This window comes from Salvelinus namaycush, chromosome 13 (genome assembly GCF_016432855.1).
Source record: "Salvelinus namaycush isolate Seneca chromosome 13, SaNama_1.0, whole genome shotgun sequence".
In the NCBI taxonomy this organism is placed as follows: domain Eukaryota; kingdom Metazoa; phylum Chordata; class Actinopteri; order Salmoniformes; family Salmonidae; genus Salvelinus; species Salvelinus namaycush.
Window position 1 is genome coordinate 24497489 of NC_052319.1, and position 144179 is coordinate 24641667.

General features: G+C 44.8%; 2 protein-coding genes across 2 annotated transcripts; one reads left to right on the top strand and one right to left on the bottom strand.

The window, feature by feature from the left end:
- The first annotated feature begins 22342 nt into the window (after window positions 1–22342).
- LOC120057929 (myosin light chain 1, skeletal muscle isoform-like) lies at window positions 22343–31890 on the top strand. The gene is made up of 6 exons (XM_039006406.1): window positions 22343–22552; window positions 24407–24434; window positions 27837–27980; window positions 29116–29289; window positions 29416–29493; window positions 31180–31890. The coding sequence occupies exons 1-6, from the start codon at window positions 22421–22423 to the stop codon at window positions 31206–31208; spliced, it is 585 nt and encodes a 194-aa protein (XP_038862334.1). The 5' UTR covers window positions 22343–22420; the 3' UTR covers window positions 31209–31890.
- Window positions 31891–39108: 7218 nt separating this feature from the next.
- Window positions 39109–73169, bottom strand: LOC120058045 (microtubule-associated protein 2-like). The gene is made up of 13 exons (XM_039006528.1): window positions 71139–73169; window positions 70511–71003; window positions 69971–70216; window positions 69287–69430; window positions 64454–64515; window positions 62080–62265; window positions 61742–61889; window positions 60796–60971; window positions 59057–59203; window positions 54261–54353; window positions 49880–49961; window positions 44513–44625; window positions 39109–39333 (listed from the first exon to the last, which is right to left on the bottom strand). The coding sequence occupies exons 1-13, from the start codon at window positions 73167–73169 to the stop codon at window positions 39109–39111; spliced, it is 4146 nt and encodes a 1381-aa protein (XP_038862456.1).
- Between the last annotated feature and the right edge of the window lie 71010 nt (window positions 73170–144179).

A 144179-nucleotide genomic window follows, 5' to 3' on the forward strand; every position in this document is an offset into this window, starting at 1 on the left:
CTCAGCCCCTGTAATAGGGTTAGAGGCAGAGAATCCCAGTGGAGAGAGGGGATCCCTTCTATCCCCGTCTTCCTCCCTCACTGACCATTTTGCTGCTGGGTTTGGCTTGAATTATACAAATTCAGAGACAGGACATTTCCCCAATATACATAACAGCAGGTATTCCAGTATAATACACCATAAGTTGAAGTTTCATAGAACATTTAGCCTACTTTTCAATAACTTTCCTAATTTCAGTATGGACATTCAGGTTGAACATGAATTCAAGTTAGATGAATAGTAGACAATTATTGAAGACAATACAGGAATGTTACGGCAGTGGGAAACTTGCACAATGATAATATCTGGTGGCCAGTTGGTTTCACTTAACCCTTCATGCTCGTGGGAATTGGCCTATATGGATCTTATCTTAAGCACGGTAGCAACTGACAGGGAATATTTTGGAGATTATGGGAAAAGTATTAGACCAAAATTGAGGACACAACAGTTCACCTGACACCAGACTGGCTCCAAAAATGACCTGTTGATTTGATGTGCAATTTACATTTACTGTACTTTTCGCCGTATTTGTTGATAACTAAATCTGAAAATACTCTGGATACATTCAGTAACACGATAAGAATATTCCTAGACAATGTGGGGTAAATGCAACGTAAGACAAAGAAATGACCAGGATGAGAGGACTAACTGGTGTCTTCAAGTAGCCACACACCTCTCCAAAGTGTGCACAGTTTCTCAGTAATTTTAATGCACTTTTATAACTCAAAGAAGAGTCTTTATCCATAAGGTTATTTTTTAAACTTGCCTAGCTGTGCCGTTGAGGAACTAGAACAAGCACACTTGTATTTGTTTTGTTTAGAACACAACCCTGCATCCCGCCATCACACAATTACTGTTGTTGTTTAGGCAATCCAAAAACAACCCATTTTAAATCGCAAACTGGGTCAGGGGGGAATCATTTGAAAGCTTGTTCTATTTCCAACATAGCTAGCTAAGTTATAAAACACGATCTTCCAGTTTTAGGCTTTAATTTACAGCATTTCCCTGCAAAAGTTGCCCAATTAGTGGGAGGGATGGTTGCAACTTCTTGTTGCGTGCGGTGCTCAAGTTCAGAACGGCTGTCAGTCAAAATCCCTACAGAGCTGTGACGTGCAGAGCCTGAGCTCTGATGTAATTTATCGTATGTTACCGTACAGCCACTGTGCTCCAATTTAGGTGCTTATCAGTGCCCACATCTGCCATTTTCAACCCATATACGGGTATGAGTATAACTTAAGTAGCTTTTACTTCTCTAAGTACTGAAACCATCTGATACAGGACTGATGTACAGCACTAGATGGCAGCACTTAGATTAGGCCTGTTGTCGGTTAGGGTTGGTTTGACTGCACCACAACGGGTGAGATCGGTGCAAAAGCAGGCAGCATCCTGTGAAGATCCAGTGTGACTTTCAACCTGGCGGAAATAAGGTACTCTTAACACTATGTCACACTGGTGGGCCTAGTTGCACTTACTTACTTGTTGCAATAGGTTTTCAGTACCTGCAGCAGCTGATACTATCAATAGCTGCAAACATGTGTCTCATGCTCCTCTTGTGTTTCATTGTTTGTTTTTCATGATCATTAGGGTTCTATAAAAAAAAACATCGAAGTGATTGAATGGAGAGCCTCTCTTATCTTCTAACTTGTGCACAAGTACCACTAAAGCCAACCTTGGATTTCTGTGAAAGTCTGAGTTGTACATGAGCCAACATCAAGTTAGGACCAAGCCCTGTGTGGTGACTGGAGGATAACATCAAGGGAAGCATCCAGAGGACATCATTTATACCCAAAGGACTTCAGTTAATTCTTGGAGTGAAAGATAAAAAAACTTGTGGTGGTGGATGTCCCTCCCTCCGACCATTCCTCAGTTTAGTGTTAGGTTACCACTGCCCCCCCCCCCCCCCCCCCCCCAATTCCTCAATTCAATTCAATTTCAATTTAAGGGCTTTATTTGCATAGGAAACATATGTTTACATTGCCAAAGCAAGTGAAATAGATAATAAACAATAAAAAAGTAACAGTAAACAAAAGAATAAAGACATTTCACATGTCATATTCTATCTATATACAGTGTTGTAATGATGTCCAAATAGTTAAAGTACAAAAGGGAAAAGAAATAAACAAATATAGGTTGTATTTACAATGGTTTTGTTCTTCCCTTTTCTTGTGGCAAAAGGTCACAAATCTTGCTGCTGTGATGGCACACTGTGGTATTTCAACCAATAGATATGGGAGTTTATCAAAATGTGATTTGATTTCGAATTCTTTGTGGGTCTGTGTAATCTGAGGGAAATATGTGTCTCTAATTATGGTCATACATTTGGCAGGAGGTTAGGAAGTGCAGCTCAGTTTCCACCTAATTTTGTGGGCAGTGCACATATCCTGTCTTCTCTTGTGAGCCATGCAGGTCTTTCTCAAAAGCAAGGCTATGCTCCCTGAGTTTGTACAGAGTCAAAGATTTCCTTAATTTTGGGTCAGTCACAGTGGTCAGGTATTCTGACACTGTGCACTCTCTGTTAAGGGTCAAATAGCATTCTAGCTTGCTCTGTTTTTTTGTAAATTCTTTCCAATGTGTCAAGTTATTATCTTTTAGTTTTCTCATGATTTGGTTGAGTTTAATTGTGTCTAATCTCTAATTGGCTTTAATCTCTCTCTCTCTTTCCCGCTCCCTCCTTCTCCTTCTCCCTCCCCACCCCTCTCTCTCTTCCCCCCTCCTCTCTCTTTTTCTCTCTGTCAGTCACAGGCAAAGGGCAGATTTGTGCTTTGTTTAGCCTGGCCCTGTCTAATCACTGTCTGGCCAGTTGAGGGGCTGTGAGTGTCACAGTGAGCCACCAGCCCACCAGCCCTACAGCAGGCCAGAGAGACTGCATCATTCAGCCCCCTTAAGGAGTCATGGCCCCTTTCTTAGAAATCCCAAGAAACTTCACACCTCTCCGCAGTGCCCTATAAATAGGTCCCATCTGTCCCCTAGACTCAGTTACAGCCTCATTCCTTTTGGAGCGCCTGAATGGCTTGGGGATGGGAGTTGGAGGTTGATGGGGGGCATGAAGGCAGGTGGTGGTGGGTGGTGGGAGGGGGGAGAACCGAACCACAGTCCAAAAGCAATACAGCAATACACCCACCACTCACCACCAACAACTCAACACAACAAAGATAGAGGGCTGGCTGCTGACTCGTCTAGTCCTTATCGTACTGTACACTCAAATCGAGTTTGGTGTTTTGCTTGCATGGTTGGTAACTTGGTATCTTGGTAAAACCTGAACCACTTTTTCATCTACCCTGATATTCACTAGCCCGGATGCCGGACTGTTTCTGCTCTCTTGTTCTCCTCCAAACATTGGTGTGACAATGAGTGACAAGGAGTTGGCAAGACAGCAGAAACAGATCTGGGACCAGGCTAGATGTTCACCATTGTGTCTTAACCCTAAAAGCGTCAATATATTGTTTGCTTAAATGTCAACTGCCCCTAAGAACCAACTTCTCGTGGCATCGATATGAGTCAAACACTTTCATTTGAGTGTCAAAATTGACCAAAGTGTAAATAGGATAATTTTGATCAGTCTCATCCAAAACTGAGTTTTGTAAATTAGTTTGTCACAACTTACTGGAGAGTTGGGTATGAATTACTTACACTGAGTATACAAAACATTAGGAACATCTTCTTAATATTGAGTTGCACACCGTTTGCCCTCAGAACAATTCATCAGGGCATGTACTCTACAAGGTGTGAAGGTTGCCAGATGGCCAACGTCGTTTTAGAGAATTTGGCAGTACGTACAACTGACCTCACAACTGCAGACCACTTGTAACAACGTCAGCCCAGGACCTCCACATCCGACTTCTTCACTTGCGGGATCATCTGAGACCAGCGACCCGGACAGCTGATAAAACTGTGGGTTTGCACAACCGAAGAATTTCTGCACCAACTGTCAGAAACCGTCTCAGGGAAGCTAATTTGCATTCTTGTTGTCCTCACCAGGGTCAAATCAAAATCAAATGTTATTTGTCACATGCGCTGAATACAAAAGGTGTAGTAGACCTTACAGTGAAATGCTTACTTACAAGTCCTTAACCAACAATGCAGTTTTAAGAAAAATAAGTGTTAAGTATGTACTAAAATAAACTGAAGTTAAAAAAGTTTAAAAAAGAAAATGGAAAAATAACAAATAATTCAAGAGCAACAATAAAATAACAGTAACGAGGCTATATACAGGGGGTACCGGTACAGAGTCAATGTGAGGGGCACAGGTTAGTCAAGGTTATTGAGGTAATATTTATATGTAGGTAGAGGTAAAGTGACTATGCATAGATAATACCAGAGAGTAGCGTGTGTGTGTGTGTGTGTGTGTGTGTGTGTGTGTGTGTGTGGGGTGGGGGAGGGGGGGTAGCCATTTGATTAGCTGTTCAGGAGTCTTATGGCTTGGGGGTAAAAGCTGTTGAGAAGCCTTTTGGACCTAGACTTGGCGCTCCGGTACCGCTTGCCGTGCGGTAGCAGAGAGAACAGTCTATGACTAGGGTGGCTGGAGTCGTTTGAATTTTTTTTGTCCTTTCTCTGACACAGCCTGGTATAGTCCTGGATGGCAGGAAACTTGGCCCCAGTGATGAACTGGGCCGTATGCACTACCCTCTGTAGTGCCTTGCAGTCGGAGGCCGAGCAGATGCCATGCCAGGCAGTGATGCAACCAGTCAGGATGCTCTTGATGGTGCAGCTGTAGAACTCTTTGAGGATCTGAGGACCCATGTCAAATCTTTTCCGTCTCCGAGGGGGAATAGGCGTGCCCTCTTCACGATTGTCTTGGTGGGCTTGGACCATGATAGTTTGTTGGTGATGTGGACACCAAGGAACTTGAAGCTCTCAACCTGCCCCACTACAGCCCTGTCGATGAGAATGGGGGCGTGCTCGGCCCTCCTTTTCCTGTAGTCCACAATCATCTCCTTTGTCTTATTCACATTGAGGGAGAGGTTGGTATCCTGGCACCACACTGCCTGGTCTCTGACCTCCTACCTATAGGCTGTCTCATCGTTGTCGGTGATCAGGCCTACCACTGTTGTGTCATCTGCGAACTTAATGATGGTGTTGGAGTCGTGCTTTGCCATGTAGTCATGGGTGAACAGGGAGTACAGGAGGGGACTGAGCTCGCACCCCTGTTGTTACCTACGGCCCGTCAGGAAGTCCAGGATCCAGTTTCAGAGGGAGGTGTTTAGTCCCAGGGTCTTTAGCTTAGTGATGAGCTTTTTTGCCTGTAATCCATAGCTTCTGGTTGGGGTATGTACGTATGGTCACTGTGGGGACAACGTCATCGATGCACTTATTCATGAAGCCTGTGACTGATGTGGTGTATTCCTCAATGCAATCGGAAGAATCCTGGAACATATTCCAGTCTGTGCTAGCTAAACAGTCCTGTAGCTTAGCATCTGCGTCATCTGAACACTTCCATATTGAGCGAGTCACTGGTACTTCCTGCTTTCGTTTTTGCTTGTAAGCAGGAATCAGGAGGATAGAGTTATGGTCAGATTTGAGAAATGGAGGGCGAGGTTAGAGCTTAGTACGCGTCTCTGTGTGTGGAGTAAAGGTTTTATTTTCTTCTGGTTGCACATGTAACATGCTGGTAGAAATGAGGTAAAACGGATTTTAGTTTCCCTGCATTAAAGTCCCCGGCCACTAGGAGCGCCACCTCTGGATGAGCATTTTCTTTCTTCTTATGGCCTTATACAGCTCGTTGAGTGCGGTCTTAGTGCCAGCATCGGTTTGTAGAGGTAAATAGACAGCTATGAAAATATAGATAAAAAGTATTTAGCTAAATAGTGTGGTCTACAGCTTATCATGTGATAGTCTACCTCTACTTCCTTAATATTAGATTTCATGCACCAGCTGTTATTGACAAATAGACACAGACCTCCACTTCTTGTCTTACCGGAAGCAGCTGTTCTATCTTGCTGATGCACGGAAACTCAGCTATATGTTATCCATGTCGTCGTTAAGCCACGACTCGGTGATATTACAGTTGTTAATGTCCCTTTGGTAGGATAGTCTTGATCGGAGCTCATCCAGTTTATTATCCAATGATTGCACGTTGGCTAATAGGAAGGATAGTGGAGGCGGGTTACCCACTCACCGTCTGATTCTTACAAGGCACCCCGACCTATGACCCCTATTTTGCCATCTCTTCTGTATGCAAATTATGGGAATTTGAGCCTTGTCCGGTGTCTGAAGTAAATTCTTTGTGTCTGCCTTGTTAAAGAAAAAATCTTCGTTCAGTATGAGGTAAGTAATCGCTATTCTGATATCCAGAAGCTCTTTTCGGTCATAAGAGACGGTACAAAATAAGTTACAAATAACACGAACAAACACACACAATAGCACAATCGGTTAGGAGCCCGTAAAATGGCAGCCATCTCCTCCGGCGCCATTATTACCTGACTGCAGTTGTAACTGACTTCAGTGGGCAAATGCTCACCATCGATGGCCACCGGCATGCTGGAGAAGTGTGCTCTTCACAGACAAATACCGATCCAACAGATACATATCTGTATTCCCAAGACATGCCACAAGAGGTCTCTTCACAGTCCCCAAGTCCAGAACAGTCTATGGGAGGCGCACAGTACTACATAGAGCCATGACTACATGGAACTCTATTCCACATCAAGTAACTGATGCAAGCAGTAAAATTAGATTTAAAAAGCACCTTATGGAACAGCGGGGACTGTGAAGCAACACAAACATTGGCACAGAAACATGCACACACACACACACACACACACACACACACACACACACACACACACACACACACACACACACACACACACACACACACACACACACACACACACACACACACACGGTAACATATGCACTATACATACACATGGATTTAGTACTGTAGATAAATCAAATCAAATCAAATTTGATTGGTTAGCAGATGTTAATGCGAGCGTAGCGAAATGCTTGTGCTTCTAGTTCCGAGCGTGCAGTAATATCTAACAAGTAATCTAACAATTCCTAACAATTTCAAAACAACTACCTTATACACACAAGTGTAAAGGAATGAACAAGAATATGTACATATAAATATATGGATGAGCAATGGCCGAACGGCATAGGCAAGATGCAGTAGATGGTATAAAGTACAGTATATACATATGAGATGAGTAATGTAGGGTATAAAGTGGTATTGTTTAAAGTGACTAGTGATACATTTATTACATCCAATTTTTTATTATTAAAGTGGCTAGAGATTTGAGTCAGTAAGTTTGCAGCAGCCACTCAATGTTAGTGATGGCTGTTTAACAGTTTTTCAGTCACTCGGTCCCAGCTGTGATGCACCTGTACTGACCTCGCCTTCTGGATGATAGCGGGGTGAACAGGCAGTGGCTCGGGTGGTTGTTGTCCTTGATGATCTTTTTGGCCTTCCTGTGACATCGGGTGGTGTAGGTGTCCTGGAGGGCAGGTAGTTTGGTCCCAGTGATGCGTTGTGCGGACCTCACTACCCTCTGGAGAGCCTTACGGTTGTGGGCGGAGCAGTTGCCGTACCAGGCGGTGATACAGCCCGACAGGATGCTCTCGATTGTGCATCTGTAAAAGTTGGTGAGTGTTTTTGGTGACAAGCCACATTTCTTCAGCCTCCTGAGGTTGAAGAGGCGCTGTTGCGCCTTCTTCACCACGCTGTCTGTATGGGTGGACCATTTCAGTTTGTCCGTGATGTGTACGCCGAGGAACTTAAAACTTTCCACCTTCTCCACTACAGTCCTGTCGATGTGGATAGGGGGCTGCTCCCTCTGCTGTTTCCTGAAGTCCACGATCATCTCCTTTGTTTTGTTGACGTTGAGTGTGAGGTTATTTTCCTGACACCACACTTCGAGGGCCCTCACCTCCTCCCTGTAGGCCGTCTCATCGTTGTTGGTAATCAAGCCTACCACTGTAGTGTCGTCTGCAAACTTGATGATTGAGTTGGAGGCGTGCATGGCCACGCAGTCATGGGTGAACAGGGAGTACAGGAGAGGGCTGAGAACGCACCCTTATGGGGCCCCAGTGTTGAGGATCAGCGGGGTGGAGATGTCGTGTCCTACCCTCACCACCTGGGGGCGGCCCGTCAGAAAGTCCAGGACCCAGTTGCACAGGGCGGGGTCGAGACCCAGGGTCTCGATCTTAATGACGAGTTTGGAGGGTACTATGGTGTTAAATGCTGAGCTGTAGTCGATGAACAGCATTCTTACATAGGTATTCCTCTTGTCCAGGTGGGTTAGGGCAGTGTGCATTGCGATTGCGATTGCGTCGTCTGTGGACCTATTTTGGCGGTAAGCAAATTGGAGTGGGTCTAGGGTGTCAGGTAGGGTGGAGGTGATATGATCCTTGATTAGTCTCTCAAAGCACTTCATGATGACGGAAGTGAGTAATATGGGCCGATAGTCGTTTAGCTCAGTTACCTTATCTTTCTTGAGAACAGGAACAACGGTGGCCCTCTTGAAGCATGTGGGAACAGCAGACTGGGATAGGGATTGATTGAATATGTCCGTAAACACACTAGCCAGCTGGTCTGCGCATGCTCTGAGGACGCGGCTAGGGATGCCGTCTGGTCCGGCAGCTTTGCGAGGGTTAACACGTTTAAATGTTTTTCTCACATTGGCTGCGCTGAAGGAGAGCCCGCAGGTTTTGGTGGCGGGCCGTGTCAGTGGCACTGTACTGTCCTCAAAGCGAGCAAATAAGTTGTTTAATTTGTCTGGGAGCAAGACATCGGTGTCCTCATGTCTGAGCCGTTCAATTGCGACTCTACCTTGTCTCTATACTGACGCTGAGCTTGTTTGATTGCCTTGCAGAGGCAATAGCTACACTGTTTGTATTCGGTCATGTTTCCGGTCGCCTTCCCTGATTAAAAGCAGTGGTTGCGCTTTCAATCCACAGTTTCTGGTTGGGGAAGGTTTTAGATATGTGGTAGTGGTGTGTGGCAGTGGTATGTGGTAGTGAAGGAGTACGTGCCTGAGGGCACACAGTGTGTTATGAAATCTGTGGATGTATTGTAATGCTTTAAAATTGTATAAACTGCCTTATTTTTGCTGGACCCCAGGAAGAATAGTTGCTGCTTTGGCAGCAGCTAATGGGGATCCATAATAAATACAAATACATACAAATCCATAGATTAGGGCCTAATGAATTTATTTCAATTGACTGATTTTCTTATAAGACCTGTAACTCAGTAAAATCTTTGAAATTGTTGCATGTTGCATTTATATTTTTGTTCATTGTACTGTATGTGTTTTTGAGCTTTGAAATGATTGATGTATGTCCATTTTAAAGTGGTTAAAATTCATACATATGTTGATGACGTTAGCCACAACAAATTGGAATTCATAACATAACATATGTTTTGCAAATTTGAAACATATTGTACAAATTGCAATTCCCAACATATTTTCCAAATTACAATTCGTAACATATCATACAAATTGTAATTCATAACATATTGTAATGACCTGACTAGATCATAAAGGAACAATTGTCCAGACAGAGGATTGAGTTTACGAATTGACGGTTTATTAACCCAACTTCACACAGGCTACTGTTTGGCCATAGCCCACGCCAAATAAATGAAAGATAACCACAAGCCAACCGTGACCTTCTCTTGTGAAGGTCAGACATAAGAGAGAGAACAAAGGCTAAACCTGGTCTTAACTTCCAATGCTCCATCCCCCTGCCCAACCCCCCTCCACGCCACTCCGCCAACCGCCAGGATGCCCGGCATCAGAACATTCCAGGCATTCCCGTGATTGGCAGATAGCAGGTTGATTGGCATGTCGGACCCCGCGAACACTGGGTACTGGTAAGTACAACACAACCACCTACTAGCCTAACACATAACACACAGCTGTCTGTGCGGGTCGCTACAATATCATTCAAAATGGATGATGGACATCCACAAATTAATACATACAATACGAAATGTAACATATAATTTTCAATTGAGTGTCTCGGGTGTACGTATAGAATAATACAAAATGATCTGAGACAACATTGCCCCCTCACATCCCCCCTCAAAAAAAATAACAGTCGCACTTGACATTACCCCGTACTTGCATTGACTTTGCTGACAGCTACTTTGAGGGAAAAATGTACTTACTATGAGTGAGATATGTGGTTGACCCACCTAGCTATCTTAATTTTAAGATGAATGCACTGAAAGTTGCTCTGGATAAGAGCATCTGCTAAATGACTAAAATGGAAATGTAAAATGTCTAGCTAATCATAGGATTTAGCCAGCTTGCTTTCAATAATGTTTCAACTCGAACTGGCAAGCTAACGTTAGCTAGCTAGCCAACTCCTTTCAACTCGGACAAAGATATAACTAATCCGGGTTTGCAAGTTAGGGAGCTCGCTAGCTAGCATTTGGGGGCTTCGTCTGCTAACCCAAAACAACATGCCTGTTCCCATTAAAGTTCATTGCATATTTTAAATGAAGGATGGTACTTGTCTACTACAATTATAGCTACTGCGCAGGCAGCAAATAGCAAAACGTATCAGCAAGCATTCAGCAATGTACACCGATGGTTGCATAGTAACAGCATCAGCGTTACCTGCCTGAATCTATTCTGTAGTTACACTCCCTCTATTAGCATATACATTACTTCTAAAATTGAGAAAGTTGTTTTCTCACTATATTGTGTTGATATTTTATTTAATTCCCAGGCTACGTACAAAACCTGGTGGATTTGTTGTTCCGCGGTGTCGTGGGAAGCCCCCACCAAATCGCGAGATGTTACAGAAGGCTGAGGCAGTGGCCAGACACCAGTCCTGCTTCAGAGTAATGGAGGACACTTGAATCAGGTTGGTCACATTTGATCTGGTGTTGATAATGAGATATTGGAGAAGAGAGAGTCGGTCAAGGATGGATTCGGACCAGGTGGTAGATTGTATGACAAGCGGCAGTTTATTCAGAGTAAAGATATCTGGTACAAGCGTGCACGGACTCGTTCATTCAGCTCGTAAGGAACCTGCAGACAGAGCCCCGAAACATAGTGCAAATGTATTTTATACAGGTAATAAAGTAGGTTGAGTCTAGTAGATCTGGTCTTCTGATTGGTCCAGCTGAGTTGGGCGAGGTCCCCTTCAGGCTAGTGTCACTGTCCCATTGGCTCTGAGTAGAGTTCTTTGTCTTCAGAAATGTTCAGCTAAAACAGGAGATTAGGTGTGTGCGTAGATGTTTTTGTCATATCTGTGTTTATGAAAGGTTTGTGCCAGCCCTCTGTCCTTGGGTGTGTGTGTGTCTCAGTATCTTGTGAAATGCAGACCCAAGCACCCTTTTGATCAAGGCCTTTCCTGTTTTAATCAGTGTTTGTGTGGGGTTTGTGTCAGCCATCTGTCTCTGGGTGTGTGTGGGTCTCAGTATCTGCTTATGAGTTTGTGAGAAACCCTGTTTTGAAAGAAGTTAGTTATAACAACGTAATAGCAATATGCTTGTGTTATTTTAAATGGTATTTATTACACTGGTCAATGGTCAAAATAATATTTATCCACAGTGCTGTGTGTATATGTGTGTCTTGTATGTTGTAAGGCGGTGCTACAATGTATATGCCGGGAGTCAGGAAGCAGGTGCAGAACGTGAGTTTAATAATGAAACAATGCAAATGAACAAACATAAGAAGCGTACTGAACTTTAAAAGAAACAATACAACCTAATGACTGATACTACTGAAGGGCCAAATAAAGAGAGAGTAATCAGGGTAATGATGAAGTCCAGGTGTGAGTAACGATGGGGAGCAAATATGGTTGCCAGATGTGCATAATGTGGGTTGCCAGGACTGGTGGTTAGTAGACCGGGCGGGAGGGAGGGAGCAGGAGTAGGTGTGACAGATCCCCCCCCCCCCCCCCCTTCCACTTGTGCCAATGAAGTGCTCTTGGAATTAGCTGGGAATCAGGATCTCTGATTGGCTATGTTCAACTGTGTATTTACTGTTGGCTTCCATGACTGTATGGTGACAGTCTTTCTCTCCCTCTCTCCCTATCCCTCTGTGATACAGGAGCTGGTCAGATATAGGGGCCAAGGTCGGGCTTATTATTACCAGTATCTGTGACGAGAAGGGACTGGAGCTGATCTATGCTGCCATGCCCGTCAGGCGTTGGCAAACACCACCGAAGGGACAAAAGGTGATTACTAATAAGACAGTACATCGCACGTGTTTAGTAATATCACCCTTTCAATAGGTGTCACTCATCAACTCCACCTCACTTTTCTACAGATGGGCAGAAGAGATAGTTTTGAAATGGAATCCACTGACTGAAAGAAAGGTTGATACTGATGTCTGAATTAGGAGAGACCTTGCTCTCAGTATTAAAATGATACAAGACACATCTATTACTTTTTATTGTCTTTTGTTATTATTGAATCGAATGGTACTATCTTCAACCATGTCAGGGAACACCTGTCTTATATGGGACACTATACAGAGAGGTATATTATTTGCACATTGTTATATTAGCAGACCACTGCTTCTACAGTATTATGTGAAGTGTGATTTATTCTACATGGAACTGTTACACGAGACAAATAGACATACTATAGGATATTGTTCAAGATGGTGCAGACAGACATGGCAGCTCTGCTTCTAGCTCCTAAGCAACTTTGCAGTATTTCGTTTTTTGTGTGGTATTTCTTACATTACTTGCCCAGAAAGTTTTTTCTGTCATTACATACAGCCGTAAGTAACTTTTGGATGTCAGAGCGGCGGTAATTACGACCAGGAATACGACTTTCCCGATTTGGATCCTTTGTTCCGACCCCCCAAGGTAATTGAACTTACCCCAGAGGCTGCTCCAAGACGCCGCTGTCGGAGAAGAGGTATTTGGAGTGGATTTCTAATCCGACTCAGGAGGTGTGCACACCATCCAGATCATGACTCCATTTTGCTCATCCCTTCCTATAGGCAGAAACTCAAACAGGAAGTACCCGTGTTAAGGTCTATTCAACGCTGGTCTGAACAATCGGAATCCATGTTTCAAGATTGCTTTGATCACGCGGACTGGGACATGTTCAGGGTAGCCTCTGAGAATAACATTTACGTATACACTGAAAACGGTGACTGAGTTAATCAGGAAGTGTATAGCGGATGTTGTTCCCACTGTGACTATTAAAACCTACCCAAATCAGAAACCGTGGATAGATGGCAGCATTCGTGCAAAACTGAAAACCGCAAAACACCGCATTTAACCATGGCTAGGTGACTGGGAATATGGTTGAATACAGAAAACAGAGTAGTTATTCCCTCCATAAGGCAATCAAACAGGCAAAACGTCAGTACAGAGACAAAGTGGAGTCGCAATTCAACGGCTCAGACACGAGACGTGCGTGGCAGGGTCTACAGACAATCACGGATTACAAAAGGAAAACCAGCCACGTCGCGGATACCGACGTCTTGCTTCCGGACAAGCTAAACACCTTCGCCTGCTTTGAGGATAACACAGTGCCACCGACGCGGCCCGCTCCCAAGGACTGTGTGCTCTCGTTCTCCGTGGCCGCCGTGAGTAAAACACTTAAATGCGTTAACCCTCGTAAGGCTGCCGGCCCAGACAGCATCCCTAGCCGCGTCCTCAGAGCATGCGCAGACCAGCTGGCTGGAGTGTTTAGGGACATATTCAATCTCTCCCTATCCCAGTGTGCTGTCCCCACTTGCTTCAAGATGTCCACCATTGTTCCTGTACCCAAGAAAGCAAAGGTAATTCAACTAAATTATTATCGCCCCATATTACTCACTTCTGTCATCATGAAGTGCTTTGAGATGCTAGTTAAGGATCAAATCACCTCTACCTTAACTGACACACTAGACCCACTTCAATTTGCATACCGCCCCAAAAGATCCACAGACGACGCAATCGCCATCGTACTGCACACTGCCTTATCCCATCTGAACAAGAGGAATACCTATGTAAGAATGCAGTTCATTGACTATAGCTCAGCCTTGAACACCATAGTACCCTCCAAGCTCATCATCAAGCTAGGGGGCCCTGGGTCTGAACCCTGCCCTGTGCAACTGGGTTCTTCCTGATGGGCCTGCCCAGGTGGTGAAGGTAGGAGACAAAACATATCATGTTCTTCGGCATACACATGAATTGCGATCTGATCCACTAAGACCTTCGCAAACTTTTACAGATGCACAATTGAGAGCATCCTGTCAGGCTGTATGTTTGTTCCTAGATAGGAGCTAGGAAAACAAGCATTTCGCTACTCCCGCAACAACATCTGCTAAATATGTGTATGTGACCAATAACATTTTATTTTGTAACGGGTTTCGTCCTCTTCGTCTGATGAGGAGAAGCAAGGATCGGACCAATACGCAGTGTGGTAAGTGTCCATAATGATATATTTAATAAATCAAACAGAACACTGAACGAAATAACAAAAGTACAAACAAATAACCCGAAACAGTCCCGTATGGTGAAAACACTAACACAGGATACAACCACCCACAAAACCCAAAGGAAAACAGGCCACCTAAATATGGCTCCCAATCAGAGACAACGACTGACACCTGCCTCTGATTGAGAACCATACTAGGCCAAACACATAGAAACAGACAACCTAGACATACAACATAGAATGCCCACCCACATCACACCCTGACCAAACAAAACATAGAAACATACAAAGAAATCTATGGTCAGGGCGTGACATATTTTATTTTAAAGTTAATGAAACACTTAGTTTAGAATATCTACATGAATTCAGCAACTGCTCTCTTCTCATAAAACTCTGTAGGACACTGTCCGATGCAAAGCTTCCTTTGAATTGGTCAGTAGCCCTTTATTTTAATTTGATTTATTTATTTCACCTTTATTTAACCAGATAGGCTAGTTGAGAACAAGCTCTCATTTGCAACTGCGACCTGGCCAAGATAAAGCAAAGCAGTTCGACACATACAACAACAACACAGAGTTACACATGGAATAAACAAACATACAATCAAAAATACAGTAGAAAAAGTATATATACGTACAGCATGTGCAAATGAGGTAGGATAAGGGAGGTAAGGCAATAAATAGGCCATGGTGGCGAAGTAATTACAATTTAGCAATCAAACACTGGAATGGTAGAATGTGCAGAAGATGAATGTAGAGAAGATGAAAGTAGAGATACTGGGGTGCAAAGGAGCAAGATAAATAAATACAGTATGGGAATGAGGTAGTTGGATGGGCTATTTACAGATGGGCTATGTACAGGTCCAGTGATATGTGAGCTGCTCTGACAGCTGGTGCTTAAAGCTTGTGAGGGAGATAAGAGTCTCTAACTTTAGTGATTTTTGCAGTTCGTTCCAGTCATTGGCAGCAGAGAACTGGAAGGAGAGGCGGCCAAAGGAGGAATTGGCTTTGGGGGTGACCAGTGAGATATACCTGCTGGAGCGCGTGCTACGTGTGGGTGCTGCTATGGTGACCAGTGAGCTGAGATAAGGCGGGGCTTTACCTAGCAGAGACTTGTAGATGACCTGGATCCAGTGGGTTTGGCGATGAGTATGAAGCGAGGGCCAGCCAACAAGAGCATACAGGTCGCAGTGGTGGGTAGTATATGGGGCTTTGGTGACAAAACGGAAGCCTACAGAGTGATATGAGAAGAGTGCCATCCTCCTGCATCTCACATGTGCCTTTAGTTATTGAACTCTACCTGGTGGAATCATGGGTTAAGGCAAACTCTGTCATATCGAGGATGGAGTGTCATGCACTCCACCCCTCCTGCCACCTGAAGGCACCTGTCCATAACTTGTAACACATTACACAGATGGAAGTGACTTCATCACCCACTGGAGACTTGAAGACAGAACCTCACCCTGAGAGCTGTACATGTCAGTGTGTGGCTAGACAAACAGACAAATAGAATGCCATTCTTGTTCTGGTTAGACTGAAGTTGAAGTTGTACTCTACACACAACTCAGTTTTTGTTGCTAGGTAAGTGTAGGCATACTGTCTTTATAAGCACATACTTTTCTAGCAAGGTGTTGTAGAACGAGTGTCTTTTGAAACACATTCCAGACACTGACTCTTGCTATCGAGCCATAACTGATTTGACAGAGAAATATCAGATAGATAGGATAGCCAGCTGCAGCTATCACCAATATATGCTAGCTAGCTGCTATCAGCTTGGCTAGCAACAAAAAATTTGTTGTGTGTAGAGTATAACTTCAGCTGCTATCAGCTTTTCTAAACACAAAGTCAGCGCATGCTTTAGGATGAATTAGCAGACCATCGTGAGATGGCGACTCAAGAGGGGAGATCCTCAACTTCAAAACTTTGTTCTCTCCATAGCAAAGCTAGTTTAGTTTACCTCACTGTACTCACTACTGCCCTTGTATGTTGTAATTGAATGGCAAAGACACACCCAATAAACGCCCACATCAAACCACACAGTCATGGCCACTAGCACTTCTTAATGAGCTTTGATAAAAAACAAGGCCAAATCAAGAAGTGCTGTAGCCCTTTAAAAGCACCAAATTAGTAATGATTGCAAAGAGACACTGTCTGTCAATCAGTAACACTTTTTATTTTATAAACCTTTTGTAACACAATAGAATAGTTTAAATTATCCAAAATAAGCATATACAGTACCAGTCAAAGGTTTGGACACAAGGTTTGGATTCAAGTTTTTTTTCCTTTGTTTTACTATTTTCTACATTGTAGAATAATAGTGAAGACATCAAAACTATGAAATAACACATATGGAATTATGTAGTAACCAAAAAAGTGTTAAACAAATCAAAATATATTTTATATTTGAGATTCTTCAAAGTAGCCACCCTTTGCCTTGATGACAGCGCTTGGCATTCTCTCAACCAGCTTCATAAAGTAGTCACCTGGAATGCATTTCAATTAACAGGTGGGCCATGTTAAACGTTAATTTGTGGAATTTCTTTCCTTCTTAATGCGTTTGAGCCAATTAGTTGTGTTGTGACAAGGTAGGGGTGGTATACAGAAAATAGCCCTATTTGGTAAAAGGCCAAGTCCATATTATGGCAAGAACAGCTCAAATAAGCAAAGAGAAACGACAGTCCATTATTACTTTAAGACATGAAGGTCAGTCAATCCGGAAGATTTCAAGAACTTTGAAAGTTTCTTCAAATGCAGTCGCAAAAACCATCAAGCGCTATGATGAAACTGGCTCTTATGAGGACCGCCACAGGAAAGGACAACCCAGAGTTACCTCTGATGCAGAGGATAAATTCATTAGAGTTACCAGCCTCAGAAATTGCAGCCCAAGTAAATGCTTCACAGAGTTCAAGTAACAGACACATCTCAACATCAACTGTTCAGAGGAGACTGCGTGAATCAGGCCTTTATGGTCGAATTGCTGCAAAGAAACCACTACTAAAGGATCCCAATAAGAACAAGAGACTTGCTTGTCCAAGAAACACGAGCAATGGACATTAGACCAGTGGAAATCTGTCCTTTGATCGGATGAGTCCAAATTTAAGATTTTTGGTTCCAACCGCTGTGTCTTTGTGAGACGCAGAGTAGGTGAACGGATTATCTCCGCATGTGTAGTTTCCACAGTGAAGCATGGAGGAGGAGGTGTGATGGTGTGGGGGTGCTTTGCTGGTGATACTGTCAGTGATTTATTTAGAATTCAAGGCACACTTACCCAGCATGGCTATCACAGCATTCTGCAACAATACGCCATCCCATCTGGTTTGCGTTTAGTGGGACTATCATTTGATTTTCAACAGGACAATGACCCAACACACCCACAGGCCATGTAAGGGCTATTTGATCAAGAAGGAGAGTGATGGAATGCTGCATCAGATGACCAGGCCCCACAATCACCCGACCTCAACCGAATTGAGATGGTTTGGGATGAGTTGGACTGCACAGTGAAGGAAAAGCAGCCAACAATCCTTCAAGACTGTTGGAAAAGCATTTGAGGTGAAGCTGGTTGAGAGAATGCCAAGAGTGTGCAAAGCTGTCATCAAGGCAAAGGATGGTTACTTTGAAGTTTCTAACATCTAAAATATATTTTGATTTGTTTAACACTTTTTTGGTTATTTTCATAATTTTGATGTCTCACTATTGTTCTACAATGTAGAAAATAGTAAAAATAAAGAAAAACCCTTGAATGAGTACTGAAGGAGGAGCAGTGTTGCTTATGAATATGTATCTTAAAGAATATACTATGTTTACTACTTATAAGATGTTTATTGATGGTTGACACTCTTGATTCTTCGAAGGTATTAAAAGAATCAAGTAACTACAAAGTAACAGTAAATAACTTCCTAACAGATGGTATGCAAATGCTGTATTATTTTCAGGGCTTTAAAAAAGTGTTAAAAAAAATATCAAGACAATTCTGGCTGAGCAACAATCATACAAAACCACCCTCAGTGCATTGAATAAAAGTAAAGACATTTTTAACATAACCCATTAATAGTCTGGGAGGATCTAGTTTACAAGCCCCCATTTTAGGAATGCGCTGATTTGTAATTTCTCCCCTGCCCATAATAACATAGCAGGTGTTCCTCACTACAGTTTGGTGACGGCTTGCGACTGTTTATTTTTAAACCCATTCCACTTTAGTGGACAATTCCGGTGGAATACCGGGCAGAAGCAATCTTGGGACACCAGGTGTTAGGTGCGCTACTCCCCCCCCCCCTTCCCCCCCAGGCTGGCAGGCTGGCAGGCTCTGCTTGCGTCCTTATTAAAGCTGCTAAAATCATTTTTAAATGAAGTGGGTTTGGGACCCTAGGGACAGGTGCAGGCCAGGGAGAGAGGAGGTAAGGTTTTGGGGAGTGGTGGAGGTGGGGATCCTGTTGGAGTAAGGTGCTGTAGGATGCCAGGGGAGATGACTGATGACAGCTGTAGGGAGGGAGCCTTTCTCTGGCTCTGCCTCCATGCAGCCATGGGGTCAGGGAAAGCGGGTGAGCAGGGGGCGGAGGGTGAAGGGTGGAGGTATTTCTTCGGTATCGTATTTACGAGGCCCTTGTAATGGGTGGGGGTGGGGTTAATGCCCCAGCCGGCCTCTTCGGACTGATATAGACAAGAGGAAGGAGCTAGAATTCGCTCCGTTGGTCCTGCCTAGTTACTGGCATCGGCAGCTGAGGCTCCTACCCCTAATACCTCGCACATCTCCCAGACATGGAGAACACCCAAAGTTCAGTGGTCATTCTGACCCCTACCCTTGCCTTGCGACCTCATATGGGGTCATTCAAAGGGAGCTGGCTAATCCTCCCCTGCCTCCCCTGGTCTAGTCATGGGTGACTATGGCCCTGGTCCAAAAGTAGTGCACTATAAAGGGGTGCCATTTGGATCATAGCCCTAGTCTTGGTTCTGGGTTCCAAGATTACTAGCTTACCCCTGTCCACCCTCTTAACTTTCATCCCCAGAAGACAGATCAGTGAGGTGGATCATTACCCCATTCACAGGCTATCAAAATGTACTGATGAAACTCTCTTCCATTGCAGCAAGAGAGTGTCTAAAACATGCATTACTCTATCTGGACACCATTACATGTATTTAAAAAAAAAAATCTACTATGTGTGTGTTTGTGTGTTTTTAATCTTCAAAGATAAACTAATAGTCTACAATAAAGATAAAGGACACATAAATACCATACAAATCTAGTTGAAATAGAAATTTGCACATACTGGTAGCCTAGACTTACTTGTGTGCCCCACTCCCCCATTTCCCCCATCATCCCCTCAGGTCAACTGCAGGAAGTGCCATGCCCCTGTCATTAGGTCAGCTACAAATAGAAACGGTTCCTTTTTTTAAACTGAGGTCTTCTGATTGATTTCTACCAAGTAGAGTGGTTGCCTTCACATAATCATTTTGACAACCCATGAAGCACGACTGAGTGAGGAGCTGATTTCACTGTCATTAATCATAGAGAGATATAAGATGTGTCACCGAATGTGGGATTGTATGTCTCTGACTGTGTTTGCGTGTTTGTGTGCGTGCGTGAGAGAGAGAGAGGGGGGGGGGGGGGAGTAGGCATTTACATTCCGGTTTTACATTTCGTCTCAAGACATGAAAATAGCCTAGGCTATACTAGAAGTGATAACATAACAGTGGCAGTGACATCAGATATAGACCACATTAGAAGTAGTCATATCCCTGATTTGTTATTCTCTACTTGGGCCTATTTGACTCTATTCTCTATCTTATGTAGTTTTAAAAATGAAGGTTTGGTGAAGCCCATGGCTGGTCAAAAAGTTATATTCAATTCCCACTTATTGTAATGCTTTCTATTCTATTCTATTTATATTCTGTTCATCAAGTAGCCTTGACTATAGGGAAAATACATGAATGAGAAAACGGTCAGAGATAAACAAATGTGCATCTCACTGCATGCATATAACCCACATCTGACTAGAAGAATAGAAAGCTACATTTTATTAACATTGAAAACTGAACCATCTTATTGTCACTGATAGCCCCATAGATACATTTCCTCATACCGAGAGACACGGGAAAGATAATGCGCGATGTTGTGTGTCATCACAACAAACAAGACTGATGCATTCCTTGGCTCAGCTGATATAAAACAGTGGCTGTAAAAATTAGGCTATCGTTACCGGGCGGCTGCCCTTTAGGCTACCGGGTAACCCAGGACAACCTCAATCACTGCTTCCCATGTTTTCCTTTTTTCCCACAGCTACAGTAGCATTGTTTTAAATAAACATCTTCCGACGCTCATCCTTGGCCGCGACTTACATGGGGTGTCCCTATTCCATGTATATGCTTTTTTATTAGCTATTATGGTTTTGACAATTCTGAATTTGTTTTTGACAATTGTCTTTAGAACTGAAATGTGAAAGGGTTCAACCAAGTTTATGGGTTCAACACTGAGTGCACAAATCAATGAGAGTGTAGCCACTCACTCAAACCACCACAGAGGGCTATTTGAGTAGCAGAGTATGACACCTGTGGCATAAGGAAAAAGACAGAGAGAGAGAGAGAGAGAGGTGAATACGAATGATGACATCTTAGCCATGCGACTACGACCTCCCGAAAGGCCTGCAGTCAGATGACCTCATGCACCGGGCTCAGAAGCAGGCGTTCTGATAGGCCCAGAGTAGGCAAAGGCGGACAGGGGCGTGACTCCGCAGCAGGCCAAATCGTAGCTTTACCTGGCTATTCTTGCAGTTCTCTTTAACCAGGAGGTTTCTAGGATCATCCAACACACTGCTGTACTTATCCTTGGTCTTCTCATAGGCTGCTCTATAGTGCCTCTGCTCAGAATGTCAAAAAGTTAAAAACAACTAACAAACAAACAGTGAGCTGCGACAGTCAGGAAATAAGAAGACTACCAGGAAAGAAAGGTTAATAGCATGTGATAAATAGAGGAATGAAGCGCAGACAAGGGAATTTGAGTGACAACGACACAGTATTGTGGCTAGGACCACCACAGGAAGAAGGATGGTCCATTCATCACCATTTACAGTACATCTACTAAATGTTATGAACTAATCATGATCATGTTACCCTCAAAGCTGAGAATCCAAATGAAATAGAAAGAGAACACGTTATACTCATAACTGTATCTGGTTTTCATAAGAAATAGACCACATTAGAAGTAGTCATATCCCTGATTTGTTATTCTCTACTTGGGCCTATTTACACTCTATTCTCTATCTTATGTAGTTTAAAAAAAATGAAGGTTTGGTGAAGCCCATGAAAGAAATCCACCCTTGGCTGGTCAAAAAGTTATATTCTATTCCCACTTATTGTAATGCTTTCTATTCTATTCTATTTATATTCTGTTCATCAAGTAGCCTTGACTATAGGGAAAATGCATGAATGAGAAAACGGTCAGAGATAAACAAACCTGCATCTCACTGCATGCATATAACCCACATCTGACTAGAAGAATAGAAAGCTACATTTTATTAACATTGAAAACTGAACCATCTTATTGTCACTGATAGCCCCATAGATACATTTCCTCATACCGAGAGACACTGGAAAGATAATGCGCGATGTTGTGTGTCATCACAACACACAATACTGATGCATTCCTTGGCTCAGCCGATATAAAACAGTGGCTGTAAAAGTTAGGCTATCGTTACCGTGCGGCTGCCCTTTAGACTACCGGGTAACCCCGGACGACCTCAATCACCGCTTCCCATGTTTTTCTTTTTTTCCACAGCTAGCATTGTTTTAAATAAACATCTTCTAACGCTCATCCTCGGCCGCGACTTACATGGGGTGTCCCTATTCCATGTATAGCACAGCCCCCCACGCCTCTCCTTGCGCTGTCCAATCCCGTCCCTTGGGCTGCTTTGACGAGGGTACTTTGTAAAATATACTCATATATATACGCCCAGATGCTCCCTTCATGCTCCGAGTCTTCTCCAAGCTTACGCGGGAACTGTCTGAATTATCGGTGAAGTAGCTAACTAACTTACTCTCTGCTAAAATGGCACCCAAGAAGGACGCTAAGGCGGCACCCGCCAAGAAAGCCGAGCCTGCAAAGGCAGCCGCACCTGCTCCCGCACCCGAGCCTGATGTGGTCGCTGCTCCCCCTCCACTTGACTTGTCCACAGTCAAGGTAACTATGTTCTTTCTGCTTTACCCTGCCTCCCCTAGCCTATGCCCTGCATCCTCCCGCTATCCTATTGGGCACTTTGTCTGTCTGCAAAATAAAAATGTTATTGTAATGTTAAATTATGCTATTCTTTCATGAGTCACAATATAATTTAAATATTTACATTTACTAGGCTTTATTTGTTACTATGCTTCTTTAGAGTCTCTCCGTTGCATATGTGAGATGTAGCCGGTGTTTGACCTGGTCGTTCGTTGGGAGTGTTTTTCTGAAGCTACAGTATGGTATGGTTGCCAGTGAAGGGCCATTATCACTACATGCTTGATGCTACAATCATATGGGCCTAGACTACATATTATATGGGAATGTAAATCCCTATTAAATTTAAATATACAAATTGATAACCAATCTATTTGTGTGCTGTTAGGATATTGTAGGCACATGTTACTTATTAGGCTACCTATTTCAACCTATGGAGTTACCACAGTTTTGAAATAGTTTAACAAAGTAGGCCTACTGTTGTATTTTGACAAATAATTATGTTGGGATTATTTTGTCATGTTTTCCATAATGTATTCTATGGCAAATGTTAAGAGTGCTCTCTGAGACGGACCTAATTCTGATGCAGGATTAAAAATGTTGAGACAGAACCTCGGTTAGCTCCGGAGAGGCGATGCTCGCGCTCATCTAAGCCACGCCCTATGCCCCTCGGCTCCCCTGATAGGCTGAACGAGTTTGTAACAAGGTGAAATGGCAATGGAACTTGTCACCAAATGTGGACATGTTCAAGTATCTAAAGATGGACCTCAAAGACCGAGTACCATCATAAGAGTATAGCTGTGGAGCTAATTTTGTCTCAAGGATTTGTAGGGGTAATATTTCTTAGCTGATGGGAGCATAACTCTTTATCATTTCTTTTACTTGCTTTCCACTGGGCCACGCTTGTTGAATGAACGTTGTTTCCACATAATTTCAACGAAATTACTTTGAACCGATGTGGAATCGATGTTGAATTTATGTCTTTGCAGAGTGGGATATGTGGTGTTTTTGTTGGATTAGTCCAATTTATAATCCAATTGACTGTGTTATTTTCAAGCAAAATCCAATTGTCAAAATAACCTACACACAGTAAAGCAGGCTACAATACAATCAGTATTGTTTATGCAGCAATACAAGATTAAGAGATGCATATTAAGCTATATATCCCTTTTGCAGTTAGTCATTTGCAAAATTATTGTAAAATGTTCTTCTACACTGTAAGGAGTCAAAGGAAAATCTACTGGTACATAATCACTTGAAAATGTTTTGTGTTTGATCTCAAGGTAGTGAGCCTGGTGTGTATAGCCTAGGCCTACTCCAACAGCCCAATAGCAGATGGCCTCACATTTGAGACAGTATGAGACCTAAAGTAAAACTGGGGGACTATTGCAGACGGGTACCCCAAAACCTCATCCCCTTCTTATGGCACTCAGTTTCATTGGTGTGTAAGATGGACTGTAAAATAGTAAGGAGATGACCCAAGCCCCCTGTAAGTCAATATCTGGACCTGGAAGTGGAGTTAAGTAAAGTGGAGTTAGCCTACTACACTGGTAGTCTTGCGATACCAAGACTCTCTTTCTAGAATCAGGTTTAGGAGAGAAACTATTCTGGGGAGATATAGAAAGGCTGTAGTTGAGGCTACTCAACAATTTCCCTAGACAGTATAATAGGAGGGTTTAAGTCCATAGAAAGTCTCAGATCTGATATAGCAGACAGTGGAATTGTGCCAGGATGGTATTACTACACTGGCTGTAAATGTTCCAAAGTGGGCCCCCACTTTCTTTCAATGTTCTGATTGCTTTTCTCTGCTTTCCTCTATAGGTGGAGTTCACTCCCGACCAGCATGAGGGTAAGTTCACTAAACCATATTACTAAGGGACAGTTTAAAAAGCATGTTAAATGATCTATTGAAAGTGTTTCTTAGGCCAATACTATAGGCTAAATATGTGTCTTGAAAACCGGCCATATTACTATTACTGTAAAAAAAAAAAAAATCTGATATCGCTGTCACTGCTGTAAAAAGTTACCACTATCACTGCTGTAAAACAGATCACTAACACTGCACCTTCGCAGACCTGGGTTAAAATACTATTTGAAATCATTTAAAATAATTTTTCTGAGCGTGCCTGGCTTAATGGACCAATAGAATAATCCCAGAACCGCAAACCGCAAACCGCAAACCTCGCTCACCTGGCACTCCAGGCAGGCTAGAGCAAAGATTTCAAATAGTATTTGAACCCAGGTCTGTACCTCTGACGCCTAATAAAACCCACTATAATAAATCCACTTTAGGTCTTTTTACATAGTATTTACCCAACATGGATTAGCTGCCACTGATTTCTATCTCAATGTTACTTTTCCTACACCTGGACTAAGTAGTGTTTAAAAATATAACAAATACCCCAAAAAATGCAATAGTAATATTTTGACTAGGCTTACTTTTGATCTGAATAACCCAAAGAACTTGTAACATTAAACAACCTCGGGAGGGTATTTACAACTTGATATTTCCTATAGAGGTGAACGTTGTCAAATGACATGCACCTGCAGCCAATCTCAATACATTTTCCAAAATTGCAATGGTCAAGCCTCTAAGGTTCTTAGGACACAGTTCACCCCTCTATATGAATGTAAACACATTATGGCTAAATTAACACTGGGCAAAAAAGCCTGATATATTATATAAACAAACAACAAAACTATTCAATTAAATTCATGGTATCTGATATCTGGTTGGACCACAGATTAGGGCACCACAGATTAGGGTACCACTTGACCCGTTATAAACTGTCACAATGAGTTATAACCTGTTATAACATAAAGGCTGGTTGCAGTCAACTGACCGAATTGCCCCCTAATGGCCTAATGGGTGGAATGTTATAAATATTTGTCATAATTTCATAATTAATTAACATTATTTTATTTTTTTAACTGGTGTTTCTATGTTAATTGGTTTTGTGATATTAAAGTATTCTGTGATGTACAGTACCAGTCAAAAGTTTGGACACACCTACTAATTCCAGAGTGTGCAAAGCTGGCATCATGGCAAAGGGTGGCTACTTTGAACAATCTCAAATATAAAATATATTTTCATTTGTTTAACACTTTTTTGCTTACTACATGATTCCATATGTGTTATTGCATAGTTTTGATGTCTTCACTATTATTCTACAATGTAGAAAATAGTAAAAATAAAGAAAAACCCTTGAATGAGTAGGTGTGTCCAAACTCTTGATTGGTACTATATATAAAGTGTCATATTGGGATGCAAACTCAAAATTCAATACATTTCAACTCTATATCTGAAATGGTACAGGTGTGCTCTTTGTTTAAGCCCATAACCATGTGTTAAGCCCACCTTGATTTAGCTCACAGCAGTAAAAGGTTTTAAAGTTGTCAAGCAATATGGAACAGAAAAAAAACGTATCCGTAGGCCTAATAAGACATGTAGGATTTCCAATTTATTATTCCATTCTCATTGACATTCTAAATGTCAAAGACTTATGCATCCTGTCTCATATTGTCACCCTTTGATAAAGCTGAGCTCATTACCAGAGAATGCCCTGGAGGATGCCAACTGAGATCCATTTTAACTCCTAAATTCAGAAATCCATAGTTGCTTCGCCCTCATGTTGGTGCTAGCAAGCTAACAAGCATGCCAGGTAGTGCTAGATATCAACAGCCAATCCAGTAGGGGCTGGAAACTATAGTGAGCTTCGATTGGTCAATAGCAACACGATGTTGTGGAATATTTGCATAAAGTTCAACTTTGGTCACTGCGCCCTGTTCACCTCCCTCGTCAGCATGCGATAGCGCAGTCATCGCCCTGGCTGGTTGTTGGTTACGCCACTGTCAGCATTCTCTTGGTTTACTCAGTCCATTCACAGCATTGCCTTATAAAGGAGCGGGGCTCATATTCTCTCTGCAGTATCGATTCCAAGTTGGTGCTTTAAATGCTTTCGTCCTGGGCGGCCCGCAAGTGATAGAGAGAAAGAGACAGCTGGGGCTTGCGCGAGCAGGAAATCACATAATAACTATTCCTCTTTCAACGGATCACTTTCAATTGAGTTCCATCATAAGCCCATATAAATGTTTAGGCTAGGTAGGTAACTCTTGTTATCTTCTCCCCGGGCTGGTGTCGTCTCTCCCCATTGCACGTGCGCAATTTTTAGTGAGCAGTGGTGTAAAATACTTAAGTAATAATACTTTAAAGTACTACTTAAGTAGTTTTTTGGGGGTATCTGTACTTTACTTTTACTATTTATATTTTTGGCAACTTTTACTTTATACTTCACTACATTCCTAAAGAAAATAATGTACTTTTTACTCCATACATTTTCCCTGACACCCAAAAGTACATTTTGACAGGAAAACGGTCCAATTCACACACTTATCAAAAGAACATCCCTTGTCATCCCTACTGCCTCTGACCTGGCACTCACTAAACACAAATTCTTCCTTTGTAAATTATGTCTGCTTGTTGGAGTGTGCCCCTGGCTATCCATCAATAAAAAAACAAGACAATTGTGCAATCTGGTTTGCTTAATATAAGGAACTTTGAAATGATTTATACTTTCACTTTTGATACCTAATGACATTTTAGCAATTCCATTTACTTTTGATGCTTAAGTATATTTAAAACAAAATACTTTTAGACTTTTACTCAAGTGGTATTTTACTGGGTGACTTTTACTTGAGTCATTTTCTATTAAAGCTTTACTTTTACTCAAGTATGACAATTTAGTATTTTTTCCACCACTGTTAGTGAGGATGAAGAGTGACGTGCGCACCCCACCTAGTAGATAAGTGCAACAGCCTGCTGTTACGCAAGTGCGCATGTGCTGACACAGAAAGCAGCCCTACAAAGATATTTCTCTCAATTTACCTAGATCCATTTTCTCATAAATGACCTGCTCTGCTTGATTGAAATTATATATTTGGCCAGGTCTCCCTTGTAAAAGAGGTATTCTGACCTCAACGGAACTTCCTGGATAATTACAGGTTAAATCAAATATTAACAGGAGGCAATTCTACATCAAGATCCAATAATAAAAAGGATAGGGCAAAACTCTCATCATTGATTTGAGATATTTACAATAATCCCTGCAAAAACACCAAAGACCAAATGGTCTGCATGTTTGTTTCATAGATCTCTTGGTTTGTTATAATAGCTTCTGTTGGCCTCTAGCCCAGGTACTCTGATAATAAAACCCTCTCTCTCTCTCTCATATCTCACCTCACCACACCACAGACTACAAGGAGGCTTTCGGTCTCTTTGACAGGGTGGGTGACGCGAAGGTGGCTTACAACCAGGTCGCTGATATCATGCGCGCCCTGGGACAGAACCCCACCAACAAGGAGGTGCGCAAAGTCCTGGGCAACCCCTCCGATGAAGGTAAGACACACACATATACAGTACGTAAACGGATACAAGGACACACAAGTGCAGGCATACGCACACACACACACATACACAAACTGATACAAGGACACACAAGTTTGTCCTACTATAGCACACTAGGGAAGAGAACATGTCCTTCAATAAGTGACCACACCATAGAGATAGATAGAAGACAAAAGAGGCTTTCGGTATGGGCTGCGCCATTGAGGACTTCCACCATTTTGAAGTAGTCAACTGAGTAGGACTTCCTATGGGTTAGGAAAGGATCATATAATTCAACCGAGGTCATCAGGAGGGATCAGCCAATTAATTATACTCGTGAGCAAACATTCCACAACTGCAGGTGGTAGTAAATCACCAACCTTGGCTTTATACCTGTTCAAACAACATACTTCAGGAGGCAGTATGCACCGTTTCAGTTTGTTTGCTAACTCATAGAAGTAGTAGAAGGACTACCGTCGCTGCTCGCGCTCTCACAGACGCCATAATGGGACAAATACAATGATGCGATGTCTATCAAAGTCTATGGATTACACCTTGGCATTTGTCAGATCCATTTTATAGCACATTGTAACAAGTCAGCACCTGTCATGATGGACAGATCCCTCCATTGGTGGTGTTAAGCCTGAATAGCTGACAGATCCCTCCATCGGTGCTGTTAAGCCTGAGTAGCTGCAGAAGGTCTTTGAAGTAGGGTTACAATACCTGCCAGTGTGAAACGTGATATACCTTTATGTTATTTCACTATGTATGTACAGTATCTTTAAAAAAAATTTTTTACCATTATTTAACTAGGCAAGTTGGTTAAGAACAAATTCTTATTTTCAATGATGGCCTGGAACAGTGGGTTAAGTGCCTTGTTCAAGGGCAGAATGACAGATTTGTACCTTGTCAGCTCGGGGATTTGATCTTGCAACCTTTCGGTTACGAGTCCAACGCTCTAATCACTAGGCTACCTGCCGCCCCATCTATGTATGTAGTTATATTTTGACACACACACACATGCACGCACGCACGCACGCACGCACGCACGCACGCACGCACGCACACACACACACACACACACACACACACCCCGGAGCGTACTGTATACTTATAGTGCATTTCCTCTCACTCTGGCTGCCCACAGACATGGCCGCCAAGAGATTGGAGTTCGAGGCCTTCCTTCCCATGCTCCAGCACATTGTCAACGACCCAAACAAGGGAACCTTCGATGACTACGTTGAGGGTCTGCGCGTCTTTGACAAGGAGGGCAATGGCACCGTGATGGGAGCGGAGCTGCGTATTGTCCTTGGAACATTGGGTGAGTGGCTGCCTTGGTTTAGTTTTAACATGAAGTGTGTGTATGAGTGCATGAGTTCCTGTGCGTATATTATATGACACCAGACCAGCTGGTGACCTGACCTTTCTCACCTCTCCCTCCCTCTAGGTGAGAAGATGAGCGAGGCTGAGATTGATGCCCTCATGCAAGGACAGGAGGATGAGAACGGCAGTATTAACTTCGAGGGTAAGCTTTCAAGTCTTCCAAGTCTTAGGTCACGTCCCAAATGGCACCCTATTACATATAGGGAGACATTTTCGTAGTGCACAACCAATGTCAAACAATTACCATAAACCTCAGTATAATCTGGCAGCATGATTTGATACTTTTCTTCAACAATATGCATTATAAGTAGGTGACTTCCCACTGGCCACAGACATCAGTTCAACGTCTAGTTTTGATTTCAGTTTATGTGACAAAACAAGGAAGTATAGTGTATTGCAGTGATCATCAACTAGATTCAGCCACGGGATGATTTGTTCTTTCATGGAAGGTCAGGGGGCCTGAACATAATGACAAATCATTTGTAGACGGCAAATTGACTGGAAGAAGCTCAAACAGATATATTATTTTACTAAAACATTATCATTTGAAACTTTGTATACATTTGTATACGATCACATATCATGTGTGGGAATACTTTGGAACAGATTTCTTAAATTAAAATCACTTGGAGCTGATTTGCTGGTGTTTTTACAGTCTTTAATGTCCAACAAGTAAAAAATAAAATAAAAAAAGTTTTTAAAAAGATAATAATATATATATAATAATATATATATAATAATATATATATATATATATATATATATATATATATATATATATATATATATATATATAATAATATATATATATATATATATATATATATATATATAATTTATTTATTTTTGCTCAGAAATCTTGGGGGGCCAAATAAAATCACCTGCGTGCCAAATTCGGCACGCGGGCAACCAGTTGGTATAGAGAATCATTGCACCATCCAAACTACTGTGAAATATATTTTCCATAACCTTAAATATTGTATTTTCAGCTGTTTGAAGCTGGTGTATTTAACCGAAAGTAAAAGACACAAAAACTAAACTTAAAAATGAGAATCATAGAAATAGCACACATTGAATTTCCATTGAATTGTTTGCTTTATTGTTCAATTTCTTGAACTGGTGTATTTAACCGAAAGTAAAAGACACAAAAACTAAACTTAAAAATGAGAATCATAGAAATAGCACACATTGAATTTCCATTGAATTGTTTGCTTTATTGTTTGCTTTATTGTTTATTGTGTGCTTCTTCGACTTGCTTTTAATGAGAATGTCAGATCTATAACTCACATTTTTTGTCGGGGTCACCCAAAAAGTTACGTATTGCAGCTTTAACATTTGGTTGAGTTGTCAACAACAATAAAAAATGTCACCATGTCATTGGATTTAGGTTAAAAGTTAGGTAAAAAAAAACAAAGACAAAATTCCCCTACATTGATGACTTTTTAAAAATCCAATCACAATGCACATTGCTTTTGCCGTAAGAGAATCGCCCATAGTGTACAACATTATACCAGGGCCCATAGGGAATAGGTGCAATTTGGAAGGAAAACTTACATCATACAGGTCTTTTGATATGTTATATTGTACATAAGATAGAACCATATTTCAGTCCAAAAACATTTATTAGATTATACCGTAGTTATAGATTTGTATTGTCTGTTTTTATTTTTAATGTAGATCAAAAAGCTTTACGTGCTTACTCACTCCTCTTTTTCTATCTTTTTTATTTCACCTGTGACCACCTCCTAACCCTCCCTCCTCACCCCTCTACCTCCCCCTCCTCCCTCCTTTGCCTCCCCTCACTCCTCCCTCCTCCTCACCCCTGCAGCCTTTGTCAAGCACATCATGTCTATTTAAGGATCCTCCAGCTGCAGTGGCTAACGAGGAAGCTAACGTGTTATCTGCAGACCCAACGGTGTCAGGACATCCACTCCCCCACGGTTACTTCACCACCACCTGATAAAGAGACAGGGGGAAAATGGACTATGAGATGTAATTTTTGTTGTTCGTTTCATTCTTTTTTTTTGTTGGTCTGACTCCGACCTCCGACTCTGCTCTCTATTTTCCTCCATTGGAAGCCATCCTTTTTTCTCTCCAGCCAACCGTCAGATGCTCTTGTTGTTTGTCCCCTGGTATGCCTCTCCACCGTGGGTCGGTGAGGGAAAAGAGGTAGGGATGACTCACCGAAACGTTGCAGTAGTTAAGCTAAACCTTCCATCACTTACTTACTGCCTGGATTGGGCCAGTAGAGGTGACTGGCTTTGCTCAAGACTGGCCATCAAAACTCACTCTCCCTATCTATCCCCTCAGTCTTAATTTATTTATCTCCTCTGCTATTTCACATAATAAACTTTTCAAAAACCCTCTGGTGTCGCAGCTCTTATTCTTTGCTCTGCGGGAGAGTGCAGACAGTGAGGGTATGTCCCAAATGGTACCCTATTCCATATATAGTACACTACTTTTGACCAATAGGCTGCCATTTGAGATGCATCTTGAGTGTAGCTACAGGGTAGCTACACTCACTGATGGTGGCCTAGCAGCCGAAACGTTTGTTTTCTTGTTGCATCTCAAAGAATGATTAAAAGATTTAAAAAACATGTGTCACTCTCTTTTTTTAAGTATGGGTCCTGCACTTTAGAGGGGGGTAAACCAAGGTTATTATAGTTTTTTTTAATATTCCTATTTATTTCTATTAGTTTTAAGATTTTTATTTGAAATTCAGTTTCAGATCCAAAGTTTTAGAAAAACATTTTCTATTTCGTTTTTATATGATTTAGTTTCAGTTTTAGGGACAGAAAGAAGCCTAACACGGAACCCAAACCGGCTGCGTGCGTGCGCCATCGTGCGCTATCGTGCATAAATGTATTTTGTCCCCCTACACCAAACGCGATCACGACACGCAGGTTAAAATATCAAAACAAACTCTGAACCAATGACATTAATTTGGGGACAGGTCGAAAAGCATTAAACATGTATGGCAATTTAGCTAGCTAGCTTGCGCTTGCTAGCTAACGTTAATTTGTCCTATTTAGCTAGCTTGCTGTTGCTAGCTAATTTGTCCTGGGATATAAACATTGAGTTGTTATTTTACCTGAAATGCACAAGGACCTCTACTCTGACAATTAATCCACACATAAAACGGCCAACCGAATCGTTTCTAGTCATCTCTCCTCCTTCCAGGCTTTTTCATCTTTGAACTTATATGGTGATCGCATCTAAACTTTCATTGTATTACCACGACAACTGGCAACAAAGTTCGTCTTTCAGTCACCCACGTGGGTATAACCAATGAGGAGATGGCACGTGGGTACCTGCTTCTATAAACCAATGAGGAGATGACTTTCAGCGCGATCTGCGTCAGAAATAGGAACGACTTCTATTTTAGCCCTTGGCGTCGCAGACGCTCGTTGGCGCGTGCAAGCAGTGTGGGTGCAATAATTGAATAACATGGATTTCTAAATTTATTTTGCGACGTGTCCGGTCTGGTCAGCATGTGGCTAGGAGCCTTTTATGTGTTTTATAGTTTTTTGGGATGTAATTTCTTGCCACTGTGGAGCAGTAATGCATACGGGGATGGGTCAGGTCATAGGTTTGGTTTAAAGATACACTCAACGAGATAATGTAGATCAGGAGTTCTCAAACCTCTCCCCAGAGACCCCCAGCCGTTTCATGTATTTCAACTACTCCACAGGTAGCATACCTGATTCAAATGGTCAACTAATCATCAAGCGCTTTACTAGGTGAATCAGGTTTGTTAGTTCAGGGTTATAACAAAATTGTGAAACATCTGGGGGTTCCAGAGGAGAGGTTAGAGAACCACTGATGTAGATGCACAAGTAAACAGTAGTAGTGGGTCAATTTCCACAACAACCAGGAGCGTTGAAGCGCGAGACTAAACTTCTCCACTGTTTTGGTCCCGTAGCTACCATGTTGTAGTGGTGTGAAGCGCACCCATGCACATGCGCAGATATTATGTGTGAATGTGGGATAGGAGTCTTGCATCTGCTCATCTCAATGGACACATTCGTGCGGATCATTTTTGTCAAGTCGGTGGACCCTTTCAAAGTTTGTTGCATTCTGGAGATAAAAAACAGATAGACTGAATGAACTTTACAAAAAGGCGTGATCAAAAGTCATGACGTTTTGTCTGCAGTCAACTGCAAGTTTCTGCAGCTGCTCTTCACCAACTTCGTCCTGCAGCCATCGCCTGCATTGTGGGAGGCTTTGTCAACCAGTCATTAGTGTGTTTTTGTTTGACCCACGCAAACGTGACCAAAGACATGACTCAAATTGTTTTTCATGATTAGTTTTTGTTTCAGTTTTAGTTTACTATAATAACATTGGTGGTAACTATAAGTTCAGCAAAGTTTGGAAATAATCAAAACGAGAGTGTTCTTCATAGTTTTTTTATTGTCATTAATTGTTAAGAGCATTTTTTTATTAGTACCTTATCAACAGGAGAAAAAACTGCGTACATCTAATTTTAATGACATTAACAGTTGCTGTAGGTTGGGGCAGAGGATAGGAGATAGGGGGATGCAGAAAGTACACAGAAGCAAACAAACATCAGGAATACTAGGAGAGGAAGGAGGGCTAAATACCACAATGGCAACAGAAAAAATACACCGTAACACTTTATCAAACAGATGCAACATGATTTGTTGAGTTCCTTTTTTAAAAGTTTGTTTATATGAAATGTATTTTTTTATGCATTTTCCCACTTTATTTCCCCACCCTAAATGTTTTACACAAAACAAACCTAGCATCTAGAAGTGAACTGTAAGGATACAGGGACCAGAGTTCCACAGCTGCTTCCTAAATTGAATATTTAAATAATAGTCATAGTTTCATTCACAATATGGTTCAGACAACTGCAAGCCCTCTTGAGTGCATTCTCAGCCTGCTCTAAGAGCCTTGGGGTGTTCATCAAACACTATGGACTAAAATATCTTACAGCCATCCAATGCCTACTGTAGCTAGCATTAGTGAATGGATTGTGATCACAGCTTCTGTGAGCTTTCAGCTACATCAAAGTTTCTTGTGAACTGAGATTTGTGAGATGAGAATCACTGCAGCATCCTCTTAAACTTAACCAGGACTGGCAAACCAGCCTTCGGGAAGAAAAACTCCCAGAGAGAACTCTTGAGAGTAACATTATTTAGTACTCTGTAAGTAAAATATATTTTATAATCAGAAATATGTCATGTGTATCTGAGAATTGTATTATGGCATTGCCATTGCCATTGAGATTTTATGTTTGGACTCTTAATATGAAACTACCCTTCCCAGACTCACCTGCGTGTGAGGAGGATTCACGGGAGAGATGTGTGAGTGACAGAGAAGTGAAGTAATGGAGATGTAGCCTAATGTGTTGTGCTACTGAAGTATGTGCTGCTGCAACTTGGAATGATTCAACTATAAAAATATCTTGATTGTAACCTGACTCTTTATCATCGAAATCCACGGGCTCTTCGGACAAAGTGATAGATAGTTAAGTAAAATAATTAGGGTACATTTAATACTCTGTAAGTAAAATAAGCCTTGTTCGAGCCAGAATGGCCCATATGGGCAGGAGCCTAACTCCTGTTTCTGTAGTGTGAGGCAGCTTGATGTACAAGTACACCCCCTGGACAGGTAGCTAGTCTGGCACAGGGCCTTTAGTACTCTATTGCAGGCCTGAAAAATGCACTTCTTAACAATATCAGCACAGTTGTCTGAAGTCAACTTCAACAAACATAACATACTAGTCAACTAATATCTACAAAAACATGAAGAAGTGTTCATATCTTTATCCAATGATTCAGTAAATAACTTACTCAAATCCTTTTATTTGAAATAGAAAATAGCCTCTTTCCATAACTAGAATTGATACATGCTCATCATACCATTATCTAGTGCTTGCAGTAATGCAATTGTACAGGTATAAGTTATACTTAAAGGACTTATCACTTTTTAAAATAGTTTTTTGAAGAGATGTTGTTGCTGACAAAGAGCTGGCATATATATATATATATACAGTACCAGTCAAAAGTTTGGACATGCCTACTCATTCAAGTTTTTCTTTTTTTTAAACTATTTTCTACATGTTAGAATAATAGTGAAGACATCAAAACTATGAAATAACACATATGGAATCACGTAGTAACCAAAAAAGTGTTAAACAAATCAAAATATATTTTATATTTCAGATTCTTCAAAGTAGCCACCCTTTGCCTTAATGACAGCTTTGCACACTCTTGGCATTCTCTCAACCAGATTCACCTGGAATGCTTTTCCAACAGTCTTGAAGGAGTACCTACATATGCTGAGCACTTGTTGGCTGCCTTTCCTTCACTCTGCAGTCAAACTCATCCCAAACCGTCTCATCCTTCTTGGTCAAATTGCCCTTACACAGCATGGAAGTGTGTTTTGGGTCATTCTCATGTTGAAAAACAAATGATAGTCCCACTAAGCACAAACCAGATGGGATGGAGTATTGCTGCAGAATGCTGTGGTAGCCATGCTGGTTAAGTGTGCCTTCAATTGTAAATAAATCACAGACAGTGTCACCAGCAAGGCACCCCCACACCATCGCACCTCCTCCTCCATGCTTTACGGTGGGAACCACACACATGGAGATCATCCCTTCACCTACTCAAACCAGATGGGATGGAGTATCGCTGCAGAATGTTGTGGTAGCCATGCTGGTTAAGTGTGCCTTCAATTGTAAATAAATCACAGACAGTGTCACCAGCAAAGCACACCCACACCATCACACCTCCTCCTCCATGCTTTACGGTGGGAACCAAACACATGGAGATCATCCGTTTACCTACTGCCATGTCTCACAAAGACAAAAAATCAAAAATTTGGATTCATCAGGACAAAGGACAGATTTCCACCAGTCTAATGTTCATTGCTCATGTTTCTTGGCCCAAGCAAGTATTTTCTTCTTAATGTTGTCCTTTAGTAGAGGTTTCTCTAAAGCAATTCAACCATGAAGGCCTGATTCACACAGTCTACTCTGAACAGTAGATGTTGAGATGTATCAGTTACTTGAACTCTGAAACATTTATTTGGGCTGCAATTTCCAAGGCTGGTAACTCTAATGAACTCTGCAGCAGAGGTAACTCTGGGTCTTCCTTTCCTGTGGCGGTCCTCATGAGAGCCAGTTACATCATAGAGCTTGATGGTTTTTGCGACTGCACTTCAAGAAACTTTCAAAGTTCTTGACATTTTCTGGATTGACTGACCTTCATGTCTTAAAGTAATGATGGACTGTCATTTCTCTTTGCTTATTTGAGCTGTTCTTGACATAATATGGACTTGGTCTTTTGCCACCCCTGCCTTGTCACAACACAAACACATTAAGAAGGAAAGAAATTCCACAAATTAACTTTTAACAAGGCACACCTGTTAATTGAAATGCATTCCAGGTGACTACCTCATGAAGCTGGTTAAGAGAATGCCAAAAGATTCTATATGTGTTATTTCAACATGTTGATGTCTTCACTATTATTCTACAATGTAGAAAATAGTACAAAAAAATGAATGAATAGATGTGTCCAAACTTTTGACTGGTACTATATATATATATAGTTGTTTATATATTTATTATATATTGGATGTTGGACAAGCATGATTTGCCTCAAGGATGCTTGATTTATGGTGAATGTTGAGTTTGGCATCCATTCACTTTACTGAGAAAAACAAGACGTGTTGGCGAGATGGCACGGGTATTGTATGGGTATGGCCACGTGACTTTCTACCTGTGGCAAGAAAAAGCTGCTTCTAAGCACTGAACAGAGACCACCCCACCCTATACCTGGCCCTTAGCCCGATTATTTTGCTAAAGCTGATTTGGGGTCAGTGCTTCGACACCATCTAACTATTTATATACCTATCTATCTATATGCAGCATAAATAAAAACAATACACCAAATACAGGTACTTGGAATGGAAATATCAACAAAAATGGACCAAAAGTACTTTCTAAATATTCTGTAGTTCCCTCAGGGTTGTTGTTGTTGTTTCTTCATTTATCTTGTTGACATAGGGCAGGGTAGGCAGCTCCATCGGGCGGCGGATATGAGGCTGCTGCAGGATGGCGGTGTCTGAGTGTCTGGGCTGGGGTTGATGAGTAGCAGGGTTGAGGAAGTCTGAGGCCTGGGACAGGGTGAGGGAGTCTAGGGTGGACTGGAGGTCGGGTGGGATGAGGGTGTCCAGGGCCTAGGATGGACGGGAGGCAGGGTGTGGTAAGGGTGTCAGGGATGGACTAGCAGGAAGAGTAGAGGCTGAGTGGAGGCAAAGGGAAGGTGTCTGGGGGGCTGAGCAGTCTACAGGCAGAGTGGACTAGAGGCAGAGTGGTCTAGAAGCAGAGTGGGGTTGAGGCAGGGTGAGGTTGAGGCAGGGTGGGCTGTTCGGTACCCGAGGCTGGAGGTGGACTTGTGGGAAATTGAAGGCTGGGTGTGGAGCCTGGGGTGGACTACAGGAAAGTGAGGGAGTTCGAGGCTTGGGGTCAGGTTAAACTGGAAGCAAGTTGAGGGTGTCAGGAGTCTGGGATTAGTCGTCTGGAGACAGGGGAAAGCGTCCAGGGCTGGGGTGAACTGGAGGGAGACTGTAGGCAGGGGAAAGCGTCCAGGGCTGGGGTGGACTGGAGGGAGACTGTAGGCAGGGGGAAAGCGTCCAGGGCTGGGGTGAACTGGAGGGAGACTGTAGGCAGGGGAAAGCGTCCAGGGCTGGGGTGGACTGGAGGGAGACTGTAGGCAGGGGGAAAGCGTCCAGGGCTGGGGTGGACTGGAGGGAGACTGTAGGCAGGGGGAAGGTGTTCAGGGCTGGGGTGGACTGGAGGGAGACTGTAGGCAGGGGGAAGGTGTTCAGGGCTGGGGTGGACTGGAGGGAGACTGTAGGGCTGGGGTGGACTGGAGGGAGACTGTAGGCAGGGGGAAAGCGTCCAGGGCTGGGGTGGACTGGAGGGAGACTGTAGGCAGGGGGAAAGCGTCCAGGGCTGGGGTGGACTGGAGGGAGACTGTAGGCAGGGGGAAGGTGTTCAGGGCTGGGGTGGACTGGAGGGAGACTGTAGGCAGGGGGAAGGTGTTCAGGGCTGGGGTGAACTGGAGGGAGACTGTAGGCAGGGGGAAGGTGTTCAGGGCTGGGGTGGACTGGAGGGAGACTGTAGGCAGGGGGAAGGTGTTCAGGGCTGGGGTGGACTGGAGGGAGACTGTAGGCAGGGGGAAGGTGTTCAGGGCTGGGGTGGACTGGAGGGAGACTGTAGGCAGGGGGAAGGTGTTCAGGGCTGGGGTGGACTGGAGGGAGACTGTAGGCAGGGGGAAGGTGTTCAGGGCTGGGGTGGACTGGAGGGAGACTGTAGGCAGGGGGAAGGTGTTCAGGGCTGGGGTGGACTGGAGGGAGACTGTAGGCAGGGGGAAGGTGTTCAGGGCTGGGGTGAACTGGAAGGAGACTGTAGGCAGGGGGGAGGTGTTCAGGGCTGGGGTGGACTGGAGGGAGACTGTAGGCAGGGGGAAGGTGTTCAGGGCTGGGGTGAACTGGAAGGAGACTGTAGGCAGGGGGAAGGTGTCCGGGGCTGTGGTGGACTGGAGTGAAACTGGAGGCAGGATGGGGTGAGGGAGGTCCAGACCTTGGGGATATGGTGGCTGGAGGAAGGGTGAAGGTGTCCGGTGCCTGGGGTGTCTGGGTGCCTGGATATCTGGGCTGGGATTGACTGGAGGCAGGGTGGTGGTCAAAATATCCAGTGCCCGGGCAGAGGTTGTCAAGGCGCTCACAAACCCTGCATGGTCAGGGCAGCGGTGACATCGTCAGCCAGAGTGGCTAGCTGTGGAGACTCCAGCAAGTTGATGCTGTCGGAGGAGGACAGGTGGCTGTGGCGGTGGGGGGACAGCGTCCCTGACATGCCCGTTACCGGTGACTGGGTCATGATGATCTCCGCCCCGTGGTCCACCCGGGCCTTGGCCGTGTCACGGAACAACAGCTTGTGGCTCTCGATCTACAAGGAGTTAGGGTAATTGAGATAGACGGGAGGTACACACACACGCACGCACGCACGCACGCACGCACGCACGCACGCACGCACGCACGCACGCACACGCACACGCACACGCACACACACACACACACACACACACACATACACACAGGTGAAGGATACGCACACATGCGCATGCATGCACACACACACAGGTTGGAGATACGCACACACACACAGGTTGGGGATACGCGCACACACAGGTTGGGGATGAAGCACAAACACAGAGGTTGGAGATACGCACACACACACAGGTTGGAGATACGCACACACACACAGGTTGGGGATATGCACACACACACAGGTTGGGGATACGGGCACACACAAAGGTTGGGGATGAAGCACAAACACAGAGGTTGGAGATACGCACACACACACAGGTTGGGGATACGCGCACACACAGGTTGGGGATGAAGCACAAACACAGAGGTTGGAGATACGCACACACACACAGGTTGGAGATACGCACACACACACAGGTTGGGGATACGCACACACACACAGGTTGGGGATACGCACACACACAGGTTGGAGATACGCACACACACACAGGTTGGAGATACGCACACACAAAGGTTGGGGATATGCACACACACAGGTTGGAGATACGCACACACACAAAGGTTGGGGATACGCACACACACAAAGGTTGGGGATACGCACACACACACAGGTTGGGGATACGCACACACACAAAGGTTGGAGATACGCGCACACACAGGTTGGGGATATGCACACACACACAGGTTGGGGATACGCACACACACAAAGGTTGGAGATACGCACACACACAAACGTTGGGGATACGCACACACACACACAAACGTTGGGGATACGCACACACACACAGGTTGGGGATACGCACACACACACACAAACGTTGGGGATACGCACACACACACAGGTTGGGGATACGCACACACACACACAAACGTTGGGGATACGCACACACACACACAAACGTTGGAGATACGCACACACACAAAGGTTGGGGATACGCACACACACAGGTTGGAGATACGCGCACACACAGGTTGGGGATATGCACACACACACAGGTTGGGGATACGCACACACACACAGGTTGGGGATACGCACACACACACAGGTTGGAGATACGCACACACACAAAGGTTGGGGATACGCACACACACACAGGTTGGGGATATGCACACACACACAGGTTGGGGATACGCACACACACACAGGTTGGAGATACGCACACACACAAAGGTTGGGGATACGCACACACACACAGGTTGGGGATATGCACACACACACAGGTTTGAGATACGCACACACACAGGTTGGGGATACGCACACACACACAGGTTGGGGATATGCACACACACACAGGTTGGGGATACGCACACACACACAGGTTGGAGATACGCACACACACAAAGGTTGGAGATACGCGCACACACAAAGGTTGGAGATACGCACACACACAAAGGTTGGAGATACGCGCACACACAGGTTGGGGATATGCACACACACAGGTTGGAGATACGCACACACACAAAGGTTGGGGATATGCACACACACACAGGTTGGGGATACGCACACACACACAGGTTGGGGATACGCACACACACACAGGTTGGGGATACGCACACACACACAGGTTGGAGATACGCACACACACAAAGGTTGGGGATACGCACACACACACAGGTTGGGGATACGCACACACACACAGGTTGGGGATACGCACACACACACAGGTTGGAGATACGCACACACACAGGTTGGGGATACGCACACACACAAAGGTTGGGGATACGCACACACACAAAGGTTGGGGATATGCACACACACACAGGTTGGGGATATGCACACACACACAGGTTTGAGATACGCACACACACAGGTTGGGGATACGCACACACACACAGGTTGGGGATATGCACACACACACAGGTTGGGGATACGCACACACACACAGGTTGGAGATACGCACACACACAAAGGTTGGAGATACGCGCACACACAAAGGTTGGAGATACGCACACACACAAAGGTTGGAGATACGCGCACACACAGGTTGGGGATATGCACACACACAGGTTGGAGATACGCACACACACAAAGGTTGGGGATATGCACACACACACAGGTTGGGGATACGCACACACACACAGGTTGGGGATACGCACACACACACAGGTTGGGGATACGCACACACACACAGGTTGGAGATACGCACACACACAAAGGTTGGGGATACGCACACACACACAGGTTGGGGATACGCACACACACACAGGTTGGGGATACGCACACACACACAGGTTGGAGATACGCACACACACAGGTTGGGGATACGCACACACACAAAGGTTGGGGATACGCACACACACAAAGGTTGGGGATATGCACACACACACAGGTTGGGGATACGCACACACACACAGGTTGGAGATACGCACACACACAGGTTGGGGATACGCACACACACACAGGTTGGGGTTACGCACACACACACAGGTTGGAGATACGCACACACACACAGGTTGGAGATACGCACACACACACAGGTTGGGGTTACACACACACACACAGGTTGGAGATACGCACACACACAAAGGTTGGGGATACGCACACACACAAAGGTTGGGGATACGCACACACACACAGGTTGGGGTTACGCACACACACACAGGTTGGAGATACGCACACACACACAGGTTGGGGATACGCACACACACACAGGTTGGGGATACGCACACACACACAGGTTGGGGATATGCACACACACAGGTTGGAGATACGCACACACACAAAGGTTGGGGATACGCACACACACAAAGGTTGGAGATACGCGCACACACAGGTTGGGGATATGCACACACACACAGGTTGGGGATGAAGCACAAACACACAGAATGGGGATATGCACACACACACAGGTTGGGGATACGCACACACACACAGAATGGGGATATGCACACACACACAGGTTGGGGATACGCACACACACACAGGTTGGGGATACGCACACACACACAGGTTGGGGATACGCACACACACACAGGTTGGGGATATGCACACACACACAGGTTGGGGATACGCACACACACACAGAATGGGGATATGCACACACACACAGGTTGGGGATATGCACACACACACAGGTTGGGGATACGCACACACACAGGTTGGAGATACGCACACACACACAGGTTGGGGTTACGCACACACACAAAGGTTGGGGATACGCACAAACACATAGGTTGGGGATACGCACACACACACAGGTTGGAGATACGCACACACACACAGGTTGGGGATACGCACACACACACAGGTTGGAGATACGCACACACACACAGGTTGGGGATACGCACACACACACAGGTTGGGGATACGCACACACACACAGGTTGGAGATACGCACACACACACACAGGTTGGAGATACGCACACACACACAGGTTGGAGATACGCACACACACACAGGTTGGGGATACGCACACACACAGGTTGGAGATACGCACACACACACAGGTTGGAGATACGCACACACACACAGGTTGGAGATACGCACACACACACAGGTTGGGGATACGCACACACACAGGTTGGAGATACGCACACACACACAGGTTGGAGATATGCACACACACAAAGGTTGGGGATACGCACACACACAAAGGTTGGGGATATGCACACACACAAAGGTTGGGGATACGCACACACACAAAGGTTGGGGATACGCACACACACAAAGTTTGGGGATACGCACACACACAAAGGTTGGGGATACGCACACACACAGGTTGGAGATATGCACACACACAAAGGTTGGGGATACGCACACACACAAAGGTTGGGGATACGCACACACACAAAGGTTGGGGATACGCACACACACAAAGTTTGGGGATACGCACACACACAAGGTTTGGGGATACGCACACACACAAAGGTTGGGGATACGCACACACACAAAGGTTGGGGATACGCACACACACAAAGGTTGGGGATACGCACACACACAGGTTGGGGATACGCACACACACAAAGGTTGGGGATACGCGCACACACAGGTTGGGGATACGCGCACACACAAAGTTTGGGGATACGCACACACACAGGTTGGGGATACGCACACACACAAAGGTTGGGGATATGCACACACACAGGTTGGGGATACGCACACACACAAAGGTTGGGGATATGCACACACACAGGTTGGGGATACGCACACACACACAGGTTGGGGATACGCACACACACAAAGGTTGGGGATACGCACACACACAAAGGTTGGGGATACGCGCACACACAGGTTGGGGATACGCACACACACAAAGGTTGGGGATACGCACACACACACAGGTTGGGGATACGCACACACACACAGGTTGGGGATACGCACACACACACAGGTTGGGGATAAGCACAAACACACAGGTTGGGGATACGCACACACACACAGGTTGGAGATACGCACACACACACAGGTTGGGGATACGCACACACACACAGGTTGGAGATACGCACACACACACAGGTTAGGAATATGCACACACACACAGGTTGGGGATACGCACACACACACAGGTTGGAGATACGCACACACACACAGGTTGGGGATAAGCACACACACACAGGTTGGGGATACGCACACACACACAGGTTGGGGATAAGCACAAACACACAGGTTGGGGATAAGCACACACACACAGGTTAGGAATATGCACACACACACAGGTTGGGGATACGCACACACACACAGGTTGGAGATACGCACACACACAAAGGTTGGGGATACGCACACACACACAGGTTGGGGATAAGCACAAACACACAGGTTGGGGATATGCACACACACACAGGTTAGGAATATGCACACGCACAGGTTGGGAATACACACACCGATGCACACACACATGTGAGGGATACCCACACACACACACAGATGTCATATGGAGGGTTCGAGTGGTGCTAACCTTGAAGGAGACTGTTTGAGACTGATGTCCGACTGATCAGTGGTGCGTCCCAAATGGGACCTTATTGCCTTTATCGAGCACTACTTTTGACCAGAGCACATAGGGCCCTATAAAGGAATAGGGTGCCATTTGGGACTCAACCAATCTTCGTTGTGATGAGGTTACAGTATGATGGGACTTACCATAATGAGGCCTCCACCAGGGGTGTGGTGTGCATTATCCAGGGAACCCACCTTGGGCTGGGCCTTGTCTTTGAAGTCCAGCTTCACACTTTCTATGCGCACGTTACCTCCCCCTAGTGGAGCAGATGGAGAGATGGAGAAGGGGGGCAGAGGGAAGGGGAGAGAGAGCCAAGAAGACAAGGAAGGGTAAGATGGTGAGAGAGAAAGAGAAAGGTGTTCCAATATATCATTATACTTTATCATCGATAATTAGTCAAACCGATGAAAAGACAGACGAGACCCTTAGTCCTTATCAGGATCCCCATTAGCTGTTGCCATGATTACAGTCTTCCTGGGGTCCATACCCTGCTGATATATCACTTGATAATGTAATTGAAAAGATGCTTTGGAAATCGATCACTACCTCTATGGGTTAACTAGGACACAGGGAAATACAGACATTGTCATCCTACAAGACACATTGTATAGAGTAGACGGACCATTTGTTGCCCTCTAGGTTACAGAGAGCTGGTAGTCCCATCTACCAAACTACCAGGTGTAAAACAAATCAAATCAAATTGTATTAGTCACATGCGCCCGAATACAACAGATGTACCTTACAGTGAAATGTTTACCTACGAGCCCCTAATCAACAATGCAGTTAAAAAAAATATGAATAAGAAATAAAAGTAACAAGTAATTAAAGAGCAGCAGTAAAAAAAAATAGCGAGACTATATACAGGGTGGTACCGGTACATAGTCAATGTGTGGGGGCACCGGTTAGTTGAGGTAATTGAGGTAATATGTACATGTAGGTAGAGTTATTAAAGTGACTATGCATAGATAACAACAGCGAGTAGCAGCGGTGTAAATAGTCTGGGTAGCCATTTGATTAGATGTTCAGGAGTCTTATGGCTTGGGGGTAAAAGCTGTTTAGAAGCCTTTTGGACCTCGACTTGGCGCTCCTGACTAGGGTGGTCTTTGACTAGTCTCTGACAATTTTTAGGGCCTTCCTCTGACACCGCCTGGTATAGAGGTCCTGGATGGCAGGACTTTGCCCCAGTGATGTACTGGGAAGTATGCACTACCCTCTGTAGTGCCTTGCGATCGGAGGCCAAGCAGTTGCCATACCAGGCAGTGATGCAACCAGTCAGGATGCTCTCGATGGTGCAGCTGTAGAACCTTTTGAGGATCTGAGGACCTATGCAAATCTTTTCAGTCTCCAGAGGGGGAATAGGTTTTGTCGTGCCCTATACACGACTGTCTTGGTGTGCTTGGACCATGTTAGTTTGTTGGTGATGTGGACACCAAGGAACTTGACGTTCTCAACCTGCTCCACTACAGCCCCGTCGATGAGAACGGGGCGTGCTTGGTCCTCTTTTTCCTGTAGTCCACAATCATCTCCTTTGTCTTGATCACGTTGAGGGAGAGGATGTTGTCCTGGCACCACACGGCCAGGTCTCTGACCTCCTCCCTATAGGCTGTCTCGTCGTTGTCGGTGATTAGGCCTACCACTGTTGTCATCGGCAAACTTAATGATGGTGTTGGAGTTGTGCCTGGCCATGCAGTCATGAGTGAACACGGAGTACAGGAGGGGACTGAGCACGCACCCCTGAGGGGCCCCTGTGTTGAGGATCAGCGAGGCGGATGTGTTGTTACCTACCCTTACCACCTGGGGGCGGCCTGTCAGGAAGTCAAGGATCGAGTTGCAGAGGGAGGTGTTTAGTCCCAGGGTCCTTAGCTTATTGATGAGCTTTGAGGGCACTATGGTGAGGGCACTATGACTACGCTGAACTGTAGTCAATGAATAGGATTCTCACATAGGTGTTCCTTTTGTCCAGGTGGGAAAGGGCAGTGTGGAGTGCAACAGAGATTGCATAATCTGTGGATCTGTTGGGACGGTATGCAAATTGGAGTGGATCTAGGGTTTCTGGGATAATGGTGTTGATGTGAGCCATGACCAGCCTTTCAAAGCACTTCATGGCTACAGACGTAAATGATACAGGTTCTATTAGCTATGTAGACTATGACATTATTTTAGCATATATGGTGACAACGATGTAGGCTATGTGTAGCGGTTATGTAATGGTTTGGCTTGGAAAGGTTTTTTCGCATGGTCACATACAGCTGATGTGTTGTGCACTGAAGTCCACAAGCGAAGGGAAAAGGTGAGAGGAGGAAAGTGCTTTGATGCAAGAAGGAATACAACATGGCTGATAGGAAAGTGAACTGTGTTTACGTTTTATCCGGGGTGTATTTATTCTGCCTATTCTGTTGTAAAATGTTTCTTAAACAGAAGCAAACAGAACAAAACAGGGATAAACATAACATGATTTGTCACAAATAGAAACTCTCGTTTGCAAATGTTGGACTATGATTACACCCTAGATCAGCTAGATGCAGGCAAGAGTTTGCAAGGCGGTATTGAACGTGTCACTAACATTTTCCTCTCGGCCTGTGTACGTTGTAAACTTTCATTCATAGGCTAGGTTGTAGCAACCTCATGATGGGTTTAGGGAAAATGTGAGTATCATATAGTAGCTTAAACCTATCGATGTTACATTGAACTGGGTGAATGGAATATGAATGACAATCATCCAATATGCTGTAATAGAAATAAGGCCATGCTCATGAGAAAAAAAGAATCGTCCTGCCTCATCTTAAACGGCATTGACCACCACTGATTTCCTCAGTGAAAACAATGTACTGAGCAAATGTCAAATTGGCTTTTTACCAAATGACTATATATGACAGACCACGTATTCACCATGCACACCCTAAATGACAAACAAACAAACCAAAACAAAGGCAAAATCTTCTCATGCTTTGTTGATTTCAAAAAAGCTTATGACTCAATTTGGCATGAGGGTCTGCTAAACAAATTGATGGAAAGCGGTGTTGGGGGAATGACATACAACATTATAAAATCCATGTACACAAACAACAAGTGTGCTGTTAAAATAGGCAAAAAACACACATTTCTTTCCATAGAGCCCCGCCCTCTTTAACATATATATCAATGAATTTGCGAGGGCACTAGAACAGTCTGTAGCACCCGGCTTCACCCTACTAGAATCTGAAGTCAAATGTCTACTGTTTGCTGATGATCTCATGCTTCTGTCCCCAACCAAGGAGGGCCCACAGAAGTACCTAGTACCTAGTCAGACCTGCACCCTGACAGTAAATCTCAGTAAGACAAAAATAATGGTGTTCCAAAAAACGTAAAGTTACCAGGACAACAAATACAAATTCCACCTAGACACCGTTGCCCTAGAGCACACAAAAAACTCTTCAACCTACATCGGTCTAAAAATCAGCACTACAGGTAACTTACACAAAGCTGTGAACGATCTGAGAGACAAGCCAAGAAGGGTCCTCGACGCCATCAAAAGGAACATAAAACTTGACATCCCATTAGGATCTGGCAAAAAATTATTGAATCAGTTAAATAACTCACTGCCCTTTATGGTTGTGAGGGCTGGGGTTCGTTCACCAACCAAGAATTCACAAAATGGAACAAACACCAAATTGAGACATCCTCCGTGTACAATGTAAAACACCAAACAATGCCTGCAGAGTAGAATTAGGCCAATACTCGCTAATTATCAAAATCCAGAAAATATCTGTTATATTCTACAACCACCTAAAAGGAAGTGATTCCCAAACCTTCCATAACAAAGCCTTCACTTAACCTAGAGAAGAATCCCCTTAGCAAGCGGGTCCTGGGGCTCTGTTCACAAACACAAACAGACCCTACAGAGTCCCAGGACAGCAACAGCAACACAATTAAACCCAACCAAATCATGAGAAAACAAAAAGATAATTACTTGACACATTGGAAAGAATTTACCAAAAAACTGAGCAAACTGGAATGCTATTTGGCCCTAAACAGAGAGTACACAGTGGGAGAATACCTGACCACTGTGACTGACCCAAAATGAAGGAAAGCTTTGACTATGTACAGACTCAGCGAGTATAGCCTTGCTATTGAGAGAGGCCGCCGTGGGCAGACATGGCTCTCAAGAAAACACGGGCTATGTGCACACTGCCCACAAAATGAGGTGGAAACTGAGCTACACTTCCTAACCTCTTGCCAAATGTATGACCAAATTAGAGACACATATTTCCCCCAGATTACACGGACCCACAAAGAATTTGAAAACAAATAGAACTTAATATCCCATAACTCTACCCACATGTACATACTACCTCAACTAACTGGTGCCCCCGCACATTGACTCTGTACCGGCACCCCCCTGTATATATTGTTATTTTTTACTGTTGCTCTTTAATTACTTGTTACTTTTATCTCTTAAACTTATCCATATTTTTTAAAACTGCACTGTTGGTTAGGGGCTCGTAAGTAAGCATTTCACTGTAAGGTCTACACCTGTTGTATTCGGTGCATGTGACTAATAACATTTGATTTTGATTTGATCTATTGGGTGAAATACCAGCGTACCATCACAGTAGCAAGATTTGTAACCTGTTGCCACAAGAAAAGGGCAACCAGTGAAGAACAAACATGATTGTACATACAACCCATATTTATGGTTATTTATTTTCCCTTTTGAACTTGAACTATTTTCACATCGTTATATCACTGTACACAGCCATAACATGACTTTTGAAATGTCTCTATTCCTTTGAAACTTTTGTGAGTGTAATGTTTACTTTATATTTTTTATTGTTTATTTCACTTTTGTTTATTATCTATTCCACTTGCTTTGGCAATGTAAACATATGTTTCCCATGCCAATAAAGCCCTTTGAATTGAACTGAATTGAATTGAGTGTAGCAGTGTGAATGTATTATATTGAACAGAAGCTGATCATCAGTATGACCACCAGATGGCGGTGTAGGACTCTGACGCAGCAGTCAGTCACCACTCTCAGAGCAGGGGGGATTTTTCCGCATCACAAACCACACGTGATTTACTTACTGTACGTACACATCCTAAATGGCACCATTTTCCTTATAGTGCACAAATTTTGACTACAGCCCATACCCATATGTCTCTGGACAAAAGTGGTGCATTATATAGGTATTAGTGTGCCATTTGAGATGCATCCTATGATGCTCTATCACTCCTTTATCTACAGTAAGGTAAAAGTCTAATTCCTATACAAGCCCAACATGGTTTTAGTGCGTTGTAGATTGACTGTAGGTTCCCATATATCTCAACTGTCAGTGTGGGGTGACCCAGGTAGATAAGATCAATATTTTGTCCAACTTTATTGTCCAAGACAGAGAAATACGCCTTGGACATACAAGCACTGCTGCTCCCATATAAAATACACATCACATAATACACATCACATAAATAATCAACAGAAACACATCACATACACGTATAATACCGGTACACAGGTAGAGCAGGTTGTTTACCTGGCCGGTGGCGAATGTTGTCCAAGGATCCACACTTGGAGGTCACATGACTCAGGTCAATCTTCTTGGTCTGTATCTGCACCTGTAGAGGAACACCTGGTCAGAGGTACCTGGTTCTGGTGATCACCTGTTTACCCATTATCCTGGGAGGGATCAAGAGGCAACGACCTCGAAGAACTACAGTAACATCTCCTGTCTCTGATGAAAATGACTGGATCTACCCATCTATCTATCCAGTTGACTAGCTATGTAACGCGTGATCTGTGATAGAATGATCTGATTGAAGTGGATTTGACAGGTGACATCAATAAGGGATTATAGCTTTCACCTGGATTCACCTGGTCAGTCTGAAAAGAGCAGGTGTTCTTACTGTTTGGTACACTCAGTGTATGTATTATTATCAGCCCAAGTCAAGCACTGACTACTATCTGTTTGTAGTAAACGTCAGGTGCACATAAGGACAATTTACGACAACCCTCTCATTCTGTTATGAAGAGCTGTTGCCTTATGACAACCAACCCAACCACGGTCAGGAATGAAAAAGAGACGTTTTACTTCTGGCTTTATCTGTGAAAACTGAGGCTGAAAAGACAAAGTGCACATTCAGAATATTAGCCATAGATTATTAGCCAATAAAAATGCACATTTGGAATTAGCCACAGGCAAAGACACAGAAGAGGTTATGCAGCAATTATGCACATAAGTGATCTGAAGAGAGAGAGAAGGAAGGAAGGACACCAACATCCAACAGGCACAACAGATACCGTGTGAGTGAATGAGTGAGTGAATGAGTGAATGAGAAAGCAAGCACAACAGAAGCATACGCATCTGTCAATAAAACAGTGACAAATCAGAAGGGAAAAATTAAGATGATTTAATAGAACATGACTACTGTGTGGCCTACCATCAATTTACCTGTTTTCTAATCTTGTACCGCCACGCATATAGGCTTGGGTTGCAATAGTATCTGATAGATACACGCTATACTGGAACCTGACCATGCAGAATGCTAGTGAACGTATTGAGAAAGAAGGAGCTGTGGTTGGTGTTAGTGAAAACAATGGGTGTGAGTTGGCTGGCGTCTGCATAACTAATCTACCCATCAATCTTTTCATTTTCACATTGTTTACACTAGCTAGACCTTTCACCTCTAAGAACCAGAAATCCCAGCCGTAAAGGAGATAGGCTGGTCCAAGATCTGTTTGTGCTCTTTCCAACTCCATTGCTTTCACTGTCAAGCCAAACGGTCTGGCATGACAATTTCATAGAGGTGTCAATGCCAATTGTCAATGCCAGGTAGAACCAGGTGAAAAGGTGAACACGGGTCACATCCCAAATGGCACCCTATTCCCTATATAGTGCCTTATGGGCCCCGGTCAAAAGTAGTGCACTAAATAGGGAATAGGTTGTGATTGTTTGAGATGCTGTACACAGTCCTGCATCTCCCTAGCACTCTAATGGGTGACTGTGTGAGAGAGATACCATAAAATGAGAGAGAGAGAGAGAAAAAGAAAGAGAGAGAGAAAGAGAGATAGAAAGGGGTACCATAACACAAAGAAAGAGAGGAGGTATGTGTGTAAGAGAGAGCATACTACAACGAGAGAACAGGAGTGTGTGTGTGTGTGTGTGTGTTGGGGGGGGGGGGGGCTTACTATCCACGTGGGTACTGGAAATCCCCAAAAGTCCCCACAAGGACAGTCAAACAAGAACAATTCTCTCTCGTGAGGACATTTTCCAGTTCCCCATGATGACAAAGGCTATCTTAGGCTTAGAGGTTAGGTTTAGGGTTAGGTTTACAATTAGGGTTAGGGTTAGGGTAAGGGTAAGGTTTAGGGGTTATGGAAAATAGGATTTTGAATGGGAATCAATTTTAGGTCCCCACGAGAATAGTAAAACATATGCTGTATGTGTTTGTGAGAGAGGGATGGATGGAGGAGAGACACCAAGTGTATTAGGAGTAAGAGACTCACGTTTCCTCCTCCTGCAGAGTACTGTCTCAAATTAGCTCTGATATAAGACACAGCCCCTCTTACTTCGACCATGGCTAGCATGGTCATTACATCTTTACAGTTAGAAAATATCAGCCAAGAGAGACCTGTTTGTCTCTCACTGACGGCCATGACACTTTGTGTTTGCTTTCTTTATGTAACCACGGTGACCTTTGAGCCTTGTGTCGACAGCTGAGCTAGTCTGATCCTCAGGGAAAGCTAGCTAGTGTAAACATACTGTAGATATGCAGTACAATGAATAGAATAGGAAAAAAGCCCCTGAGAGCACAGCAATTGACTTAAATGGGGATGGAGCTGTTCTAGTGAATCTAATTCTATGAGCGTAATGTAACATCCCCTGACATGCTGTATGTACTGTATGCCTGTCAGCAGGGAGACAAGGTGCTGAATCTGCCACGATTACTCAGACTGTCTGTTCCAAACAGAGACTGTGCCTGCTCTGCAACCCAAATGGCACCATATTCCCTATATAGTACACTACTTTTGAACAGAGCCCTATGGGTCCTGATCAGATGTCTATTTAGGGAATAGGGTGATGTTTGGGATGCATCAAAAATGGCTGAGACACAGGATTTCTTTCTAAAACAGTCACACTTTTTGGGCCGGGCCTGCTATAGCTGTAAGGAGACAAAGCAAGTTTGATTGCGACACAAACATGAAATAGCAGGATTGGTCGGGCTGCGGAGTACAAAACATCTTAAGACATTTACAACATTTATAACATGTATCACGCTAGACATGCAGCGAGTGGGGAAGAGAACCAAAAGGAAAGTCAGAGGCCAGCAGATTGTCAAAAGAGGAAGAGAAACAGTGAGCAGTGGATTGAAGCGGAGAGAAAGAAAGAAAGAAAAAGTTAGAGAGAGCAGAGGAAGAAGAGAGAGATAGGCAACGAGGTAATCTGGTTGGCGGTCACAGCTGGAGCTTCATAGAAAAACAGTAGAAAACATTTTTCCTCCTATTGCATTTCTCTCACCACAATTTGGATATATCCTCTCATGTTGTACTTCTGTATATACCACGTATGCTTATAACACACATCCGTATACATATGCATATTCTCTACAGGCCTACGCCACTTTAAGGCCAATACTGTGAAGTTTTAATACTTCTCTAGGTTTGAATATTCCATATTGCGTTCCATCTCATAAAAGGTACAGTGAGGTACAAGTGATTGTTGGATTCTGAGCACAAGTAGGTGGACTCTGCATGGAAGATTGATGCACAAGTGTTGATGATACTGCATCAACACCCTCATTGTTGCATTGAATATATATATACATCCATCACTAGAGTGGGTATATATTACAAATGAATGACGAACAAGAAGTGGAGACTTCAGTTTTAATCATCAGATAAGATACTGAACCATACAGGGCAAAGTGCTCAGGAAAGGGATTCAGTGATTTATGTAGTTTTAGTCTTGTGCACATAACAATGGAACTGTACTCCCATGACAGTAGCTAGCTAGCTAGTAGTAGCTAGATAGGAGCTAGATAGATTTGTTTCTGGGTTCAGAGATAAATGGAACTGAGTCTACTGTTTGCTTTTCAAGGGAGAGACCAGGAGAGATCTTCACTCACAGTCAAATTGGAGAGTTCTGTAAACATGCCAAGGTGGGAGTTGGTTCATCTCAGAGCTAACTGCATTGTAGATTTGGTTCTGGGTCTATAAAGTATTTTTTGTTGTCGGACCCCAGTAAGACTAGCTGTCTCTATTGGCGTCGGCTAATGGGGATCCTAATAAAGGTTCAAATCAATGTAGAGGACCGAGGACCAGATTGAGCATGTAGGCAGACAGGCTGATCTAAGACTGTGGGCTGGGGTTGGAGAGACGGATAGGAGCAGGGGTGGTGGCAGGGTTTGAATTATACAATGACTTGATATTAGAATTTTCTTGATATTTAAATTGTTATGGGGAGGACCCTGATTTATTAAGGGGCTGCCCAGTCTCCCCCACCCCCCTGTAATTGGAATACTGGCTGATGGTGGGGGTGCCCCTTGTACGGACGTGTGCTAGAGAGGGACACAGTCCACTCATCTCCCAATAGAGGGACAGAAAATGAGGCCTAGTACATACTCAGGTTGTACAACTGATGCACTAGGCAGTATGACACAATGGTTATGATATACAACACATTTTTTTAATGAGTTTTTACGCACAACAACGTTTGCATAACCGTTGTGTGGTAGGGTTGCAGATTTCTGGGAACTTTCCCCAAATTCCAGGGAAGTTTTGGAACGTTACCTGAATTTTGCAATTCTGACCAGGGGTGTCTCCATCAGTGCATCAGTTGTACAATCTGAGTTTGGACTAACTAGGCCAGAGAGAGGAGAAGGGAGAGTGGGAACAGAACGGTAGGTACAGGTACATACATTGCCTCCACGAGGAGAATGCTTCATGTTATCCTTGGATCCACATTTTGACTGTACGTGACTGAAGTCCAGCTTCTTGTTTAAAATCTGAATCTAGAGGAAATACAGAGATATAATGTGGCTATTTAGGTGGGGATGACGATGGATGCTTAGCTTATTCTATGTTATGGAAGAGATGTATAGGCACAACGTGAAGAGAACAGGTATGTATGAATGCAGGACAACTGTTGATGATGATCAGAGGAGTGCTGAATGGAGATTCAATAGAGGGTTACATGTTTTTTAGCAGGGATCATCAACTAGATTCAGACGCAAATTGACCACAAGAAGCCAAATGAGATACAGTATAATAAAAACATATACGATCACATACAGTATATCTATCCATATGCATGGGAATACTTTGGAGCAGATTCTAAAAATGTAAATCAATTGGAGCTGATTTGCTGATGTTTTTACAGTATTTTATGCCCCCCCCCCCCCAAAAATAAATAAAATCCCCTGCAGTTGAAATTCGGCCAGCGGGCTGCCGGTTGGGGAACCCTGCATTATAGTGATGATATGTCAGTAGATACAGCATGTAGGTGGAGTTCATGACCCTTTCTATCATTCCATATAGGTGTGGTAGAATAGAGCATTAGCCCTTTGATACACAAACAAATGGAAAAGTACTCTGAAATGAACTCTGGGTCCAAGACGGACTTCAGTTCCTACCAAGATTTGGCATGTGTTTGTATCTTGTGTGTGACAGAGTGTGTGAGGGGATAAGAGGGGGCTTGGTAGACGGAGGTACTGTATACCAGTGGGTCGTTGGCTGGCATGTGGGCCCATGTCACACTGTGTGCAGCAGACAGACATAAGATGAGAGAGACCAGGCGTAGGAGCGATCTCCATATCAAATCAAATCACATTTTATTTGTCACATGCGCCGAATACAACGAATACAACAACCTTACAGTGAAATGCTTTCTTACAAGCCCTTAACCAACAATGCAGTTTTTTTTTAAAAATCATAAATAAAAGTAACAAATAACTAAAGAGCAGCGATAAAATAACAACGTGGAGACTATATACATTGGGTACCGGTACAGAGGGAGTCACTGTACTGTATATGGGATACTGTAGGTCTGCTACTGGTACTGGCTTGATTGGAAGTACTGTATAGGTTCTGCTATGCTACATGACTGTATATGTATCAGGGTCTACTGAAGTATCCTGTAAGTGTACATCCCAAATGGCACTCTATACCCTATATAGTGCACTACGTTTGACCAGGGTCCATAGGGCTCCATATAGTGCATTACTTTGACCAGGGTCCAAAGTAGTGCACTACATAGGGAACAAGGTGCCATTTGGGACACAGCCTAAGTGTGTAGACCAGGGATTGGCAACTTTGATGAGGGTGGGGGCCACAAAAAATCTGAACTCATCATGAGGGGCTGAAGTGGCTCGCGGGTCTGTGTATCCACATCCCATACCCATCCCTGGTGTAGACCTACACGGAAAGTGGGAACAGTGCCTACATGTGGTGGAGATAACTAGAGCCAGGATGAGGTGGCAGGTTGACAGACAGAAGTCATTGGTGCTCTCTAGAAGGTCTGAATCCCCATAACAACAGTCCTGTGAAAGGGAATGGAGTCCTGACAGAGTAATGGGTCTCTGTAATGGATGATGAGAATGGTGACATAAACACTCTCCAAGGCCGAAGAGGTGGGAGACCTCGGGTGCGTCCAAAATGGAACCCTATTCCCTATATAGTGCACTACTTTTGACCCGGGCCCATAGCGCTCTGGTCAAAACTACTGCCCTACCTTTCCACAGAACATACTGAATAAAGATGGAAGGCTGCAGGATCCACAATCCTGAGAAAGGCTTATAAACTGTAGCTTAGTACTAAGAAAATACTTATACATTATAGCAGTGGTCACCAACCCCTCGATCGCTATCAACTGGTCGATCTCCATTGACTGGTCGATCTCCAAGATATTCCTAGTTGATCGCCAAACATTTCTGTAAAAAACCAAACGATAAAGCCTTGCATTTCCATTTTTGTCTCGTGCTGTTAGAGGTAGGTGCAACCAATTCAGCCTCCCTCGCTGGGTAGGCGAAGTGTTCCAATTTTGAACCATTACATGTGTCTGAAGGTACAAACTCTGCCTTCCCGGCGGGCCCGGATAGCAAATCAAGTGCACTATAGGCCTACCACTGGCCAATCAGATGGCTCAGATTACTGTGTCTGCAGTAACGTATCAGGCGCAAAAGAAAGCTACAGCAAAGTTAATACAATGAGATTTCAAAACTTTTAAAACCATGACCAGAGAGAAACTGTCAACAAATGCAGCAAAGAGCTGCTGTTTTTATGAGTGAGTTCATGTTTAAGTTCTTAGTCAGCACTGTCAACACCTTTTATTCAACACTTTTTTTAAACCATAAAATGAGCGTTCTTCCTACTTCCACTTGCGCTACAACCAGCACTGCAGCTGTAATGATAGGCTTGCATTATTATAATTAGCGGCTTGGGTCTTTTTTAATATTGAGGAATACTTTTTCTGTTAATAGGAGAAACAACATGAATTTGTGCATGAGGCAGAAATAATGCGGTGCGACTCGAGTTTTGTCATCAGCTGGAAGACGGTGTCCCTTTTTGGTCAGTGTCAGCGGAGGAAAGGGAGAGCGGAGGGGATGTTGAGAGCTGCTCTCTCCCTCCGTTGAGACTGACCTTAAAGCCCAGTAAAATAAAAAATAAAATAAATGTATGCTCACTCAGCTGTGCCTCACAAGTAATATAAAAACGGATCTATTATCGGTGTGATCATATTATAGTCTACCTCATATTTTGTCAGGGCGATTCAACCAAAGCCAATATGCGGTGATAATATATTGGGCCTATAGCCTACTGCATAAACCTCATTGCTACAGTACTGTTTTTAATAGGTTCATGTTGCATAGGCTTACATTTAAGTCATGTTAAAACAAATCTGAGTGGTAGATCTCGACTTGCATTTTGACTCAGAAAGTGATCTTGAAACAGAGAAGGTTGGTGACCACTGCACTATAGCCTCCTACTAAAGACGCACAATGTATGAGACATTCAGCAGCAATGGCCACACAAAGACAACAGACTCCCCCACACAAGACGACACACTTGAGATAAGATGGAGAACACGTCAGCAGACAGGAGTAACACAGCCAGTGTTACTGGTCTACCTTCAGCACTTGAAAATCTTTAAACGCCAACACAGCCAGTGTTGGCGTTTAAAGATTTTCAAGTGCTGAAGGTAGACCAGTTTGTAGTAACATCTGAAAGACATTCGGCCTGTAAGAACCACACAGACAGAACATGAGGTGATCCCAGGTGAATGAAAGATAACCAGAAAGTTGTGTTGTCTGGTAAAATATATACAGACTTCTCTCTGTTACCTGGATAAGAATCAAAGTCAAACTAAAACAGTAGCCAACAGCAGTTCAGGCAACAAAGAAGGAAATCAAACTAAAGGGATTACCTTAATCCATCCTAGACAGGAATTCCTCTTAATTCAAAGCTTCATAGACAGTGAATGCTTAAGAAGAAATATTCTACCATAATTAATGACATTAAGACTAAGACATTATACTAAGACCAGAAACCCCCAACTCCTCCTCCTTCCCCATTCTACCTCTATTCCAGTAACTGTATGGTCAGTTTCAAAATTATTAATCAGCTTCTTGAACACTTTACTCACTTACGGGCACAAATAGAGGAGTTTCTAAGTGGCTGTCTAGGGTTGTGCTACTGAGACTCCTAACAGATTTATCATACCCCTGACAAAACACTCCAACAGTTTCCCAGCCATCGAGTCAAAAGAGCCGAAGCAAACACCATTGCATCAAAGGGAGGACTAATATTTAACGCAGTTTAATGCAGAATCAGGCACAGACTGTGTCCAAAATGGCATCCTATTCCCTTTATTGCACTACTTTTGACCAGGGTCCATAAGCTCTGCTCAAACGTAGTGCAGTTTATAGGGAATAGAGTGTCCTTTTGGATGCAGACACTGAGAGGTTGGGAAATGGCAGCATAGCAGCCTTGACAACCCCGTGCCCAGACAGTCACCTCAGGTTGTTGTCACTTCCTGTTGGAACCTCTATCAGAGACACTTGCAGCCAGCCAGTCACCCAGGAGTTGAGTCTAGTTTGCCAGCGGTGGTGGGAAGACACTACCCAGGGGTGTAAGCCTTGTTTTGGCTGAGCCCGTATGGGAGGCAAGAGAGGTAGAGGTGTTCCAGAATATTCTCTAGCGTCGATGGTGAGCTACAGAGGGATATTACAGAGAAAATGCCACAAGCACTCATCCTCCAAGAAGATTCATACTGTGTAGGTCTTTCTTCATCACAACAATGTCCTTTTCCCATCTCGCCCATCTGAAAAGCTCAGCTGCTACTCCAAAATGAGGTGTTTTTCTCATTGCCCTCCTTTTAAAACCCAGCAAACAATGACCAGACAGACAGACTGAGGGAGGGATGACAGAGCTACAGTAACAATGGAGCGACAGACTATAAACGTGGAGAGGGACACAAAAGACAGGGAGAGGAAGGGACTGAGGAGGGTGGAACAGGGGATAAAAGCCTGGGAGGAAAGTCTGGAACCAGCAGGAACCAGCAGCTACAGCATTAGTCAAATACAAAACAAGACTGAGGTAGAAAGAGAGGCAGAAACAGAGCATAAAGAGGTAAAAAGAAGGGAGGATAAATAAGGGAAGGAAGAAAAGAGAGCGAGGGAGGAGGGGGTATAGTAGAAACCCAGGGACGATCACTAACCTGTCCCCCCTTGGGCTGGTAATTGATGTTGTCTGTGGAGCCGATCTTAGACTTGACGTTCTTGAGGTCTGGCAGGGGCTGGTTGAGGACGCGGAGCTGTTTGGGGGTGGTGGCGGGGGACTTGGGAGGGGTGCGGAGCAGAGCCACCTTGAATAAATTAATTGCCAAAAGTTGAATTGATACCATGATATACTCAGGTTTCATTTGGAAAAAAGATTAGCTAATCTCAATATGATCTCCTGAATAAATAAAGGATAAATCCATAAAATACAATTATATACAGTGCATTCGGAAAGTATTCAGACCCCTTGACTCTTTCAACATTTAGCTACATTACAGCCTTATTCTAAAATGTATTAAATAAATGTTCCTCATCAATCTACACACAATACCCCATAATGACAAAGTGAAAACAGGTTTTTATACATTTTTGCAAATGTATTAAAAATATAAAACAGAAAAACCTTAATTTCAGTGGTATTCAGATCCTTTGCTATGAGACTCGAAATTGAGCTCAGGTGCATCCTGTTTCCTTTGATCATCCTTGAGATGTTTCTATAACTTGATTGGAGTGATTGGAGGTAAATTCAATTGATTGAACATTATTTGGAAAGACACACACCTGTCTACAGTTGACAGTGCATGTAAGAGCAAAAACCAAGCCATGAGGTCAAAGAAATTGTCCGTAGACCTCCGAGATAGGATTGTGTCAAGGCACAGATCTGGGGAAGGGTACCAGAAAATTCCTGAAGCATTAAAGGTCCCCAATAACACAGTGGCCTCAATCATTCTTAAATTAAGAAGTTTGGAACCACCAAGACTCGTCCTAGAGCTGGCCGCCTGGCCAAACTAAGCAATCGGGGGAGAAGGGCCTTGGTCAGCGAGGTGACCAATAACTCGTTGGTCACTCTGACAGAGCTCCAGAGTTCCTCTGTGGAGATGGGAGAACCTTACAGAAGGACAAACATCTCTGCAGCACTCCACCAATCAAGCCTTAATAGTAGAGTGAACAGACGTCAGTAAAAGACACAACAGCCCGCTTGGAGTTTGCCAAGAGGAAGCTCAAGGACTACGGCCATGAGAAACAAGATGCTCTAGTCAGATGAAACAAAGATTGAACTTTTTGGCCTGAATGCCAAGCGCCACGTCTGGAGGAAACCTGGCACCATCCCTACGGTGAAGCATGGTGGTGGCATTATCATGCTGTGGGGATGTTTTTCAGGAGTGGCTTCAGGACAAGTCTCTGAATGTCCTTGAATGGCCCAGCCAGAGCCCAGACTTGAACCCGATCGAACATCTCTGGAGAAGCTGTGCAGCGACGCTCCCCATCCAACATGACAGAGCTTGAGAGGATCTGCAGAAGAAACTCCCCAAATACAGATGTGCAAAGCTTGTAGGGTCTGAATACTCATGTAAACGTGATATTTCCGTTTTTTTATTTTATTTGATAAATTAGCAAACATTTCTACAAAACTTTTTTTGCTTGGTCATTATGGGGTGTTGTGTGTAGATTGATGAGGGGGGAAAACGATGTAATCAATTTTAGAATAAGGCTGTAATGTAACAAAATGTGTAAAAAGTCAAGGGGTCTGAATACTTTCCGAATGCACTGTATTCGTCTAATTGAAAACACATATAGAGTAGCTGCCTCAGCTGAGTACAGTATAACAGCATTGATTCCTGGTCAAAAGTAGTGCACTACATAAGGAAAAGGGTGCCATTTGGGATGCACACTGTACCTTCTTCTCCTGCAGCAGGCTGAGTGAACGTGGTGTGCCGGGGGTGCGAGGGGTCCCGGGTGTGCGGCAGGAGTAGCTGTAGCTGGGAGGGGTTCCAGGGGTGATGGCTGTGGACCCTGGGGTGCGGGGTGTGGTGGGGCCGCTGCACAGCGAGCGGGAACGCATCGACTGTGTGCCTGGGTGTGGGGAGGTCATAGAAAGGTCATAGAGGTCATACAGAGAGGTTACACAAAGGTCAATCAGAGGTTGGGCATCTCTCACCATTACTCTAGCCTGGTCCCAGATCTATATGTGCAGTCTTGCCATTTTCTGTTGTCTATGGTCCATATGAGTTGGCAAGACAGAACAAACAGATCTGGTACCAGGCTAACATTACTCCACCAAAGTATTTAAGTTAGTAAGATGAAGAATGGCTCAAAACACACACAAACGGGATGAAACAGTGTAGTTACTAGAATGAAAGACGTAAATGAAGCCCAAACTATAGGCTTGAACAACTTGATTACTAACTACTAAGGATGAGACAGAGATGTGATCTTGAACACACAGAGAGACGAACTGGGTCAGATCATGTGAGACAAGATGAGACTAGGTGAGACATTGCAGGACTAGGTGAGATACTGCAGGACTAGGTGAGATACTGCAGGACAAGGTGAGACTGGATGACAAGGTGAGACTGGATGAGAATGGAAGTGAATCCAGTTGAAACGGGGGACAGAGTGAGACATGGATGAGACTGGATGGGATTGAGAGTTCCTCTCTACCTGTCCAACTAGGGGCGCGTCCTGTCCTATGCTCCGCCCTGACCTCTGTACGGAACGCTAGAGGAGAGCAGGAGCGGAAGAGGATTAAACAAAGGAGAGAGATAGAGCGAGAGAAAGATCAAGAGAAAAATCAAGAGCGAGAGAGACAGGCAGAAAGAGAGAAACCAGGAGAAGGGACTTACACGTAGGTCTGCGGGGTGCGGTGGAGCCGGAGCTGGTGATTGAGGTGGAGCTCTCCTCCTGGTCGTGTGGGTGGTGGTGGGTACGCCGGCTCAGGATAGAGGCAGGCCGCGGCAGGGATGACCTCTTTGGGCTCTGAGAACCACCATCCTGTCACATACAAACACACGCACACACACAGGAAGGCAAACAGGCACAGAAACACACATAGAAACACACATTTAGCTTAGTACTGTAGTTACAGAAGTGCACAAGTCAGAAAATGCCCCAGTTTTAGCCTGGGTATTAATTTACAGATGTGAGATCAGTTGATCAGTTCAGGGCCATATGCTAACCTTACCACGTCTATCAGTCTGTGTAGTGTTGGGGAGTCACGAGGCCCGCAGGAGGAGGGACGGGGCCTATCAAGCTCCACCTCCACCAGGAAGTTATTTTTATTGTGGGAGGAGAAAGAGGAGATAAGGCGAGGGGGCAGGAGGGTGGCCACTCGCAATTTACAGGTGGGGATCTTTGTCAGTGGTGGCGACTAAGTTACAGACAGACATATGGGGGAGAGATGGGGGATATAGGGGTGAGAGATGGGAGAGATACAGGAGAGAGATGGGTGAAAGATGGGGGAGATACGGGTGACAAATGGGTGAGAGACGAGGGAGAGATGGGGGAGATATGGGGGAGAGATGGAGGAGATACGGGTGAGAGATGGGAGAGATACAGGTGAGAGATGGGGCAGATATGGGGGAGATACGGGTGAGAGATGGGTGAGATATGAGTGAGAGATGGGGGAGAGATGGGTAGATACGGGTGAGAGATGGGGGAGAGATACGGGGGAGATATGGGTGAGAGATGGAGGAGAGATGGAGGAGTGATGAGGAGATATGGGTGAGAGATGGGGGAGAGATGGGGAAGATACAGGTGACAAATGGGTGAGAGACGGGAGAGATGGGGGAGATACGGTTGAGAGATGGGGGAGATACGAGTGAGAGATGGGGGAGATACGAGTGAGAGACAGGGGAGAGATGGGGGAGATACGGGTGAGAGACGGGGGAGAGATGGGGGAGATACGGGGAAAGATGGATTAGAGATGAGTGAGAGATGGGTGAGAAACAGATAGTGCAAACAAAACCACAAGTAAACAAGGATAAAAACAATGACAGTGGAACCAAAGATGACTGTACTGAACATAATTTCCTCGGCAATTGTGCAAACAGATATATACAGTATATATCTGAGGTGCAGTTAACTCTAATGAACTTATCCTCGGCAGCAGAGCTAACTCTGGGTCTTCCTTTCCTGTGGCGGTTGTCATGAGAGCCAGTTTCATCATAGCGCGTGGTGATTTTTGTGAATGCACTTGAAGAAACGTTCAAAGTTCTTGAAATCTTCCATATTGACTGACCTTCATGTCTTAAAGTAATGATGGACTGTCACTTCTCTTTGTTAATTTGAGATGTTCTTGCCATAATATGGACTTGGCCTTTACCAAATAGGGCTATCTTCTGTATACCACCCCTACCTTGTCACACAACTGATTGGCTCAAATGCGAAAGAAATCCCACAAATTAACTTTTAACAAGTCACACCTATTAATTGAAATGCATTCCAGGTGATTACCTCATGAAGCTGGTTGAGAGAATGCCAAGAGTGTGCAAAGATGTCATCAAGGCAAAGGGTGGCTACTTCGAAGAATCTCAAATATAAAATATTTGTTTTACACTTTTTTGGTTACTACACGATTCGATATGTGTTATTTCATGGTTTGATTGTCTTCACTATTATTCTACAATGCAGAAAATAGTAAAAATAAAGAAAAACCCTGGAATGAGTAGGTGAGTCCAAACTTTTGACTGGTACTGTTTAAATATAGCCAATTGTCTTTGGGTTCTGGTTCCATAATATAATCACAGAATACAGTGTGCATGCATATGTATGTGTGTGTGTGTCTGTGTGTGGTTAGCTAGTGTGGGCAGAGAATCCCAGGCCGCACTATACAGAGCAGAACTGAACAGTCCTGGGAGATGTGGCATTTAAAGCGCTGTGCCAGGCTATGCTGTCTTTATTATTCTAAAAGAATGACTGTTATTATGTGGAGGAGTGACTGACAGTCACGACCACAGATAATGAAGGATAATTACGGCCCAAATGCATCCCAAATGGCACCCTATTCTCTATATAGTGCACTACCTTAGACCATCACTGAATGATGATTACATCTCGGAGGGAAGAGAACAGAAACACTTCTATGTTTATCTGGCCTGGATGTTTAGTCCACTGTGACATAACCATCAGGGTGGATGGACATGCAGCTAAACAGGCAAAAGGGGATTCATTAAAATGGGGACAGGAGAGAGAAAGGATTTATGTTAGTTGATGTTAAGTGATTTTTTGCAGAGGGATAAAACTGTGAGTTGATATGGACATAAAAATTTGGTTCAGGCAGGGAAGCAGGTTTAAGCTGGTAAGAGGGACTTATTTCTGACACTGTATCCAGAGTGTGTTTTTTGGTGTGCTCGGTAGGTAGGAAACAGAGGGGAAACGAGGAGATAGCCTACTACCTGAACTTGACCAATACTACAAAATCAACTTGTTTACCATTTCAAAAAGTTTTGCTACAGTGTGTCCTAGTGAACATGACCATGCACAGGTGACTTGTATTCTGTCATGTAAATGGAAATTAAGTTATTGTATCGCATTGTGACGCAGTGTGTCGTACTTACTGAGGCTCTGTCCCCAGACTGTCTAGCAACACTGAGGGGCCGACGACCCTCTGGTACACCCACTGAAAGGAAGAGGAGTGAGGAGGAGAAGAAGAGGAGAGACAGAGAGAGAATGAGAGAAGGAGAGAGAGAGGGAGAAATAGAAAAGGGAAGGAGAGAAGAGGAGAGGACAATAGTGAGGAAGAGAGGAAGAGAGAGAAAGAGATGAGGAGAAAGGAGAGCGAGAGAGACAGACAGAGTGTATAGTTAGACGTGATTTAAACATTAGGACAGATTGACAGAAACACAAAAATGCTCTCCCACACACACAACAGCTGTGGCTGAAGCACGCCACCCACTCTACAGTCTACCAGCACAGTCTAACTGACAAGTATTGGGCTAACAGTACCCCTCTTCTGTAAACAACTGCAGCAAACTTTGTGAGAGTAAATCTAGCCCTAACTGGGTTATAGTATTGTATAATTATATGGTATTACTGTATACTATGAGGGAATTGGCTGATATCCTATTTGAGCTGCTAGAGAAAAGCTCTGTTGTCCAATGCTTTAGCAGGAAATCATACAGAATATAGGATTTTGGATGACATACAGTAAGTGCATCCGTCCATCCCACCCCCTGAACAATTTAATTGGGGCAATGCAGCAATTTAGAGGGTTTACATTGAACATAGTCTATTTATCATACACAGTTACTAGAGAGCTTCTGGAGGAAATGGCAAAGAAAACCACAAAATCAAAAACAGTACACAAGTACGATTATTTATTATACAGTACCAGTCAAAAGTTTGGACACACCTACTCATTCCAGGGTTTTTCTTAATTTTTTATTATTTTCCACATTGTAGAATAATAGTGAAGACATCAACACTATGAAATAACACATATGGAATTATGTTGTAATCAAAAAAGTGTTAAATAAATCAAAATATATCTTATATTTGAGATTCTTCAAAGTAGCCACCCTTTGCCTTGATGACAACTTTTCACACTCTTGGCATTCTCTCAACCAGCTTCATAAGGTAGTCACCTGGAATGCATTTCATTTAACAGGTGTGCCTTGTTAAAAGTTCATTTGTGGAATTTCTTTCCTTAACGCATTTGAGCCAATCAGTTGTGTTGTGACAAGGTAGGGGTGGTATACAGAATATAGCCCTATTTGGTAAAGACCAGGTCCATATTATGGCAAGAACAACTCAAATAAGCAAAGAGAAATGACAGTCCATCATTACTTTAAGGCATGAAGGTCAGTCAATCCAGAAAATGTCAAGAACATTTTACGTTTCCTGAAATTCAGTCGCAAAAATCATCAAGCGCTATGATGAAACTGGCTTTCATGACGACCACCACAGGAAAGGAAGACCCAGAGTTAGCTCTGCTGCCGAGGACAAGTTCATTAGAGTTAACTGCAACTCAGATTGAAGCCCAAATAAATGCTTCACAGAGTCAAGTAACAGACACATCTCAACATCAACTGAATCAGGCTTTCATGGTCGAATTGCTGCAAAGAAACCACTACTAAAGGACACCAATAAGAAGAGACTTGAAGAACACGAGCAATGGGGATTAGACTGGTGGAAATTTGTCCTTTGGTCTGATGAGTCCAAATTTGAGATTTTGGGTTCCAACCGCCATGTCTTTGTGAGATGCAGAGTAGGTGAATTGGATGATTTCCACATGTGTGCTTCCCACCGTGAAGCATGGAGGAGGAGGTTTGATGGTGTGGGGTTGCTTTGCTGGTGACACTGTCAGTGATTTATTTAGAATTCAAGGCACACTTAACCAGCATGGCTACCACAGCATTCTGCAGAGATATGCCATCCCATCTGGTTTGCGCTTAGTGGGACTATCATTTGTTTTTCAACAGGACAATGACCCAAAACACACCTCCATGCTGTGTAAGGGCTATTTGACCAAGAAGGAGAGTGACGGAGTGCTGCTTCAGATGACCTGGCCTCCACAATCACCCGACCTCAACCTAGCTGAGATGGTTTTGTATGAGTTGGACCGCAGAGTGAAGGTAAAGCAGCCAACAAGTTCTCAGCATACGTTGGAACTCCTTCAAGACTGTTGGAAAAGCATTCCTCATGAAGCTGGTTGAGAGAATGCAAAGAGTGTGCAAAGCTGTCATCAGCAAAGGGTGGCTACGTTGAAGAATCTCAAATATATTTTTATTTGTTTATCACTTTGTTGGTTACTACATGATTCCATATGTGTTATTTCATAGTTTTGATGTCTTCACTATTATTCTACAATGTAGAAAATAGGAAAGAAAATAAAAACCCTTGAATGAGTAGGTGTGTCCAAACTTTTGACTGGTACTTTATATCTACAGAGCATTCAGAAAGTATTCAGACCCCTTGACATTTTCCTTTCTTTTTTTTTTTACATTAGTCTTATTCTAAAATAGATTTTTTATTAAATCTCATCAATCTACACACAATACCCAATAATGACAAAGCGAAAACAGTTTTTTTGATTTTTCAGACCCTTTGCTATGAGAATCGAAACTGAGCTCAGGTGCATCCTGTTTCCATTGATCGTCCTTGAGATGTTTCTATAACTTGATTGGAGTCCACTTGTGGTAAATGTAATTAATTTGACATGATTTGGAAAGGCACACACCTGTCTATATAAGGTCCCACGGTTGACAGTACATGTCAGAGCAAAAACCAAGCCATGAGGTCAAAGGAATTTTCCATAGAGCTCTGAGACAGGATTGTGTCGAGGCACAGATCTGGGGAAGGGTAAAAAAAATAAAAAATGTCTGCAGCATTGAATGTCCTAGAGAACACAGTTGCCTCCATCATTCTTAAATAGAAGAAGTTTGGAACAACCAAGACTCTTCCTAGAGCTGTCCGCCCTGGTCAAACTAAGCAATCAGGGGAGAAGGGCCTTGGTCAGGGAGGTGACCAAGAACCCTCTGACAGGGCTACAGAGTTCCTCTGTGGAGATGGGAGAACCTTCCAGAAGGACAACCATCTCTGCAGCACTCCGCCAATCAGGACTTTATGGTAGAGTGGCCAGATGGAAGCCACTCCTCAGTAAAAGGCACAGTTTGACAATAGTTACCTAAAGGACTTAGACCATGAGAAACAAGATTCTCCGGCCTGATGAAATCCAGATTGAACTCTTTGGCCTGAATGCCAAACATCACATCTGGAGGAAACCTGTCACCATCCCTACAGTGAAGCATGGTGGTGGCAGCGTCCTGCTGTGGGGATGGTTTTCAGCAGCAGGGACTGGGAGACAAGTCAGGGTCGAGGGAAAGATGAACGGAGCAAACTACAGATGAAAACCTGCTCCAGAGTGCTCAGGACCTCAGACTGGGGCTAAGGTTCACCTTCCAACAGGACAACAACCCTAAGCACACAGCCAAAACAATGCAGGAGTGGATTTGGGACAAGTTTCTGAATGTCCTTGAGTGGCCCAGCCGGAGCCCGGGCCTTGAACCCGATCAAACATCTCTGGAGAGACCTGAAAAGAGCTGTGCAGCAACGCTCCCCATACAACCTAACAGAGCTTGAGAGGATATGCAGAGAAGAATGGGAGAAACTACCTAAAAACAGCTTGTAGCTCATACCCAAGAAGTCGTGCTGCTGTAATCACTGCAAGGTGCTTCAACAAAGTACTGAGTAAAGGGAATACCTATATAAATGTGATATTTCAGTTGTTGTTTTTTTACAAACATTTCTAAAAACCTGTTTTTGCTTTGTCATTATGTTGTAATGTGTGTAGATTGATGAGGGAGAAAAAAACTATTTAATCCATTTTAGAATAAGGTTTTAACAAAATGTGGGGAAAAAATCAAGGGGTCTGAATACTTTCCGAATGCACTGTATATTGTGGAAACTCACTCTGTCAGGTGAGGTAAACCAGTACCTGTCTCCTTACAGCAAGCGGAGCCAAACTACCAGTTGCTTGGCAACCTCTACTTCCTGAATGACACTCTATTCCATTTATAGCGCACTACTTTTAACCAGAGTCCTATGGGTCCTGGTCAAAAGTAGTGCACTACATAGGGAATCGGGTGCAATTTGGGACCAATATCATGCTCTGGGGAAATGCAGTGAAAACCTACTAATTGCACTGTAGTTCTTTCACAGCTGTAGTTCTTTCAAAGCAAACAACCAAACATTATACAGGTTAAAGAGACACAGATTGAGTTAATAAGTGAGATGGTAAGAGATGGACAACTGGTGTTATATACAGAGAAAATAAAAAGTATTGCATATTGCAGGTACACATAACTCTGAAGCAGTATCATTGACCAAACCATCTCCAACAAAAAATAAACCAAGAATGAACATAACATGGAAGCTGAGGAGAACAAAAAAATATAAAATACAAATACAAATAATAAAATAAATGTAAAAGTTGAGCTGTTCACAACAAGCCAACAACAAAGTCAAATAAAAAAATGTAGAGCAAATTTGTTTTTATTCTAATAAAATTCAGACACTGAACATGACAAACAAATGCAACAGAATAAAAATGGATAGATTAACAAAATAATTGATCAAATTGAACAAAAATAGAAGTTATAAATTACTGTAATGATGAGTTAACTGTAAAGCACTTTGTGAATCTGCTGATGTAAAAAGGGCATTATAAATACATTTGACTGATTGACGAGATGTGAATGTTGATGTTTGCAGGCTCATTGCAGATTTCTAGCCTTCCTGGCCCCGGCCAGCAGTTTTGTGTTCCAAATGGCACCCTATTTCCTATTTAGCGCACTACTTTTGACCAGAGCACATTGGGCCCTGGTCAACATTAGTGTGGTATATAGAGAATAGAGTTCCATTTCGGACGCAGCCCAGGAATGATTGGTCACCTGTAGGTTTCCTCCTAGCACAGGGGTGGGCCTGGGCAGGACGCGAGTGTCGGACCGCAGTAGACTTTAACACACTCTTCCGAGACGGAGAGGAGCGCATCTGAGTCTCAGCTTTCTTGGTCAGCTCAGTCTTCTTAATCACGGCTAGCAGAAGAGGGAGAGACATAGTTAAAGAGAGAAAGGGAAAGACAAACAAGTAACATAAGAAGAAAGAGAAGGAAGAGGGAGAGATAGTCAAAGAGAGAAAAGGAAGGAAAGGATAGTGTGACACGGAGGTTTGGTAGGACAGAACCACTCACCTGATTCCCAGTTAACACTCACTTGAGATCTTAAAGGCTTTTAAAGATGATTATCTTTGACAATTATAATGAAATAGAATAACAAAATTTGTCAATTAATAATATATAACTACAAAGAACTATATAGAAATTAAAAGTGTTGTTGGTTTCCAAGACACATATCCAGCTTAGTCCTGGACTAAAACGTTATTTCAAAGGAGGTTCTACACTGAAGTGTCCGGGAAACTGGCCCTCTAGAGTAACACACTGAGCAGAGATCTACACCAAATAAAATCAAACAGAATTAAATAAGCTGTCAATAATAATGAATAACTAAAAATATATATTTTAAATATTTAAAAAGCAGAGTAACAAACTAATTTGGAGAGATATTGTAGTTCTAAACCTTTCTTCTTCTTGACGTCCTCCCTGGGGATATAGACCGGCTGCTTGTGAATGGGTTTACGTTCTGGTGTGGAGCCGTGCCCCTCGCGCCCTTTCACCCGTCCCCCTTTAGCCTTGGGATTCACTGGCTGCTTCTCCTGCTTCTGCTGTTGGGGAGTCTTCTCCTTCTTGACTGGTGGGGCTGGGACCCGGTCGGCTCTCAGGGGCTCGATCTGCTCTGTAGCCATGCTCTTGTCATCATCCACATCTACAGTGCAGAGATCTAGGTATAAAATAGACATGATAAGATCATCATGCAGTAGTACTACAGACACAACACAATACATGGGAACAACACTCATAAATTGGGTAAAACAGTGTTATCGTAACTTTATGATGATAAAATATGTTTTCATTATGAAAAGGCTGTAATAAACATGAATATGCATATGTACTATTTCATTTTCTAACCTCTGATTATATAATTATTAGAGGTCACTGAAACGTAATTTATCTGTCAATGAAACCTGTATTATGGGATGATAACAGAGAGAAATTTCACCTTGAGTGTCGACCCAAGAGCTGTCTAGGATTGAGTCGTCCATGGTGGTCTCATCTCTGTCGTAGCTCTCTGTCTGTCCCTCGGTCTCTGTCTGCACCTCCTTCTCTGGGGAGGCCTGCACCTCCTTCTCACGGACCTCCTCTGAGACATCCCCCACCTCCTCAAGACTAGCTGCCTCCATGATCTCCACCTCCTGGGACTCCTCCTCCTCCTCTTCCTCCTGCTCGTGGAGAGCCTGTGGTGTCTCAGGCTCAGGCGGAGCAGAGAAACGCACGCTGTGTCCTGGCTCCTCGCCCTCGTCGATGGTCTGGACTACAGTGATAAAGTCATCTTCCACAGTCACCACTGACTCTATGGCAGCTCTGGGTTCTGGAACGTCATCCATCGCTGCTCCTGCCCCTGCCAGAACTTCACCATCTTCCTCTTCTTCTTCTTCTTCTTCCTCCTTGTCTTTCATTATATCCTTCTCAACCTTCTCTTCTTTCTCTCCAGGCTTTGTTGGTTTTATCTCTATCATGATTTCCTCCTGTTCCACCCCCTGCTCTATATCCTCCTCCCCCTCCTCCTCCTCCTCCTCCCCCTCTTCCTTTTTCTTTTCTTCTTTGTTCTTCTCTTTGACCTCTACAACCTGCTCCTGCTCCTTCTTCAGCTTCTCTTCGCTAACTTTCCCCTTCTCTTCTTCTGTGGTGCTCACACCACCACCTGACACAGACGGAGATGTCGCCATGACGTCAACCTTCGGAGGCGTTGTCTGACCTCCCGTCTGTTTAGGTTTCTCGGTGTCCGTAACTGGAACCTTCTCTTCTTCTGTGGTGCTCTCCACGGAGGAGGCCGGGGAGGGCCTTGCGGGCCTGCTGATCCGGTCCTTGGCAACCCCAGTCAGTTGGTAGACGTCTTCGGCATCCACCTCCTCGTATGCCTCCTGGTGCACCAAGAACTTGTCCTTCACCTTCTCCCTTAACTCCTGCAGCTCTCGCTCCTCCTCCATGCTCAGGGGCCTGTCCTCCATCTCCAGCCGGCGGATCTGCCTCTCGTAGGCAGCCATCTCAGCATCTGTCTCTGGTCCCTCGTTCCCTGCCTTTCCCTCCTCATCCAGGGTGACCATCACTGTAGGAGTCACAAAGGACTCTGCTGACTTCAGAGCTGAAGCCGGTTTGTCGTTTTGGTCCTCCATGGCAGATTTTTCATGGCTGATCTCTTTGTTGTCTTTTTCCTCTGAAGCAGAATCTTTCCGTCCCACTTGTTTAGCTTCTTCCTTTTCTTTGGAACCGTCACACACAGTTAACTGATTTGTCTTCTCGTCTTCGGCTAGTTTGTCTCTAGCTTCGATCTTCAGTTTTTCCTCTGCCATCTTTTCCTCCAGAGCCATAGGGGTGAAGCGCTGGGGCGGGGAGTCAATTGGACTATGGAGGTCAGCAGGGGAAGGCATGGGCCCTGAGTACTCACTGAACACACAGTAACCCAACTCCTCCAGCTGGCTCTCACTCTTGGCAAGACTCTGGCTCTGATTCTGGTCCCCCAGGACCAGGTTGGCCAGGGAGTCGCTCCCAATGCCTTGGGCGTCTGCAGGGACAGACTTCCTCCTCATGGTCTCTAGGTCATTGTTCTCAGAAGTTAGTCTAGACCTGGTGCCTGCAAGGTCCAGCATCTCAGGTAGGTCAGGAGCCATGACTGTCCCATTTTTGTAGTAGTATTTGGGTGGAAAGGGAGACTCTGGGGACTCTGACCCCTGGGGGCTGGTCTTTTCGCCGGGGATCTCTCCTGTGTTGTGGGGAGGAGACGAGGAGTCAGACGTGACTGAGGCGGCAGTCTCCAGGATCAGGGGAGGGAAAGGCGGGGGCACCTTCTCCGCAGACAGGGTGGTAACTGGGAGATAGTTGACAGACTCATCCAGACTGCCACTGGTAAAAGACATGATGTCCGTGGCCAATGGAGAGAAGTTCCTAGGTAGGCCCTGGCCGCTGGGATCCATCGATCCAATCGTAATGTTGAGAGAGTAGCTTCTCTGATCCAGGGCCAACTTCCCGGGGGAAAGCCTACATTCGTTACTCCTGTCCAGGGCCGGTAAGGTATCCTTTTGATATCCCATCGGACTCTTTTTGGTGTCCGGCTTCTTCTCCACTGACTGTGTTTGTGCCAACATGCTGTAGTTGATCTCAGGGGGTGACGGAACTGTTGGGGAGCTTCTCTCTAAGCTCTTCTCTTGACCTGCGGTGCTCAGTTCATAATAACCTTCTGCTGCTTGAGCCCCCTTGGATCCCTCATCTGCCTTCAGGGCCAAAGTCTCGAAATAAGACGACATGCCAGATTTGTCTTTGTTAGAGTCAGAGGAGACACCTTGACCTTGATCTTTGTCTCCAGCTGTAGTGAATCCAGACCCTGCAACCGTTGTGAGGTTACTGGACTCAAGAACTTCCACAGACGGCTGCTTCTCTGAGACTGTTTTAGGTTCATCCGGTATAGACATTTTGGTAGGCTCTTTGGCTTGGCTCTGGCTGTTAGAAAGGAAAGGGGACGGAGAAGGGGACGGAGAAGCCATTTCTGTTTTGGGGTACAGGGGGGGTGCTGCGTGGTCCCCGCTGGAGAAAGCTGGACACTCTGGTTCAGTGAAGTCTGGGCTGAGGCATCCACTCTCACTGCCTGGTTTCTCCATGTCCATCTTTAAGTCTGTAAGTTAAATCTTTAGTACTTTGTTTGGTTTTGCTTCAACATTCAACTATTAATTGTAGGCTACTTTGTTTTAGGACAGCCATTTTAAATAGGGCCAGCCATACTATCACAGACACAGGCAAAGCTCTGCTTACTGTTGCACAGTACAGAGGGCATCGCACGCACATCACTGAGGAGGCAGGACAGGAGCATGAGGCGGAACCCACTCTCATATGGACGGAACAGAGGCATGGAACGTGATGGAACGTGATGGAACCGGAATGACGGAATTGGAATGCGCAGGCAGCCATACTGTTGATGGATGAGGAGAACCAAGCAATGAGGAATGGAATGGTTTTCCGACGAGTGACGACTTGACAATCTAATAGAGGTCAAATAATAGCCTTTCTGTCATTCTGTCAATTCTTAGTGAGAAATCATAATGATTTGTATTTAACTAAATACTTACTTTACACCATGATTTGTCAGTGTGTGTAGAATAATTTGATCTTTGATGAATTAACATCGAGTACATATTTAACTATTAACTTTGAGGACGATATACAATAACGGATCATCAAATTTAGCTAGTATAAGTATATTTTTATTACAAGTTGTTAGTATAAAATTCTTAAGTTCAACTAAGAAATAAACATTTGAACAACAGGAAAAATGACAGAATAACACAATATCGAACAGATGAAAACCAGTGAAATGGCACAAATGAATACAATGACAAAATAATGAAAACACTCTGATAGTATTACAATGACAGCTTAAGGAAAGTTGAACAGAAAATAGTGTTGAAACCAATAGAGAACGGATGATTTACATGATAAATAAATGAGACGTCTATATGGGATACAACACTGCCAGAAAGACACTGAGTGATAGGTTAACACCAATGAGACATCAATGCATTGATAGGTAGCATCAGAGAGGGGAAAGCACGGTTAGGAGGATCGACAACATTTCATTCATTAATACACAGACACGAAAAGGCCGGCCTCAAAATCTGCAACTAGAAACTGAAAACACAAGCAAGGAAAAAGCAAAAATAAATAAATCAGGAGGAAAGTTTTTAAACATGTCTCCTAGCTTTCACCGTCAAGCCTGTGTTGCCTTGCGGCCTTTAGCAGAGCGTAGAGCGGGGGGGGGGGGGGGGGCAACTTTGAGCCATTCCACCTCATTTAATCACTGATGAATTCCCTTAAAGCCTTTACATTCTCATTTTCTATAAACAATACAATAACATGCATCCTGGGAGACCAGAAAGAGGGCAGACAGACACACCTTCATCAAGGCTCTCCTCCTTCCCCTCAGGCACTGCCACCTCCTCCTCCTCCTCCCTCCTGTTAGGGCCATCAAGAGCAGCACTAACTGCCACTGCCTGCACAGGGGGCCCAGCCTGGGCCTCGCCTACAGTCGCAGCCTGTTCTAAGGGCTTGGTCGGGGTGCCGTCTGGCTCAGGCTCATCCCCACTCCACAGCTCCTCAAGAGCAGCCACGATTTCTGCTGCTGCCCCTTCCATCTCCTCATCCTCCTCCAACATCAACACTTCTTCCTCCTCCTCCTCCTCCTCCTCCTCCTCCTCCTCCTCCTCTTTGAAGTTATCTGTAAGAGCCTCGACAGTCTCTACTTTGCATAAAAGAAGGGGAGAGGTGGACAGTACACATCAAGACTATGGGTTGGCAACACAGACTTGGGTTACATGGGTACACATCGGTGAGACACTTTCAGCTCTGTAAAGGTGGCTCAAAGATATAGATGCACATGTCACAGATGTTGTAGCATATGAGTGAGTGACGTTTCTCCCCTGGCCATGTGATTTGTTTGGGTTTGGACTGGATGGATGTTTTGGATCAGAGTAAGCAGGCAGAGGCTTTTCTTTATAATAAAGATCTAAAATAATATCAAATAACCTTGAAAGAAAGACAGATACAGGTACAGCACACTGTTGAATGTTCCTGCAGTTTTATTGAGTGCAACTGTGACAGAGAGGTCCAGAAAGTCTTTGTCAGGCTATAAAAGAACCCTCTCCTCTGTCTGTCCAATCTGCTGTGGCTCTAAGTTATCAAAAAGGCACACAATGGCCATAGTCTTTCTCTGTCACACACACCACGCCAACACATCACATCAGGTTATTTCCATTCAGATGTACTGTACATTTATCAGTAAGAAAATGCATGCATGATACACTATAACAGTATTTTGCAAGCAAAGTTGTGTGGCTATACATACAGTTGTGGCAAAAAGTTTTGAGAATGACACAAATATTAATTTTCACAAAGTCTGCTGCCTCAGTTTGTATGATGGCAATTTGCATACACTCCAGAATGTTATGAAGAGGGATCAGATGAATTGCACATTTTTGCAAAGTCCCGCTTTTCCATGCAAATGAACTGAATCCCCCCCAAAACATTTCCACTGCATTTCAGCCCTGCCACAAAAGGACCAGCTGACATCATGTCAGTGATTCTCTCGTTAACACAGGTGTGAGTGTTGACGAGGTCAAGGCTGGAGATCACTCTGTCATGCTGATTGAGTTCGAATAACAGACTGGAAGCTTCAAAAGGAGGATGGTGCTTGGAATCATTGTTCTTCCTCTGTCAATGATGGTTACCTGCAAGGAAACACGTGCCGTCATCATTGCTTTGCACGAAAAGGGCTTCACAGGCAAGGATATTGCTGCCAGTAAGATTGCACCTAAATCAACCATTTATCGGATCATCAAGAACTTCAAGGAGAGCGGTTCAATTGTTGTGAAGAAGGCTTCAGGGCGCCCAAGAAAGTCCAGCAAGTGCCAGGACCGTCTCCTAAAGTTGATTCAGCTGCGGGATCGGGGCACCACCAGTACAGAGCTTGCTCAGGAATGGCAGCAGGCAGGCGTGAGTGCATCTGCATGCATAGTGAGGCGAAGACTTTTGGAGGATGGCCTGGTGTCAAGAAGGGCAGCAAAGAAGCCACTTCTCTCCAGGAAAAACATCAGGGACAGACTGATATTCTGCAAAAGGTACAGGGATTGGACTGCTGATGACTGGGGTAAAGTCATTTTCTCTGATGAATCCCCTTTCCCGATTGTTTGGGGCATCCGGAAAAAAGCTTGTCCGGAGAAGACAAGGTGAGCGCTACCACCAGTCCTGTGTCATGCCAACAGTAAAGCATCCTGAAACCATTCATGTGTGGGGTTGCTTCTCAGCCAAGGGAATGGGCTCACTCACAATTTTGCCTAACAACACAGCCATGAATAAAGAATGGTACCAACACATCCTCCGAGAGCAACTTCTCCCAACCATCCAGAAACAGTTTGGTGACGAACAATGCCTTTTCCAGCATGATGGAGCACCTTGCCATAAGGCAAAACTAAGTGGCTCGGGGAACACAACATTGATATTTTGGGTCCAAGGCGTGGAAACTCCCCAGACCTTAATCCCATTGAGAACTTGTGGTCAATCCTCAAGAGGCAGGTGAACAAACAAAAACCCACAAATGCTGACAAACTCCAAGCATTGATTATGCAAGAATGGGCTGCCATCAGTCAGGATGTGGCCCAGAAGTTAATTGACAGCATGCCAGGGCGGATTGCAGAGGTCTTGAAAAAGAAGGGTCAACACTGCACATATTGACTCTTTGCATCAACTTCATGTAATTGTCAATAAAAGCCTTTAACACTTATGAAATGCTTGTTATTATACTTCAGTATTCCATAGTAACATCTGACAAAAATATCTAAAGACACTGAGGCAGCAGACTTTGTGGAAATTAATATTTGTGTCATTCCCAAAACTTTCGGCCACGACTGAACATTTTACACATAATATACTAAGTGGACATTGCCTTCCCCTTATAAGTTGAGAGAAGAGCCACAGAAACATATCATAAATCCCACTCCCAGCTCATCCAAGATCTGTAACAATTTTCTGACTTGATGTAGGCAGTGTAGGCACTAGGCAGAGAATGTGTCCTGTATCACTGTTCTAGGACCAGTCCTCAACCCTCCTCAACCCTCCAAACCCAAACCATTAGATGATAGAAACAGATCTAGCCCCCAAACAAGCATATCCACGCATCCTCTCTCTGTCACCATGGAGCTGGGTGCCTCTGCTCCTAACTCCTAAGCTGTTATGCCGCCTACGATTCTGAAATCCTGCTTAGAGGCAGAAAGACGCTGCTCAATTCAGCAGGCTTTATGTGGCGGCACTATGCCTCGCCATGTGGCACGGTGCTCAGGGTTTTAGATGTGATGGTCTGGCGACTGTGCTGCTGCTGCTGCTGCGTGCGTGCGTGCGTGCGTGCGTGCGTGCGTGCGTGCGTGCGTGCGTGCGTGCGTGCGTGCGTGCGTGCGTGTATAGCAGGGCCGTGACCGGATGTGGCAGCATGCAGCAGTGTGCTGGGTCACATCACAGCAGGGACTCTCTCTGCCCAGGAAGAGACAGAGAGGAGGAGTGATGCCATACAGTCTACAAGCTGGAGAGAAGAGGACTGCTAAACCTACAGATGTGTGATCTTAATTTGAGCCAGTTCTCTACAGCAGGACAATAATCCTGAAGCAACAGGAAATGTGAATTATTATGTGGATTCTAATTAATGGACATTTTTGTAGGGGTTGATACATTTTTCATAAAGGGAAAATCAAGTCTGAAATTTCAAAGTAGAAATGACAAACTTCAGAAGCCTTTTTAAACCTCAAATACACTACATATTTTACATTTCCTGCATTGCAAGGTGATCAAATTAAGATCCTACATATGTAGCTTCAGGGGATCTCTCTGCCCAGGGAGAGACAGAGAGGAAGACTGATGCCGTATACTGTAACACTTCCAGCTGTCTCCTGGAGACAGAGAGGAGACAGAGAAGGGAGGGCTGCTAAACCTCCAGCCTAGTACAGCCCTGATGAGGTGTTAAGTAAGGACATGTTTTTGTTTACTAATACTATAAGCCTTTGAGAGTTGTGAGAGAGCGTATTGAGAATGTGTGTGAAGTGTGTCCTTTAAGAGCTTGTGTGTCTATATGCAGAGTGTTGAGTGTCGAGCTGAAAGTCGTCCTGTGATTTCTGTGATCGAATAGTGATCTACAACGGGTGTGTGTGTAAGGGCGGTAGTGGGACGAATGAGGAGGGGCCTGATGGGAGGGATCAGGGATGAGTTTGTCTTTGAGGGAGAGATGACAGACAGACACACAACACGCATGAAGCATTAAGATGACACGGACAGTCAGAGAGGAAAACGTGCATGAAACAAGTCTTAGATCATGCTCAACAATCCACTGTATATTGCTGCAAGCCATTTGGACCTGCATGCCACTCTATTTACGTGATATGCATATGACGTTGTTTGACCTGTATGCATAAACATGTGAACACTTCATGATATGCATCCTTGCAAGTATGCACATGTATGTTTAAGAATTTCCTCAGCCCAGTTTGTATTCAAATTATGAATCAATACAGTTATTGATTAGTTATCTTTATTGGATCACTTTGATAAATTATGCTTATATTTATCAGATTACTTTCAGAAGGTATGGGGGGCTTCCGGTGGCAACATTGACTAAAGGGAACAAATGGCTTTGATTGAGAAATAAATAGAAATTAAAACAAACTAGATAATCAAAACCTGAAAGCTCAGATTATTTGAGCTAATTGACACCACAGGGACACAAACACACAGACAGTAAGACGGAGGTTGTTGGTCAAACCACAGAAAAGGTGGATCAGGGTAAAAACCGAGAAAGAGGAAGATAGAAGAAGGGACGATAGGAAGGAAGAATGGCGTTACGTAGAGGAACCATGCGCGGTTCACCTTGGATCTGTCTAAAGGCAGCGGCCAGCACTGTGGGCCGAGAGGAGACGGAGCGATCCCACTCAGGGCTGAACAAGGGGTGATCATAGTATTCCTCGTCAGAGTGGTAGGGGTCATCCTCGGGCACAGACACAGAGATGGAGGGGGCGAGGAACTTGCACCTCTCCCGAGAATTTTGGAAGCGGCGGAGAGGGCAGGCCTCCTTCTCCTCATCCCCTACATCTACAAACAACAGAAGAACGTACTGCAGGGGAAATTTGGACACATACACAGAGAGAAACACACTGGGAGAGAGGGAGGGAGGGGGGAGGGAGGGAGGGAGAGGCACACACACACACAGAAACAGACAGGGAGGGAGGGAGGATAGAGGGATGTAGTGTTGGGGGGAGAGAGAGAGAGAGACAGAGAGAGAGAGGCAACAAGACAAAGACACAAGGACAGTGACCAGCAACTGAAAGTGAGTTTGGAGCCTGCCACTCGAAGAGAAGATGGGCGGACCACACAGTCAGAACAACGTAACAGAGACAACAATGTAAAGCGATGTAACAATGAAACCCATTGAAGGCTAGTGTTAGTGAACCGACTGCTGCAGTGCTGATAGACAGTGTTCCAGCGGTGGGCTGCTAGTGGGCCACTACATGCTTGCTGGGTGTTTGGTCACCGCCCCTAATACAGTAGCACAGTGGTGCCAAGGTGTTCCCTTATAAGGGAGATGGCTATGACTCATTATATAGGAAGAGAGGAAGCTATGTAGCTAACAAGTCAATTCAACTACCAATAACCAGTCTGTCTGAGCATGGCTGGATCCTCCCACAAAATCTGTCATAGGTCACATGTCCACTTCAGTCAGAGTAGACTAGACAAACACAGACAACAGGCCAGGCACAATCAGAAACAAACCAGGAAGACAAAAAAGCATGGTCCAACAACAAGGAAAAACCAACAAGAAGACATGCTTAAACGCAGGACAGAAGAGTAAAGACAAAGACACGTAAGTAGAAACAAAAGAGGTTAGGAGGGCAAACAGGCTACCAGAGGTATATCTGCAAAGGCAGTAGGGGTGGATGATCAAAGTTAGAGGGGAGGAAGGATGCCAGTGGGGGGTGAGGAGGGGCAAGGTCATGCGAAGGTCATGCACTGGCATTCCAAGATGCATGGTCAGGGAAGGGGGGAAGATAAAGGAGTATGGGCTTGTGGATGGAGTGATTGAGTGATTGAGGTAAAGAAGTGATGAAGGTGAGATGATTTCTAATTCTGTGGGAAAAGGAAGATGAGGAGGAGGGAGAAGACTTCTGTTTACTTCCACAGAAAGAGAATGAATGTCTAAGATACACTTCCTGGGTTTCTGTGTAACAACATGATCCAGGTAGGGAGCCTCTCTGATTGGTTCGCCCAAAGGTAACACATACTGTATCTTCCAAGGCAGCAGCAATGGGGTTCCAAGGGTCTCAGCACAGTCAAATACAACACATACAGTCTTGATGATAACATATCATTCACTCACATTCTCTCGCTCTCTCTCTCTATTTCTATCTCTCTCTCTCCATTTCCCTCCCTCCCTCCCTCCTTCCTTCCTTCCTTCCTTCCTTCCTTCCTTCCTTCCTTCCTTCCTTCCTTCCTTCCTTCCTTCCTTCCTTCCTTCCTTCCTTCCTTCCTTCCTTCCTTCCTTCCTTCCTTCCTTCCTTCCCTCCCTCCCTCCCTCCCTCCCTCCGGACCTTACCTTGCTCCAGGGGTCTGAAGCAGTGCTCAGCAGCAGGTGAGGGAGGAGGAGAGGGGGGCAGGTTTGCCGTGTCTTCAACTACAGAAAGACAAACAGATGGGGACAGACAAACATGGACAGATGAGAATTTATCGCGAATGAAGTTTGAAAACAGCTAACTAATAGCCAACCCTTTGTGTGTCTGTTGAGATAGTAGCTAATTAAGCCTGGAGAGGAGAGGATGAAATTAATTAGTCTTTCTGCTCTCTCTCTCTCTCTACCTGTCTCTCCTGTTAATCCTTTAAAGCTCCTTTGACAGTCTCTGTGAACAGTAGAAATGTGAATTAATACTACAATGGCTGTTTTTCGCTGAGTAATTCCTCCAGTGAGGCTTGAGGAAATTCCTCCAGTGAGGAAATTTTATGAAATGCGAGGTAATTTCAAGAAGCTGCATTTATATTATCAACTGTAATAGTGAATTAGCTAATAGCAGTAATACAAATGCATTACTGTAATACAAATAGGTTTACAACAGACAGCCTCTGTTGGCTCTGTTGTAGCCTCTACAGTATATCCCCATTTTGATGTGTATCTGTCAGCTCCACACTCCATAGATGTAGTATGAGGTAGATTTGCTGACAGACAGAGTCCTCACTGCTGGTTAGTATGAACTCAGCAAAAAAAGAAACGTCCTTTTTTCAGGACCCTGTCTTTCAAAGATAATTTGTAAAAATCTAAATAACTTCACAGATGTTCATTGTAAAGGGTTTAAACAATGTTTCCCATGCTTGTTCAATGAACCATAAACAATTAATGAACATGCACCTGTGGAACGGTCGTTAAGACACTAACAGCTTACAGACGGTAGGCAATTAAGGTCACAGTTATGAAAACTTAGGACACTAAAGAGGCCTTTCTACTGACTCTGAAAAACACCAAAAGAAAGATGCCCAGGGTCCCTGCTCATCTGCGTGAACGTGCCTTAGGCATGCTGCAAGGAGGCATGAGGACTGCAGATGTGGCCAGGGCAATACATTGCAATGTCCGAACTGTGAGACGCCTAAGACAGCGCTACAGGGAGACAGGAAGGACAGCTGATCGTCCTCGCAGTGGCAGACCATGTGTAACAACACCTGCACAGGATCGGTACATCCGAACATCACACCTGCGGGACAGGTACAGGATGGCAACAACAACTGCCCGAGTTACACCAGGAACGCACAATCCCCCCATCAGTGCTCAGGCTGTCCGCAATAGGCTGAGAGAGGCTGGACTGAGGGCTTGTAGGCCTGTTGTAAGGCAGGTCCTCACCAGACATCACCGGCAACAACATCGCCGATGGGCACAAACCCACCGTCACTGGACCAGACAGGACTAGCAAAAAGTGCTTTTCACGGACGAGTCGCGGTTTTGTCTCACCAGGGGTGATGGTCGGATTCGTGTTTATCATCGAAGGAATGCGCGTTACACCGAGGCCTGCACTCTGGAGCGGGATCGATTTGGAGGTGGAGGGTCCGTCATGGTCTGGGGCGGTGTGTCACAGCATCATCGGACTGAGCTTGTTGTCATTGCAGGCAATCTCAATGCTGTGCGTTACAGGGAAGACATCCTCCTCCCTCATGTGGTACCCTTCCTGCAGGCTCATCCTGACATGACCCTCCAGCATGACAATGTCACCAGCCATACTGCTCGTTCTGTGCGTGATTTCCTGCAAGACAGGAATGTCAGTGTTCTGCCATGGCCAGCGAAGAGCCCGGATCTCAATCCCATTGAGCACGTCTGGGACCTGTTGGAACGGAGGGTGAGGGTTAGGACCATTCCATCCAGAAATGTCCGGGAACTTGCAGGTGCCTTGGTGGAAGAGTGGGGTAACATCTCCCAGCAAGAACTGGCAAATCTGGTGCAGTCCATGAGGAGGAGATGCACTGCAGTAATTAATGCAGCTGGTGGCCACACCAGATACTGACTGTTACTTTTGATTTTGACCCCCTCTTTGTTCAGGGACACATTATTCAATTTCTGTTAGTCACATGTCTATGGAATTTGTTCAATTTATGTCTCAGTTGTTGAATCTTGTTATGTTCATACAAATATTGACACATGTTAAGTTTGCTGAAAATAAACGAAATTAACAGTGAGAGGAAGTTTCTTTTTTTGCTGAGTTTAGATGTGCTGACAGAGAGACGTCCCATCAGGGGATAGAGAGGCTCAGGTGTGTGCACAGACCCTATTTATTACTGCAACAACACACTCACTCATTGCAAATCGAAAGCAAGCTAGTTACAGTGCCTCCCAAAGACATGACTGACATTTTGAAAAGAGGGAAGGCTATCAGCTGATCGTTGATGTTGATGATTTATGTAAATCTTCTAGTTAGCTAGTTAGTTTTTATGATTGTGATTTAACTTCAATGCTCTTAAGTATTGACTTCATAATATAGCCATATATTCATGATCTTCTAACTCATGATATATGGCTGTCTGGCTAGTGGCTTGTGTGGATTGTTTAGTATAGGGAGGTTAGCTAGAGTCTAGACTACCTGTGTTCAGTGCTTAATAATGAAATAATACATTATTTGGAAATCAGGAGTTGCTGGAACAAAACGTGGGCGTGAGAGGTTGGTGAGCTGGGGAGCTCTGATGTTCCGGAACACATGAGGAAAAAGAAATGCACCTTTATAGTAGCGCATTACATGCATAGCCTATCAGCACACTTCCATATAGTGGCATAGAGTAGTGGAGTAGAGGCGCTTGCAAGTTGCACACACAGGGAACATTCTTAGCAGCCTAGTGTCCTGGAAAAATGTGGCCTTTTCTAAATGCATTTAATGCAATTCTACATCATTTTTTATGACTGGAGTATTTGGCAGAAACTTTTTTCATAGGCCTACCGGACAAATGATCGAAATGACAGGCTACTTTGACACTGACAAGCTGAGAATCTGAGATCAATAAAAACAACCTAGTCTTGATCCATCAACAGCCAAGGCCTAGGTGAATGGAGACATGTTGTAATATACTGTGAGGAGGAAATGATAGTCCTAACAAAGCTTTCCAGTTTCACATCCATGCCAAAAGCCTATCTCTCTCTTGTTTTAAGGATTGGCGTTCCGTCAACGGGACAGTTGTAAATCATACAGCGTGTTATGTCAAGATCGCTGATTTTAGAGAAACAACAGATGTCGGTACATAGAAGTGTCTTATATCGGCTGAAAGCTTAAATTCTTGTTAATATAACTGCAGTGTCCAATTTACAGTAGCTATTACCGCGAAAAAATGCCATGTTTGAGGAGAGCTCCTAACAACAAAACACTTTTTTTCACCACAATAGGTATGATAAATTCTCCTCTTAAGGTCAAATGTGTACTTACATTCTGAAATATTGCTCTGATTTATCATCCAAAGGGTCCCAGAGATAACATGAAGTGTCAGTTTCATATCCTAAAAAGGTCCCTATAGCATGCACGATCGATTTTGTATTTCCACTCGTTCAATTTGCAAAGAAAGGAATATGTGAAAATCTCACCTTAAACGTTGTTTCAACGAGTCAAATCACATTTGTATGTATTCCTCAGAGATCCTAGAAGGTAACAAGACTTCACTATATCATTAGGGGTGTAGTATATCCTATAGGACACCATATTTGGTCAGAGAACGACGCCTTCATGGCACGCCGATGACGCGGGCGATCATCACTTGATCGACTGTATCTTTGTCAATTAAGCACCAATCGGTGCTTAACAAAGCTAGCTATATAGCCAATGAGCTGGGCTTTACGGGAGTATCTGGAAACCATGTATATGTCGTAAAATGTAGCTACTAACCTTGTACGGCAGCATGCCTTTTCATTTTGGACCAAAATTAGTTATGTTATGAATTATGAAGTTATGAAAACTGGTTGTTTTGCAAATGTTGAACTTATAATATGGCTACTAATACTTGGAAAGCTAAATCAAAGTCCAAGTATACAGATTTGACGATATTCTTGCAGAAAAATGTAATATGAATGCGAATGTCTCCTTCACGATTTGCCCAAATGTACCTGGGGACTTCACACTAAAAGTTTTGTAGTTCACTCATACTTCAAGTTATCCATCTGAAACTTTACACATACACTGCTGCCATCTTGTGGACACTATCGGAATTACAACCAGAGTGATGGCTAGAATGGATGAGCTGCACTACCTGAGCCACTTGTGTGGGTTGTAGACTCCGTCTCATGCTACCACTAGAGTGAAAGCACCGCCAGCATTCAAAAGTGACCAAAACATCAGCCAGGAAGCATAGGAACTGAGAAGTGGTCTGTGGTCACCACCTGCAGAACCACTCCTTTATTGGGGGTGTCTTGCTAATTGCCTATAATTTCCACATTTTGTCTATTCCATTTGCACAACAGCATGTGAAATTTATTGTCAATCAGTGTTGCTTCCTAAGTGGACAGTTTGATTTCACAGAAGTGTGATTGACTTGGAGTTACATTGTGTTGTTTAAGTGTTCCCTTTATTTTTTTGAGCAGTGTATATACCACCACCCAAAAGGGCACTTGGCGAGTGGGAAGGCAAAGGGGCATGTGCTCAGGCAGACCCTTATCTGTGCACGTGCATGGAGAGGCTACTACATGTTGAGGGTCAATGCTGCTATGTGGACTCCAGATGGCTGATCTGGGATCTGTTCTGCTTTGCTCTGGGCTTACTCCCCCACCACTACCACCATGTTAGATCTTCTCTGACAGCTGTCCGGTCCAAGCACTGCTCTCTAACCCCTACGCACGCACGCACACACACACACACACACACACACATGCACGCATGCACACACAGACGTACCCAAACACACACACCCCAACAGCACCATTTTAGTCCATTGACATCAGCCAAAAGGACTTCTGTGTCACTTTCAGATTAGCTATGCTCCTTCTGGAGGGGTGGGGAGGGAAGAGACGGGTGAGCCGGGACATGTCTTGTGTGTGTGTGTGTGTACCTGACTGCAGTCTTGTCTCCTGTTCTCCCTTCAGTACTGCCACTGCTTCTGCTGTCACCTCCTGCACGATTCGCGCAGACACTTGCTCTGTGGGACACACACACACATGCACACACACAGTTAGACACACAGGCACCCACAGTCATCAGTGATGTCTAGTCCAACTATATCTTGCTAATCATAGTGTGTCAAGGAAATATTTACTTATGGTCAGTACTTATTGATTGATCATTCATTTAATGATTGCTTTCTGTCTATCTAAGGCTGAAGGTTTAATATGCAGAGAACCGTGGTGAGAAAAAATTACAAAATTGAAATATGAAATAGGCAATCTATACTTGTAGAATTGGCAGCATTCTAACTGCAGGCATCACCATGGAAACACTGGTTCAGACAGGAAGCAGCGAAACCTACTGGCCAATCAGAAATGGCTCTGGGCATGGGCCTGTGATTGGCTGAGTCAACAACAGTGTGGGATGCCCAGGGTTATACTCACTAGGAACCAAACGGAAGCAACGGAAGCATGTTTTTCGTCGCAAAATGTTTGCTATGGTGTGCACTAATGAACATGACCCGGATACCCTCCACTGGTCACAAACAATTTCATCTAGATGACACCTTTACCCATTAGACATAGGTTTACAGTACAATGATTAAAATAGCATAACAAAGATGTCAAGTAATTGTAAAACAGATGTGGAGTGGACTGAGTTCAGAAGAACATAGATTTATATGTTATTGTGTGTGTGTGAGTGTGCTTGTGTGTGTGTGTACTTGTGTGTGTATGTAGAGTTTGTGTATATATGTTGTAATGTAAACCTTAGTGAGCAATACATCCATGATTCTTGTGCATATGGAATCCAATATATACTGTAGATCCATACCACATCCTTTATTTTACGCTCATGACTTTTACTGTCATAATTTAGAATTGTTGAGAATATCAGTCTCCTAAACCGTGTAATTGACATGGCAACAGTGTATTTCAGTGGGATTAGTTAGTTGGAGGTGGAAAGCTTTTGTTGTCACGACGTGGAGCTGTTTCAGAACCATTTTCCACCCACCAGACACTCACGCGCACATGCACACACACATGCACAAACACACACACAAACATACGTAACTCTTCTGGTAACACTCACCCACTCAAATGAGCCTGCTTTCTGTGGTTCCATTTTACAGAGAAAATGACTGTCATCCACACATGGACAAATACATACCATTGCCAAACCCAACTGTCATTACAGTCAGTTTAATCCATTAATAAACAGAAGCTATTCAAGAAAACGTAAAAACCTGAGCGAGATTGTTTTAAAGACTTCAGTAGGAGTTATACCTGCCAAGTAGTCAAAAAATAGAACAGAACAGTCAATGCTGAAAATCCAGGAGCATCAATCAACAGCCTATCAGATACTGGTCAACGCTCTCAGATCTCCACCCTGAGATCACATCACGAAACTGTGTTTCATGTCTTGAATCTCAATCCCTCCCAGCTCAGTGATGTTGTGCTTGATGCATTGATGCAGCTCTAACGAGCTGAACAGGAGAGTCAAAAGATGGACAGGGAGGAGAACAAAAAGAAGAGATGCTTTCACCACAGAGCCACTGAGACAGTATTAACAGATTCCTCCAAATCAAATCAAATTGTATCGGTCGCACATTCTATTGGTCCAGCCTTCGCCTCTTTGATCTCGGTCAGATTGACCTAGCAGATCAACCACACAGCATGACATTCCAACAAACACAGTCCAGGGCTGCGTCTCAAACGGCAACCTATTGTCTATGTTGTACTTCTTTTAACCAGAGCCTTATGGGCCATTTTCAGTGTCTGCATAGAAGCAAAGCAAATTGCCATCGTCAGCGGTTCTATGCCCTTTCTAGTCATTCTCTTACTTTGTCTCTATCCTGATTACTGACACCATAATGTCATTCTATTCTAGAGCCCATAGCTTGGCTATGATGAACTCCCTCCCTCCAAACAGACAGATATGCGCCCTCCAAACAGACAGACATACCCTCACCTAGACAGATAACCACTCCCTCCCTCCCCACAGACTGGGCAGTGATGTGTCCTGCATCCAGATCAAATTCTGCCTCAAAAGGCACACGACGACACATGCTCACACACACCTCCAACACACACATGCACACACAGCATCACCAGGTCGTTGTGTTCATTCCAGTGAAACAGCAGTTTACTAGCTGACAGACACAAACCACACACACACACACACACACACACACACACACACACACACACACACACACACACACACACACACACACACACACACACACACACACACACACACACACACACACACACACACACACACACACACACACACACACATCTACTGTCTACTCTAATTCTAATGATAGCTGTCTTCTTCAGTCTTGTTTCAGCCCTTCCCGACAGGATGATGTTGAGTCAAAAACCGTTCACAGTGACAGCTCTTACTTCTCTTACCAAGTTTGTCTCATTGGCCTTAACACATTAATAAATAAATAAAAAAGATGATCAACTAAAAATAAGGCACATTATATGTCAATAAAACCCCAGTATAAAAGAGAAGAACAGTTATATTCTATTCCAAAGCCACAACAACTACAATCCTCCCAGGCATGCAGACAATGCTGTACTAAGCTACACTACCAGGACAGAAAATGTTTTTTTATTACCTGTACTGGTCAGACCAGACTAGACCAGTAGAGCAAAGCGAAAACGGACTCCCCTTGAGTAGAGACCTGAGGCAGCCACAGAGTCAGACACACTGCCAAACGCAGGCTTGCACCTCACCGCAGGGTGGAGAGGGGAGAAAGAGAGAGAGAGAGAGAGAGGGAGGGCAGAGAGAGAGCGAGAGAGAGAGAGACAGCCGGCGAGATACCACCGCCAAAACTCTGTGTGAAGGGAACAGAGCTGTTGCCACAGCAACACACAACCTAAGTGGTCTGGGCCCAGTCTAATTCTGAGCTTTGGTTGCTCTGTTCCCATCCTCAGTCCCTCCCCTCATCTCCCCTCTCTCTCAATGTCTGAGAGCTCAGCTGCCACACCCATCCCCAACATGATGCTGCCAAAGGTACTGACTGACTAACTGACTGAATAACTGTACCACTGTACATGGTGAAGCTCAAGAACACCATGACAACTGTGTCCTCCACAACTACCTCAACAGAAAACCATGACAACTGTGTCCTCCACAACCACTTCAAAATAAAACCATGACAACTGTGTCCTCCACAACCACTTCAAAATAAAACCATGACAACTGTGTCCTCCACAACCACTTCAAAATAAAACCATGACAACTGTGTCCTCCACAACCACTTCAAAATAAAACCATGACAACTGTGTCCTCCACAACCACTTCAAAATAAAACCATGACAACTGTGTCCTCCACAACCACTTCAAAATAAAACCATGACAACTGTGTCCTCCACAACCACTTCAAAATAAAACCATGACAACTGTGTCCTCCACAACCACTTCAAAATAAAACCATGACAACTGTGTCCTCCACAACCACTTCAAAATAAAACCATGACAACTGTGTCCTCCAAAACCACTTCAAAATAAAACCATGACAACTGTGTCCTCCAAAGCCACTTCAAAATAAAACCATGACAACTGTGTCCTCCAAAACCACTTCAAAATAAAACCATGACAACTGTGTCCTCCAAAACCACTTCAAAATAAAACCATGACAACTGTGTCCTCCAAAACCACTTCAAAATAAAACCATGACAACTGTGTCCTCCACAACCACTTCAAAATAAAACCATGACAACTGTGTCCTCCACAACCACTTCAAAATAAAAACATGACAACTGTGTCCTCCACAACCACTTCAAAATAAAACCATGACAACTGTGTCCTCCAAAACCACCCCAACAGACAAGAGTCAAAACAACAGAGACAAACATCAGTTAACAACATCCTAAAACCCAATACACAGATATATGTTGGTGGTTATTAACAGTATAGTTAATATTGAAATTACATTACAGTTTGTGTTGAAGTGTTATACAGATGTGAAAGTCTGTAAATGTTCACAGCATACTACATTGGATGACTAGCAATGCGGCAAGTATTCAAACTACACATCTCACTTATCCAGTGGACACAGCAGGCCTCCTAATAGGGTAATACCTCTTTACATCTTCAGTTCCATGCTTTAGTTCTTTGAAGCCATGGACAAATCTTTGTTGCTCAAGGACATTACACGTCTCTTCTCAACGCAATCACCCTAGTTCAACCCAACAGCTGCTGCAGCATGCAGTACCAACCTTGCGTCCGTCCGCCCCCCCCAAATAGGTCCAGCTCAAGGCCCCCTGTCACCCGTTTGTACTCCCATCCTGGCCTCCCTGCCCTGGCCTGACCTTCCTACTCCCTCAGACAGACACAAACCTGAGGTGGATCTCTCTGTATGATATTGGCAGTGGTCCAGGGCCCATATTCACAAAACCTCTCAGAGTAGGAGAGATGGTATAGGATCAGCTTTACCTTTTAGATCATAATAAATACGATTCCATGGACAGGGAGGTCCTGATCTTAGATCAGTACTTGTACTCTGAGAGGCTTTGTGACTATGAGTTCAGGTCCTAACTGACACTATCAAACACAGAGGATTGGCACTGCTCTATGGTCAAGACTTGTATTCAGCAGCATTAGGTTTGATACCAGTTGATTGTGAGATGATGTTCCAGTGCCTTTAATATGTCTTGGTGATAATGAGGGAAAGGGAAAACTGCTGGTGTTAGATCTAGTCATTATGAAAGACCAGAGAGGAGCAGGTTGTTCTGTCTTCTAAAACGCTGACAGACAGGGAACCATGCTGCCCGCTGCCTTCCTTAACAAGCACCGTGAGAGAAGCTGTAAGATGCTAAAACAACATCAGAAGTGAGATGCTAATTAGCCAATGTCTTTCCTCTCATCAGCACTCACTGGCATAGTGTTGTGCACGTTCATGGATCTTAGTGATCCAAGATGGCGTAGCAGTGCAGACGTTGTTTGTCGTTCTCCCCGTGTAAATGTATTTTTTTTCAGTTTAAAAAAAATAATATTTAAATATAATTTATATTTTTAAATTAAATATACCTTCCGGCAGCCCGCCTCACCCCATGTGATACGGATCTGCTAACCAGCTAATTAGCTACTAGCTATTTAGTCATTGTTAGCCACTGCTACCGCACTGCAACCTTGTCCCGAAGCTAGCACCAGTTAGCCTCGAACTAGGCACATCTACCGGCTAGCAAACTAAATTACTCCAGCTACAATACCTCTTTTGCCAACTGGCCTGGACCCTTTGTCGACACGGAGCCCCGTCGTTCCATCACAACTGGTCTGCCGACGTAATTCCACCCGTTGTGCCCTCAACCGGCCTTTGCCGGACGTCGGGGCAGACGCTTCTACTAGCCCTGGCCTGCTAAGTTTTTTTGAACGCTGTGTCTCCGGCTTGCTAGCGTAGTAACGACTACCTAACGGCTTCCCTGTTTCATCTATTGCTGTTCACTGGACCCTATGATCACTTGGCTACATAGCTGATGCCTGCTGGACTGTTCATTAATCACGGTACTCCATTTAGTTTGTCTGTCGGCCCCAGCCTCGAACTCAGGCCCTGTGTGTAGTTAACTGACCCTCTCTGCCTATTCATCACTATTTTACCTGTTGTTGTTGTCTTAGCTGATTAGCTGTTGTTGTCTTACCCGTTGTTGTCTTAGCTAGCTCTCCCAATCAAGACCTGTGATTGCTTTATGTCTCTCTCTAATGTCAATATGCCTTGTATACTGTTGTTTACGATAGTTATCATTGTTTAAGTTTACTGAGAAGCCCCTAGTCCCACTCAACATGCCTCAGATACCTCTTTTGTCCCACCTCCCACACCCTCGCTACATATTCGTCGCCAGACCCACTGGCTCCAGGTCATCTATAAGTCTTTGCTAGGTAAAGATCCGCCTTATCTCAGCTCACTGGTCACCATAACAACACCCACCCGTAGCACGCGCTCCAGCAGGTATATCTCACTGGTCATCCCCAAAGCCAACACCTACTTTGGCCGCCTTTCCTTCCAGTTCTCTGCTGCCAATGACTGAAACGAATTGCAAAAATCGCTGAAGTTGGAGACTTCTATCTCCCTCACTAACGTTAAGCATCAGCTATCTGAGCAGCTTACCGATCGCTGCAGCTGTACACAGCCCATCTGTAAATAGCCCATCCAACTACCTACCTCATCCCCATATTGTTTTTATTTACGTTTTTGCTCTTTTGCACACCAGTATTTCTACTTGCACATCATCATCTGCACATCTATCACTCCAGTGTTAATTTGCTAAATTGTAATTACTTCGCTACTATGGCCTATTTATTGCCTTATCTCCTTACGCCATTTGCACACACTGTATATAGACTTTTTTTTCAATTGTGTTATTGACTGTACATTTGTTTATTCCATGTGTAACTCTGTGTTGTTGTTTGTGTCGCACTGCTTTGCTTTATCTTGGCCAGGTTGTAGTTGTAAATGAGAACTTGTTCTCAACTGGCCTATTTGGTTAAATAAAGATGAAATATATATATATATTTTTTAAACATAATACATAACACAGCATAATGTCATTGTGTCATGCAGTGTTCTGTAATGGTTGGGTGGAGCTGGATTATGTGTTTGCATAAGTAAAAGGATTCAAAACTCTGTGAAAAAAATGTACATTTACATACATCATATTCTTCATATGCCGAACACTTACCTGAAGACCATAGAAAGCACTTGGCATTTAGACACATAATAGTACAACGGCTTCAGTGACCTCGCTAAAAGTCAATGTCTTTGAAAGACAGTTGTAGTTATACGTTCCATCGCTACAGAGTGGGAATTAAATGTCAACAAAATTGTAAATGGACGTTGATTAACAGATGCTCTAGGCAATGTTTGAAACAGACTACTTGAGCACTAGCCACACTATCCAGGCTAGACACTAATGGAGCTCATCCCACAGGGTACAGTGTACTTGTGGTGATAAAACAGAAGATACTCTTTGGCTGACTTCCTTACTGCTTCTTCTTGACCAATAGTATGGCAAGTCTGGTCTTCAACAGTGCATGGTATTCAATCTAACAGGCTATGTGACTGATGCTGTCTAAATGAATAATAGACATGAAAGGTCCTGGCAACATACTGCAGTTAAAATAGAGGTACATGAGGTTAATACGACTCCTGTCAGAGATGTTGAATGGGTTTCTGTTCGGTAAATGGTGGAAAGTGGAGGTAGTAGGTAGTGGTAGGTTCTGTGTGTCAGCAGAAATAGAAATGTTAAGGCAGAAAGATTGCAGGGACAATAGACAATACAATAGAGCTTTGGCACATTAAATTGTAGAGGAGCCGCTGCCATGGCAACAAGAGGAGGGAACAGAGCGGGGTATAGTCAGTGTGTGTGGAGAGGGGTGTGTGTGTTTGTGTGTGTGTCTCGCTCTGGGAAAACAGAGATTTTCACCCTTAATTGCCACAGTAATAATGGATAATGAATCTACTAAGGGTGCTTCAATGTTCACTGTTCCTCCCACACAGTGAGAGGTAGGGGCCCGCTTAGTGCCTGCTGGACCCACACACGCACACACACTCAGAAAGACCAACCAAACAGCATGACCAACCCCTGTGTGTGTGTGTGTGTGTGTGTGTGTGTGTGTGTGTGTGTGTGTGTGTGTGTGTGTGTGCGTGCGTGCGTGCGTGCGTGCGTGCGTGCGTGCGTGCGTGCGTGCGTGCGTGCGTGCGTGCGTGCGTGCGTGCGTGCGTGCGTGTGTGCGTGCGTGCGTGCGTGCGTGTGTTAGCTGAAACAAGATAGCAATTAGAACTTCTGAAGCTGTCTTTCAGTTTGACTATCTGGCAAACCAAGGATTAAATGTTACAATGTGTGTGCGCATGTGGCTGTGTGTACGTGTGTGTGTGTGTCAGCTGAAACCTCCCAAAATGTTCTCGCTGTATTTCTATATATATTTATACATCAAATGGTTGACTATATCCTACTATGTTCTCCAGCACATTGACTCAGTGTAAAAGTATTGCCATGCAAAGCCTGGTGTTGTTCTCAGGAGAGCCAAGTCTTTGCTGATGGTCTTCTATTTGTCATATTGCCTTTGTCACCTCATTTGTCACTGTGCTCTAATGGTTCTCTATACAAACTCTTCACCCACCGTGAGAGCAAAGAGCTAACCATTTACCGTGTAGAAACAGAAATATTGGTGTGTGTGTGTGTGTGTGTGTGTGAGCAGAGGTAGCTAACTGGTTACTGTGTCGAAACAGCCACTGCAGCAGAAGCAGCAGGTGGGGCAATGATGTAATGTCCTAGACAAGGCCCCCTTTGGTATCCCCCTATTTCTCCCTCTCCCTCTCTCTGTCATTCTCCCTCTCCCCTTTTCCCTCTTTCTCTATATACCCCCCCCCCCTCTCTCTCCCTTCCCCCTTCTCTCCCTCTCCCTCACCATACTGATAAGCAGGGAAATGGGTTACTGGTCTGTACCCATAGCTTGATGGTCTGGCACCTTGCAGAAAGTAAATTACAGTCATGGGAAGGAAGTACTAGTACTAGGCCTAATTCTAATTGACAGGTACAACTCGACCACATTGTATAGACACACAACGTTTTGTCAATACTGGTCAATACCGATTAAGTATGTGGGTATAATACAGTAGTTATAAAAGCTCTGTCCCTGAGTCTGAGATATCAGGTGTCCTTACCAGCCGTAACTGCATGGTCTCCGTTGAAGCCGTTCTCTCTGGAGGTGTAGGAGGGGGGTGCTGCTCCATGGGCCGTCCCTGGTTGGCACGCCCTGTAGGAGGGGGGGTAGCCGTTAGCCCCGTGGGCTGGGGGGGGAGAGGGGTCCTGTGCCCCCGACGGGTCCCAATGGGGGTGGCTGTCTTCAGGTTGGCGACTGTCTGCCATGATGGGGGTCAGTGGCGGCCAGGGAGGTCTTTCCTTATGGCTGGGAGAAGAAGAAGGAGCTTATTACTTTATTTTCGTCACTGTACAGAGAGATGAGTCTTTCTGCATTTTCCCAAACCCCCTTGAGACACACACCCACAGAGAGGTTGGAGCACAGGGTGAGCTGCAGTAAGAGTATATGGTCATGTCATGGCCAATAATAGTGGTGGCATAATGGATATTAACACTAGAATCGCCACAGCCATTTTTTAGGTGTTATGGCACAATGGCTATGGTCATGTCATGGCCAATAATAGTGGTGGCATAATGGCTATTAACACTAGAATCGCCACAGCCATTTTTTAGGTGTTATGGCACAATGGCTATTAACAGTTTGGCAGGGAGAAGAGACTATACAAATGTGTTCCTTAGATGGGGTATGAAAAGAAACTGTGATAGCATGGTCATGTCACTGTCTTTATAATAATGGTGGCACATAATGGCTATAAACACTTTGGTAGGGATACAGAAGGTATTGGTGGGGTGGAGGAAAACCAAAGGACATCATTCAAATTCAAAACACTGTTTCGCCTCAGGTCACGAATCACCCCCCACATCTATAGACAGACTGGAGAGCTGGTTTATGGACATCAGATCACAGGGCAGCTCTCTCTCTCTCTCTCTCTCTCTCTCTCTCCACACTCTCATACTCAGGGCTGTGATTGAGTTACACAGACACTGAAGGTCTCGGCTGCTGCTGCTGCCTGCCTTGGTGTCATCCTGTTCTGATTCACAGCTAGCTGCACCACTGACATGAAATAGAGCCTCAGCCCTCTCTGAGAAATCAATAGGACTTTATGGAGCTGCTGTCAACCATAGCACCTCCGTACAACCCAGGGAAATATATATGACCCACATACACACCCATGCGGCATGCACACAGACATACACCCAAGAAATCGTAATTTGTCAATAGGAGTATAAAGCAACATGCAATATTGTGAACCAATCACAGGGAGGAAATAGATATGTTCACAGTAAATCTGTTGTAGGGGTCAAAGGACAGAGGATAATGCCCTCCTGCTCATTGAGTGAGTGTGTGTGTGTGTGTGTGTGTGTGCCCAAGAGTACAGGCCAGCTCTCTGAGGTAAGAGCACAGCAGCCTCATCGCCACGGCACCCCACTGAGAGGAAGATTGCCCACGGGCAACATGGGATAAAAAATCTAATAAACAGCAACAGAGAGGATATCGATTCAGCCAATCACAGGCCAGGAGCTTGGTGGGTAAAGCAAAGCACTAGATAATGGAACCAAAGACCGATGCCTTGTTTCAGTAAGGTGCTTACAGCTTACAGTATACAACACAGCCAGCCCCACAGTGCCATTTAGTTCAACCACTGCTATACCATCGACAGAATAGTAGTGACTGACTCCAGAACAGACCAGGCTGGTTAAGCATCAAAATGATATATCTTTTGGCGTAAAGATGGCGCCGACAGATTTGGCAGCTCTGCTTCTAGCTCCGAAGCAACTTTGTAGGATTTTGTTTTTTGTGTGTTATTTCTTACATTATTATCCCAATTTTTTTGTGTGTTATTACATACAGCCGGAAATAACTTTTGGATATTTACATTTACATTTACATTTTAGTCATTTAGCAGACGCTCTTATCCAGAGCGACTTACAGTAGAGTGCATACATTTTTATTACATTTTTACATACTGAGACAAGGATATCCCTACCGGCCAAACCCTCCCTAACCCGGACGACGCTATGCCAATTGTGCGTCGCCCCACGGACCTCCCGGTTGCGGCCGGCTGCGACAGAGCCTGGGCGCGAACCCAGCCCAGCCTGGGCGCGAACCCAGAGACTCTGGTGGCGCAGCTAGCACTGCGATGCAGTGCCCTAGACCACTGCGCCACCCGGGAGATATCAGAGCAGTGGTAACGCACCAGCATTACGACCAGGAATACTACTTTCCAGAATTGGATCCTTTGTTTGTACAGTACCCCCCAGGGCAATTTAACTTATTCCAGAGGCTGCTCCAAAACACTGCCGGCGGAGAAGGAGAAGAGGTATTCGCAGTGGACTTTTAGTCCGACACAGGAGGCGTGCACACCATCCACCGCTTCCGAGTATATTACTCACTAATGTTCAGTCTCTAGATAATAAAGTAGACAAGCTCAGGGCAAGGATCTCCTTCCAGAAAGACATCAGGGACTGTAACATACTCTGTTACATGGAAACATGGCTATCTCGGGATATACTGTCCCCGTCCATACAGCCAGCTGGGTTCTCAGTACATTGCACAGACAGGAATAAAGAACTCTCCGGGAAGAAGAAAGAAGGGGGTGTATGTTTCATGATTAACTACTCATAGTGTGATTGTGATAACATACAGAAACTCAAGTCCTTTTGTTCACCCGAACTAGAATACCTCACAATCAAATGCCGACCGTATTACCTTAAAATAAAATAATCTTCGGTTATAGTCACAGCCGTGCATATTCCCCCTCAAGCCGATACCACGATGGCCCTCAAAGAACTACACTGGACTTTATGAAAACTGGAAACCATATATCCTGAGGCCGGATTTATTGTATCTGGGGATTTTAACAAAGCAATTTTGAGCAAAACGCTACTGAAGTTCTACCAACACAATGACTGTAGTACTCGCTCTGGAAAAACATTGGATCACTGCTACTCAACTTTTCGAAATGCCTACAAGGCCCTCCCCTGCCATTCCTTCGGCAAATCTGATCAAGATTCCATTTTGCTACATCTTCCTATAGGCAGAAATTCAAACAGGAAGTACCCGTGCTAAGGTCTATTCAACGCTGGTCTGACCAATCGGTGTCCATGCTTCAAGATTGTTTTGATCACACAGCCTGGGAAATGTTCCGTGTAGCCTCTGAGAATAACATTGAAGAATACACGGATATGGTGACTGAGTTCATCAAGAAGTGTATAGGAGATGTTGTACCCACTGTGACTATTAAAACCTACCCAAACCAGAAACCGTGGATAGATGGCAGCATTCTCACAAAACTGAAAGCGCGAACCACCGCATTTAACCATGGCAAGATGACTGAGAATATGGCCGAATACAAACAGTGTAGTTATTCCCGCCGTAAGCCAATCAAACTGGCAAAACGTCAGTACAGAGACAAAGTGGAGTCACAATTCAACGGCTCAGACACGAGACAGATGTGGCAGGGTCTACAGACAATCACAGATTACAAAGGGAAAACCAGCCACGTTGCGGACACCGAAGTCTTGCTTCCGGACAAGCTAAACACCTTCCTCGCCCGCTTTGAGGATAACACAGGCTTGGCGTGGGATAGCCTGTGCTGGGCTTGGTGTGGGCTAGACCATGTTGGGCTTGGTGTGGGCTGGCCCATGTTGGTCTGGTGTTGGCTAGACTGTGCTGGGCTGGTGTAGGCTTGTTGTGGGCTAGCCGGTGTCAGGCTGATGTGGGCTTGGTCTGGGTTAGCCCGTGTTTGGCTGGTGTGGGCTTGGTCTGGGTTAGCCCATGTTTGGCTGGTGTGGGCTTGGTCTGGGTTAGCCCATGTTTGGCTGGTGTAGGCTTGGTCTGGGTTAGCCCGTGTTTGGCTGGTGTGGGCTTGGTGTGGGTTAGCCTGTGTTTGGCTGTTGTAGGCTTGGTCTGGGTTAGCCCGTGTTTGGCTGGTGTGGGCTTGGTCTGGGTTAGCCCATGTTTGGCTGGTGTGGGCTTGGTCTGGGTTAGCCCATGTTTGGCTGGTGTGGGCTTGGTCTGGGTTAGCCCGTGTTTGGCTGGTGTAGGCTTGGTCTGGGTTAGTCCGTGTTTGGCTGGTGTGGGCTTGGTCTGGGTTAGCCCATGTTTGGCTGGTGTAGGATTGGTCTGGGTTAGCCCGTGGGCTTGGTGTGAAATAGCCCCTATTCACCTTGCCCACCAAATAACCACATGGGTCCAATGGGGTAATGTTTTCTGGGATGACACACACACATACTATCCACAGTAATGGAGTCCACAGCCATATTAGGGCTAGGAAAAGCCCTACTCTACACCCTCACCAGACACCAGACAGTATCTTCCAACCAAAGACATGGGCCTGTATTCACAAAATGTCCCAGAGTAGGAGTGCTGTTCTAGGATCAGTTTAGTATTTTAAAGCACTCGTACTCTGAGATGCTTTGTTAATATGGGCCAGCCCATCTCTTTATGACCGTGGTGGGAAGATGCGGTCAAAGACTATACTGCAAGGTTAAAACACTGCTTAGGGTGTTGTTGTATCGGACTGATTTCAGGCCCTTTATCAAATTCTCACAAATGCAGCATTGGGTGTGTCTGATCACATCTTCCCTTGCCGGATATAAAGGCATTGTGTGTGTCCCAATTGGTGCACGTACCTACATGTATAAAAGGCCATAGGGCTTTGGTCAAAAGTGCACAATAAAGGGAATAGTGACGTAGACATGGTCACTCTGCTTGTATCCCACCAGGGTTATAAATCTCTCCTTATTTATGACTAGAACAACCTGAACCTCCACAAAGAAGACCCTTCGTCATCTTTCAACTCTTCTTCCCAGCACTTTTGGTAGACAGACCGTAAAACAGCCTCTCTCTCTTCTTTTTGCACCGAGTCTGGATGTAAAAATGTGTTCCTCAAAGGAGGTGTGAGGTTTTTTCTCACAGGTAGCGCCTAAGGAGACGCTGGTGGACGGCGGGGGTGATAAGGGACATCATTAATTGACCTAGTGGATGTTTAAAGAACTAGACATCCCAACACAAAACAGTATACACGGGTGAAGGTCTTTGGGGCTAGGGTGAGTGCAGCCTGACTCGATCGGTTTTACCTGACCAGGAATCACAGCAATAGGCTGTTGGGCGTTGTGGCATAAACTGGCTGCCTTCAACCCCCCAGACCTGCAACGCAAGCTGGTGGATCTTTTTTCGTCGGGCCATCACTGGGTGAGGGCAGCAGTGTTGTATGTCCGTCCACGAAGGTGAACAGGGGCTGGTGGAACTGGAGAGCAGGGTGGCTGCATTCTGCTTAAAGGTGGCGCAGAGACTGCTGTACCATACTGATGTCGGCTGGAGGGATGAGGGAGAGCTGGCGGATTAGGGTTGGACCGGCAGCTTTTCCTCATGAGGCTGGAGAGGCTGAGTACAACAGATCTCTCTGATTTTTACTCTGCGGTGCTGATGGCCTGGCAGCTGCTAAGGCCCATACGAGAAGGGGATGGGGAGCCTGGGCTGTGGATGTGGGAGGAGGCTATCTTCCACAACACAGCCATATAAAATGATAAACCGTGTGGAGTTGTTTCAGTAGATATGGTGTGTCGGGGGCGCGCGGGGGGGGGGGGGGGGGTGTTTGTACAGCTGGGGAAGATGGGTTGGATATATGGTTGTAGAAGTGGTGAGGTTTTGGTTATTGTGATGTTTGGTGTTGTTTTGTATCGTGGGGTAGAGGGCAAGGTGAGTATGCAGCACAAGGGATATTTGTTTTTTTAAAGGGGGGTGGGGGGTGAGGTTTTAATTAAATGAGGATGTATCATTAAAGAAATACAAAAAGTCTAAAGTCTCTCTCTCTCTCTGTCTGCCTGGTCTGCTGCGAAGGTCACTTTGAGCTGTGCCGGTGGCAGACTTCCAGAAATACCCAGACCGCCTCAGACCGTAGCCAGCATTGGAGTGTTTGTGACAGGGACGGGGGATAAGGACGGAAGGCTTGGGGTTCAGATTCCTGGAGCCCCACAGGGCTGATTAAAGAGCATGTGGTGTTGGTGGCCCATGAGGGGAGTGTTGCTGAGTCCATCTGGCTGAAACAGCATCCTCTAGTGGACGGATCCTTCTCTACAACACTGGGGTAAAGGGAATGAATATGTAGCAATGCTGAGCACTGGTGTAGGGTGGAGGCCAAGGTGTTCCCTCTATCCAGTCCCACAGAGATAAGATGATAAGATTTTCAGAGCCTGGATGGCAAGAAGGACATCTGGTGGAAAGGGGGGGGTCAGGTGTCTGAAGCAGTATGTAGATTCCACATCGGACACGGCTACCCATCCTCACCCTTCTCATGCTTCCCCACCCATTTTTTCCCCACCTCTCTTTCTGTCTGGATAATAGAAACTGGGTTGTTCAGTCTACCTCCCTAGAGTACGCCTGCTGCCAGCCAGTACTGTTATAAAGGGAGCTGAACTAAATATGACAACCACTGGAACTCAATGTGCTTTTAGGTGAGTAGAGAGAGGAAGAGCAGAAATAGACACCGAAATAGAGAGGGTGCTTCAATCTTATATATATCACTATCAAATCTCCCCAATTAAAGATAAACATGTTGGTAAAACTATATTTACCTGGAATTAAAGACCAACATGTTGGTAAAACTATATTTACCTGGAATTAAAGACCAACATGTTGGTAAAACTATATTTACCTGGAATTAAAGACCAACATGTTGGTAAAACTATATTTACCTGGAATTAAAGACCAACATGTTGGTAAAACTATATTTACCTGGAATTAAAGACCAACATGTTGGTAAAACTATATTTACCTGGAATTAAAGACAAACATTTTGGTAAAACTATATTTAACTGGAATTAAAGACAAACATTTTGGTAAAACTATATTTAACTGGAATTAAAGACCAACATGTTGGTAAAACTATATTTCCCTGGAATTAAAGACATACATTTTATGAAAAAGTGATATCTGGGATATGACATCAACATCAACTAGTTGATAAATATCGAGTCAGTTCAGCTGTCTCTCAGTCGCAGTCAAATCCAGGACACACACCTAATACTGAACAAAAATATAAACGCAACATGCAACAATTTCAAAGATTTTATTGAGTTACAGTTCATATAAGGAAATCAGTCAATATAAATAAATAAATGAGGCCCTAATCTATGGATTTCACATGACTGGGAATACAGATATGCATCTGTTGGTCCCAGATATCCAGATCAGACAAGCAGTCAGTATCTGGTGTGACCACCATTTGCCTAATGCAGCACAACACTTCTCCCTAGCATAGAATTACAAATCAAATCAAAGTTTATTTGTCACGTGTGCTGAATACAACAGGTGTAGTAGACCTTACAGTGAAGTGCTTACTTACAGGCTTTAACCAATAGTGCAAAAAAGGTATTAGGTGAACAACAGTAAAAAGACAGGCTATATACAGTAGCGAGGCTATAAAAGTAGCGAGGCTACATACAGAGACCGGTTAGTCAGGCTGATTGAGGTAGTATGTACATGTAGATGTGGTTAAAGTGACTATGAATATATGATGAACAGAAAGTAGCAGTAGCGTAAAAGAGGGGTTGGCGGGTGGTGGGTGGGACACAATGCAGATAGCCCGGTTAGCCAATGTGTGGGAGCACTGGTTGGTCGGCCCAATTGAGGTAGTATGTACATGAATGTATAGTTAAAGTTACTATGCATATATGATAAATAGAGAGAAGCAGCAGCGTAAAAAGAGGGGTTGGGGGGAGGGGCACACAATGCAAATAGTCCTGTTCAGGAGTCTTATGGCTTGGGGGTAAAAACTTTTGAGAAGCCTTTTTGTCCTAGACTTGGCACTCCGGTACCGCTTGCCATGCGGTAGAAGAGATAACAGTCTATGACTGGGGTGGCTGGGGTCTTTGATAATTTTTAGGGCCTTCCTCTGACACTGCCTGGTGTAGAGGTCCTGCTAATTATGGCCTGCGGAATGTTGTCCCACTCCTCTTCAATGGCTGTGACAAGTTGCTGGATATTGGCGGAAAATGGAATACGCTGTCGTACATGTTGATCCAGAGCATCCCAAACATGCTCAATGGCTGACATGTCTGGTGTGCAGGCCATTAAAGAACTGGGACATTTTCAGCTTCCAGGAATTGTGTACAGATCCTTGTGACATGGGGCCGTGAATTTGTATGCTGAAACATGAGGTGATGAATGGCACAACAGTGGGCCTCAGGATCTCGTCATAGTATCTCAGTGCATTACAATTGTCATAGATAAAATGCAATTGTGTTCATTGTCTGTAGTTTATAACTGCCCATACCATAACCCCACCGCCACCATGGGGCATTCTGTTCACAATGTTGACATCAGGAAACTGCAAGCCCACACTGCGCCAGATGGCAGACAGCGTGTATGGTTGAAACCGGGATTCATCCGGGGAGAATACACTTCTCCAGCGTGCCAGCGGCCATCGAAGGTGAGCATTTGCCCATGACACCATACTGCAGTCAGGTCAAGACCCTGGTGAGGATGACGAGCACGCAGATCAGCTTCCCTGAGACAGTTTCTGACAGTTTGTCTAGAAATTCCCAAGCCCACAGTTTCATTAGCTGTCCGAGTGGCTGGTCTCAGACGATCCCGCAGGTGAAGAAGCTGGATGTGAAGGTCCTGGGCTGGCGTGGTTACACGTATTCTGCAGTTGTGAGGCCGGTTGGACGTACTGACAAATTCTTTAGAACAACGTTGGAAGGGAAATTAACATTAGAATTATCTTGCAACAGCTCTGGTGGACATTCCTACAGTCAGCATGGCAATTGCATTGTGTTGTGTTGTGTGACTGCACATTTTAGAGTGGCCTTTTATTGTCCACAGCATAAGGTGCACCTGTGTAATGATCATGCTGTTTAATCAGCTTCTTGATATGCCACACCTGTCAGGTGGATGGAATATATTGGCAAAGTAGAAATGCTCACTAACACGGATGTAAACAAATTTTTTCAGCTCATGAAACATGGAAACAATACTTTACATGTTGCGTTTTTTTTGCAGCCAAATGGCTACAGGTCAAAGTAGTACACTATAGGGTGCCATTTGGGAATTGCCAAGCTGGTAACACCATTTTACATTTGATATTTTAGTTATTTAGCAGATGCTCTTATCCAGAGCAACTTACAGGAGCAATTAGGGTTAAGTGCGTTGCTTAAAACTTCTTCGGGATCCGTGTCCCATCCACGGGACAGTTGAGCTAACGTAGGCTAATGCGATTAGCATGAGGTTGTAACTAACAAGAACATTTCCCAGGACATTGACATATCTGATATTGACAGAAAGCTTAAATTCTTTTAAATCTAACTGCACTGTCAAATTTACAGAAGCTATTACAGTGAAATAATGCCATGCTATTGTTTGAGGAGAGTGCACAGTTTTGAACATGAACATAATAAACAAATTAACACATTTGGGCAGTTTTGACACAACATTTTGAACAGAAATGCAATGGTTCATTGGATCAGTCTAACACTTTGCTCATACACTGCTGCCATCTAGTGGCCAAAATCTAAATTGCAGCTGGGCTAGAATAATTCATTATGGTCTTTCTCTTGCATTTCAAAGATGACGGTTGGTTGACGGTTACAAAAGAACTGTTGGTTTTATCTTTGTATTATCTTTTACCAGATCTATTGTGTTATATTCTCCTACATTCCTTTAACATTTCCACAAACTTCAAAGTGTTTCCTTTCAAATGGTACCAAGAATATGCATATCCTTGCTTCAGGGCCTGAGTTACAGGCAGTTAGATTTGGGTATGTCATTTTAGGCAAAAATTTAAAGGTTACAGCACATCGACAGATTTTTCACCTAGTCTGCACAGGGATTCAAACCAGCGACTTTTTGAGTACTGGCCCAACACTCTTAAGCGCTAGGCTACCTGCCTCCAACAATTGCACCAACTGACCAGGGAAGGGGTGGAAATTAGCATAGGGTGGTCGTCGTTTTAGAGCTAAGCTCAGTCACATATACTATAGAGAGTGATAATAATGGCGTATTTTTGTTGGCACTAAGTCCGCCATGGTTCGTTGAACAAAGCCTATGAGAAAATGAATGGAACTTTTGTAGGGTTTTTGGATAAACGCCGAAAATAAGGTCTGTGGTAAACACAGGCTTAGTAGATCTTATTAGTTTTGTTCCAGGACTTTTTGTGAATTTTGAAGCATTTATTGTAATTAAAAAAACATGACGCACATACAGACTTCCTAATTCATAAAGGTCATGTTAACTGACTGATATTATATCACTGAACAAACCGTATAACATCTCAAAAGCCTGTGTTAATCTCAGACCTTATTTTCAGAGTTTATTCCAAAACCCTATTCTTTCCCCATTCATGCCTCCCTACCTGCCACAGGAGGTTGGTGGCACCTTAATTGGGGAGGATGGGCTTGTGGTAATGACTGGAGCGGAATCAGTGGAATGGTATCAAATCCATTTATTTTAAATGTTTATTTAACTAGGCAAGTCAGTTAAGAACAATGACGGCCTACACCAGCCAATCCCTGACGATGCTGGAACAATTGTGCGCCGCCTAATGGGACTCCCAATCATGGCTGGTTGTGATACAGCCTGGATTTGAACCAGGGTGTCTGTAGTGACACCTCTAGCACTGAGATGCAGTGCCTTAGACCGCTGTGCCACTCGGGAACATGGTTTCAAGATGTTTGAAACCATGTTCCCTTTTCTACATTCCGGCCATTATTATGAGCCGTTCTCTCCTCAGCAGCCTCCTGTGCTCCCTCCCTGCATCCCTCTCTGCCTGCCTGCCTCCCTCCCTCTCTGCCTGCCTCCCTCTCTGCCTGCCTCCCTCTCTCTCTCCCTCTCTGCCTGCCTGCCTCCCTCTCTCTCTCTCTCTCTCTCTGCCTGCCTCCCTCTGCCTGCCTCCCTCTCTGCCTGCCTCTCTGCCTGCATATCTCTGCCTGCATCCCTCTCTGCCTGCATCCCTCTCTGCCTGCATCCCTCTCTGCCTGCATCCCTCTCTGCCTGCCTGCCTGCCTCTCTACCTGCCTGTCTCCCTCCCTCTCTGCATCCCTCTCTGCCTGCCTCCCTCTCTCCCTGCCTCTCTGCCTCCCTTTCTGCCTGCCTCCCTCTCTTCATCCCTGCCTCTCTGCCTGCCTCCCTCTCTGCATCCCTCTCTCCTTCCCTCTCTGCCTACCTCCCTCTCAGTGTGTCTCAGTGTGATTCAGTGGGTGTTTCAGTGGGTGTCTCAGTGTGTGTCTCAGGGTGTGTGTTTCTGAGTGTGTGTGTGTTTCTCTGTATGTCTCGCTGTGTGTCTCAGTCTGTGTGTCTCAGTGTGTCTCAGCCTGTGTGAGTCACCCGGCTGCTGCATTGCAGGGTTATCCACTCACAGCTGGCTCACTGCAGGTGACAGGGAGCCCAGAGAATGAACATAGGGGGGCATGGGGAGCTCAGATCCTCTATGTGGATACTACAGTTGGATGGTGGGCAGTGAGGGCAGAGTGAGGTAAGGCTGCCAGTAAGACAAGTGATTCATTGATTGATTTCACCATCTTCACACACATACAAGTAAACAAATTGTTGATGCAAATCGACGCAAAGATCCCCATAGGAAATACAGGGAGCAGCTCCCTATAAAATGAATGGCTTTGACTGTTTTTTTACCTGTTGTCCTTTGTTTTCTAGTAGCAGTTAGAAGCAGCATCACAGACTAGAGAGGATCTACAGTTGGAAGTTTACATACACCTTAGCCAAATACATTTCAACTGAGTTTTTCACAATTCCTAACATTTAATCCTAGTAAAAATCCCCTGTCTTAGGTTATTTAGAATCACCACTTTATTTTAAGAAAGTGAAATGTCAGAATAACAGTAGAGAGAATCATTTATTTCAGCTTTTATTTCTTTCATCACTTTCCCAGTGGGTCAGAAGTTTAAATACACTCAATTAGTATTTGGTAGCATTGCCTTTAAATTGTTTAACTTGGGTCAAACGTTTGGGGTAACCTTCCACAAGCTTCCCACAATAAGTTGGGTGAATTTTGGCCCATTCCTCCTGACAGAGCTGGTGTAACTGAGTCAGGTTTGTAGGCCTCCTTGCTCGCACACGCTTTTTCAGTTCTGCCCACACATTTTCTATAGGGTTGAGGTCAGGGCTTTGTGATGGCCACTCCAATACCTTGACTTTGTTGTCCTTAAGCCATTTTGCCACAACTTTGGAAGTATGCTTGGGGTGTTTGTCCATTTGGAAGACCAATTTGCAACCAAGCTTTAACTTCCTGACTGATGTCTCGAGATGTTGCTTCAATATATCCACATAATTATCCTTCCTCGTGATGTCATCTATTTTGTGAAGCGCACCAGTCCCTCCTGCAGCAAAGCACCCCCACAACATGATGCTTCCACCCCCGTGCTTCACAGTTAGGATGGTGTTCTTCGGCTTGCAAGCGTCCCCCTTTTTCCTCCAAACATAACGATGGTCATTATGGCCAAACAGTTCTATTTTTGTTTCATCAGACCATCTTAAACATCTTTGTCCCCATGTGCAGTTGCAAACCATAGTCTGTTTTTTTTATGGCGGTTTTGGAGCAGTGGCTTCTTCCTTGCTGAGTGGCCTTTCAGGTTATGTCGATATAGGACTCATCTTACTGTGGATATAGATACGTTTGTACCTGTTTCCTCCAGCATCTTCCCAAGGTCCTTTGCTGTTGTTCTGGGATTGATTTGCACTTCTGCACCAAAGTACATTCATCTCTAGGAGACAGAACACGTTTCCTTCCTGAGTGGGATGACGGCTGCGTGGTCCCATGGTGTTTATACTTGCGTACTATTGTTTGTACACGTGGTACTTTCAGTGGTACTTTCAGGCGTTTGGAAATTTCTCCCAAGGATGAACCAGATTTGTGGAGGTATACAATTTTTGGGCTGATTTCTTTTGATTTTCCCATGATGTCAAGCAAAGAGGCACTGGATTTGAAGGTAGGCCTCGAAATACATCCACAGGTACACCTCCAATTGACTCAAATTATGTCAATTAGCCTATCAGAAGCTTCTAAAGCCATGACATCATTTTCTGGAATTTTCCAAGCTGTTTAAAGGCACAGTCAACTTAGTGTATGTAAACTTCTGACCCACTGGAATTGTGATACAGTGAATTATAAGTGAAATAATCTGTCTGTAAACAATTGTGGAACAATTACTTGTGTCATGCACAAAGTAGATGTTCTAACCGACTTGCCAAAACTATGGTTTGGTAACAAGAAATTTGTGGAGTGGTTGAAAAACGCGGTTTTAATGACTCCAACCTAAGTGTATGTAAACTTCCGACTTCAACTGTATAAAATATTACTGGTCACTATGCACACACAAGTGCGAGTTTGCCGCACACACACATACACACACACACAAACACACAAATGCGAGCGCACAAACGTTGACAAGCGTGAGCTCACATACACCCAAACATTTACACACCGACCCACCCACCCACACACACACGAACACACACACACAAACCTACACACATACTCACTTAAACATTTACACCCACATGCAGGCACACACGCAGGCACTCACACGCGCACAAGCAAGCACAGAGGTTAGCAGCAGCAAATGCCAGCCTGTGCCTGAGCTGGAATAACAAAGAGAGAGTGAGTATATAACGTTTTTTGTTTTGTTTGGGTTTCATGGTCGTGCGTCATGTTCACTTCCTCTGGTGGAGCAGCTCTTCTCTTCGGCCCACTCATGGCTCCTAGCATTGGGAAGGCTACAGAAACAACAGACACTCACTCACACATACACCCACCCACACATAGCCATTTTACACCATTTCACAGTCTGTCTCTGTCTCTCTCTGCCTCTCTCTGCCTCTCTCTGTCTCTCTCTGCCTCTCTCTGTCTGTCTCTCGCTGTCTTTCGCTGTCTCTCTCTCTCTGTCTCTCTCCCTGTCGCTAGCTCTATTTTTAGGGATTCACAATTATTCTCTTAATTCTTCTTCTTATTTTTTCCTTGACAATCAAATAACTCAAGCATAGATTGGTCACTTTTTTTCTAATTTGGCACACAGAAACTAGAGGCCATGAGTAAATTGGTCAAAAAGAATGGCACCGATTGGCCTATTGGCTATTATAAGGTCTAAAAAACACCCTTTGCTATGTAGGCCTAGTTAAATAAAGGTTCAATTCAAATCTTGACTTAGTTTGAGAAAAGCTCAGGGATTGGTTAAGAGATGGCTGAGTTATTGATGAATCCGGAAATCTGATTTTACATGTTCTTTTAAATTCCTTTGTAAACCCACTCCACAGAGACCTATCAACTTAATGAAGCATGTTATGCTTGGCATTGATATCTTAAAAAATAAGGAACCAATTTACTTGTTTGACTATGAAACGCTAATGCTTAAAATAATCATACAAAATATTATTCTCATGGACTAAAAGTCAGATTCACTCCAAATGTGGTGTTTGGACTCAAATTTTGTGCACAAATTTGTTTACATCACTGTTAGTGAGCATTTCTCCTTTGCCAAGATAATCCATCCATCTGACAGGTGTGGCATACCAAGAAGCTGATTAAACCGCATGATCATTGCACAGCTGCACCTCGTGCTGGGGCGGGTGGACAAAGAGACCAGAGGTGGCAGAATGGAGTCCTTGAGTTGGGGTGTAGTGTTTGAGCATAGCCTGAAGGTAGGGAGGGGCAGTTCCTATTGCTGCTCTGTAGGCAAGCACCATGGTCTTGTAGTGGATGTGAGCTTCGACTGGAAGTCAGTAGAGTGTCCGGGTGACATGGGAGAACTTGGGAAGGTTGATAACCAGGCGGGCTGCAGCATTCTGGATAAGTTGCAGGGATTTGATGGCAACAGCGAGAAGCCCAACCAACAGCGTGTTGCAGTTGTCCAGACGGGAGATGACAAGTGCCTGGATTAGGACCTGTGCCGCTTCCTGTGTGAGGTAGGGTCGTACTCTACGGATGTTGTAGAGCATGAACCTGCAGGAGCGAGTCACTGCTTTGATGTTTGCAGAGAACGACAGGGTGTTGGCCAGGGTCACACCAAGGTTTTTTTGCACTCTGGGAGGGCGACACTGTGGAGTTGGCAATCATGATGGAGAGGTTTTTGAGCAGGCAGGCCTTCCCCAGATGGAAGAGCAGCTCCGTCTTTTCGCAGTTGAGCTTGAAGTGGTGGGCCGACAAGCAAGCTGAGATGTCTGCTTGTCATCGGCAAGGACTAGGGAGTTTTTTTAGGATACAAATAAATGGAATAGAGCTAAGCACAGGCAAAATCCTATAGGAAAACCTGGTTCAGTCTGCTTCCAACAGTGGGTGATAAATGAACTTTTCAGCAGGACAATAACCTAAACACAAGACCAAATATACACTGACTTGAAAATCTATGGCAAGACGTGAAACTGGGTGTCTAGGAATGATCAACAACCAACTTGACAGAGCTTGCAAATATTGTATAATCCATATATGCAAAGCTCTTAGAGACTTACCCAGAAAGACTCAAATATGTTAAAATTTTTCTTCCACTTTGACATTAGTGTATTTTGTGTAGATCGTTGACATAAAATAAAGGCAATTAAATAAATTTTATTCCCACCTTGAAACACAACAAATGTGGAACAAGTAAAGGGGTGTGAATGCTTTCTGTTTGCACTGTATGTAATGTTCATGCTCAAAATCATCTGCAATCATCTTCTCCTCATGAACCATATGTACCTATAGATGCATGTTAGCACATATGCTATTGTTTAAAAAAATAATAATAATCTTCTTTACATGAACCATAAATCAGATTGACTCCAGATTTGGTATATAGACTCAATGAATTAGCTTATAATGAATTTGAGAACGATTAGTTGCTGCATTCAAAGTCAGACACGCTACACCACTAGATGGGACCATATCACACCAGGGCTATGACAACAGAACCGATGGACATGGGGCCATGAAATGTGGTAGTTAAACCTTATGTACATGTCATTAGAAGCTCTGTGAATATAAGTCACTGCAACCTTAGATGGCTGCACCAGACCAGTTGGTTGCACTATAGATGTCATTGGCACCAGTGTCACCATATGATACAAGAGCAATAAATATTTATCATGTGGACTTTGTCTCGTGCAAATTAATGTTCGATATAAATTATGCAGACAAACAATGTGAAATATCGTGATTACTATATCTGTATAATCACATATTGTTGCCCTATTATGTGGTCTGAATGTAGTGAAAAGTGGATATCTTATCCAGGAAAATTAGAAACCAGAAGTCCATGCCGATTGTGCAGTTAGCATATTACAGCTGTGAAAGTGTATTGTATTTTGGTATGCTAATGTATTTTGGAATGCTAATGTGGAGTCTACCAACTGAGATATAAATCATGTACACAAACAGATTTTCACAAAATGAAGTCCCAGAATTCATTAATCAAATTGAACCCAGAATTAGTACATTAATTAACATTAAGTCATGACTTTATAAATGATTACCTGCTACATTCAAAGATAACCAACCTACAGCACTAGTCTAAACGTCACTTGCGTCATCCTTGTGGTATTGAGAAACAAACATGGTAATGCTTTCACTGATTGCACATAAAGGAAGATAGTTCCTACATGATAGAGTGCTTGCTTTGTTATCCAACTGATCTTGCATTCTTTCTGTCAAAATGTGAACCCCGTTCATTACTGTTTGCAGCTACATTTTTTAATTGTGTTTTCACTATTTTTCTCTCTCTCCCTCAATTAGAGACAGTGGAAAAAGGCAAATCACGTCGATGGGACATCATTGATCAGCATTGTGAGGCTTAGTTTACCTGGTAAGGCGGTGTGGGACTCCCGGTGGTGAGTCAAGGTCTGTGCAGACACGTCCTCTATCGTCAGAAGTACAGTACGGGAAAGGACAGAGATGACCAAGGAAAGACACAATAACAAGGGACAACTTCCTATTCACACCTGGAAAGAAGAAAGGGTGGATAAGTTTAAGTAAGACTGGGACTAATATACTACAGTGCACGAACATACACATTTAGGCAAGTTATAGACAGTCAAGTGTGTACATACAAACAGAGAGAAAGAGGGAGAGAGAGAGTGAACAATGTTCTCATCATAAAGATTTCCCCTTACTGAGCACAGTCCAAAAACCTTGTGTTTGTTTATTTCATATCTTGGCAAGAGATGTAATCAATTTCCCTCCCAGAAGTTAGAAAGAAAGAAACATTTAATTGTCACATGTGTTTGAACATGTATTAAAGCAGGTAGCCTAGTGGTTACAGCGTTAGACTTGTAACCGAAAGGTTGCAAGATCGAATCCCCGAGCTGACGATAAAAATCTGTCGTTCTGCCCCTGAACAAGGCAGTTAACCCAATGTGCCTAGGCCGCCATTGAAAATAAGAATTTGTTCTTAACTGACTTGCCTAGATAAATAAAGGTAAAAAAATAAAACCTTTTTTTAATGTATTAAAGTTACTTTCACTTCAGCCAGCCCAGTTCCCTGGTGGCATGTTGTGTTGTCTGGTATTGTAGTCAAATGAACTTAATTTGTCACATGCTTCGTAAACAACAGGTGTAGACTAACAGTGAAATGCTGAATTACGGGCCCTTCCCAACAATGCAGAGAGAAAGAGAATAGAGAAATAACAGAAAAGTAATAACATGTAATAATAAATGCACACTGAATAATGATAACTTGGCAGGGTACCAGTACCAAATCGATATGCAGGGGTACGAGGTAGATACAGTATCTACATATAACTAGGAATAAAATGACTAGGCAATAGGATAGATAATAAACAGTAGCAGCAGTGTATGTGATTAGTAAAAAAAAAGTTTGCGCAAAAAGGGTCAATGCAGATAGTCCGGGTAGTTATTTGGTTACTATTTAACTAACTATTTAGCAGTCTTATGGCTTGGCGGTAGAAGCTGTTCAGGGTCCTGTTGGTTCCAGACTTGGTACCGCTTGCCGTACGGTAGCAGAGAAAACAGTTCATGACTTGAGTGGCTAAGGCCTTCTTTTGAAGGTCCTGGATGCCAGGGAGCTCGGCCCCAGTGATGTACTGGGCCGTGCACACTCCCCCCTGTTGCGTCTTGCGGTCGGATGCCAGGCAGTTGCCATACCAAGCGGTGATGAAGCCAGTCAGGATGCTCTCAACGGTGCTGCTGTAGAACTATTTGAGGATCAGCGGGCCCATGCCAAATCTTTTCAGTCTGCTGAGGGGGAAAAGGCATTGTCGTGCACTCTTCACAACTGTGTTGGTGTGTTTGGACCATGATAAATCTTTAGTGATGTGGATGCCGAGGAACTTGAAGCTCTCGATCTGCTCCACTACAGCCCCGTCGATGGGGGTGTGCTCGGCCCTCCGTTTCCTTTAGTCCACGATCAGCTCCATTGTCTTGCTGACGTTAAGGGAGAGGTTCTTGTCCTGGCAACTCACTGCCAGGTCTCTGACCTCTTCCCTATAGGCTGTCTCATCGTCGTCAGTGATCAGGCCTACCACCGTCGTGTCATCAGCAAAATTAATGATGGTGTTCAAGTTGTGAGTGAACAGGGAGTACAGGAGGGGACTAATCACACACCCCTGAGGGGACCCGGTGTTGAGGATCAGCGTGGTGAATATGTTGTTGCCTACCCTCACCACCTGGGGGCATCCTGTCAGGAAGTCGAGGAACCAGTTGCAGAGGAAGGTGTTCAGTCCCAGGATCCTTTGCTTAGTGATGAGCTTGGAGGGTACTATAGTGTTGAACGCTGAGCTGTAGTCAATGAACAGCATTCTCACATTGGTTTTCCTCTTGTCCAGGTGGGAGAGGGCAGTGTGGAGTGCAATAGAGACTGCGTCATATGTGTCTTGTTAACCCCCCCCCAGTGATCTACCCATACAGCTGAAGCTTTTATCCAAAGCAACTTACATAATTTCCCCCATTGACAGTGATGGCCCATGAGGGAATCAAATGCATACTGCTTGATAGCACAAGGCTCTAACTCAGTGAGTGAAGTTAGACAAGTTGCACTGAGTTCATCAATACTAATCCCATCCTATCTGAGAGGCAGCCATCCTATTCTACTCCAGACAGATCTATCTAATCCTAGAGAGCATGGAAGACTGGCCCATCCTCAATCCCATTCCCATCCTCTCCCACTTCACATAGTACACTTCACAAGACAGCTCACTTTCCCTTGAAACCCCCCCCACAATTAAATAGAACAAGAGCCCCGGAAAGAGAATCCTTACGTTGACAGTCTCTGTGTTTCTGATTCCAACTTGGCTCATCTCTCTTGCAGTAGGAATACGACAGATGGTTGTTAGCATGTACCCAGCATCACCCTGTGAACTGTTGTCTCATCCTCGTTCTCTACTGCAGTGATCTTAAATACGCTACTCTGAGGACAGACTCACAGTCATGCTGTTTGCCTGGTCTTCACGCGCCAGACGACGTGTGTTTACCTCACACACTCTTCCTCGCTTGCAACCTGAGAGATCATGTGTTTCAGGCTTTCATGTGAGCAGCTGCCAATACATGCTGCAGTACTGTAGGTAGAGTAGTTAATACAGTGGGGACAACTATTGTCTTTTTTTTTACAGGAAATCTCATGAATTTACAATCTCTCTCTCTCTCTCTTTCTCTCTCTCCCCCCTCTCTCTCCCTTCATCTCTTTCTTTCTCTCTCTCCTCTCTGTCCAATCTCTCTTTCCCTCTCCTCTCTCTCTCTATCCCTCTCTTTCTCCCAAAGAAGAAAAGAGGAATTGATCTTTCACTGCCTTTGAATTGCAAAAGAAAGCTGGTTTGCACTTCCAGACTCCTTGGAGGATGACTCCAGATATGATGTTGCCTTAGATGACTCCACAACCAGATTAAACGTTTGGTTTGGATGCTTGTTTACTTGACATAGCTCATTCTAAATGAACACACTAGGTATATTAGTGACAGACATGAATTGCAACACCATGCAAACCCTAGTGTTACATTAGGTGTACAGACATCACATTGCAAACCTTTCTAGTGACCGTAGCTACTGGAGTAACTCTTCTGCTTCCAAACAATGATGATTACATACTGTATGTTCCCACAAATGACTCCAGATGAGGGTATATTGGAGAACCGCAGTCCAATTCACTAGATTCTACATATGGTTATGTTTTTATATGGAAGAGCAAAGGAATTTGACAAATACCAGCAGCATGTCTTTGGGTAGCCTATATTATACATCGAGAAAGAAAAAACACAGCAGATCTATATTACTGAGAGGTAAGCCAGGATAATTAATGATAATGTTCGATTAGCACACATTATTAATCAGACTCAACAGGCAGCCTCCCCTAGAGTAGTCTAGTGCACACCCACCCACCCACCCACCCACACACACACACACACACACACACACACACACACACACACACACACACACACACACACACACACGCACACGCACGCACACACACACACACACCATGGGATCATACACTGGGTTCACCCTGTGTAAATCGAGATGTTTGTGATGACCCGGTGTGACTTCCTCTCCCTCTAGTAGGTCATCTTCACCCCCAGGGGCTCTTTACTTCACGCTGCATCAATATAATATCATTATCATCCCACCAGGCCTCCATGGGACATTATCACCCCCATCACTATGCCTCCAGCAGAGAGACCACACAGGGTAGGCCTACAGACAGTGAGTAGGTGGAGAAAACACAGTCTACCGTTCGTTCACCGTTTGTTCATTTGCTGATGGAGCAGAGTATTTTAGGGACCACCCCGCCGGTGGGTAACTGACTGATGACATTTTCACCCGTTTCTACATGTGAATCGTTTTGCACAAGGTTTACTAATTATGGCCGGCACTCTGTTTAGAGGTGCTAAGTACTCTCGGCCGGCAAACACTACCAGTGTGTCTGAGCTTTTAGATGTGTATTAGGCCTAGTACTTCCTTCCCATGACTGTAATTTACTTTCTGCAAGGTGCCAGACCATCAAGCTATGGGTACAGACCAGTAACCCATTTCCCTGCTTATCAGTATGGTGAGGGAGAGAAGGGGGAAGGGAGAGAGAGAGGGGGGAGGGGGTATATAGAGAAAGAGGGAAAAGGGGAGAGGGAGAATGACAGAGAGAGGGAGAGGGAGAAATAGGGGGATACCAAAGGGGGCCTTGTCTAGGACATTACATCATTGCCCCACCTGCTGCAGTGGCTGTTTCGACACAGTAACCAGTTAGCTACCTCTGCTCACACACACACACACACACACACACACACACACACACACACACACACACACACACACACACACACACACACACACACACACACACACACACACACACACACACACACACACACACACACACACACAGACACCAATATTTCTGTTTCTACACGGTAAATGGTTAGCTCTTTGCTCTCACGGTGGGTGAAGTGTTTGTATAGAGAACCATTAGAGCACAGTGACAAATGAGGTGACAAAGGCAATATGACAAATAGAAGACCATCAGCAAAGACTTGGCTCTCCTGAGAACAACACCAGGCTTTGCATGGCAATACTTTTACACCGAGTCAATGTGCTGGAGAACATAGTAGGATATAGTCAACCATTTGATGTATAAATATATATAGAAATACAGCGAGAACATTTTGGGAGGTTTCAGCTGACACACACACACACACGTACACACAGCCACATGCGCACACACATTGTAACATTTAATCCTTGGTTTGCCAGATAGTCAAACTGAAAGACAGCTTCAGAAGGTCTAATTGCTATCTTGTTTCAGCTAACACACACACACACACACACACACACACACACACACACACACACACACACACACACACACACACACACACACACACACACACACACACACACACACACACACACACACACACACACACACACACACACACACTTGTTCTGAGCTGGGGGGTGTGGGCCACTCTCTCTCTTTAGGTCCAATCCACTCCCCATTGATTGGTTCTGCGTGTGCCTGCCTCAGAGGGAGACTGGGTGACTGAGAGGAAAGAGGCTAAACGAATAGGAAAAGGTTCATCAGAAATGTCACTGCTTATTTCACTCATGGGAGGGATGGATGGAGGGAGAGAGGGAGGGACAAAGACAGGGACAGAGACAGAGAGACAGAGACAGAGATAGATAGAGACAGAGAGAGAGAGAGCGATAGATAGAGACAGAGAGAGAGAGAGCGATAGATAGAGATAGAGAGAGAGAGAGAGAGAGAGAGAGATATGCTTAATCGATACTCAGTGCTCAGGCATTTTGTGTGTGACGGGGATGAAGGACATATTAGCAGAAGTGAAATCTGCCTGAATGTCAACAACCACCAGGAACAGTTCAACTTGAAGTGAGCTGTTACAAAATATAAACGAGAAGACTAAGGCTGCATTTGAAATGGCACCCTAATCCCTACATAGTGCACTCCTTTCGACTGTGACCTAAATAAGTAGTGCACTACATAGGACATAGTTGCCAAAGGGGGAAAAAAACACATACCTGCAGCGAACCATAAGACAAAGAAATGATCCACCTGCTCCGTCTGATCTGAACCTAGAGGGAGTCGTGTGTGTTCTGTCCTACCCCATACACCAACGAGAGAGAATCCTGGCTGCACCTGGGTTGTGTGTGTTCTGTCCTACCCCATACACCAACGAGAGAGAATCCTGGCTGCACCTGGGTTGTGTGTGTTCTGTCCTACCCCATACACCAACGAGAGAGAATCCTGGCTGCACCTGGGTTGTGTGTGTTCTGTCCTACCCCATACACCAACGAGAGAGAATCCTGGCTGCACCTGGGTTGTGTGTGTTCTGTCCTACCCCATACACCAACGAGAGAGAATCCTGGCTGCACCTGGGTTGTGTGTGTTCTGTCCTACCCCATACACCAACGAGAGAGAATCCTGGCTGCACCTGGGTTGTGTGTGTTCTGTCCTACCCCATACACCAACGAGAGAGAATCCTGGCTGCACCTGAGTTGTGTGTGTTCTGTCCTACCCCATACACCAACGAGAGAGAATCCTGGCTGCACCTGGGTTGTGTGTGTTCTGTCCTACCCCATACACCAACGAGAGAGAATCCTTCCTGCACCTGGGTTGTGTGTGTTCTGTCCTACCCCATACACCAACGAGAGAGAATCCTGGCTGCACCTGAGTTGTGTGTGTTCTGTCCTACCCCATACACCAACGAGAGAGAATCCTTCCTGCACCTGGGTTGTGTGTGTTCTGTCCTACCCCATACACCAACGAGAGAGAATCCTGGCTGCACCTGGGTTGTGTGTGTTCTGTCCTACCCCATACACCAACGAGAGAGAATCCTTCCTGCACCTGGGTTGTGTGTGTTCTGTCCTACCCCATACACCAACGAGAGAGAATCCTGGCTGCACCTGGGTTGTGTGTGTTCTGTCCTACCCCATACACCAACGAGAGAGAATCCTGGCTGCACCTGGGTTGTGTGTGTTCTGTCCTACCCCATACACCAACGAGAGAGAATCCTGGCTGCACCTGAGTTGTGTGTGTTCTGTCCTACCCCATACACCAACGAGAGAGAATCCTGGCTGCACCTGGGTTGTGTGTGTTCTGTCCTACCCCATACACCAACGAGAGAGAATCCTGGCTGCACCTGAGTTGTGTGTGTTCTGTCCTACCCCATACACCAACGAGAGAGAATCCTGGCTGCACCTGGGTTGTGTGTGTTCTGTCCTACCCCATACACCAACGAGAGAGAATCCTGGCTGCACCTGGGTTGTGTGTGTTCTGTCCTACCCCATACACCAACGAGAGAGAATCCTTCCTGCACCTGGGTTGTGTGTGTTCTGTCCTACCCCATACACCAACGAGAGAGAATCCTGGCTGCACCTGAGTTGTGTGTGTTCTGTCCTACCCCATACACCAACGAGAGAGAATCCTTCCTGCACCTGGGTTGTGTGTGTTCTGTCCTACCCCATACACCAACGAGAGAGAATCCTTCCTGCACCTGGGTTGTGTGCGTCTAGACAGTCTAGACAGTCCTTTTGGCACAGACCGTGTGTGTCTCCCCCTCAACACACACACACTCAAAAGGCCCTCTCAATGCCAAAAAATAAAACGTAGAAACAGTATGCTGCTGTGATATACCATACCTCCTTTGGCTACAACTACATGGTCCTCAATAATTATGCCAAACACAAACATTGAAACAGAAGGCAGTAAATGAGAGGGTGTGAGAAAGAACGAGGGAGAGAGAGATTGATGAGAGGGCTTGAGAAAGAACATCAGCAGATAGAGAGAGATTGATGAGAAAGGAGAGCAGCAATATGCCAGTGCTTCCTGTAGCTGTCTCAGCTAGCTCGGTAGCTCCCATACAGAGAGAGATAGAGGGTTAGGGTATGCCAGAGAAACAGGCACAGTGACGCAGCATCTTTGCAGCTTCATACATAAGATATATACACAGAAATATATTACACAGAGGGAGAGAGAGAGCGAGACATACATTGTGAGTGAGAGAGAGAGACTTACCTGGTGAGAGAGGAAGGTGGAGAGGTTAACCATTTTCCTTCCAGCACACAGAGGAGAAAAAAACACTTCCAGAGACCTAGAGAAAGAGCGAGAGAGAGAGAGAGAGGGGTGTCATAATTACAGAAGGATAATACTACCCTTGTCTCTTTGTTTCCTCACAACTGCAGACGGTGCGGTGGCATAAACCAGCCTGGTAACTGGTTAGCAACATCCCACACTGAGAGCAGCCATGCTTTCATCTAAAACACTGTCAAATACACATTGCCCAAATCTCATGCACAGACACACACACGCCAAAGACACTGCCCACAGCAGGATAGTGACAGCACACAGAGGAGACTGACTAGTAAGGAGGTTGTCCTGGTTCTTGTGTGTGAAGGGGTGAATGATGGCTTTCAGAGCCACTAATCATCCCTGTACCCACGGTGAACACAGAGACATCCCCAGTCAGGCCGCAGCAAGGTTCATATAACCAGACCCTAACCAGGCCCGAGGACACAAGGACATCCATCCCCTTAGCTAGGGACAACCCACGTGCACCGGCCACAGACACCCAATTAGCCTCTTCAGATGGGTATGCTCCCTCTAAGCAGGGGATGCTCTGCTCCATGTGTGTCCATGTGAGGGTGTATCATGTGAATAAGAGGGGCTACCGGAGGCTATAGTCAAGTAAAGGTCAGAATATAATGTATGTAAAAGTATATGAATGTTGCAAACTGCTCTCCCCCTAGATTTGCCTGACGACTCAAACTGAATTATTTCTCTGCTCTATGTTCGCTTCGTACTGCCATCGTTGCAGTAATTTGTGGTAACGTCAAAATGAGAGGTGTTGTACTAAAGTCATCAGCGATTGGATCGTCTCTAACCAATCAGAGTATCAAAGCCAATGACACATTTTCCAAACACTGCTTTACCCCATGTGTGTTCTGGTTCTGTCCCAACATCATGTTATCTGACTGTTCTGGGGACCAATCAGAGGTACTCAGATCCAGACTCATTGCAGAGAAGAAACTAACATATATGGGCGTGGCGTGGCGTTTGGGTAGCCTAGGTGGCTCAAAGGGTCAAAACGGTATCCAAAGATAACGGAGAGTATATGTCAATTAGTCAGATAGCGGAGAGTATATGTTAATTAGTCAGATAACGGAGAGTATATGTCAATTAGTCAGATAACGGAGAGTATATGTCAATTAGTCAGATAACGGAGAGTATATGTCAATTAGTCAGATAACGTAGAGTATATGTCAATTAGTCAGATAACGGAGAGTATATGTCAATTAGTCAGATAACGGAGAGTATATGTCAATTAGTCAGATAACGGAGAGTATATGTTAATTAGTCAGATAACGTAGAGTATATGTCAATTAGTCAGATAACGGAGAGTATATGTCAATTAGTCAGATAACGGAGAGTATATGTCAATTAGTCAGATAACGGAGAGTATATGTCAATTAGTCAGATAACGTAGAGTATATGTCAATTAGTCAGATAACGGAGAGTATATGTTAATTAGTCAGATAACGTAGAGTATATGTCAATTAGTCAGATAACGGAGAGTATATGTCAATTAGTCAGATAACGGAGAGTATATGTCAATTAGTCAGATAACGGAGAGTATATGTTAATTAGTCAGATAACGTAGAGTATATGTCAATTAGTCAGATAACGGAGAGTATATGTCAATTAGTCAGATAACGGAGAGTATATGTCAATTAGTCAGATAACGTAGAGTATATGTTAATTAGTCAGATAACGGAGAGTATATGTTAATTAGTCAGATAACGTAGAGTATATGTCAATTAGTCAGATAACGGAGAGTATATGTTAATTAGTCAGATAACGTAGAGTATATGTCAATTAGTCAGATAACGGAGAGTATATGTCAATTAGTCAGATAACGGAGAGTATATGTCAATTAGTCAGATAACGGAGAGTATATGTCAATTAGTCAGATAACGGAGAGTATATGTCAATTAGTCAGATAACGTAGAGTATATGTCAATTAGTCAGATAACGGAGAGTATATGTTAATTAGTCAGATAACGTAGAGTATATGTTAATTAGTCAGATAACGGAGAGTATATGTTAATTAGTCAGATAACGGAGAGTATATGTTAATTAGTCAGATAGCGGAGAGTATATGTCAATTAGTCAGTGAGGTGTCCAGTCCAGTCTGTCCGTCCGTCTGTCCAACACTATTAGCAGATTAAGACCAGAGTTGTCAATGAAAGCAGGCTGACCAGTACCTTAATGAACTGCAAGCTGATTGGCTGTGACTCAGTCCAGTTAGGCAGTCCAGGGGCCCCGTAGAGCATGGAGCTCATGAACTGACTGACTGGAGACGTGTCCCAAATTGCACCCTATTCCTTATATAGTGCACTACTTTTAAACAGGGCTCATATGGCTCACATGGCTCTGGTCAAAAGTAGCGCCCAGCCTGAAGCCTCATTTGCAGCAAATCAAAGCCTTATTGGTTGAGCAGGATGAGATGTGATGAGATGAGTTGAGAGAATCCAGTGAGTCAGATCTGATCCCTTTGATGAAATGGGTTTAAACATGATGAAACTACTGAGATCCAATTGATTATACGACAGGACTCTGAGATTGACTGGGCTAATGAAGGAACACACACACACACAGGACTGGGCTAATGAAGGAACACACACACACACACACAGGACTGGGCTAATGAAGGAACACACACACAGGACTGGGCTAATGAAGGAACACACACACACACACACACACACAGGACTGGGCTAATGAAGGAACACACACAGGACTGGGCTAATGAAGGAACACACACACACACAGGACTGGGCTAATGAAGGAACACACACACACACACACACAGGACTGGGCTAATGAAGGAACACACACACACACAGGACTGGGCTAATGAAGGAACACACACACACACACACACACACACAGGACTGGGCTAATGAAGGAACACACACACAGGACTGGGCTAATGAAGGAACACACACACACACAGGACTGGGCTAATGAAGGAACACACACAGGACTGGGCTAATGAAGGAACACACACAGGACTGGGCTAATGAAGGAACACACACACACAGGACTGGGCTAATGAAGGAACACACACACACACACACACAGGACTGGGCTAATGAAGGAACACACACACACACACACAGGACTGGGCTAATGAAGGAACACACACAGGACAGGGCTAATGAAGGAACACACACACACACACACACACAGGACTGGGCTAATGAAGGAACACACACACAGGACTGGGCTAATGAAGGAACACACACACACACACACACACAGGACTGGGCTAATGAAGGAACACACACACACACACACAGGACTGGGCTAATGAAGGAACACACACACACACAGGACTAGGCTAATGAAGGAACACACACACACACAGGACTGGGCTAATGAAGGAACACACACAGGACTGGGCTAATGAAGGAACACACACACACACAGGACTGGGCTAATGAAGGAACACACACACAGGACTGGGCTAATGAAGGAACACACACACACACACACAGGACTGGGCTAATGAAGGAACACACACACAGGACTGGGCTAATGAAGGAACACACACACACACACACACACACAGGACTGGGCTAATGAAGGAACACACACACACACACACACACACACACACACACACACACAGGACTGGGCTAATGAAGGAACACACACAGGACTGGGCTAATGAAGGAACACACACACACACACACACACAGGACTGGGCTAATGAAGGAACACACACACAGGACTGGGCTAATGAAGGAACACACACACAGGACTGGGCTAATGAAGGAACACACACACACACACACACACAGGACTGGGCTAATGAAGGAACACACACACAGGACTGGGCTAATGAAGGAACACACACACACACACACAGGACTGGGCTAATGAAGGAACACACACACACACAGGACTGGGCTAATGAAGGAACACACACACACACACCGGACTGGGCTAATGAAGGAACACACACACACACAGGACTGGGCTAATGAAGGAACACACACACACACAGGACTGGGCTAATGAAGGAACACACACACACACAGGACTGGGCTAATGAAGGAACACACACACACACAGGACTGGGCTAATGAAGGAACACACACACACACAGGACTGGGCTAATGAAGGAACACACACACACACACACAGGACTGGGCTAATGAAGGAACACACACACACACAGGACTGGGCTAATGAAGGAACACACACACACACACACACACACACACACACAGGACTGGGCTAATGAAGGAACACACACACACACACACAGGACTGGGCTAATGAAGGAACACACACACACACACACAGGACTGGGCTAATGAAGGAACACACACACACACAGGACTGGGCTAATGAAGGAACACACACACACACACACAGGACTGGGCTAATGAAGGAACACACACACAGGACTGGGCTAATGAAGGAACACACACACACACACACACAGGACTGGGCTAATGAAGGAACACACACACACACAGGACTGGGCTAATGAAGGAACACACACACACACAGGACTGGGCTAATGAAGGAACACACACACACACACACAGGACTGGGCTAATGAAGGAACACACACACACACAGGACTGGGCTAATGAAGGAACACACACACACACAGGACTGGGCTAATGAAGGAACACACACACACACAGGACTGGGCTAATGAAGGAACACAGGACTGGGCTAATGAAGGAACACACACACACACACACACAGGACTGGGCTAATGAAGGAACACACACACAGGACTCGGCTAATGAAGGAACACACACACAGGACTGGGCTAATGAAGGAACACACACACAGGACTGGGCTAATGAAGGAACACACACACAGGACTGGGCTAATGAAGGAACACACACACAGGACTGGGCTAATGAAGGAACACACACACAGGACTGGGCTAATGAAGGAACACACACACAGGACTGGGCTAATGAAGGAACACACACACAGGACTGGGCTAATGAAGGAACACACACACAGGACTGGGCTAATGAAGGAGCTCTGTTCTCAAATCCTGGAATGCTCCCTTGATCCAGCTTTACCTCTCTCTCTCTCTCTCTCTCCCTCTTAATCCCTCTGTCGATCTCCCCCTCTCTCTCTCCCTCACTCACTGTCACTTGCTCTCACTCGCTCTACCCTCTCTCTCGCTCTCTCTCAACCCCTCTGTCGTTCTCCCTTTTATGTTGCCGTTTTAAAGCTGCAATCTACAGTAAGCATTCTTCCATGTATTATGTGTGTTTATATGATACCAGGGGTCCAAGCTCGACGGTCCGTTTTGACCACGTTCTGGGTCGGATCCGGTCCGCCAGTTGAGTATGAGGGTATAGAACATCATGCCAATGTAGTCCAACCTTTTGGCTTTTATCAGAACAGAAGGTTGAAACTGTTCAAAGTCTATCCATGATAGAGTCATAACCCTTTTTATAATAACTGGAGTCATATCCTCTCTGGGTCAGGATGTGTGAGGTTTACAGTGTTTATAGTAGGTACACAGACAGACTATATACAAAAGTATGTGGATTTCCCTTCAAATGAGTGGATTCAGCTATTTCAGCCACACCCGTTGCAGACAGGTGTACAAAATCGAGCACACAGCCATGCAATCTCCATAGACAATGATTGGGAGCAGAATGGTGTTACTGAAGAGCTCAGTGTCTTTCAATGTGGCACCGTCATAGGATGCCACCTTTCCAACAAGTCAGTTCGTCAGATTTCTGCCCTGCTAGAGCTGCCCCGGTCAACTGTAAGTACTGTTATTGTGAAGTGGAAATGTCTAGGAGCAACAACGCTCAAAAGCTCACAGAATGGGACCGCCAAGTGCTGAAGCACGTAACACTTAAAAATCGTCTGTCCTCGGTTGCAACATTCATTACCGAGTTCCAAACTGCCTCTGGAAGCAACGTCAGCACAATAACTTAATGAAAAGGGTTTCCATGGCCGAGCAGCCGCATACAAGCCTAAGACCACCATGTGTAATGCCAAGCATCGACTCTGGAGCAGTGGAAATTCGTTCTCTGGAGTGATGAATCACGCTTCACCATCTGGCAGTCCAACGAACCTGGGTTTGGCGGATGCCAGAAGAGCACTACCTGCCCGAATGCATAGTGACAACTGTAAAGTTTGGTGGAGGAGGAATAATGGTCTGGGTGTCACGACTTCGACCGAGGCAGGCTCTCCTTCCCGTTCGGGTGGCGTTCGGCGGTCGTCGTCACCGGCCTATTAGCTGCCACTGATCCTTTTCTCCCCCTCCCTATGTGTTTATTGGGTGCACCTGTTTTGTATGAGGGTGTAATTAGTTGGGCTTATTTAGTCAGCCGGCCCGCACGTTTCTTTGTGCGGGATTGTTTGTATGTAAGTGTGGTGTTGGTTTTGTGCTTCACGCTATTCTGGACTGTGTTCATTTTCCCCCGTGTCTGGGGTAGTTTATAGTGGACTCTCAGTGTGTTAATAGGGTGGCCTATTTTGGTTACGTGTTCATTAAAGAACATTTATATTTGCACCTGCTGCTCCTGCGCTTTTCCTTCACACTCCGACACCCAGGCTTTACAGAATCCCGCACCCGCTAATGGAGTCAGCAGGAGCAGCAGCCAACCCTCTCCCATCGATGGAGGAACGGGTACTCCATCATACCACCGTTCTCCACCGTATTGGATCGGCGATGGATTCGATGATGGAGCGAATGGACCGATGGGAGAGGAGTGGTCTCCTCTCTCCGCCTTCGGCTCCTCCAGCCCAGGACTCTCCATCCCTCGGCTCCAGCGCTCTCCGTCTGACACTCCCGAGGGATTATGATGGATCGGCGGCAGGGTGCCAGGGGTTCCTACTCCAACTGGAACTGTACCTTGCCACCGTAAGACCCACTCCCTCGGGAGCGGAGAGGGTGAGTGTCCTCGTCTCCTGCCTCACGGGTCGTGCTCTGGAGTGGGCGAACGCAGTCTGGAATGGCCCAGACTCAGCGAAGGAGCATTACCCAGAGTTCACCCGCCGTTTTCGGGCCGTATTTGACCATCCTCCAGAGGGCCGAGCGGCGGGAGAACGACTGTTCCACCTGAGGCAGGAGAAGAGGAGCGCCCAGGATTACGCGCTGGAGTTCCGGACCCTGGCTGCAGGATCTGGGTGGAACGACAGGGCCCTTATTGATCACTACCGGTGTAGTCTCCGGGAGGACGTCCGCAGGGAGCTAGCATGTCGGGACACCGCTCTTTCCCTGGATGAGCTGATTGACATGTCCATCCGTCTGGACAATCTGCTGGCTGCCCGCGGGCGTTCTGAGAGGGTCCTGTACGTTCCACCACCCAGCCCCTCCGCTCCTATTCCGATGGAGTTGGGAGGGGCTGTTCCGAGGGGTACCGGAGGAGGAGGCTCTCCCTGCACCAGCTGTGGTCGGAGAGGACACACGGCCGATCGGTGCTGGGGGGGTCCGTCTGGGAGTCGAGATGGCAGGCGGAACGCTTCTCGATCACCCCAGGTGAGTCAGCACCAAACTCACCCAGAACCCCCTGTTAGTCACATGTTTGTCTTGATTTTCTTTCTTAAATTTTTCCCCTCTTCCCAGCATAGGGCGCTAGTCGATTCAGGCGCAGCTGGGAACTTTATGGATCGCGGACTCGCTCTTAGGTTAAGGGTTCCGCTTGTGCCGATAGATTCTCCCTTTCCCGTGCACTCCCTAGATAGCCGGCCATTAGGGTCAGGGGTGGTCAGGGAGACCACGGTCCCCCTGGACATGGTGACGCAGGGGAATCATAAGGAGCGTATCAGCTTTTATATTATTGATTCGCCTGCGTTTCCAGTGGTGCTAGGGATTCCCTGGCTGGCCCGGCACAATCCTAAAATTTCGTGGAGACAGGGGGTTCTCCAGGGGTGGTCAAAGGAGTGTTCTGGAAGGTGTTTGGGAGTTTCCATCGGTGCCACGTCGGTGGAGAGTCCAGACCAGGGTACCACGGTGTGCATTCCCCCCGAGTATGCCGATTTGGCAATCGCTTTCAGTAAAAAGGAAGCGACTAAATTACCACCTTATCGACCGGGAAGGGATTGTGCGATAGATCTCCAGGTAGACGCTGCGCTTCCCAAGAGTCACGTGTACCCATTGTCCCAAGAGGAGACGGTGGCGATGGAGACATATGTCACTGAGTCTCTGGGACAGGGGTACATTCGGTCCTCCAACTCACCCGCCTCCTCGAGTTTCTTTTTTGTGAAGAAAAAGGAGGGAGGTTTGCGTCCGTGTATTGATTATAGAGGTCTAAATGCCATCACCGTGGGGTTTAGTTACCCACTACCTCTCATTGCTACGGCAATGGAATCATTTCACGGAGCGCAGTTCTTCACAAAATTGGATCTCAGGAGCGCGTATAGTCTGGTGCGTATTCGGAAAGGAGACGAGTGGAAAACCGCATTTAGTACCACATCGGGCCATTATGAGTACTGCGTCATGCCGTATGGGTTAAAGAATGCTCCAGCCGTTTTCCAATCCTTTGTAGACGATATTCTCAGTGACCTGCACGGGCAGGGAGTGGTTGTTTATATCGATGACATTCTGATCTACTCAGCCACTCACGCCGCGCATGTGTCTCTGGTACGCAAGGTGCTTGGTAGACTGCTGGAGCATGACTTATATGTCAAGGCTGAGAAGTGTGTGTTCTCCAAACGAGCCGTCTCTTTTCTGGGTTATCGCATTTCCACCTCGGGCGTGGTGGTAGGGAGTGACCGCATTAAGGCCGTGCGTAATTGGCCGACTCCGACCACGGTAAAAGAGGTGCAGCGGTTTTTGGGTTTTGCCAACTACTACCGGAGGTTTATCCGGGGTTTTGGTCAGGTAGCAGCTCCCATTACCTCACTGCTGAAGGGGGGTCCGGTGCGTTTGCAGTGGTCAGCAAAAGCGGACGGAGCTTTCAACAGGTTGAAGGCGCTGTTCACGGACGCGCCCGTGTTGGCACATCCGGATCCCTCTCTAGCATTCATAGTGGAGGTGGACGCGTCCGAGGCTGGGGTAGGTGCCGTGCTATCACAGCGCTCTGGTACGCCACCAAAACTCCACCCCTGTGCTTTCTTCTCGAAGAAACTCAGCCCAGCGGAGCGTAACTATGATGTGGGGGACCGGGAGTTGTTAGCAGTGGTCAGTGCCCTGAAGGTGTGGAGACACTGGCTTGAGGGGGCTAAGCACCCTTTTCTCATCTGGACCGACCACCAGAATCTGGAGTATATTCGGGCAGCTAGGAGACTGAATCCACGTCAAGCAAGGTGGGCCATGTTCTTTACCCGATTCCAGTTTACATTAACGTATAGACCGGGCTCCCAGAACGTAAAGGCGGATGCACTGTCCCGTTTTTACGACTCGGACGATCGGCCCACCGAACCCACTCCCATCCTTCCCGCCTCTAGGCTGATAGCACCAGTGGTGTGGGAAGTGGACTCGGACATCGAGCGGGCTTTACGGGCGGAACCCGCTCCTCCTCAGTGTCCGGTGGGGCGGAGGTACGTGCCGCTTGGTGTTCGGGACAAATTGATTCGGTGGGCTCACGTTCTACCCTCCTCGGGTCACCCTGGGGTGAAGAGGACAGTTGGGAGTCTTCGGGGGAGGTATTGGTGGCCTACCTTGGCGAGAGACGTTAGGGTTTATGTTTCCTCCTGTTCGGTATGCGCCCAGAGTAAGGCTCCTAGGCACCTTCCTAGAGGGAAGTTACAACCCCTCCCCGTTCCACAACGGCCTTGGTCGCACCTGTCCGTAGATTTTCTGACCGATCTTCCCCCGTCTCAGGGGAACACTACGGTACTGGTGATTGTGGATCGGTTCTCGAAGTCCTGTCGTCTCCTCCCGTTGCCCGGTATTCCTACAGCCCTACAGACTGCGGAGGCATTATTCACCCACGTCTTCCGGCACTACGGGGTGCCGGAGGACATCGTTTCTGATCGGGGGCCCCAATTCACGTCCCGAGTATGGAGGGCGTTCATGGAGCGTTTGGGGGTCTCGGTCAGCCTGACCTCCGGTTATCACCCTGAGAGTAATGGGCAGGTGGAGAGAGTGAACCAGGAGGTGGGTAGGTTTCTGCGGTCGTATTGCCAGGACCGGCCAGGGGAGTGGGCGAGATACATTCCATGGGCCGAAATGGCCCAGAACTCACTACGCCACTCCTCTACTAACGTGTCCCCCTTTCAGTGTGTATTGGGGTACCAGCCGGTCCTGGCACCATGGCATCCGAGCCAGACCGAGGCTCCTGCGGTGGAGGAATGGGTGCAGCGTTCCAAGGAGACATGGAGGGCCGTCCAGGAATCTCTCCAACAAGCTAGTGGACGGCAGAAGAGGAGCGCTGACCGCCACCGCAGTGAGGCCCCCGTGTTTGTACCGGGGGACAGGGTCTGGCTCTCGACCCGAAACCTGCCCCTCCGCTTGCCCTGCCGGAAGCTGGGTCCGCAGTGTGTAGGGCCCTTCAAAGTCCTGAGGAGAATAAACGAGGTGTGTTATCGATTACAACTCCCTTCCTATTATCGTATTAACCCCTCGTTTCATGTGTCTCTCCTCAGGCCGGTGGTAGCTGGTCCCCTGCAGGACGGTGAGGTGCCGGAGGTCCCCCCCCCCCCTCTGGATATTGAGGGGTCCCCGGCGTACAAGATACGGGCCATTCTGGACTCGAGATGCCGGGTGAGGGGCCTGCAGTACCTCGTGGACTGGGAGGGGTACGGTCCGGAGGAGAGGTGCTGGGTACCGGTGGGGGACATTTTGGATCCGTCTATGCTGAGGGATTTCCATCGCCTCCATCCGGATCGCCCTGCACCTCGTCCTCCGGGTCGACCTCGAGGCCGGTGTCGGCGCGCTGCGGGAGCCGCGCGTCAGAGGGGGGGTACTGTCACGACTTCGACCGAGGCAGGCTCTCCTTCCCGTTCGGGTGGCGTTCGGCGGTCGTCGTCACCGGCCTATTAGCTGCCACTGATCCTTTTCTCCCCCTCCCTATGTGTTTATTGGGTGCACCTGTTTTGTATGAGGGTGTAATTAGTTGGGCTTATTTAGTCAGCCGGCCCGCACGTTTCTTTGTGCGGGATTGTTTGTATGTAAGTGTGGTGTTGGTTTTGTGCTTCACGTTATTCTGGACTGTGTTCATTTTCCCCCGTGTCTGGGGTAGTTTATAGTGGACTCTCAGTGTGTTAATAGGGTGGCCTATTTTGGTTACGTGTTCATTAAAGAACATTTATATTTGCACCTGCTGCTCCTGCGCTTTTCCTTCACACTCCGACACCCAGGCCTTACACTGGGGCTGTTTTTCATAGTTCTGGCTAGGCCCCTTAGTTGCAGTGAAGGGAAATCTTAACGCTACAGCATACAATGACATTGTGGAGGATTCTGTGCTTCCAACTTTGTGGCAACAGTTTGAGGAAGCCCCTTTCCTGTTTCGGCATGACAACGCCACCATGCACAAAGCAAGGTACATACAGAAATGGTTTGTCGAGATTGGTGTTGAAGAACTTGACTGGCCTGCACAGAGCCCTGACCTCAACCCCATCGAACACCTTTGGGAGGAATTGGAACCCCGACTGCGAGCCAGGCCTAATCACCCAACATCAGTGCCCGACATCACTAATGCTCTTGTGGCTGAATGGAAGCCAGTCCCCGCAGCAGTGTTCCAACATCTAGTGGAAAGCCTTCCCAGAAGGGTGGAGGTTTTTATAGCAGCAAAGGAGGGACCAACTCCATATTAATGCCCATGATTTTGGAATGAAATGTTCGACGAGCAGGTGTCCATATACTTTTGGTCATGTAGTGTACATACACACCCCTCCTAGATCAAACATAAAGCTGCTGCCAAAGCCACAGGCATCATCAGAGCAGATAGACTTGAGACATGGGAAGAGACAACCTGTCACAGCCGGCCCCGCCATCACAGAAGATGAATTGCACCCTATTCCCTATATAGCTGAAGTCAAAAGTAGTGCACTATACAAGGAATAAGGTGCCATCTGGGACGTAGTCTATCAGTATTCGTGGACAAACACTAGACTTAAGGTCTCCTGCAGACCCCCACACACATCCACTGTGGTCAGACAGATCCAAGAACAAAGCTATGCACTATGGTTAGAGTGTCAAGCCTCTTATGGCACCGCCCCATACACACAGTCTGGTCGGGGAACACAGAATAAGAGCTGAAAAGGACAGGCAGCAGAGAGAGAGAAGAGCACGGGCCAATAGATGAATAGCAGGCAGTGGAAAGAGGTGAAAGCAGCAGGACCTATAGAGAGCTCCAGTAGTCTCATACCTACACCAAATGGCACCCTATTACTTTTTAAAGAGGCTTAAAGACACCCTAGCATTATTATTTCCTCTCTCTCCCTCCCTCCCTCCCTCCCCTAGAGGACAGGAAATACCTTCTATGGGAACTATATTTTCCAGGGGCTAATTTTGAACTGGGACCTAAATAAAGAGAGGAGGAAGGACGTGCTGAAGAGAAGCGCAGCACCTTGGAGAGAGGGAAGAGACAGAGAGGGAGGAGGGAGGAGTGTGGCAGGGTAGGATAGGAGAGGGAAGAGACAGAGAGGGAGGAGGGAGGAATGGGGCAGGGTAGGGTAGGATAAGAGAGGGAAGAGACAGAGAGGGAGGAGGGAGGAGTGGGGCAGGGCAGGGTAGGATCAGAGAGGGAAGAGACAGGGAGGGAGGAGGGAGGAGTGGGGCAGGGTAGGATAAGAGAGGGAAGAGACAGAGAGTGAGGAGGGAGGAGTGGGGCAGGGTAGGGTAGGATAAGAGAGGGAAGAGACAGGGAGGGAGGAGGGAGGAGTGGGGCAGGGTAGGATGAGAGAGGGAAGAGACAGAGAGGGAGGAGTGGGGCAGGGTAGGATCAGAGAGGGAAGAGACAGAGAGGGAGGAGGGAGGAGTGGGGCAGGGTAGGATCAGAGAGGGAAGAGACAGAGAGGGAGGAGGGAGGAGTGGGGCAGGGTAGGATAAGAGAGGGAAGAGACAGAGAGGGACGAGGGAGGAGTGGGGCAGGGTAAGAAAGGAGAGGGAAGAGACAGAGAGGGAGGAGTGGGGCAGGGTAGGATAAGAGAGGGAAGAGACAGAGAGGGAGGAGGGAGGAGTGGGGCAGGGTAGGATCAGAGAGGGAAGAGACAGAGAGGGAGGAGGGAGGAGTGGGGCAGGGTAGGATAAGAGAGGGAAGAGACAGGGAGGGAGGAGGGAGGAGTGGGGCAGGGTAGGATAAGAGAGGGAAGAGACAGAGAGGGAGGAGTGGGGCAGGGTAGGATCAGAGAGGGAAGAGACAGAGAGGGAGGAGGGAGGAGTGGGGCAGGGTAGGATCAGAGAGGGAAGAGACAGAGAGGGAGGAGGGAGGAGTGGGGCAGGGTAGGATAAGAGAGGGAAGAGACAGGGAGGGAGGAGGGAGGAGTGGGGCAGGGTAGGATAAGAGAGGGAAGAGACAGAGAGGGAGAAGAGAGGAGTGGGGCAGGGTAGGGTAGGATAAGAGAGGGAAGAGACAGAGAGGGAGGAGGGAGGAGGGAGGAGTGGGGCAGGGTAGGATAAGAGAGGGAAGAGACAGAGAGGGAGGAGGCTGATCATTAGGGTATGGACAGGTTGATCATTTTAGTGAAGCAATGGGTGGTTATGATGTTTTAATTTGATTGCTTTATCTAAATCTGTGCAACCAATTATTGATAAGGGTAAATTCATGCAGATTTTTTTTTCTGTCTTTTAGGGTTGCCTATAGTACAGGTGGTTGTCTAGATTCACTATAGCAGGCCTATAATATATAGCCTAATACTGTAGGCTATACGAATGATGCATTCATGAATTAATTAACTTCTAGCTTAGACATCTCTCGGTCTAACTTACACATCTCTCGGTCTAACTTACACATCTCTCTGTCAAACTTACACATCTCTCTGTCTAACTTATACATCTCTCTGTCTTTACATTTTTATTTTACCTTTCTTTAACTAGGCAAGTAAGTTAAGAACAAATTCTTATTTTCAATGACAGCCTAGGAACAGTGGGTTAACTGCCTATTCAGGGGCAGAACGACAGATTTGTACCTTGCCAGCTCGGGGATTTGAACTAGCAACCTTTCAGTTACTAATCCAGCGCTCTAACCACTAGGCTACCCTGCCGCCCCTCTCTGTCTAACTTACACATCTCTCTGACTAACTTACACATCTCTCTGTCTAACTTACACATCTCTCTGTCTAACTTACACATCTTTCTGTCTAACTTACACATCTCTCTGACTAACTTACACATCTCTCTGTCTAACTTACACATCTCTCTGACTAACTTATACATCTCTCTGACTAACTTACACATCTCTCTGTCTAACTTATACATCTCTCTGTCTAACTTACACATCTCTCTGACTAACTTACACATCTCTCTGTCTAACTTACACATCTCTCTGTCTAACTTACACATCTCTCTGACTAACTTACACATCTCTCTGTCTAACTTACACATCTCTCTGACTAACTTACACATCTCTCTGTCTAACTTACACATCTCTCTGACTAACTTACACATCTTTCTGTCTAACTTACACATCTCTCTGTCTAACTTACACATCTCTCTGTCTAACTTACACATCTCTCTGTCAAACTTACACATCTCTCTGTCAAACTTACACATCTCTCTGACTAACTTACACATCTCTCTGACTAACTTACACATCTTTCTGACTAACTTACACATCTGTCTGTATTCTTCCCTGTTCCCTTTTTGTGCAGTTCACTCATCTCCGCTGGCAACTACACTGGCCTACGTATCTATCTCCCCTCTCTCTAGCTCTTGAACGAGTAGCCTATATACAGTGCATTCGGACCCCTTGACTTTTTCCACATTTTGTTATGTTACAGCGTTATTCTAAAATTGATTAAATAGTTTTTTCCCCCTCATCAATCTACACACAATGCCCAATAATGACAAAGCAAAAACAGGTTTTAGAAATATCTGAAATATCTGAAATATCACATTTCCATACCTAAGTACTCAGACTCTTTACTCAGTACTTTGTTGAAGCAACTTTGGCAGCGATTCCAGCTTCAAGTCTTCTTGGGTATGACGCTACAAGCTTGGCACAACTGAATTTGGGGAGTTTCTCCCATTCTTGTTTGCAGATCCTCTCAAGCTCTGTGAGGTTGGATGGGGAATGTCGCTGCACAGCTATTTTCAGGTCTCTCCAGAGATTTTCAGGTCTCTCCAGAGAAGTCTGGGCTCTGGCTGGGCCACTCAAGGACATTCAGACACTTGTCCCAAAGCCACTCCTGTGTTGTCTTGGCTGTGTACTTAGGGTCATTTGTCCTGTTATTTTCGCTTGGGAAAAGACAAACAAATCAAACCTGTTCTGAATAAATAATTGACGGATTGTGGCAGGACGATATTTCGCAATTGGTGTGAACGGTGTCATAAACAAGACGTGCTCATATTAATTTTTTTCTTCCCATTTATTCGGACGAAAGTAACGGACTTGGTGAGAAAGGGTCTCTACTGAAATCGGCCTTTTACAAGATTAAATCATGACAGAAGTGTTTGATTCTTATTAAAGAGATAGAATCCAGACAGGCTACTTTAGGATACTTTCTGAATGGACATACAGTATATGCCTATAGAGAGAATCAGCGAACTCACACACGCACATCCCCGTAAAAGAAGCAGTCAATCAAAGCCACCAGCGTGTCAGACACAAGAGTAAATATTTCTCCTTTTCTTAAAATGTATTAAATAACCTAGGCCTACATTAAGCTTTCCAAAAGTAGGCTATTACATAATGAATTGACAAAGAAAGTATGAAGGGGAGAGAGACTGCTATGCGATAGTATGAAGATGAAATTGACAATCATTAAAATAGAAACAAATACATGCAACATTTCCATAGCCTATTTATCAACATTGATTAGTTTATAAGTACTACCTGGCCTGATGACTCCTGACTGTGCCCAGTCCACCTGGTCGTGCTGCTGCTCTAGTTTCAACTGTTCTGCCTGCGAATATGGAACCCTGACCTGTTCACCGGACGTGCTACCTTGTCCCGGACCTGCTGTTTGACTCGCTCTCTCGCTCTCTCTACCGACCTCTGAATGACCCTGCTATTAATCTATGAACGTTTGAACATCTTGAAGAACAATCTGGCCTTAATGGCCATCCTGTATCAAATTATACCACGCCAGGTTGGATAGAATTTGAGCACTGCCTTGGGGTGCTGTGCTACCTACCCCACTGCTTATAAGTTAAGTATAACTATAAGAAATCTAAGATGTGTAAAAAATATATCCAGCTAGGCATTTGGTTTGTGGCTAGATGTCAAAATCAAGCTTCTTGGTTACAACAAAGACATTCAATCTCCTCCTGGATCAAGATCCCTGTTGCCTAAATAGTATTGTGCGTCAAATAGTATTATGAAAAAAATATAGCGCCCCTTGTGTGCACATGCAGTATGGTGGAAATTACAAGATTATGTTATAATGCTGTTATTGCATCAAATGGTTCTTTTATGTAACATAATAAGGGGTTGTTAGAACGCTCAGCTGTGTGTATTCTACTGAGGATGGACCTCTAGAAGATTTCATGAGTTAATGTTTCTGTGCTGGGGTACCAGGAGGAGATGTCTCCAATATTGAGTTGGAGGGCCAGACACTGGTCTCTACACAATGAGAACTGTTTTTACAGCAGATACTGTTTGCTGTGAATTATAAGTATCTTTCATACAAATATTAACCTTGTGACCCATTCCATACATCTGTTGTTTGTCATGTAGACTGAAGGAGGATGGACTTTGCTATAAAATGCTGTGGCTCAAACCAGCTCATTGAGTTCTCAGTGATCACCTCCAGAGGTATTTATCGACCAGCTCCATTACTGCACTAATTAAATAATAAAGTTTGATTGTTTTGAAGAAATCTAAAAGTCTCTCCTTTTTATTACAGAAATTCCACCACAGCGGTAATACCGTATACCCTGGTATGGCACAGAAACTGTATGACGAATGAAAATATGGATGCCGCCCAACCCTACTCAGAGCCAGAACAACCTTGTCGACTGCTTTTGAATAAAGTCAGAGACATTCAACGTTTTTTAAAAGAAGACCATTTATCTGTTTAAAAGAAGACCATTTATCTGTTTAAAAGAAGACCATTTATCTGTTTAAAAGAAGACCATTTATCTATTTAAAAGAAGACCATTTATCTATTTCCCTCCCTCCATCCCACTCTCCTCCCTCTCTCTATTCCTCCCTCCCTCTCTCCTTTGCCCCTGAGTTAGCTAATCTCACCTTCGCCGCTTATAGCTCAGCGGAAGATGTTAGCGTGTGATGTTAATCTGTGTTCCATGACAGTCATGATGTGACGCATAAACCCACATTGTCCCGTCAGCCAGTATGATGGTACAGGGAAGACTGGAGCTGCCGAGGGAAAGGAGAATTCAGGAAAACAATACTAAACAGGTGTTTGATCAAAGACAGTGTTTTGTTGCTCAATGTGACTGACTGATGTAGTGTACCTTCCAGAGCCATACAGTATATTCATCTACCTTTAGAAATTCCACAATGGTTCAGACTGAACTTCATCCCTCATCCTGTATACAAAACAATTTGAACTGTACGATAACAGGATCATTACATAGTCAGAAACATGACATAACAAATGTTTTATTATAAACCATTCAACAATCTGCTCAGCTAAGATATATGATATATGGGTTACATACAGTACCAGTCAAAAGTTTGGACACACCTACTCATTCAAGGGTTTTTCTTAATTTTGACTATTTTATACATTGAAGATGAATAGTAAAGACATCAAAACTATGAAATAACACATATGGAATCATGTAGTAACCAAAAATGTGTTAAACAAATCTAAATATATTTTAAATTTGAGATTCTTCAAAGTAGCCACCCTTTGCCTTGATGACAGCTTCATACACTCTTGGCATTCTCTCAACCAGCTTCACCTGGAATGCTTTTCCAACAGTTTTGAAGGAGTTCTCACATATCGGGCGGCAGGTAGCCTAGTGGTTAGAGCGTTGGACTTGTAACCAAAAGTTTGCAAGATCAAAACCCTGAGCTGACAAGGTAAAAATCTGTCGTTCTGCCCCTGAAAAAGTCGGTTAACCCACTGTTCCTAGGCCATCATTGAAAATAAGAATTTGTTCTTAACTAACTTGCCTAGTAAAATAAAAATAAAAACATATGCTGAGCACTTGTTAGCTGCTTTTCCTTCACTCTGCAGTCCAACTCATCCCAATCCATCTCAGGTTGAGGTCGGGTGATTGTGCAGGCCAGGTCATCTGATGCAGCACTCCATGACTCTCCTTCTTGGTCAAATAGCCCTTATGTAACATCTGCTTCCAACTCACACTCTCAAACACGTAGATCCCCTTAACGCAGCTCACTTTCCAGACCACTTTCCAGCTCACACTCTCAAACACATAGATCCCCTGAACGCAGCTCACTCTCCAGATCCCAATCCCCTGAATTCTGATCACCTGTTCACACACCTGTATGTCATTTACACAAACTATTTAGTTCAGTTCTTTGCACCCCATCACTGTGAGTTATTGTTTGTTTTGATACACATTTCTATTTGGAGCTCTGTTTTTTCCTGTATTAGTCCTCCTTTGTATCATAGTTTTGGCCACCCTCACTAACGATGCCTTTTTGCCCATTCCCTGCCTGTACTTTTGCCTATCGGATATCCTGTCATCAACCTCTTGCCTGATCTCCCAGACTACGTTACTAGCCTTTTCCCTGCCTGTACAGTTGCCATTTTGGACCCCCTGTGTGTGACCTTCTGCCTGCCCCTGGACCCAGCTACCTGCCTCATCCTGTGGTCCTTTACAAGTGAACACCTTCTGCGCTCTGTGCTTGAAACCAGCTTTCTGTCTCCCATCGTATTCATTACACAGCATGGAGGTGTTGGGTCATTGTCCTGTTGAAAAACAAATAATAGTGTCACGACTTCCGCCGAAGTCGGTTCCTCTCCTTGTTCGGGGCGGCGTTCGGCGGTCGACGTCACCGGTCTTTTAGCCATCGCCGATCCACCTTTCATTTTCCATTTGTTTTGTCTTGTTTTCCCACACACCTAGTTTACATTCCCTCATTACTTGTCATGTATTTAACCCTCTGTTCCCCCCATGTCTGTGTGTGAAATTGTTTGTTGTATAGTGCTTGTGCACTCTGACTGGTTCGCGACGGGTTATTTTGTACCCATATTTTGTTGTTCTGGGTGCCGTTGGTTTTGCTTATTAAACTGCTCCGGTTATTACCCAGTTCTGCTCTCCTGCGCCTGACTTCCCTGCAGCCAGTCACGCACCCCTTACAGATAGTCCCACTAAGCGCAAACCAGATGGGATGGCGTATCGCTGCAGAATGCTGTGGTAGCCATGCTGGTTAAGTGTGCCTTCAATTCTAAATAAATCACTGACCGTGTTACAAGCATAGCACCCCCACACCATCACACCTCCTCTTCCATGCTTCACGGTGGGAACCACACATGCAAAGATCATCCGTTCACCTACTCTGCGTCTCACAAAGACACAGCGGTTAGAACCAAAAATCTCAAATATGGACTCATCAGACCAAAGGACAGATTTCCACCGGTCTAATGTCCATTGCTCGTGTTTTTCGGCTCAAGCAAGTCTCTTTGTCTTATTGGTGTCCTTTAGTAGTGGTTTCTTTGCAGCAATTCGACCATGAAGGCCTGATTCACTCAGTCTCCTCTGTACAGATGATGTTGAGATGTGTCTGTTACTTGAACTCTATAAATAATTTATTTGGGCTGTAATTTCCGAGGCTGGTAACTCTAACTAACTTGTCCTCTGCAGCAGAGGAAACTCTGGGTCTTCCTTTCCTGTGGCGGTCCTCATGAGAGCCAGTTTCATCATAGCGCTTGATGGTTTTTGCGACTGCACTTGAAGAAACTTTCAAAGTTCTTGAAATTCTCCAGATTGACTGACCTTCATGTCTTAAAGTAATGATGGACTGTCCTTTCTCTTTGCTTATTTGAGCTGTTCTTGCCATAATATGGACTTGGTATTTTACCAAATAGGGGTGGTATACAGAAGATAGCCCTACCTTGTCACAACACAACTGATTGGCTCAGACACATTAAGAAGGAAATCAATTACACAAATTAACTTTTAACAAGGCACACCTGTTAATTGAAATGCCTTCCAGGTGACTACCTCATGAAGCTGGTTGAGAGAATGCCAAGAGTGTGCAAAGCTGTCATCAAGGCAAAGTGTGGCTACTTTGAAAATCTCAAATATAAAATATATTTTGATTTGTTTAACACTTTTCTGGTTACTAGATGATTACATATGTGTTATTTCATAGTTTTGATGACTTCACTATTATTCTACAATGTAGAAAATAGTAAAAAATAATGAAAAACCCTGGAATGAGTAGGTGTGTTCCAACTTTTGAATGGTACTATATGTATTGCAGTGTGAAGGTAAAAAGCTCAACAACACATGGTTACTGCTGGCTGTATGGAGTGAGTCAGAGCTTGGATAGGCCCCAGAGCAGGGCTGATACTTCAATAGAGGTGTGTGGGTGGAGCTTGCCCTCTCTCGTTTCTCTCTTTTCTCCCTCTCGTTTTTCCGTCTTTCTCTCACTCCCTCTGTCTCTTCTCTGTCCATCTCTTACCCTTTCTCTGTCTCTTCTCTGTCCATCTCTTACCCTTTCTCTCTGTCTCTTCTCTTTCCATCTCTTACCCTTTCTCTCTGTCTCTTCTCTTTCCATCTCTCACTTTCGCTCTGTCATCTCTTTCCATCTTCCACACTTTCTTCCTCTCTATGTCTCTTCTCTTTCCTTCTCCCATCATCTCTATGTCTCTTCTCTTTCCTTCTCCCACCCTTTCTCTCTGTCTCTTCTCTTTCCATCTCTCTCTTTCGCTCTGTCATCTCTTTCCATCTTCCACACTTTCTTCCTCTCTATGTCTCTTCTCTTTCCTTCTCCCATCATCTCTATGTCTCTTCTCTTTCCTTCTCCCATCATCTCTATGTCTCTTCTCTTTCCTTCTCCCACCCTTTCTCTCTGTCTCTTCTCTTTCCATCTCCCACCCTTTCTTTCTGTCTCTGCTCTTTCCATCTCTCATTTTCGCTCTGTCATCTCTTTCCATCTTCCACACTTTCTTTCTCTCTATGTCTCTTCTCTTTCCTTCTCCCATCCTCTCTATGTCTCTTCTCTTTCCTTCTCCCATCCTCTCTATGTCTCTTCTCTTTCCCTCTCCCACCCTCTCCATGTCTCTTCTCTTTCCTTCTCCCACCCTCTCTCTTTCGCTCCCTCTGTGTGTCTTTGCTCTTGCTATATTCTCTCTCGCCCTCTCTCATGCGTCACCCTCTCACGAGCCCTCAATCTAAATCAACACCACAAACACAAAACAAGCTCTCTAACTTCACTTCCAGCCAGCCACTCCTCTCACAACATTCCTCTGGAGCGGAGGCTCTGCAAGCATCTGTAGTGACAGTCTCAGAAGAAAATTAGGAACACAGTCATCTTCCTCTCCTCTCAGGATACGTTCAGTCTCTCGGTCATGTTTTTGACCGCCGCAGGGTTACAGAGTAGCTTATTGTGTGGCAATTTGCTTCCATAGAAAATATATATGAGGAGGTTATAGTGCCTAATAAAAAAACATCACAACAGTTTTCCGTGGAAAACATCAAAAGGTCTCTAGCCACTGCCTGGGCTGCGTTCCAAATGGCAGCCTATTCTCTATCGAAGTAGTGCACTAAATAGGGAATAGGGTGCCATTTGGAACAGTGGCCTTTGGGCTCAGGGAAGTTAAACATACAGTTGAGTCAGAAGTCAGAAGTTTACATACACTTAGGTTGGAATCATTAAACCTCGTTTTTCAACCACTCCACAAGTTTTTTGTTAACAAACTATAGTTTTGGCAAGTCGGTTAGGACATCTACTTTGTGCATGACACAAGGAATTTTTCCAACAATTGTTTACAGACAGATTATTTGACTTATAATTCACTGTATCACAATTCCAGTGGGCCAGAAGTTTACATACACTAAGTTGACTGTGCCTTTAAACAACTTGAAAAATTTCAGAAAATTATGTCATGGCTTTAGAAGCTTCTGATAGGCTAATTAACATAATTTGAGTCAATTGGAGGTGTACCTGTGGATGTATTTCAAGGCCTACCTTCAAACTCAGTACCTCTTTGCTTGACATCATGGGAAGTTGAAAAGAAATCAGCCAAGACCTCAGAAAAAAAATTGTAGACCTCCACAAGTCTGGTTCATCCTTGGGAGCAATTTTCAAATGCCTGAAGGTACCACGTTCATCTGTACAAACAATAGTATGCAAGTATAAACACCATGGGACCACGCAGCCATCATACCACCCAGGAAGGAGACACGTTCTGTCTCCTAGAGATGAACGTACTTTGGTGCGAAAAGTGGAAATCAATCCCAGAAGAACAGCAAAGGGCCTTGTGAAGATGCTGGAGGAAACAGGTACAAAAGTATCTATATCCACAGTAAAACGAGTCTTATATCGACATAACCTGAAAGGCCGCTCAGCAAGGAAGAAGCCACTGCTCCAAAACTGCCATAAAAAAGCCAGACTACGGTTTGCAACTGTACATGGGGACAAAGATGGTACTTTTTGGAGAAAAGTCCTCTGGTCTGATGAAACAAAAATAGAACTGTTTGGCCATAATGACCATCGTTATGTTTGGAGGAAAAAGGGGGACGCTTGCAAGCCGAAGAACACCATCCCAACTGTGAAGCACGGGGGTGGCAGCATCATGTTGTGGGGGTGCATAGCTGCAGGAGGGAATGGTGCACTTCACAAAATAGATGGTATCATGAAGAAAGGAATATTATGTGGATATATTGAAGCAACATCTCAAGACATCAGTCAGGAAGTTAAAGCTTGGTCGCAAACGGGTCTTCCAAATGGACAATGACCCCAAGCATACTTACAAAGTTGTGGCAAAATAGCTTAAGGACAACAAAGTCAAGGTATTGGAGGGGCCATCACAAAGCCCTGACCTCAATCCCATACAAAATGTGTGGGCAGAACTGAAAAAGTGTGCGCGAGCAAGGAGGCCTACAAACCAAACTCAGTTACACCAGCTCTGTCAGGAGGAATGGGCCAACATTCACCCAACTTATTGTGGGAAGCTTGTGGAAGGTTACACCAAACGTTTGACCCAAGTTAAACAATTTAAAGGCAATGCTACCAAATACTAATTGAGTGTATGTTAACTTCTGACCCACTAGGAATGTGATGAAAGAAATAAAAGCTGAAATAAATCATTCTCTCTACTATTATTCTGACATTTCACATTCTTAAAATAAAGTGGTGATTCTAACTGACCTAAGACAGGGAATTTTTACTAGGATTAAATGTTAGGAATTGTGAAAAACTGAGTGGAAATGTATTTGGCTAAGGTGTATGTAAACTTCCGACTTCAACTGTATTTTCTGCTGCTCTATACAATGACGCAGAATGTTTCACAGCTTTTTACAATGCTCTCTGCGTGGGAGTCCAACCAACAACTCAACTACACCCTGTTGAGTTAATGAACTTACTACTCCCTCCTCCACACACACACACACACACACACACACATTTGCAACTTGGCCCATTCACTGTCAATCAGTGGCAGGCTGTAACATCCGTGAGAGCAGAGGCTCTCTCCATTTGGGCTCCCAAGTTGCGCATCGGTCTAAGGCACTGCATTTCAATGCTAGAGGCGTCACTACAGACCCTGGTTCGATTCCAGGCTGTATCACAACCGGCCGTGATTGGGAGTCCCAGTGTCATCCGTGTTAGGGCACAATTGGCCCAGTGTCATCCGTGTTAGGGTTTGGTCGGGGTAGGCCGTCATTGTAAATACAAATTTGTTCTTAACTATAAATCCCACGTGGTAAGAGTAAACTGAAATTGTTGAGGTGGTTAATTTTCACTAGATCAAAAAGAGTAAACCCACCATGGTGAGTGTGAATGTTGTTAATCCCACAATACAGTACACCAATTTTAATAAATCACCTCTTTCAGGTCTGCAGTCTGCAGACTGTCCACATCTGAGTGGTTAGATACATTATTGGTACAACAACCCCAGCTTCCAGTATCCTGTGTGTGTGTGTGTATGTGTGTGTGTGTTGCGCAGCTATCAGTGTCACATATCCATATCCACCTACCAAGGGAGCAATAAAAATACAGAATAACAACCATTAAGTACAGCATAACTGCACAAAGCAATACACTCCTGATGAATGAATAAACTGCTAGGAGATATGTGGGGGTTGAGAGAGAGATGGAGAAAACCTTGTATGGAATGTAATGTAAAATGTAAAACCAAAATGTATTCCAGTTTAACCCTAATCTCGGAACTCACAACCAAATTTTGCGTGCTAACGAACAGACAACTTTAACCCCTTATATCTGATCATGCAGTGGCGTGTATTCATGGATAACCAAGAGAAGCCAGGATTTATAAAATAATTTCTCTCTCGTCTCTCTGTTTTCCTACTTTTCCGTCAATTCACAAGTGGCTGAATCTCACCGGAGAAATACTGCGCACGAGGGAAACAGCACCCCTCTGTCTCAGTATGTGTAGCCCATGTATCTGATACTGTCTGGAACAAAAGAGTATGACATGTTGACGCCATAGCATTTGGTTGATTGATGCCAGCAAGCATTTGGCCTCCCTTGATTAATAAATAAAATGATTAGCCAATCAGTGTTGAGCTGTGGGTTGTCCTGGCGCAGCAAAACGCCCCCCAAGGGAGGCCGGTTTGGATTTGATGTGATCAAAATCACATCCTAAGCAAAATGTCATCATTGTCAGACATACATACCAGTGGTTATCTTATTATATTCTTTAACAATCGCTGTTTGTAATCTTTTTCACATAACTGAGGATCACTGAAAAAAGAGCTGTTCAAACTGACATGATTGTTTAGTAGCTAGCTTGCTAAATCATCCCTTTACTAAGCCATGGATGGAGATGTGGATTTGGACTTGTGGTTTTGACTTAATTCTCTGTACAGGCCAATGATTATGACAGCGATTCTGATCTAACCATAAATTAATATACTGTGCCACAGGCCTGATGAGTGAAGTTCAACGTAGTCTAATTAGTTAGTTAACTAACTTAGCTGATTCATTTTTGCCCATGCGAGGATGCATTTTAGCTAGGTAGCCTATGAAAACAAAAAGTAAAAGTGTACTGCATGGTAGAGTCATAGACCGTTTTGACAACATGAAAGAGAGGATGGCATTGGCAGTCAACTAGTCTACAAGTAGGGGGCCAATGTTTTTCTTTCTTGCACACAGAAATCAGTACCATGGGCAGCCATATGATATTTAGCAAATTGATTGGACTAAATTGTTTTTGGTATCTTTAAGTTTGTTTTCAGTGTATTAAACTAAGC

Coding starts and splice junctions, on each gene's coding strand:
- LOC120057929 (XM_039006406.1), top strand. CDS start 22,421: ATGGCACCCAAGAAGGACGCTAAGGCGGCACCCGCCAAGAAAGCCGAG. Junction 22,553..24,406: donor TTGACTTGTCCACAGTCAAG/GTAACTATGTTC, acceptor TTTCCTCTATAG/GTGGAGTTCACTCCCGACCA. Junction 29,290..29,415: donor TATTGTCCTTGGAACATTGG/GTGAGTGGCTGC, acceptor CCCTCCCTCTAG/GTGAGAAGATGAGCGAGGCT.
- LOC120058045 (XM_039006528.1), bottom strand. CDS start 73,169: ATGGACATGGAGAAACCAGGCAGTGAGAGTGGATGCCTCAGCCCAGAC. Junction 64,516..69,286: donor TGCTAGGAGGAAACCTACAG/GTGACCAATCAT, acceptor TCTTCCTTTCAG/TGGGTGTACCAGAGGGTCGT. Junction 62,266..64,453: donor AGTCTGGGGACAGAGCCTCA/GTAAGTACGACA, acceptor TCTGTAACTTAG/TCGCCACCACTGACAAAGAT.